Consider the following 144179-nt stretch of genomic DNA (forward strand, 5'->3'; position numbering starts at 1 on the left):
ACTCGTGTGCCAAAGGAGTGTTTCGCAGCTGCGAAACACCCTGCGAAATGGAGCTTTGGCTGCGAAAATTGGATTTTTTACGCTTGGGGGATTTTGCAGCCATTTGGCAATTGCGAAACGAGGGTACTGTGCTGTGAAATGGCACTCGTGTGCCAAAAGGTGGTTTCACAGCTGCAAAAATTTTCGCAGAAGGGGGCTTGGGGCTACGAAATGATTTCGCAGCGAAGTGGCGATTTCGCAGTGAAGCCTTGATTTCGCATGGGACTTTTTGGGGCTGCGAAATGATTTCGCAGCAAAGTGTCGATTTCGTAGGGGCCTTCTTTTGGCTGCGAAATTTCACAGACCATTGAATTTTTATGGCTCTTAGCTCCTTTTAGCTCTAAACGACCTTCCTTCAATTTCTTTGCAATTTCTCCTACATTAGATCATTCAAAAAGATTAAATTACATACAAATACACAACTTAAGATCAAATTTAAAATTAAAAGAAATCATAAAGCTTTTAAATTAACAAAATTAAACAAAAATATGGACTTTGGTGAAACCAAGTCCATCTAACCCTTTTTTTATTAGGCTTTTTGTGGCTCAAGGAGGTTGATTTCCTCATTTTCTTGCTTAAATGGCTCAATGAATGGCTTGAGACGATGACCATTGACCTTGAAAGTGTCAATACTGTTGGAATTCAGTAATTCCACCACTCCATTGGGATGCACTTGGTGAATAATGAAAGGGCCTATCCACCTTGACTTGAGCTTCCCAGGAAAGATATGGAGCCTTGAATCATAGAGTAAGACTCTTTGTCCTTTCCGAAATTCTTTGTTGGAGATTAATTGATCATGCCACCTCTTCATCCTCTGTTTTGCAACTTTGGAATTGATGTAAGCATCATTTCTTAATTCCTCCATCTCATTAAGGTCTAAGCACCTCTTTGCCCCGGCTCTGATCAAGTCCATGTTTAACTTCTTGATTGCCCACCAAGCCTTATATTCAACTTCCACAGGGAGATGACATGCTTTGCCATAGACTAGGCGATATGGAGACATGCCAAGAATAGTCTTATAAGCTGTTCTATATGCCCATAGTGAATCTTGAAGCTTAATAGACCAATCTCTTATGCTTGTGATCACCACCTTCATCAATATATTCTTGATTTCCCTGTTTGCTAGCTCAACTTGCCCGAAAGTCTGAGGGTGATAAGGTGTAGTTACCTTATGCTTCACTCCATACTTGGCTAATAGGGTTTCAAAAGGTTTGTTGCAAAAATGAGTACCTCCATCACTGATTATAGCCTTGGGCACCCCAAATCTTGAGAAGATGTTCTCTTTGAGAAACTTCAGAACCACCTTGTGATCATTGTGTTTATAGGGGATTGCCTCAACCCATTTGGAAACATAATCCACCCCCACCAAGATATAAGAATTACCAAAAGACATTGGGAAAGGTCCCATGAAGTCAATGCCCCAAACATCAAAGAGATCAACTATTAGAATGGGGTTCATAGGCATTTGATTTCTTCTTGTTAGTTTTCCGAGCCTTTGGCATCTATCACAGCTCCTACACATGATGTGAGCATCTTTAAAAAGTGATGGCCAAGTAAACCCTGATTGCAACACCTTCATGGCTGTTTTTTGAGAGGCAAAGTGGCCTCCACATGCACTTTCATGGCAATGGCTGAGGATTCCTTGTTGCTCTTCTTCAGGGACACACTTCCTTATTATTTGATCTGCACAATACTTGAAAAGAAAAGGCTCTTCCCAATAATAAGCATGAATCTTTGTAAAGAAGTGCTTCCTGTCTTGTGTTTTCCACTCACTTGGAACTTCACCAATAACTAGATAGTTAGCAATATGAGCATACCAAGGAGTTTTTGCTAGCAACATGAGTGATTCCTCAGGAAAATCATCATTAATAGGTAGGACATGGGAATTTTGTGCTATAACTAACCTTGAAAGATGGTCAGCTACCACATTCTCTACTCCTTTCTTATCTCTGATTTGGAGATCGAACTCTTGTAATAAGAGAATCCATCTAATCAACCTTGCTTTTGCATCTTGTTTTGTCAATAAATACTTCAAGGCTGAATGGTCAGTGAAAATAATGATGAAAGACCCTACTAGATAAGCACGAAACTTGTCTAAGGCAAACACTACAGCTAACAATTCTTTATCTGTAGTTGTGTAGTTCTTTTGAGCTTCGTTCAATGTCTTGCTTGCATAGTAGATCACATAAGGCTTTCCATCTTCTCTTTGGCCAAGCACAGCTCCTATAGCAAAGTCACTGGCATCACACATTACTTCAAAGGGTAGTTGCCAATTAGGAGCCCTGACTATTGGAGTTGTTGTCAAAAATTGCTTCAGTTGATCAAAACTCTTTTGACATTTTTCATCCCATATAAACTTAGCATCCGTAGCCAAAAGTTCACAAAGAGGTTTTGAAAGCTTAGAGAAATCTTTTATAAATCTCCTATAGAACCCTGCATGGCCAAGAAATTGCCTTACTCCTTTTACAGTTGTTGGGGATGGCAATTTGACAATAAGTTTCACCTTTGCTTTATCAACTTCAATGTCTTTCTCGAAGATGATATGGCCAAGGACAATTCCTTGACGTACCATAAAATGGCATTTCTCCCAGTTGAGCACCAAGTCTTTCTCAATGCATCTGTTAAGAACCGCTTCCAAGTTGACTAAGCATTCTTCAAATGTACCTCCATATATGGTGATGTCATCCATGAAAACCTCCATAATTCGCTCCACCATATCACTAAAGATACTTAGCATACATCTTTGGAATGTTGCAGGTGCATTGCATAAACCAAAAGGCATTCTTCTGTATGCATATGTTCCAAATGGACATGTGAAAGTGGTCTTCTCCTGATCTTCAACATCAATTTCAATTTGAAAATATCCGGAGTACCCGTCCAGGAAACAATAGAAAGGATGGCCAGAGACTTTCTCCAAGACTTGATCAATAAATGCCAATGGAAAATGATATTTCCTTGTCACAACATTCAATTTTCTATAATCAATACACACCTTCCAACCTGAAGTGAGGAGTGTAGTGATTTTTTCTTCTTTTTCATTTTGAACCACAGTAATCCCTGACTTCTTTGGTACCACTTGAGTAGGACTCACCTAAGGGCTGTCAGATATGGGGTAGATAATACCTGCTTGAAGTAGCTTCAGCACTTCAATTCGCACCACCTCTTGCAAATGAGGATTCAATCTTCTTTGAGGTTGACGAATTGGTTTAACTTCTTCCTCCATGTATATATGATGTGTACAAACCAAAGGACTAATGCCTTTCAAGTCAGATATTTGCCATCCTATTGCTTTCTTACACCTCTTGAGAACTTCAAGTAGACACTTTTCCTGAGGACTAGTAAGAGATGAAGATATAACAACAGGGCATTGTTTATTCTCTTCCAGGTAGGTGTTTTTCAACTCTACGGGCAGAGGCTTCAAATTGAGCTTTGGGGTCTCTTCTTTAGCAGCTTCTTGTGCCTCCTCTTTATTGAACAAAGGTAGATTCTCTTCTCTCCTCCTCCAACCTTGTAGAGTAGCAAGCACATCAGAGGGTTCAGGTAACCCTTTTTCAAGATCCCCAAGACTTTCATTCAAATTGTCTTGCATATTCTGATTACAGTGCTCCTCCACTAGAGTGTCAATAATGCATACCTCCTCTGGACCTTCTTCTTCTTCCGGAGTGATTTGCTTTTTAGACATATAAAAGATATTGAGCTCAAGTGTCATGTTGCCAAAAGTGAGTTGCATAAGTCCATTCCTACAATTGATGATTGCATTTGAAGTAGCAAGAAATGGCTTTCCAAGGATGATAGGAACAGAATTAGCTTCCTTGACAGTGGGGTCCGTATCAAGAACAAAAAAATCTACTGGATAGTAGAAATTATCAACTTGAACTAAGACATCTTCAATTATCCCCCTTGGAATTTTCATTGATCTATCTGATAGAGATAGAGTGATTGATGTTGGCTTCAATTCACCAAGTCCCAATTTCTTGTAGACAGAGTATGGTAGCAAATTCACACTTGCTCCCAAGTCTAAAAAAGCTTTCTCCACTACCTTTCCTCCAATCATGACTGAAATGGTAGGACATCCCGGATCTTTATACTTCAAAGGAGACTTGCATTGTATGATAGCACTTACTTGCTCAGTCAAGAAGGTTTTCTTGTTCACATTCAACCCTCTTTTGATAGTACACAAGTCCTTTAGGAATTTTGCATATGTTGGAACTTATTTAATCATATCCAGCAATGGAATATTGACTTTCACTTGTCTCAATACTTCAAGAATTTCTGATGCATTTTTTATCCTCTTTTTCCCATGCAAAGCTTGAAGAAAAGGTGGAGAGGTGTGTTTCTTCAACATTTCTTCTTTAATAAGCACTTTCTCCGGATTTGCATTCACTGTTGAATCATGGTCCTCCTTCCTTTCACTGATATCTTTCTTCTTTCCTTTGATTTCCTCCATTTTCTTTGTCTCTTCTTCTTCCTCCTCCTCAACATGTGGCTTGGGTGTTGGCAACTCAACTTTTTTACCACTCCTTAAAGTGATCAAGGCTTTAACATCTCTCACCTGTGAGGATTCTCCCTCTTGAGTTTCCACTTCATGGATACCCTTAGGGTTTTGGTGAGGTTGAGAAGGAAATCTACCCTTCTTTTGCACTGTGTTCAAGTTAGTGAGCCTTGAGATTGAGTATTGGAGATTATCTATCTTTTGAGATAAATCATTTTGCATCTCATCCATCCTTTTATTCAAAGTATTTTCTACACTGTCAATTCTTTGACTGAGTTGAGTATTGATGGCTTTTTGGTCTCCAACAAAATCTCCCACAACCTTGCTGAGATTCACTATTGCTTGTTCAAGGCTTGAAGCTTGTTGAGATGGTTGAGCCGGCTGTTGGTACTGAGGTGCTCTTGGCTTCCATGAGAAATTTGGATGATTCCTCCAACTTGAGTTATAAGTATTTCCATACAGAGCATTGTTATTGGGCTTAAATTGTCCAACAACATTTGCTTGATCTCCAAACATTTCCTTTACAGCTGGAATTGTAGGGCACTCCTCAACCAAGTGTTCATAAGAGTGAAAAATAGGACACGGCTGTATTTGCACTGGTGTTTCAGCAACAACTTGTACTTCATGCATCTTTTTCAGTTCTAGCTTCTCCAATCTTCTTGTCATAGCTGCAAACTTTGCTTTCATATCAACATCTTCATTCAAGGTGTACATCCCAGCCTTAGCATTAAAAGCACTCGGTTGAGACTTCATCTTTCCCACTTCTCCTTTGTTTGGTTCATCCCATCCTCTTGAAACTTCAGCCACATAACTCAAGAAATCCATAGCTTCCTCCGGATTCTTACTCATGAAATGTCCTCCACACATTGTCTCGAGGAGTTGCTTCATTGAGGAAGACATCCCATCATAGAAATAACTCACCAATAGCCATGTATCAAAACCATGGTGAGGACAAGCATTGATGGCTTCCATGTATCTTTCCCAACACTCATAGAATTTCTCATTCTCTTTAGCTGAGAAGTTTGAAATTTGTCTTTTCAAGCCATTTGTTCTGTGAGTAGGAAAAAACTTCTTGAGGAATTCAGCTTGTAAATCAGTCCAAGTACGGATACTCCTTGGCCTTAAAGAATTAAACCAAATCTTGGCCTTATCCTTTAAAGTGAAAGGAAATAACTTAAGCCTCATCAAGTCGATTGAAGCTCCTCCTTCTTGGAATGTATTACAAACATCTTCAAATTCCTTGATATGTGCATAGGGATTCTCACTTTCCATCCCATGGAAAGTTGGTAGAAGTGGCACAATATGCGGTCTGATCACTAGCTACTCTGCAGGGGGCACTATGCATGATGGTGCACTCATACGAGGTGGATGCATGCGGTCCCTCATTGATCTGAAAGCATTGGGATTGTCTTGGTGACCATGGTGACTATGCTGATCTTCAGGCGTAGCTTCCATGATTTTCAAGCTCAATTCCAATTCCTTGTTATGAGGTGTATCACGTTTTACAAGCCTTCCTCCACTATCTCGTATCCAATTTGGCATACACAACTAGTATCAACTGTAACTAAAACAAAAATAAAAGAAAACAAAAGAAAACAAGACTACAAAAATAGTAAAATGAAGTAAAACTGAATTAAAAGATATATTAGAATATGAACAAGTAAAGGAAATAATTAAAAATTAGTAAAATGAAAGAAAAGTCACCAAACTTGTGATGAAAATCACAAGTACTCTGAAATAATATCATTGTGAAGTTGGCACCTTCCCCGGTAACGGCGCCATTTGATCCGTGGTTCCCAAGTGGTGTACCTTAATTTTGGTCCTCAGACGGGAGTAATCAACAAAATTTATAACCTATATCACCATGCACTAGGATAACATAAGCTAGTATAGCATAGTGGCTCTAGGATTGTTCACTGGGAAGGGTTTTCAACTCACAACTGATACCAATTCAAAGTTGAATTGGTGTCTTTTCATTTCAAGGTTAGCTTCAAAAGAAAACATAAACTTTGGTTGAAAAAGTTTGGTTTCAAGCTAACTAAAAAGAAAGTAATGGGAATTACTTATAAAGAAAAAGCGTCTCTTGGAGTTTCAAGGTCACTGGGGTCAGGCTTCTCATACAAAAATAGAGTTTCGATCACTTTGGTTCTTTTCCTCGCATTGGAGAATTAACATATAGTTCATTCTCCAACCGGTATTGTATAGATGCTCCCCTTTTATGGATTTCAACACTAATTCCCTCTCACTGATTCATCTTGCAATGGGTCGTGCCTCTCACCTAGCATTTGCCATTCAAGGTGATCATTAACCTTGGACTTCCCTTCTTAAGCTCGCAAGAGATAACTAGTGGATGTCTCCTTAGAGTCTAAAAGCTTACCAAGTGTTGGAAATTCTAGAAAATCCTACCTTCAAGTTACCTCCCAAAGGCTCGCAAGATGTAAACTAGTGCATCTCAGTGGATGGAGATCACTTGCATTACCAAGTGTTGGCCCAGGTGAATTGAAGGTGTTTTAAGTTAACTAAAAACATAGAAATCATAAACGGGTTACACTTTCTCTTCATTAACAGTTGAAACAACAAAACTACCAATTCTTGCATTCGGCACCCTTCCCGGCTACCTTAGCTCCAAGAAACAAAAAGCCTAGCCACCCATTCTCTGAGGAAACATCCTCAGAGCTTGTTTGGCTAGTAAATGAAAAATACAATCAAATTGAGTAGGTAAGGCAGAGCAAAGCTCTTAATTTTACTTCCTTTCAAACTATACAAAAAGTTGTCTCCGAGAACAAGCTCCTCGAGATGTCTCTGTAATGAAAATTACAAAATTATATATGAGGTTATTCACCCTTTTTTTCTTGCTTAATAACTAAGGAATCCTATAATTGGTGGATTACAAGGAGAAAATGGGGAATTAGACATCAAATATCTGAAACAAAATATCAAAAAATGTTGGTCGCAAATATCTGGAAGCACTCAGGAGAATTTCGCAGGCGCACAAAATGGCTGCAAAATTTCGCAGACGTACAAGATGGCTGCGAAATCATTTCGCAGCCCTGCGAAATTGGCCTTCAGCTTGATGTGATCGGCTTCCAATGGCTCTAACTTCTTCATTTCAACTCCGATTTGCTAACCGTTTGAAGCGTTGGATTTCTGACTTCCCGAGCTTCGAAATGAAATATAGTATGCATCAAATGAACTTCAGAAGGTGCTCCAAAAGTGTCAAACAGCTGATGTCCTCTTGAATTCTTCATGTTAGATTCCTTTGTTTTTCTTCCTTGCATTCTTGATTTGCTTATGGCAAAATTGCTTTGCCATGGATTCCATAGAGCTCTCCTTGATCTTGGAATGCTTTGGTGATCAACTTACTATCAAAAGCACCAAAACTTACACAATTTGATTAGAAACGATTGCAAAGGTACTTAATATGCTAATTGGGTTAAAAGGTAATAACTACTACTCAAAAGTGTTTAAAAGAGTTAATTACAAGCTATCAAATAACACTTTTTAAGAAGTAAACAAGCAAATTTGGTACTGAATTACAAACATAATATTCCAAAATGTTTTGATTTAATTTATAATTAATTAGATCAGTTTTTCAATTCAAAATTAATCTTAAAAATTTTAAAATGCATTAAAGAATTTAAATTATTATTTGTATCTTACTTAATTTATAATTTATTTACTTTAATTTAAAAAATATATTTGTGTGTATAGGAGAAATAGTGAAGTCATCATTCATACTATATCAATTTTGATCTATTATTTTTTTTAATGATTAGATTCATTTTTTTAGTTCCAAATATTTTTAAAAATTGTTAACCCATTAATAAATTCAATACAAAGTGTCATTTAATTTGAAATTTATTTTTATAGTGAGAAATTTATAAAAATATAATTATTTGCAAAAAAATAATAAAGTCATAACCAATTTTTATCCATAAATTTATAAATTTAATAAATTTATTGTTTGAGTTTCAAACTATTTTTAGAGATTACTAAATTTGTTAATGAATACAACACATTAATTTTTATTTATATTAGAGTTTATTTGTCTAGTTAAAAAAATAATAATGATTCTATGTATAAGAGAAATGATAAAGTTATTTTGGACCATTTTTGTCTATAAATTTTTTATATTGATTGAATCATTATTTGAGTTTTACGTTATTTTTAAAATTATTAGACTCATTAATAAATCTAAGCATCAAGTTTTATTTAATTTAGAGTTCAATTGCCTAACGAAAAAAACATCGAAAAATAAGAATTCTATGTAAAACAAAAATAATGAAGTCATTCTAGACCAATTTTTGTCCATGAATATCTAGTATTAATAGGTTCGTTATTTTTGGTTTTAAATTATTTTTAAAATGGACTAAACTTGTTAATGAATTCAATACATTGAGTCTTGTTCAATTTGGAATTCATTTGCCTAGTAACAAAAATCGAAAAGTAATAATTTTATGTAAAAAAAAAAAACAATAAAGTTATTTTAAGCCATTTTTTCCTTCTTTTTTTTTTTTGTATTGGTTCACTATTTGAGTTTTAAATTATTTTTAAAAATTATTAGATTCATTAATGAATCTAATGCATTAAGTCTTTCTTAACAATAAAGTTATTCTAAACTAATTTTTGTACATAAAATTTTTAGTGTTAATTGATTCATTGTTTGAGTTTTAATCCAAATTTTATAATGTAAATGAAAACAAAGAAAAAAATGAGATGCATTTGTAATGTAAATGAAAAAAATGCACACATGGGCTGCATTTTTAGTGTAAAATATGTTCGGCTAAAAATAATTTTTTCCACCAACTTTCCAACACTATCTCCAAATGTCTTATTCTTATAAATAAAAATGTTAAATAAAAAGATTTTATAATTTATTTTTCAATCATCATTATTTTAGACATAAAAACTTAAGACATATTGAAAATTTTCTTAATGATCTAAAATGCAGACATTCCTAATACCTCATTGATCAATGAACCTTTTGGATTTTATCGCTTAATGAACCATGAACCACCTTTCAAAGCATAAATATCTTACCAGTGATAAGGTTTGTTATGTGGCATGCAAGCTACTTCTTAAAAAAGAAAACTTAGAGAGCTAAAGAGATTGAAGGAAAGCACACATGTATGATTCTTATTGATATTGTGTTTATAAATATACATGAGTGTTAACTTGGTGTATATAGCAATAACAAAAAATGTTTCTACAAAAAATTCGAGTATAAAATAATTACACAAATATTGAAGTGGTTAAGCCTTGATTTGAGGGATCTTAGTTGCAGAATAATTTCCTTCATAATGATCTCCATTATTGGTTGCATCATAATAATGTCTTCCATAATATCTCTATTACCATAATTATCTCCATTATGTCCCCACAAAAGTGGGTGCCCTTGAAGGACACCAATCTTAGTTTGTAATGAGAGCAATTGTCAACGTGATATGGGCTTGTTTAAGGAATCAATAAGTTGATCTTGTGTTGAAATATGATAAACACATAGGCTGCCTTTAAAGACTTTGTCATGTACAAAATGAAAATTGATCTCAATATGTTTCATACAAGAATGGAAAATAGGATTAGCACGTAGGTAACTTGCCCCCACATTGTCATAGTATATACTAGGTAGCTATGAAAGAGAGATGATAAGTTCCATGAGTAAAGATTGAATCCATGAAAGTTTAATAGTAGTAGATGCAATTGCCCAATACTCTACTTTAGTAGATGAACAATAAATAGAGCATTGCTTCTTAGAGCACTAGTCGATGTCCTATCATATTTTTCGCAACCCAATCAACATCAGAGAAAACATAAAGATGACATGGTGAGTTCTTTCATAAAAAGAGGCCATGCAAAATAGTACCTTTTAAGTTATTAAAAAGTTGCTTAGTAGCAATCCATTGAAAAATGGTAGGTTGATCAATGAACTATAAGAGTTTGTTTACTACAAAAGAAATATTTGGACGTGTTATAGACAAATATTATAAGTTACCAACAACTTGCTTGCATTCAATTGCATCAAGAAGGTAGGCACTATAATTGGGAAATAAAACTAAGCTGGTATGGAAAAAAGAGTTTGAACTTCCTTAGCATCAAACACCCTAGTACAAGAAAGAACATGTTGAAAATATTGTTTTGAGACCTCATCATCATAAGATGCATGTTAAGGAGGGTTAATAGGCGTGAGAATATGAGATGTTAATGGTTGAGAAGAGATTTGAGCAAGGGATTGTTGGAATATCTAGAAAACTCCATTCCATGACGTCCTAGATCATTAGGGTGCATGGATCTACAATATTAGGTATATTAGATCTAGGTAACAAAAGCATTCAAAATTATGTATTTTGACAATGGTCTAAGAGCAATGAATTACTTTATAATAAATAAAAAAATTATCAAACATTAAATAATTGTATATAAGTCTTAGAATGTTGGTTTGGTTCACCTTTTATCAAATATGAGACAAGGAAACCAAAAATGAAGTTGACAAAGTAGGTTTTCAAAATTCTCAAACCAAAAAGACCTTTAGATTAATGAAAATGAAGCCAATATGATCGATTTTGATTGAGTTGGATTGGTTTTTCTTATTTTACTTACACTCCTACTAGATTCTCTCATTATCCATGATGATTCTCCACCCTTGCTTAGTAATTGAAGCGTTATTAACATCTCATTCATCCTAATTCCTAAGTCTCTAAATTTAGGTTTGCAAACATCTTTTCAAGCTACTAAAGGAATCTGCTTAAATTCATTGGATCCTACATTTGGCAATCAAAAGAAACTTCTATGGATTGTATCTAGATCTTCATTATTAGAATTATTTTTATAAGTTTAAAACAATTCATACACAAAGAGGGAAACAATTTATAAATTAAAAGGGTACGTAGTTAGCTAAATTAAATTTGATTAATTAGAACTATTTATTGAACTTTTGATAGAAAAATGAGCTTTCCAAAAGTTTGCATTTTTTCCCTTGAGATTTAAGGACTTTTTTTTTTAAAAGTAATTTTAATTCTACCTTATACACTGGAGCAACCAAGATATTTATTGATTCCATTAGAAAGGGGAACACTTAGGACTTCCCCTAATTTCCTCTTCATAACCTTTAAATATTATTAGAAGTTTGAACTAAGGATTTATGAAAATTCACAAGTTAACTCGGCATAAAAAATAAAATAAAATAAAACCCTATTTGAGAGGCCTTAGTAAATATGATGTAGTCATCTTCAAATATAAGAAAAGAATTTTGGGTCTATTAAGGTGAGTTGGAATACCTAGATCATTAACCTAGTGTTCTTATCCTACTTTACCATCTCCCTACCTAAATATTTTATACATGGAATAAAAATAAATGGTAATAAAGGATCTTTTTGCCTAATACTTCTTAATGGTTGATGAATTTTTCCTTATAGAATACCATTTATCAAGATAGGACATTGTGGAAATGTTTTCCATAACTCATTTAATCCATTTGAGGGAAAACCAATTTTGAATAAAACTACTAGGTATAGGAAAATACATAAGGGAAGAATCCAAGTGAATCACAGGAGCTCTTAAATACATGGTTGTTAGTTGTAATGACTTTGATACCATTTCTTGTTATCACATGTATAATGAATTTGAGCACAAAAAGGTACGACAAGGCTTCAGAATAGTTTGATTAACTGTGCTTACACATATGATTGAACCCAATCTATTGTATTATAAAAAATTATTCACTATACTATATAGAATTATAGAGAAATTAAAAAGGAACATAAATACAATCATCAAACCTTCAAAATAGTTTCATGTTTTCTGCTTATCCTCCATCCTGCTTCACTAGGTATTTTTTGCTCTTTGTCAAATCTCTTCTTATGCAATATAATTTTTAAGAGCTCATTTCATTTTCACTTTTTTTTTTATTATGATATATTATATTTATAGAGATATATTATAAATATTTTCTTAATATATATATATTAAAAAATATTTTTATTTTATAATACCCTTTTACCAAAACGAAGCATTATCCTATTTTCTCTTACCCAACAAAAAGGTATAGCAATTTTACCTCATGAAAATTTTAAGGTGTTGAATTGGTAACTATCAAACTTCAAATTGAAAGTGTTGAAAGTGTGCGATGAAACATGGGTCATTAAACAAAAGTACAAACATATATATATATATACATGAGACCAACATATAATAAGGTGAGCTTAGGGTACAAAATAATAAGACCTGTTATGTGATATAAATGGATATATGAGACTGGATGAGACTCGAGTACAAAGTTATAGTACCCAAATTGTGGCAACACTTCATTGAGGGTACTTTGAGTAACTCAAGCAGGACTCTTAAGTCTTAAGTCTTAACCTCTTATCTCTCTCTCTCTCCATTTTTTTCCCACATCTTTTTCTTTCAATCAGTAGAGTTAATATCACTATTTTCACTCGTTCTTTTTGAACTGTGTAGTGGGGATCCCCTACTCTTGGGGCCCTTCAGGATGCAAAATGCTGCTAGCAGTGCAATGCTGGTAGCAGGGTGGGTGGCATCGGATGAGCTATGTATTCGAGAACCACTCTTTAATTTCACGAGTCCTCGAAAACCAGATCCGAAAACTGCATTCTGCTGTTGGAAATGCAGTCACACAGGGAAGGTTAATCGTCTTTGGCGCTGGCTCAACCCAACTCCTCAATGCTGCAGTGCATGCCCTTTCACCAGACAATTCACTGCATACTGCTGTTGGAAATGCAGTCACACAGGGAAGGTTAATTGTCTTTGGCGCTGGCTCAACCCAACTCCTCAATGCTGCAGTGCATGCCCTTTCAACAGACAATTCATCAGCCCCAGCTATAAAGTTGTGGCATCCTTCCCTTTTTACCCGGTTTGTCCTATTACCCCCAATTCCATTCACATTCCATTTCTGAGATACTACCAACTCTATGGACTTATTAATTGAAACGAAATTTCATACAGGTTTACCAACTACAAACAGACTTCTTTAGATCAAAGGACTTTCAGTTTCAAGGGGACGCATCCGTGTGGAAGAACAACTCAGATAGTACCTCAAATCTCATCGAATTTATGACTGCCCCCAATAATCCTGATGGGCAGCTGAATAAAGCAGTTCTTCACGGCCCATATGTGAAGGCCATTCATGATCATGCCTATTATTGGCCTCAATTTACAGCAATTCCAGCTCCCGCAGAATGAAGATCTCATGGTATTTACTATTTACTCTTTCTAAGCTTGCTGGTCATGCAGGCACTAGATTCGGGTAACAACCATTGCATCAATCTAATCATGCAGTTAACTTGTCCATAGTGTTGTGTATAAATATTTTTCAGCACCTACATATCTAACAATTAAGAAGATCCTTGGTTAACATTATATATTTTAAAATTATTTAATATTTATATAAAGAAGGAAAAACAAGTTGAAAAAACTATGTAAAAATAACAATGAAGTGGTGGATCCATTCTTATTTTTTAAGGAGAATTGTGTTTCCACCCGGTTGGGTTGGATTTAAGGTCCTCCTATCACTCATAATTAAACTCAAAATCCAATGAAATAGTAGAAATTGAAACGAAGGATATTTCCTTTAAAAAATCCCTAAAATACCCTTAATTATTAAATGAAAAAACTATTGATCACTCCTAAGGGTCTCCAACGGGCGGGCTGGGCCGGACCGTAAATAGGAGGCCCGCGGCCCAGCTCGGGCCGGGCCTATGGGCCCGTTGACTGGTCAAAGGGCCGGGCCGGGCCGAGCTAAAATGCTAGGCCCGCGCCCTGGCCTATGAGCCCGCGGGCTGGGCGGACCGGGCCAGCGGGCCGAGCCACGGGCTTTTTTAAATAAGCCAAAATGGCTTTTAAATAAAGGAAGGGAGAGGGGGGGATTCGAACCCCTCTCCTCAAGCTTAAATTTCAAGGCTCTAACCAACTGAGCTACATTCCTTTTGTGCTTATTAAATGAGTTAGTTATATATATATATAAATAAAGTATATTATTTTTTAAAAAAAAATTAAAGGCGGGCCTACGGGCCGGGCCTAAGGGCGGCCCTACGGGCCGGGCCTAAGGGCGGGCCTACGAGCCGGGCCTAAATTTAGGCCCGTGGCCCGGCCCGCGCCATAAACGGGCTCGAGCTGGGCCTAAAGCGGGCCGCGGGCTTTTTGGAGACCCTTAATCACTCCTACCTTTCTAATTCTCTCTTTGACTTTTTCACCCTTCTTTCACTTATTTATTAGTGGGACCAAGTTGAATGATTTACCAATCATTTTTCTCCAACAAATTGAACATGAAAGATAAATGGTTAAAAATTATTATTGTTAAATGCATTTTTGAAGTAAATAATTTTTAAATATCTTATCAAATATTATTCTCTTTTTCAAACTTACATAATATATAATAAATATTATTCTTTATTTCAAATTACATTATTTCTCATATATATTAAACAATTTTTAAACACCTCATCAAATATTAGTGTGTTTTATTTATTCTAACTTGCAAATTAGACATCATTAAATATATTTTTTTTCAAAATTATAGCATATATAATAAATATTTTTTAAATACCTTAGCAAATATTTTTTTGTTTCTTACTTACACAATAATAAATATGTTGTATATTATTTCTCATTGGTCTTAATGGTATAATTTGGTAAATAATAATAATAATAAATAAATAAATAAATAAAAATAAAAAACTATTGATAATCGTTCCAATGTCAAGCTCAAGTTGTTTAAAAATCGTACAAAACCTATTAAGAATCTTGTACATCCTTGTATACTTGAGACATTTCCCTTGTACAATTAGTATAATATTGTACAGTTGTGCAAATTTAATATCCTTCCTAAGTTATTTGTCCATGTAGGTATGTTAAGCATACTTTTAATCATTTGGCAAAGAAAATGGTGGATGACTTATTGTCAAAAAAATTTCCCCAAACATCATTATTAGGGGAAACATTGGAATTTCCATATGAGAGTTAAATAAAGTGTATGACATGGGTATACAATCGTTGGATGACAAGGAAAATGAAGGAGTGATTCAGAATCGATTGAAATTTTTCACAGATGGTAGTCTTGTATTCCCTTGTATACTTAGTATATTTCTCTTGTACAATTAATGTAATACCCTTGTACAATAGTACAAATTTCATATCCCTCCTAAATTATGTGTTCATGTAGATGTGTTAACCATGTTTCCACGTAGGTGTGTGTGGACTCTGTATTTTTCACGTGCGTTCCCAGTATTCGACGACGTCACTCGCTTTTTTATTTGTTTGGTGAAAATTTGATTTTTCTTTTTTTTTAAAAAAAAAAAAGACTAGGAGTCGCCAGTTATTTTTGTTTGATTTTTGAAGGAAAAAATAAAATAAGAAAGAAAAACCTTAAGTGTGACTCCTGAAGGAAAAACATGTCTGTGAAAAATCGAGTCTGGGTCCGGGGGTTTGGATACCTATTGGGAAGGTGTGGTAGTGAGCCGCAGCACCCCTCTAAGCCCGTATACATACGGTCTCTACTAAACAAATTAAGAGAATTGTGGCAATTAACTAATTAATTACAGATACCAAAAAAAATAATCAAGCAAATGAGTATATACAAGTCATAGTGAAAATCAATATACACACAAATAATGATGAAATCTAATTACAAAAATAGAAAAAATAAATAATAAGAGAATTATGCAAAATGATTTATTGGACTAAAAAAAAATATTAAAAAAATAGTTTTCAAGAAATTTCAAAGTATTTTATTAAAAATGATTTTGAATTAATGATTTCGATTTATTTATTTACAAAAAAGAATCAATTTATTTTTTTCAATTTCATTTGTATTCAATTTTCAAAAAAGTTATTTACACTTATTGTATCAAAAGAATTTATTACAAAATTTCAATTTGGGTACAAAAATTATTTTTACTTACTTTTACTAGAAAATAATGAATTTTTACAATTTTATTTACAAAAGTATTTCAATTTTTTTTCATTTAAGAAAAGTGATTTATTCAAATTACTTAAAAAGATATTTATTTGCAAAATAAATTTTCATTAAAAAAATAAAAAATAATAAAAAAAATTAATCCTCTATTTCTAAAAAAATACTTTTAATCCTATTTTAATTAAGGAAAAAGAATTCATTTAAAAAAAAATATTTTTTGGACAATTTTATTAAAAATTAATTTTTGGGACAACTTTATTTACAAAACAATTTTTGGACAATCATTATTAAAAACAATTTTTCAAATTCTATTAAAAACAATTTTTTTGGATTTTTCTAAAAACATTTTTCTGAATTTTTATTAATAATGAAAAAAACTTTTTTTTATTAAGAAGAATATTTTAAAATTATTATTTTATTAAAACATATTTACTGAATTATTCCTCTTATTTAAACAAAATTTCTGATTTATTCAATATCCAATTCTGTACACAACAAATAAACATATACAAACAAATATTTACAAAACTAATAAAAACAAAACCAAATAAAAGTGGGAAATAAAATATGTACTCAAATAAACTTACAACAAGCTCAATGTCTTCCTACAACTTTTTCAATCTCACTTTCTTCCATGAAATTTCATGTTTCACGTGTCATAAATCCATACTCAACCGATAGAATTGTAGAATGGGCTCATGCAAAAATAAAAATAGCCTAAATTCAAATTTCAAATTAGTCTAACAAATTTCATCAATTAAAAGTGGGCCCAAATTAGAAAATATAACCCAATAAAAATATCTCACATGTCATAGGCCCTAATATGAAATTTCCAAATTAATAGCCAAAATATAAGCTCAATTAATCAAACCCAAAACATGATAAATTAAAATAAATCGTATCAGACCTAAATTTAATATCTCATAATCCAAACCCAATTTAATATGCAAACTTAAATCCATAACCAAAATCAACCCAATTTAATATGCAAACCCACATCCAAAATATACCACAATAATATATCATATCTAAATTAAATAATTCAAATAAGTACAACTATATAAATTATCAACTAATCTAACTCAAATTAACAAATTCCAAATTAATTCACCAACAATAAATTGGCCCAAAATTCATATTAATTTACCAACAACAAATTAACCCAAATTTCATATTAATTCAACAATCCAAATTTTACAAACAACAATTACTATTAAAATCAAAGGAAAATAATAATAATAATAATAATAATAATAATAATAATAATAATAATAATAATAATAATAGAAAATGAGTGGGATGGGAAAGTGAGGGAATGAGAGAAAATGGGAGGAGGTCGTCAGCCGGTAGGGGGTTGCCAACGGCGAATGGCCAATGATCTACCGACAATGAGGGTTGATGGGTTTTTGGGAAACAAAAATGAAATAAAAATAATAATAATAAAATGATAAATAGATAAATAAAATGGGATGAAGAAAAATTGAGAAAATGTGGATGAAGGGGCGTCAGAAATGGCGTAGGCGTCACGCCACCGATAGTGATGATGGAGTCGGGTGAGGATGTAGGCGTTGGGACGAGCTGTAGGAGAAAATAAAATGGAAAATAAATGGGGGCTGATCATCCATGTGTGTTGTGGGGGAGGAAAAAAAATGAAAAAATGAAGTAGGGAAATGGGGAAGCACAGCTAGGAATCGAAGTTGGGGGTGGTTAGGGAGAAGAAATCCAGAAATTGGGATAATGGAGGTCCGAGTGAGGTCGTCCAACTGTCAGCCCTAAGAGAGTGAGAAGAAATGGAGAGACCAAATGGGAAGCCGGGAAAGTGGGTAGGAAGAAGAGAAATAAAAATAAATAAAAATAAAAATGATAGAAGAAAGGTGAGGGGGGCATGTCTCCATGACCTGGGAGAGATGGGGGGTAGGTGAGAGCAGGTAGGGGAAAGAAAGAGAAAGAGAGAGAAAAGAGGAGAGAGAAGAGAGAAAATAAAAAAATTAAATAAATAAAAAATAAATATAAACATATACTATAATAATAATAATAACAAATAAAAATAAAGTAAAACAATTTACAAAATAATAAAAATTAAGAATTAAAGGGTGAGTGGGTAAACAATATCACATATAATCAGGATTTAAAATCTAAGTACAAAATTGGGCTCGAAATTAATGTAAAAATAAAATTGGGACAAATTTTGGGGTCTACAAATATGCCCCTCTTCGATAGAGTCCACAAGGAAAGTGAGTGTATACACAAGCGAAACAAAGTGGGCTCTGCCGAAGAAAAAGAAAGACCACCAAATTTGTCCCAGTATGACACAAACTCTCTTAAACCAAAACAAAAACAAAAAGACTCTAAAACCCTACAAAAACAAGCAAGAATGGAAACTCCTAAGGTGCCCTTAAAGTTACACTGTGGACCCAAAACTCCCTCTAAAAAGGCCTCTAAAAGTGGTTCGAAAATCGATGTCGAAGTCGAGTAGCAGTCAAACCACCAAAGAGCATAGGAATGAGTACAAAGGGAACAACCATATGTACACCATACAAGGGCACAAGGCGTAGAGTATCTAAAAATACAATCAAGACACATACTACGAGCTCATAGAGCTATATCCTGCACAACAGATGTGAAGAAACTTTAGAATATCATAATGAAATGAGAAACACATATGCAACAAAGAGAGAAGTAAGATGGAATGTGAAACTATAAGAACAAAACATGTAATGCTAGTGATCATGAATATCAGGAACTATGGCTCTAAATGACAAGATTGACTCTAAATGCAAAATTGAGAAAATAATGGCTCTGGAAGCCAAACCAAAAAGCTAACTCTAAACGCTAGAGGCCCATAGGTGAAGACTTATGGTGGTGAAACTCTCAAAGGCTCACAAATGAAAATCTATGGTGTTGAAGCTGAAATGCCCATAGATGTCTGATCTATGGTGGTAATAACTGATCAAAGCCCATAAATGAAAGTCTATGGTGGTGAAACTGAAATGCCCATAGATGTCTGATCTATGGTGGTGATAACTGATCGAAGCCCATAGATGAAAATCTATGGTGGTGAAACTGAAATGCCCATAAATGTCTGACCTATGGTGGTGAAAATAGATCAAGGCTCATAGATGAAAATCTATGGTGATAAAACTAAAATGCCCATAGATGAAAATCTATGGTGGTAAAACTGAAATGCCCATAGAGGAAAATCTATAGTGGTGAAACTAAAATGCCCATAGATGAAATTCTATGGTGGTGAAACTGAAACGCCCATAGATGTCTTATCTATGGTGGTGATAACTGAAATGCCCATAGATATCTGATCTATGGTGGTGAAAACTGAAATTCCCATATATTAAAATCTATGGTGGTGAAACTGAAATGCACATAGATGTCTGATCTATGGTGGTGATAACTGAAATGCCCATAGATGTCTGATCTATGGTGGTGAAAACTGAAATGCCCATAGATGAAAATCTATGGTGGTGAAACTAAAATGCCTATAGATGTCTGATCTATGGTGGTGATAACTGATCAAGGCCTAGAGATGAAAATCTATGGTGGTGAAAACTGAAATGCTCATAGATGTCTAATCTATGGTGGTGATAACCAAAATGCCCATAAAGGAAAATCTATGGCGGTAAAACTGAAATGCCCATAGATGTCTGATCTATGGTGGTGAAAATTGAGATGCCCATAGATGTCTGATCTATTGTGGTGAAAACTGAAATGCCCATAGATGAAAATTTATGGTGGTGAAACTAAAATGCCCATAGATATCTGATCTATGGTGGTGAAACTAAAATGCCCATAGATATCAAATCTCCAAGCATGAGTGGCTAAATCTCGTTTTTCTCGGATGAGGGAAGATCTAGAGGCAAGATCTATGGTGAATTAGAGAATTGAGCTTGAATTGCAAAGATAATTTGATCCAATTGATTGATTAATTGAAATTTGGGGATTTTTCTCTTCAAATTGTCTTGGATGATTACTACAATGCAAGCTAGGTAGATTCATCAAATTCTTAATGCTAGATTTGATGAGATTGAATAGTTGCATTGTGTGAATCATTGGAAGATAATTTAAGATGAATCAAATATATGATTCGAATTGATCTCTTGGATTAGATTACCTAATTTTTAAAAAAATTAGATCTAGACCTTAAGCTAAATCAAAAATCAGTTTAGATGAAAATTTAGGTTTTCAATCTAACTTGAGGAAAATTAGATCTCAACACCTATTCACCATGGAAATTGCTCTCTAGAAAATCCTAACTCCAAGAGTCTCACATCTTATTAATTTTCTTCTCTTTTACACTTCATTTTCCTCTCAATTTGAATACATTGTTATTTTGGAATTTTATCATGCAATTTCAAGTCAATTTCACTTGATCACAATCATTTCTTATCATCTCATTCAAGCCTTAATTACCAAGAATAATCCATCCTTGTGGACAATACCTAAAAACCACTATACTACAGTAGTTTGTACTAAAACCACTTTTTGATCGGGTACAAATTGCTATAAAATAGTGAATTAGGTTATAAATTTTGTTTTGATCTAATAAAAGTCAAAATCCGAGCGATCAAATGCCCTAGACAAACTAATAGTGGGGAGATGCCCTAAACAAACTGACAATAGGGGGATGCCCTAAACAAACTAATAAAATGGGGATGCCTTAAATAAGATGGCAGGAAAGGGGGATGCCCTAAACAAACTGACAAAAGGGGGATGCCCCTAAACAAGATGACAGGAAAGGAGGATGCCCTAAACAAAGTGACGGTAGGGGAATGCCCTAGACAAACTAATAGTAGGGGGATGCCCTAGGTGATAACTTGTAAAGATTGACAAATGGGTCTAACAACCATGAAATCAGCACAAGATGTGGTAAACCCAAAGAGGAGGGTATGCCCTAGTAGAAGAGCGCTAAAATGGGTATGCCCCAATATGACGACTCACAAAGATCAAGAAATAGATCGAGTAATGAGAAAATCTGCAAAAGATCTAATGAACTCAAGGATGGGGATATGTCCCAGTGTAAGATAATAACCAACATAAGACACAAAATGTCACCATACAAGACATTCTAGGATATGCTCAACGATGATGCAATGAAAAAGTCTAACATCAATGAATAAATGCCTAAACAAGACCAATACAACACTGAAACTATGCTAACAAAACAAAACTAAAACAAAAAACCAAACAAAAGTTGACTAAGACTCTAAGTCTAAAATGTAAGCAAGTCAAGACACGACATGTCAACTATCAACATGAAAACATCATCATAAATATATCAACAATCTAACAGGTCCTACCATCATGGAAGATGTTGAACCTAATGTCCAAAGGCATGTGAAAACTCCACCAGAAAGCTCAAGACTAGCCTGTATCCTCCTCTGATCAAGAGAAGGGGATAAGGTCATGTAAGATGATAAAATATGTGGGCTCAAAAGATGTAAGGCTCTGATAAGATGGATGTAGGTATAATGGTGTCAAATGTAGAATGTATGGGTGTGTAACAAAGGAAAGTGGGTATCCCATTCAAACCAAGCATGTTGAGAATACTGAACCCAAGGTGTCAATAACTCTATGATCCATTAAAGCAACAATCATAAACAGGAGGTAGAGTCTCAATTTCAAAATCAGCAAGGTGGCTATGCCCCAGTATGAATGCATCCTCTCAAAATGGGTAAACCCTTAATACAAGATAATCTCTAGAAAGTATGTGTCTAGCATAAACTGTCATCTCACAAAATCTATCACTAATGAGTGGGCTATGTCCCAATGTAAGCATCTCCAAATCAAGCATCATAGGAAAAGTACAACCAATCATACATAATCTGATCAAAATGGATCTTTACTCCTCAAAGTCATCATGGTAACGTGAAGAAAGTATCTGACCTCATCTAAAGAGAGATCATGTCCCAATGTGAAAAAGATCAAGTAAAATGGTATGGCTCAACCAAAATGCACTCTGACATGATCATGCCCAGATGTAAGTCGGTATCTCTAGGATCAATCACCAATGAAAGGTTTATGCCCCAGTATAGGGCAATCTCTAAAATGACTAAACTTTGTTGCATGCTCTCACAAGTGTCTGTGTCTTGATCAATCATCTAAAAAATATGTCAACCATGATGAGAAGGTTATGCTTCTCTAATCACATCAAGGAAATCGCCTAGTCATATCTCGTACTCCAATGTGAAAGGAATCTAATCATCTCCAAGGAACAACTATGCCTCAAAAACCATCATCGATTGAGAGGGGTATGCCCCTATGTAAAGTACACCAAATGAAATATGCCAATCATGTCTCATGCTCCAATGTGAAAAAGAACGTCTGATTTCCTCCGAGGGATGGCCATGACTCAAAAATCCATCATTGATTGAGAGAAGTATGCCTTGGCATAATGCTCATCTAAAAAATCAACCCTCGATCAAGAAAGGTGTGCCCCAATGTGATGTATCAAGCATAATGGTTGCATACCTAATAAAAACTCCTTGAGGTGGTATGCCCCAAGTGTAGGGTCATACCATAACTCTTGGTCCATCACAATCAGAATGCTCTCAAACCAATCCCAAGTATCGCCCACATACGAGCTATTAAACACAATATGTGATGTCATGGCCTCAGGGTGCTCTTAAGACTCAGGACGTAACGTAGGCTAAGGTAATAGGGTGAAAGAAATGAAAAGAAACAAGACTCAAATACCCAATGATAAAACCCCATACCCTCGTGTATAAAATGCAATATGTGCAGAGAATCTCCTAAACCATGGATCTGAGGACGTCCAATATGAATATATTGATGATGAATACATCAATGATGAAAGAGAAGAAAGGAATAATATCAAACTGCTGATGAGGTGTATAAGAATGATGTGTGGAAAATATCGAACACGGAATGTAAATCGATTTGAACAAAGAATAATGTAGGCAAGGCGAATGAAATACCATGAGAGAAACAAATAGATCGAAGGAAAATGAATGAGTGCTAATCCACTCAAATCAAGTCATGAAGAACAGTCAAATCACCAATGTATGTAATGATGGAGAAGACAATTATCTGGAGTCCCTAAGAAAAGGTCACTTGTCTCTCACACGTAAAATACATAACGAGATAAACACAAGAAGATGAGAACCTCTTCAAAGTTCACATACGAACTCGCGTAAGCAACTAACTAAAAAATGGCAGCTCTCAATGGCCAATATACACACTCAATGAAGAAGGACACTATATACATACATAAATACATGCGCTTATTACCTTCTTTTTGTTTCTTTTTTTTATTCATTTTTTTTCATTTTTTTTGCACATACTCTGAATATCAATAAATGAACTCCTCTGAGAATACATAATGAAATGGATATAATCTCAAACAATGATGTACATGAACTCTCTCTAACAAGATGACCTTCTCAACTAAGGATCTCTTAACCAATGTCCATGAAATAGGAGTGAAAAAGAACATGACCGTCTTCCATGCATTGAAATGTGAAAGATCATCACTCATGGCATAGAAAAAAAATGCGATGACAACAACAAAATGATAGAAGAAATGATATGAACAAAGAAGTATGATGAAAAATAATGGTAAGACAACAAAAAAATGAAGAAGATGAGTCAATAAGTCTATGGCTCATAAGACTCCCGAATAAAGCATATATACAACAAAGGGCCCCTATCCTAGTGTAAAAGGTGAGCAAGGTTATAAGAAAGAAAATGTTATGATGCTCATGCAAGGATTAAAGGGCTAGCAATGGTCTAGATGTCAACGAAGGTAATAGGGTGTGAGCTAACTAAAATGAAGGTCACCCATCCTGCAACCACAGTCTCAAACATCGTGCTCTCAAACCCTTAAATGATCGATACTAAAGATCAATGCCCATCTAATATAACCACATCAACCCTCTGGAATTGTGCGCTAAACCGTACTTTAGATGCTCCATAATAGTATCAAAGATGACCCTCTCAAAGCGAAATAAACAATGATCTCATCAGGCACAACTGCTCATCACAAGCCAACTCTCATCATACAAGATCAATCTCTATACTTGTGATAGAATAAGTGATAGTCTCATCAGGCAATCGACCAATCCTCACATCATAAGCCATCCAAAGATCATAAGCCATCCCTCACCATGCAAGATCAACCCTGGGCTCAAACCCCTCACACTCTACCTAGTCAGATCAAAGAAATGATACGCAAAGTTAGAACAACTAGGGATGGAAAGGTCATATAATGGTGTTAAGGGCGGTGTTGTGTAAAACTCACAATGGATGGATGTAGGTCAAAGAAAAGTCAAGGTGTGAGAGTGGGTAAGGCACTGCTCTAATAATAAGAAGATAGGTCACAATCTCAAACTCTCTAGGTCAAATCTCCAATCCTAGGCTAATAGGCTCAAAATCCTCCATGATAGGTTAGGCCTTAAGAACACAATGTGCAAGTGAAGAGATGCCTCAAATCAAAAGTACAACACAAAACACATGATATATGGTCCTGTGATAGCAATCTAAAACTGGATAAATGACAAAAACTCTAAGGTCATAAAGGTGTCCACTGTGAGATGGCTACAAATGTGATTAAAATTTTTTTATCAATAATCCAGAAAAAGAATGAGGTGTGAAAAACAACACTGTCATGAGATCGATACTTCATTTATAACAAAATATCTCTGATTCACTTTCAACCCAAGCTCAATAAAGAAAAATGATAAGGTGATAAAGACGAACCTCTAAAAAATGGTATGAATGTGAAAACATGTCTTTCACCTCTCTATAATGAAAATATCGGGTTGAAAACAAAATTAGGCAAATCGACCAAAAAAATGAAGTATCGAGCCCATGACAGGTGGAGAATGTAAAAAAATGAGCATGATCAATGAGAATATCCTAAAACGTCAAGCAAAAAATGACAACAAACCAAAAGAATGCATCAAATCAAGAAAAGAAGACTATCTAAAGCCCTAGGGAGAAAGTATGCTAGACTCAATGAGCGACAAGAAGAAACCAAAACCATACAGTAAGGGGTGGTCCAACTGATACTCAAACTTGCACCGATATCTAAGCACTCTCAATTGGAGACCAAAAAATGGAGTATTGGATCCAAACTGTAACTAAATAGGTTCTGAAGGCCCTCAAATACACCCACGTGTAGGGAAGGAAGTCCTGATCGAAGGATCTAAGGCTCAACCTACAAGGTCAAGGTGGCTCTAAAAAGAAAAATGGTGGACTTTAAAGGATCCCTAGCAGAAGCGATTGTACCCTCCGACGGTACGCAACCCTTTGCACGCCTCCGAAAAGACGGGTCGTTTCCATGCAATGTGGTCATTACCTCCACACATGCTACCTCAACATCCCAAGAGGTTTCCTATGGTGAAAGCTCTCATAACTCTTAGCACTCAATAGTGAACTAAAGTGCACAGTAAGTGGTGTATGTGCATCCGAAAATCCTATGAAGCTAAAGCAGAAGAAAAAAAACACACTAATCACACAAATATCCATAAAATCTAGCTTTGGGTTATACAAGTCTTCAAAGGTCGGACTCCAATCAGCATCAATGTGTCGGCCACCTCCAAAATGCTCCCAAACATAGATATAGCCCATCGCTAGACCCTACTCCTAGTCATTAGCTCGGTCGAAGAGCAAACAAGGCAACAAGTCTCATATCAAATACGAGATCAAGGGAAACTAGTTCGATCGAGACTAGGGAGTTGGAGGTAAGGGGATAGATGTGTGTCCCACATAGACAAGCAACTCATGCACTCACACGGAAGAATAGCAGTCATGAACCAAGTAGTCATGTAAATAATAGGTATATCACTCATATCTACACACAAGCTAGGCAATAACATGATAATCAAGATAGGTATATAACAAGAATAAACAATATATTGAGATAAACAAGATAATATACAATATAGAGAATCAATCACACCAATATGAACGAGATATACAAAAATGAGAATATACATGTCAAGGAAAGTAAGATAATCATACAACAAGAAGAGTCACTATGCAAAAGTAGGTAAGAGAATCAATCAATATAATCAACATGTAAACATCTTCAATGAACAATAATAATCAAACATGCATCACAAATAACCATATCAAAGTTCTCAACATGTAATCAACACCCAATCATACAAAGACACGTAGAGAGGGGTATCCACTAATCGACCAATCAAACGCCACATTTCCCTTAACTCGAGTTCAAGTTTGACCCTCTTATACATCCCTAGTGGAGTCACCATTTTGTGGAGCCTGCATTTTTCACGTGCGTTCCCATTCGACGACATGACTCACTTTTTTATTTGTTTGGTGAAAATTTGATTTTTTTTTAAAAAAAACTTGGAGTCGCCACTTATTTTTGTTTTATTTTTTAAGGGAAAAACAAAATAAGAAAGAAAAACTCTAATCGTGACTCCTGAAAGAAAAACAGGTCTGTGAAAAATCGAGTCTGGGTCCGGGGGTCAGGATACCTATTAGGAAGGTACGGTGGTGAGCCGTAGCACCCCTCTAAGCCCTTATACATACGGTCTCTACTAAACAAATTAAGGGAATTGTGGCAATTAACTAATTAATTACAGATACCAAGAAAAATAATCAAGCAAATGAGTATATACAAGTCATAGTGAAAATCAATATACACACAAATAATGATGAAATTTAATTACAAAAATACACAAAATAAATAATAAGAGAATTATGCAAAATGATTTATTGAACTAAAAAAAAATATTAAAAAAATAGTTTTCAAGAAATTTCAAAGGATTTTATTAAAAATGATTTTGAATTAATGATTTCGATTTATTTATTTACAAAAAAGAATCAATTTATTTTCTCAATTTCATTTGTATTCAATTTTCCAAAAATTATTTACACTTATTGTATCAAAAGAATTTATTACAAAATTTCAATTTGAGCACAAAAATTATTTTTACTTACTTTTACTAGAAAATAATGAATTTTTACAATTTTATTTACAAAAGTATTTCAATTTGTTTTCATTTAAGAAAAGTGATTTATACAAATTACTTAAAAAGACATAACTTTATTTGCAAAATAAATTTTAATTAAAAAATAAAAAAATAAATCCTCTATTTCTAAAAAAAAATACTTTTAATCCCATTTTAACTAAGGAAAAAGAATTCATTTAAAAAAAGTATTTTTTGGACAATTTTATTAAAAATTAATTCTTGGGACAACTTTATTTACAAAACAATTTTTGGACACTTTTTATTAAACAAAGAAATTTTTGGACAATCATTATTAAAACAATTTTTCTGAATTTTTATTAATAATAAAAAAAATTCTTTTATTAAGAAGAATATTTTAAAATTATTATTTCATTAAAACATATTTATTGAATTATTCCTCTTATTTTAAAAAAATTTCTAATTTATTCAATATACAATTTTGTACACAACAAATAAACATATACAAACAAATATTTACAAAACTAATAGAAACAAAACCAAATAAAAGTGGGAAATAAAATATGTACTCAAATAAACTTCCAACAAGCTCAATGTCTTCCTACAACTTTTTTAATCTCACTTTCTTCCATGAAATTTCATGTTACGCGTGTCATAAATCCGTACTCAACCAACAGAATTGCAGAATGGGCTCATGCAAAAATAAAAATAGCCCAAATTCAAATTTCAAATTAGTCCAACAAATTTCATCAATTAAAAGTGGTCCCTAATTAGAAAATATAACCTAACAAAAATATATCACATGTCACAGGCCCTAACCTAAAATTTCCAAATTAATAGCCAAAATATAAGCTCAATTAATCAAACCCAAAACATGATAAATTAAAATAAATCTCTTTAGGCCTAAATTTAATATCTCATAATCCAAGCCCAATTTAATATGCAAACTTAAATTCACAACCAAAATCAACTCAATTTAATATGCAAACCCACATCCAAACTATACCACAATAATATATCATTTCTAAATTAAATAATTCTAATAAGTACAACTCTATAAATTATCAACTAATCTAACCCAAATTAACAAATTTCAAATTAATTCACCAACAATAAATTAGCCCAAAATTCATATTAATTTACCAACAACAAATTAACCCAAATTTCATATTAATTCAACAATCCAAATTTCACAAACAACAATTACTATTAAAATCAAAGGAAAATAATAATAATAATAATAATAATAATAATAATAATAATAATTGAAAATGAGTGGGATGGGAAAGTAAGGGAATGAGAGAAAATGAGAGGGGGTCGCCTACGGTGACTGGCTGGTGATCTACCGATAGTGAGGGCTGATGGGTTTTTGGGAAATAAAAATAATAAAAAATGATAAATAAATAAAAATGGGAGGAAGAAAAATAGAGAAAATGAGGATGGAGGGGCGCTGGAAATGGCGTAGGCGTCACGCCATCGGTAGTGATGATGAAGTCGGGTGGGGATGTGGGCGTTGGGACAAGTTGTAGGAGAAAATAAAATGGAAAAGAAATGGGGGTCGACCATCCATGTGTGCTATGGGGGAGAGAAAAAAAATGAAAAAATGAAGTGGGGAAATGGGGAAGCATGGTTGGGAATCAGAGTTGGGGGGTGGTCAGGGAGAAGAAATCCAGAATGGGGAGAATGGAGGTCTAGGTGAGGTCGTCCAACTGCCAACCCTAAGAGAGGGAGAAGAAATGGAGGGGCCAAATGGGAAGCCGGGAAAATGGGTAGGAATAAGAGAAACAAAATAGAAAAAAGGAAAATGATAGAAGAAAGGTGAGGGGGGCATGTTCCCATGATATGGGAGGGATGGGGGGTAGGTGAGAGAAAGAGGAAGAGAGAGAAAATAAAATAAAAATAAAAATGTAAATATATAATATAATATAATAATAAAAAAAATAAAAATAAAAGTAAAACAATTTACAAAGTAATAAAAATTAAGAATTAAAGGGTGAGTGGGTAAAAAATATTACATATAATCGAGATTTAAAATCTAAGTATAAAATTGGGCTCAAAATTAACGTAAAAATAAAATTGTGACAAATTTTGGGGTCTACAATGTGTTAACCATGTTTTTAATTGTTTGGTTGAGAAAATATTGAATGACTTCGAGTCAATTTTTTTCCTTAAACATCATTACTAGGGAAAGTATTGAAATTTTTATGTGAAAGTTAAATAAAGTGTATGAAATGAGTGTACAATATATGGGTAACAAGGAAAATAAAATGGAGTGGTTCATAATCGATTAAAATCTTTTACAAAGGGTAGTCTTATACACCCTTGTACACTTAGTGCATTTTCATTGTACAGTTAGTGTAATACCCTTACACAGTGACACAAATTTCATATCCCTCTAAGTTATGTGTTCACGTAGGTGTATTAATCATATTTCCAATTATTTGGTTGAGCAAATGATGGATGACTTAGGGTCAAATTTTTTTCTCCAAACATCATTACTGTAGAAAGTATTGAAATTTCCATATAGGAGTTAAATAAAATGTATGACTTAGGATCAAACTTTTTTGAGTCTTTTTATTATTTTCATACGAAAAATAGTACTAAACAAAGTTTTCAATTTCATTTTTAAAAATAGTTTGCACTTTTTAATTAAACATATTTTAAAAAAGAGACCATATAGAAAATAAAATTTATTTTTAAAAATAAAAATAAAAACTAGAAAAATATTTTTAAACCAAATTCAAACACAATCTATATAATTTTTAACTTCTTGTTTTCATATAAAATGAGTAAATATAACTTTTAACCTTTTTATTTAAGAAAAATTCAATATCTACTATATATGGATATAATTCACTTCTAAAATTAAGTCATACAAAAACATTTGAACTATATATTTAAAATAAAAACTCTTCATCCATCCTATTTCTTTCTTTTTCTTTTTCTTTTTCTTATTTTGATAAATTTTCAATTAATTTAAATCATTAAAAAAAATTCTTATTAAACAAATTTACAATATTTCATACAACTTATTATTAAAAGTTATGTTCAAAAAATTTATTAAAATAAGAAAGGAAGAACATTTAAAAAAAAATTGAACTTTTTATTTTATAATAGGAAAAAGAAAACTTTAAAATATTTTTTAGTATAAAAAAAATAAAATAATGAATATATTTATTTAAATAATGTTTTAATTATTAAATTATTTACTTTTAAAATATAAAAGATAATTTTTATTTATTTAAATTAACATTTTTTAGAAAGTATTTTTTAAAATAGTTTTTAAATCATCAATATAAATTTTTTTATTTATAATTAAAAAATATAAAATAACGTTGATTTTTCAATTATTTATAAAAGGGTTTAAAAAAACCAATGAAAAATCCAAAAATAATTAAATAAGAGAGAATGTGTTAATAGAGACATGTAAATAGTGATAAAATAAAAATAAAAATAAGCAAAATAGGTATTTATATCTATTACCATCTCATATAACTGTACTCAATTATCCAACTCAATTGAAGTGAAAACACAATTCTCCCCTTTTTTTTTTCTTCTTTTTTTTCTCCTCACATTCCCCAAGGATCACCGACACAGTTGACTTGCTACAACCCCCTTCAGAACACTTAACATGTGCTAACACATAAACCTTTAATATGCATTCAATATAAATCATTAAGCTAAAGTGTTCATGCTTATCATGATTAATATTAAAAATAGAAAGACGAAATCTTTTAAAAATTTTAATTATTTATATATTTCACTCATTATAATTATTTTTTAATTTAAATAATGTATAAATTATTAATTTATAATGTACATCTAATTTTGGAAGCATTACATTAATTTATTTACGGTTTCAGGAAGCAGTTGGCCCTGAACCCACTATCCAGCACTGCTTATGTACAAAGGAGGGTGTGTGGACCAACCAAGGACAGTCTCAGGACATCATGATAATGGCACAACACCCTCAACTTTATACTTTATATTTGAGGAGGGTGTGTGGACCAACCAACGACAGTCTCTAAAGACATCATGATAATGGCTCAACACCCTCAATTTTATACTTTATATTTGAGTCTCTCTCTCTCTCTCTCTCTCTCTCTTTGCCTCGATTCTCACTTTCCCCTTTTGTTTCCTCCATTTTTGCCTTCTGACTGTTGCAAAATGATCTGCATTCCCCTCCTGTGTAAATAATTGAATGATCTTTTGTAGCTGGAAAACATATATATAATAAGCATATGTATCTTATTTCCTTCTTCATCTCTCCCAAAGTTTCCTTTCTCTCACTCCATCCAATCTTTTTGTCCAGAATTCCTTAATTGTTCCAATATTACCCACCTCCAACATTCATTAACCATTTCGTCTTCTCTCCCTTAAAAAACCAAGGTCTACCCTCCATTAAAAAAATCATGGCTAAGATCCAAATCTCCTTGTGTGTTGTGTGTTTAGTGTGTTCTTTAATCCTCAATTTGTTGCTTGTGAGTAACCATATGCATGTGGGTGGGAAGTGGGAGCTGAGTTGGAGCAGAAAAGCAGCAGAAGAAGGAGAAGCAGCAGCAGCAGTGGCATGCTCCGGCCATGGAAGAGCATACTTGGATGGCTTGGTTGTCGATGGAAGCCCTGTTTGTGAGTGCAACTCCTGCTTTGAAGGTCCTGATTGCTCTCAATTCTCACCTGATTGTATTGCAAATGTTGACGGGTAAGTGTCTCTCTGTCTGTTTCTTAAGTTTTTACTACATGTGTTTTTGTTTTTCTTCCTTGATATCATAAGATTACCAAAAAAAAAAAAAAGGCTAAAATCAAGGAAATTCATTCTTGCTAATGAAAGTTTGATCCCTTTTTCAAGAGAATCTGAGGGACCCAAGATATACAAGTAGAAGAAAATACCATTGGTTTGTGATTAATCATTCTGTTATGGAATATAGAATTTTATATGATTTTATCTTTTTGATTTTCTTTGGAGAGGGATGGGATGGTACGATCCAAGAAGGTTGAGATGAGATTTTCTATCTATAGATTTGTGTGGCATCGTAGCCTACAAAGAAAACTATCTCCACTGTAGGGCCCAAAGGATAAGGAGAAAATGATAAGACCAGAGGTTAATTTCTCATGGTAAGACGGGTTAATTTCTCGACTAGAAAGATAATCTTGGTTGTGAAAAATCCAGTGGGCGAATGCTGTTCTTCGGCAGCAGACAACACACCTCTACTGTTTTTGTTTTTTCCAAGGCATGACAATTAGCCAACATCTTCCGTAGAAAAAAGAAGTAAAGGAACTTATTTTAAAATGTGGTAAAAAAAAATATATATTTAAAAAAACTACTGAAAATATTTTTAAAAAAATTGACTTATATTCAAAACAAGTTATGAAAAAGTTATTTTCATTTAAAATTTGTCAAATATTTTTAAAAATTAAAATTATTTTATCATTTTGGAAAACAATATCCAAGGAGTGCTTTACACTCTTTTATTTTAAAAATAAAATATAATACAAATTATATAAAAATATTAGAAATATATGTGTGTTAAAGTTCTTTATTCTCCACGTGAAGAGAATTCTATTTTTTTTAAGTTCTTTATTCGAGAATTCCATTAGAAAAATGTTATAAAACATTATTTAGTTTAAACTTCCTGTTGTTTATTTGTTTTTCCATTTTTTATTTTCTTCCATTTTCCTTCAATTTTTATTGGTCTCTTACTTGCACATGTACTTCTATGAGACTCATTTTAGATAATAAAAAAGTATTAGAAAAAGTCTATTTTCCAAAATTTAAAATCATAACGATATTTATGATTATTGAAAACAAAACCAATATGATCAGTTTTGATTGATTTGAATCAAATTTTTTTATTGTATTTATGTTGCTACTAGATGCTCTCATTATCCACTCTTAACTTAGTAATTGTAGCTTTGTTAACATCTTGTCCATCCTAATTCCTAAGTCTCCTTCAAATTAGGCCTACAAACATCTTTTTAAGCTACCAAGGGAAATCTCGTTAAATTCATTAGATTCTACATTTGGCAATCAAAAGAAATTTCTATTGATTCTATCCAAATCTTTAGTATTATAACTACTTTTACAATTTTAAAACAATTCATACATGAAGAGAGAAATAATTCATAAATGAGAAGGTAGTTAGCTAAATTAACCTTGATTAGAACTATTTTTCCTACTCTTGATAGAAAACAAGCTTTCCAAAAAGCTGTTTTTTTTTTTACCTTAAGATTTAAGAATAATTTTAAAAAATTAATTTTTATCCTACCTTGCACAATGGAGCAGCCAAGATATTGTTTTATTCCATTGGAAAGGGGAATACCTAGTACTTCCCTTAATTTCTTCTTCATGACCCTTTAAATATTTTAAAATTTTGAACTAAAAACTTATAGAAATTCATAAGTTAACCCAACATGACACAACAGTTGGTTGAATCCTATTAATATTAAAAAAATAAAAAAATAAAATAAAATAAAATAAAATAACAAATTAGAACCCCATTTGAGCTAGAGGCCTTAGTAAATATGATATAGTCATTTGCAAATATGAGAAAGAATTTTGGGTCGATTTTGGTGAGTTGGAATTCTTGGCCTACTTTACCATCCCTTTACCTAAATATTCTATACATAGAATAAAAATATATAGTAATAAAGGATCTCTTTGCCTAATACTTCTCAATGGTTGAATTTTTCCTTTTAAAATACAATTTATTGAGATGGAATAGAACATTATGAAAATGTTTTCCATAACCCATGTAATCCACTTGAGTGAAAACCTATTTTGAATAAAACCATTAGGTATAGGAAAATATTTAAGTGAGGATTCAAACTCAATAATAAGAGCTCTTAAATACATGGTTGTTAGTTGTAATGACTTTGATACCATCTCTCGCTATGACATATATAATGAATTCAAGCACAAAAGGATATGAGGTTTTAGAATGGTTAGATTAACTATGCTTATATATAGGACTGGAAACAATCTATTGTATCATAGAAAATTATTTCCCACACCACTGAGAATTATAGAGAAATTAAAAAGAACACAAACACAATGATCAAGCCTTTGAAATAGTATCATGTTTTCTTGCTCAACCCCAATATTCCTACTTCACTAGGTATTTTTTGCTCTTTGTTGGATCTCTTCTTATGCAATATAATTTTTAAGAGCTTATTTCACTTTCACCTTTTCTTTTATTATTATTATTTATTATACTTATAGAGATATTTCTAATATATTTTCTTATGCAGAATATATATGAAAATTATTATAAAAAAGTATTTTTATTTTATAATACTCTTTTACCATCAAAATGATTATCTTATTTCTCTAACCCAACACTTTTAATTCTAAAACAAAAAAGCATAACAATTTACTTCATGAAAATTTTAAGGTATTGAATTGGCATCTGTCAAACTTTAAATCCAAACCGCATAAGATGAAATATGGATATTTGAACAAAAGTACAAATATATGAGACCAACATATGAATAAGGTGCGACCAAGATACAAAATAATAAGAGCTCATATGTGATATAAATGGATGAGACTCGAGTACAAAGTTACAGTAACCGGATTATATACATGGCAACACCTCATTGAGGATACTTTTTGAGTAACTAAAGCAGGACTCTTAATCTCATATTGCTCTCTCCATTTTTTTTCCACTGCTTTTCTTTCAATCAGTAGTGCTAATGTATCACTATATGTTTACTCATTATTTTTGAACTGTGTAGAGGGGATCCCCTATTCTTAGAGCCCTTCTGGATGCAGAATGCAGCTCGCAGTGCAATGCTGGTAGCAGGGTGGCATCGAATGAGCTATGCATTCAACAACCAGTCTTTAATGTCACAAGTCCTCGAAAACCAGATCCGAAAACTACACACTGCTGTTGGAAATGCAGTCACACAAGGAAGGTTCATCGTCTTTGGTACTGGCTCAACCCAACTCCTCAATGCTGCAGTGTATGCCCTTTCACCAGACAATTCATCAGCCCCAGCTAAAGTTGTTGCATCCTTCCCTTTTTACCCGGTTTGTCCTGCTACCTCAATTCCATTCACATTCCATTTCTGAGATACTATCAATTATATGAATTGCTTAATTGAAGAATTTCATATAGGTTTACCAACTACAAACAGACTTCTTTAGATCAAAGGATTTTCAGTTTCAAGGGGACGCATACTTGTGGGAGAACAACTCAGATAGTACCTCAAATCTCATCGAATTTGTGACTGCCCCCAATAATCCTGATGGACAGCTGAATAAAGCAGTTCTTCACGGCCCATATGTGAAGGCCATTCATGATCATGCCTATTATTGGCCTCACTTTACAGGAATTCCAGCTCCCGCAGATGAAGACGTCATGGTATTTACTCTTTCTAAGCTTACTGGTCATGCAGGCACTAGATTCGGGTAACAACCATTCCAACGATCTAATTATGCAGTTAACTTGTCCATAATGTCGTGCATAAATATTTTTCAGCAGCAACATATCTGACAAGAAGAGTAGTAACATTGCTATTCCTGTACAGATGGGCACTGATAAAGGATGAAGCTGTGTACCAAAGAATGTCAACTTATGTAAAACTGAATTGCTTAGGTATTTCCCGGGATGCTCAGTTAAGAGCCTATAAACTTCTGAAAGTAGTCATGGAAGGGAGTGGAAGGGAAATATTTGAGTTTGGTCACGCAACAATGAAGAACCGCTGGGAAAAACTGAGCAGTGCCTTATCAGTGTCCAAACGCTTCTCTCTCCAGGACATTGCGCCACAATACTGTACCTTCTTCCAAACAGTCAGAGCTGCTTCTCCAGGTGATTTCTCCATATGAAAATTTGAACTTATTTCTATATTTTTCAATATTTTTTAAAAATAGCTTTTATCATGGTGTTTTACTTTCAAACATTCTCTATATTTCTGTAATTATTTTTTGAAAAAGTTCTTATAAAACAGCTAAAATATGTTACCAGAAAACACCTTGTTTCATGTTTTTAAGGACAAAAGGTTGTTTTTTAAAACGGCTTCCAAACATACCCTGAGATTGTTTTTCCTCTTCAATTTCTCCTAACCTCCGCAACAACCAAATAGAGCTGTAAGTTGGTATCCAAAAGCTAAAGAGCTCAACACCAAAATTTTGAAATTAACTTGCAGCATGACAATTTTGTACTCATGGCAGCTTATGCATGGTTGAGGTGTGAGCGAGAGGAGGATAAAGACTGTTACAGAGCCCTCAAAAAGGCTGGCATCATTGGACGTGAGGGTACTTTGTTTGGTACTGCGAGTAGCTATGTTCGGCTCAGCCTCATCAAGACCCAAGATGACTTTGATATGCTGCTGCACCAAATAAAAAAGCTAGTGGCTGAGGAAGATGACATGCATGCCAGAAGTACTATGTGAAGAGTGGAATCAACAATCAGTTGATCATAAGCTCATATGTGAATGCAGAATTTATCTTCTTAAATTGTAGAGCAACTACATTTCTAGATTTTATGCCTCTCAAATCACTCACACATTAATAAATCAATTACATAAAAATTGAACATGATGTCATTGTTGGAGAATGGGTAGAATTAGAAGTTTATTGTATTCCAATACTCTCTTTTATTCAAATAGTACATAATCAACTGATATCTTATTTATAGATACACACACTTAACTCCTAATGATGAAATATAAAGACCTTTTAACATTTGACAACTCAAAAATAAAAACTAAAATAATCATTTAAAATAAAATATTCCCCTTTAACTTTTAAAAACTAAATCTAATTCTAATATTTAGAAAGTTTCTAAGTCAAGTTTAACTTTCTAACATGCCCTCTTAAACTTATTTGTGACTCTAAATAACATCCTTAATCTTCTAAAGTCTTCAAGCTTGAGAGGCTTGGTAAAAATATCTATAATTTGAGCTTGAGATTTTGCAAAATTTAATTACACGTCTTTCTTTATAATATTCCCTCCAATAAATTGATATCTTGTATCAATGTGCTTGCTTCGGTCATGAAAAATTGAATTCTTTTGATAATGCAATTGACGATTTCTTATTTAGATATATAGTGGATGCCTTGGTTTGGCTTATAAGCCTTTGCCATTCATCTTGCTTTGTATCTCTATTTCCCATTTTGCCTTCTTCTTTCCATTATACACTCATCTTACCGCAATTTCTTTTTTCCCTTTTGGAAGGGATTTTAGTTCCCATGTGTCATTCTTCCACGCCCTCTTGAGTAATGTAAGTTTTAGTTTTTTCTTTTATTATTTGATGAATTGAATCTACTTCTTCCTCTATCACCTTGGCCACTTCACCACTTCCACCACCATGCCCATGACCATGTCTATGATTATTATGACTTCTTTCATAAAAGTTTGTTTCATTCTTTTTTAATGTAAGTTTTTGTTTGAAGAATGTTTTAATTTTTCTTAGTTTTTTATTTTTAATCTCTATCCATGAACATGCAATGATTTCATTATAAGTTGACCAATGTTCACAAAATCTAAATTTTTAGATTCTTCAATGGCAACAACAATATAATCAACCTTTAAATCTAGAGATTGGATTATTCTTTCAATCATACGAGTATCATTTAAACCCTTGTCATTTCTTTTTAATAAATTCACTCTAGTGAATGCTCTAGAAAAAAATGGAAGATTGATTATGATTCTTTCATATTCAAACCTTCAAATTCTCCTCTAAAAGTTTGAAGATGAATTTTTTGTACCTTTTCAATTCCCTTGTGTGTATGTGTAATATCTCTTAAGACTTTCTTGGAGGTGGTTACACTTGAAATCTTCTAAAAAAATACCTATATCCATTACTTGATAGATGATGGTGAGAGTTTTGTTATCTCTCTTCTTCACATATTTCAAAAAACTCATTTGATTTGGGGATAAAGTGGTTTCATCTTACCAAGCAAAGCCTTCATCTTGATACTCCAGTTGTCATAATTGTCTTTGTTGAGTTGGGGAACTTACTTTGGTATATTTTTCTCCTACTAGTTTCATAATTAATTATAACAAGAATCCCAAAAAGAAATAACATATGAAGAACTTACCTTGAATTTTAGAATGAAATAAATACAAAAAAAGATTCTTCATTTCTAACTCTTCTAATCAAAGTTCTTGAGAGACCTTTAAGTTTTGTTTTTGTTTTTGTTTTTTTTTTTTTAATTTTTGATAATGTAGGAAACAAGATAAAGATAGCGGATGGTTATATGGATAAAAAAAAATACCTCAATTATCTTCTCTCTTTTTTAAAATTTTCAAATCATATAAATATATCCCTAAATTCAAGTTCAAGTAGATCTTTTAAAATTTTAATTTGAATTATATGAATATAACTTTTCAAATCACATAAATATTTCTAAATTCAAGGCAAATCTTTTAAAATTTTCAAATTACATAAATATCCCTAAATTCAAGACACGGATGTTACAAAAATAAAGGGAAGGATAAAATGGAAAAGTGAAAATAGATTTAAACTTAATAAATTATTTTTACATACTTTTTAAAACTCATTTCATTTATTTTTCTTTTTTATATAAATATTAAATAATTTTAAAATACATAATGTTACCCAAGGATTCTCCTACATATATTTTGATGATAGCAAATCATAATAAATATACTAATGGTAATAAATCAAGTTAAGTTTCAAGTATTAATCAAGAAAATTAAAAGAAAAGGCATGAACACTTTAAAAAAATCCAAAGAAAGCATAGTCAAGGGTGCATAAAGACCATTCAAGCTTAAGAACTCAATGTAAGATGAATACTTTGGGTGCACTTAGAATTTTTGCCCATTCATGCATCATTTTCATACTCGATTTTTTTTTTAAAACTAAGCTTTAAAGATCACATTTTATCAAAATTCAAATATCTGTTCAAAAACCTAGACAAAATTATCTTAATTTAACCTATAAAGGTATTTAAAAATGTTGCCTCAGTGTTAGAAGGTTTTCGAAATGAAAAAGATAGGTTTTAAGCCAAAAAGAGTCTAACCAATCAAGGAGGGGCTAAACTGACTCAATTGGTTTGGAATCAATTTAACTAGTTACCCCTTTCCTAGTCAAGGTCTGATTCAGGGTGCCAAAAAATTCTTTCTTCCAAAACTGTGAATTTTTGGTCAAGGCAAACCCTTTCTCAATCAAGACAACCCTTTTCTCGATTAAGGTTTGGTAGAACCTTAGAAAGGGCCAACGATCACCTATTATACATTAATTGCCTAATGACTTGTTAACTAATTGAATCAGAGCTAGATTGAGAAAAGCTAGTTGTGGGTTTTTTGTTATATCAAGAATATATTAAAATAGTGAATCTGACCTAGCCCAAAATAAGCAAACGAGAATTAGAAAAGGAAAATAAAACACTTATCGAATTATGTTGATTGAGGCTTAACAATGCAATGTCCTTAAAATAAATCATCTTTCCTTAAAGATGAACTCGATGCACTAGGGAACCAGTGGTCTACCTCCAAGATATAACGACCAATAGAACCTCACCTTAAGTGCTCTTGGTAGGCAAGATGCATACAACTCGGTATTATGAAATGGCCCTCTAGATGGGTGTACTAGCAAATCGAACATAAGTGAATGCAATTGCTATAATAGTGATGGAATCAAGGTGTATTGCAAATAGGAAGAGATGGTTATAAACAATGAAATGCAAATAAGAAAAAGACGGATGCTAGCCTTGACTACAACAAGGCTTTGAAAGTAGGAGGTCAGAAGCCATAAGGCTCTAATAGCATAAACGAGCACTCAAGGAAATGCTCTCTATAGCATAGTAAGAGAACAGGAAATCTCTCATGTTGATGCCTCACGTTCCTGATGTTCCACGTAGTTGCCAAGTGGATGGATGCGAGATCCCAACACACAAAGGTTCTTGATTCAGTCGTTATACCTGCAAAAGGACATCCGGACAGGGTGTCCGGACGCACCCTCTGATGGTTTTGTTAGCCATGGCTAGAGAGGGAGATATAAATCAGTTGGCCTTTTTACCAGGTCTCAGAAACTTACCTTCCTCTTCATGTGAAGGTTTATATATAGTGCCAGGAGTACTGTTCCTCTCATTAATGGCGGGGAGATATTTTATGTTGTCATGATGACATTAGGTGGCAACATGGCCATCGCCACCCTACGGGCGGCTGTCAGAAACAGTGGTAGGTGATGCGACTGTCAGAGATCGTGGGAAGTGATCATATAGAATGATCGTGGGAAGTGACTTGTTGTCACCTCAACCCGTCCTTTCACTCTGCAGGTGATGGGACGTGGGCCATGGCTGGCTGTTGTGATAGCGTGTGAGACTCGCTTTATTTTAGTCAATGATCCGGACAATCATATCCGGATAGCCCATGTTGGTTATCCGGATGTATTGTGGAGCGGATGCATTTATGGAAGCCGTCCGGATGCCTGTGCTTTGTAAGCGTCGTTTGATCTTCCTTGAGGCAGTCCGGATATAAAGAGTGTGGAAGCCGTCCGGATGCCTGTGCTTTGTAAGCGTCGTTTGATCTTCCTTGAGGCAGCCCGGATATAAAAAGTGCGCCATGTGCGCTTTACAGGAAGGTCCGGACGAGGGTGACCCGGGTGACAATGCGTGCCATGTGTCACTGTAGGATGCGTGCCACGTGTTCTCGGAGGGAGGGGTCCCTACATCTCAGAAAAATTTTATGTGTTGAAACAAAGAGAGAGTTCTGCTTTTATAGGTAGAGTCCCAATGGGTCTTTCCCATAAAATCAAAACCACTGAACTAGAACTCCAAGACTGGTTACTTTGTCTCTCGGAAGGAATGGCCCACTTTGAAGACTTACCCCAACTAAAAGACTAAGTCAAACAGAAATTAAAGAAATAAATTAAAATAACTCGCATGCATATGTAGAAAAGGGGAACCCCCATGCATAGGATGCGTGTGTGGACGTGATGCACATTAAGGGTTTTTGGCCTGAACTGCAAGAAATTGGCTTAAGCCCCTTAAGTGCGCGAGGCTTCCCCACACCTCTCCACAAGCCCATTGGGATAAGAAAAGCGGGTTAGTTAATATACCCACTAAAGGTGTTTCTCTTTTTCCTATGTGGGACAAGCAAAAGACTCTATAATAGTGAATCTGACCTAGCCTAAAACAAGCAAACAAAATCAGAAAGGGAAAACAGAACACTTATCAAATTATGTCAGCTAAGGTGTGACAATGCACTGTCCTTAAAATAGATCTGTCATCCTCAAAGATGAACTCCACCAAGGAACCAACAGTCTACCTCCAAGATACAATAGGTAGTAGAACCTCGCCTTAAGTACACTTAATAGGTGAGATTCATACGGCTCGGTATTATGAAATGGCCCTCCAAACAGGTGCAACAGCAAATCGAACATAGGAAAATGCAACTACTGCAATAGTGATGGAATCGAAGTGTACTACAAACGATAAGAAATGGTTGCAGGCAATGAAATGCAAACGAGAAGAAGATGGATGTTGGCTCTGACTGTAGCAAGGCTCTGAAAGTAGGATGTCAGAAGCCACAAGGCTCTGATAGTATAAACAAACACGCAAGGAAATGCTCTCTATAACACAATGGGAAAATGGGAGAACTCTTAGAAAATTTTTCTTTGTTGAAACTGAGGGAGGGTTCTGCTTTTATAGGTAAAGTCCTAACGGGTCTTTTCCATAAAATCGGAACCACAATTCACAAACCGGTAACTTGAAACTAGCTACTTAGTCTCTCTAAAGAAACGACCCACTCTGAAGACTTAACCCAACTAAAAGACTCAATCAAACAGAAATTAAAGAAATAAATTAAAATTTATTTAATTTTGAATTTGCAAAAAACAACTTAACTCGCACGCATACGCATGGAAGGGGGGAACCCTCCATCCCCCGCATAGGATGCATGTGCAAATGTGCATTAAGGGTTTTTGGCCCAAACTGCTTGAAATTCCACTAAAATGGGCTAGGGTCCCTTGGGTGCAGGAGGATTCCCCACACCTCTCCACAAGCCCATTAGGCTAAGGAAATTAAGTTGGTTAGTTAATATACCCACTAAAGGTATTTCTCTTTTTCCTATGTGGGACAAGCAAAAAACTCTAAAACACACACTCTTTACTATACACGCTTACTACACTTTTTGGGTGTTCGAGTTTGCAAACTTATAAATAGAGAGCTCTTTTTATTTATTGCTATGAGAACACTTACATTAAACTTTATACCTACTAGTTTCTCATATTCAAAGTTCTATTTCTCTTTGGTGCGTTAATCTCTAACTTGCAAATTCATTCTTAGTACACCCTTGTGTGTTCATCCTACCTTTTTGTGTATTCAACATTTATTGTGCTAGATTGGGTATTCTTAAATTCTCATTTATTTGAGTAAGGATGAGTGTTGAAGCTTTAAGTTATGATTAAACTTGAAGAGAAATTTATAGAGCTCACTAGAGCCAATGAATCCAATTGTAAAGACTTGGAAACTTGGATTGAAAGCTTCATTTTTAGTGGAACCTTCGCTTAGAAGGAGTTTGAGGATAGTGCACATAGGCGGGAATTGTTGAACCACTATAAAATCTAAGTTTGTTTTCTCTAATATTATCTCTTTACTTTTATTGAACTATTATATGCTTAATTACGTGCATTTTCGAAAAAGTTTTCAAAACTCCCCCCCCCCAAACTTTTCTTGGGTGTTTTACTTAAGTCAATTAGCTTTGTTTCACATAAGTTTTAATCATTTTCTTCAATTTTTTTTTATCTTTTTCTTACATTTTTTGGAATCCAAATATAGAGAGTTAAAGATAAAGAAAAATGAGAAAGAAATTTTTAATATTTTCCCTTTTTGTCTTATCATATTTTTTTACCCATTTAATCTTAGCTCTTTTTTTTTTTTTCTTTTCTTGGTACATTCCTAAATGAAACATAGTCTACACGTTCATAATAATGAGGAATCTCGAATTCCCATTTTCAAATATAAATTATTATGAGAGAAATAATTAGAAATTTTATAATCACGATACATATTTAAACTACAAATGAGTACAAAAAATAATATATGCTTCATATTTATTAATTGCATAAAAACATATCTATTCAATTTTGGCACAAATATATATATAAATAGTTATTTTCTATTTTAATTTTAATGGCATTACTGATTTTAACTAATTTTTAGATTTAAATAATATAAAAAATAAAATAGTTTTGAGTGGAAGAAATTAAAAGATGTCTAGAAAGAGATTGTTTTACTATTATGCCCTCTATTTTACGTTGCATGGTATAAAATAACAAAGTTCGCATTGTTAAGTGAGAAAATCAATGTTTTGAAAATCAAATTGGGTTGACTAGTCCAATCGATCGAACTGTCAACTAGCGGCTTCTCTAGTTCGATTGGGTAGAATGGAATGTTCTGGATTTGAATCGCCATCAAACCGTTTGACCCAATGGTCAAACCATCAAACCGAATGAATCGTCCTATGTTCCGTGAATCGGTCAACATGTACTTTGACCAAAACCTTGATGGTTTCCCTTACCTTGGCCTAAACTCCCTTACTTCCTAGCTCACCAACCTTCTTGCTTGCAATTTATAATGAAGAGGTTGCCAACCATGGATCTAATTAAGATTGCCAAAATGAAGAGGGAACCACTGTACTACATGATTCCTTTGATAAGCTCATTGTTATATATTTATATATTAATGTTGATTGCGAATTTTTATAATATAAAATATTTAAGCAAATATAATTAGATACGTAGATAAAATTAAATATTATAATTTTTTTTTAGATTTAAATATTATACATATTCTATTTAATAAAATTTTATATATTAATATGTTAATATTTGTGTTTATCATTTAATTAGACATATCGATTATAAAAAAAATGAAATGTTATTAAAAATTTTAATTATATATATATTTTAATTTCTTAAAATTATTTTTAATTTTAATAAAATATAAATTATATCTTTATAGCATCACCAATTCGGTTGTGGTTCGATCAGTGAACCATAAATCGATAATTTTTTCAGTTCAATGACCAATCCTATAAACATTGGAAAAAACTAATTAAAGATGTAAGAAATGTGTAGAAAAAACAAACTAAAGAGAAACAATCATGTGGAAAAAGAAAATGATATTTCGGTGAGATTTGTTTTCTGATTTGAAGTCTAAATGGAAAACATGTATTAGGGCTTTTAGTACCCTTTAGCATCATGTTTCTCCCATTTCTTGACAAATTTTAATGCAATCCCAATATGAAGGCCCATCCTTCGCATCTCCTTTTGAAAAAAAAAAGAGAGAGAGAAAGAAAAAAGCATTAATGGTTTCCAAATGATGAGACTGGTGGACCAATCAACCACCATGAGATGTTATATTATGAAGTTTCCTCTTCATTATTGGATATAATATAATAAAATTGAAGTGATTTGTGCAGTAAGGCTACAAAATAATCAGCCCTTTTCATATTTAATTATCATTTTTGGACTTTATGGGTAAGCTCAATTATTACATTAGTGCAGCACCATGAGAAAAAAAATGCATTTCTCCAGTATTGATCATGTCTAACTGGTCTAGAACTCTTTAGGGATGCTCAAATTGACTCTTCTGTATTGAGTTCCACATTGTGATTCCCTTGTTGAGATTAAGATTGAAGGAAATGCATACATGATCCTTCATGTTCATAATAGCTAAAAATCATCAGTACATTCTCTAAATTGGCCTAGCTAGTGTATCCCCTATACTCATGATAGGTTTCACCAAATGTTTCTGCCTTCTCTTTAGCAATAGTGCATTAAGTGGTCTGTTTTCCCAGTAGGAGATCAGCTAGAACTAAGCTTTTCTGGCACAGTTGGATGAAGTATTGATCATCGTCCAAGAAATAAAACTTTCTCTAAATTCGATTAATCTCCGGCCGTTGGGGCTGGGCGAGATGCGGTTGTTTTTTATATTTTGTTTTATTATTACGAAGGACAAAAAATACGACATGGAGAAAAATTAAATAAGCTGCAACTTGCAAGTCGGGCTCTTTGGTAGAACCCAGGACATATAATATATTGGCACAAGGCCTTAAACCTTTTGTATTTCTCCCACTCACTCCTTTGGGCAATTTTGGGAGTTGTAGTGGACTTATGTATATTATTGTCCCTTACGTTGTCTGCTTCCAACCACCCCCCCCCCCCCCCCCCCCCCACCCTTTTTTTTTTATATATATATTAAAATATCCTTTCTCTCACCCTTATATTTTCTTACTAATTTGATCCCCATAAGGCTCATGTGGCAAGCTTAATATTTATGAATCCTTTAGAGGAATGAGAATTTCTTGAAAAACTTGGGTCTAGTCTCAATAAAGAAACCATGGCTAAGATTCAAATCTCGATATATGTTGGGTGTTTAGCATGTTCTGTGATTCTTAATGTGTTGCTTCTGAGCAATTATGTGTATGTGGGTGGGAAGGGGGAGCTGAGTTGGAGCAGAAGAGCAGCAGAAGAAGCAGAAGCAGTGGCAGCAGTGTCATGCTCAGGCCACGGAAGAGGGTACTTGGATGGTTTGGTTGTTGATGGAAGCCCTGTTTGTGAGTGCAACTCCTGCTTTGGAGGCCCTGACTGCTCTCAATTCGCGCCTGATTGTGTTGCAGATGCTGACAGGTATGTATATAAATCTCTCTCTCCCACCCCGAAGTTCTAGTGATATTGTTGTTGAAAGAAATAGTAAATACTAAGATGAGACTCAAAGTTTGATTGTAGTTTTTTATTTAAGGAGAATAAATGAAATGAATGAGATAAAAGAACCTTCATGAAGACTTGTTCAGATTTTGTTTGTGGATCACTGAGGGATCCGGGGTCATCTTGCTACCTTTGAAGAAATTGCTTGACTTCCCCATTAGAATTAAAAAAAAAAAATCCCAAAATTTTATTCCATTATTAACCTTGTAGCCCAAGAAATTTCATTTGGTCTTTCACAAGGAAAATTTTCCTTTCCCACTTGAAGACGTCTATCAAAACAAGGCCCAAAGGTTAGTGATCAAGTGGATTTGGACCCGGCCCATTGGTTAGTGGTCAAGTGGATTTGGATGTATGCCGAAGCGTGAGTAATAAATAAAAAGACGAAAATACATGGGGAAGCAATGGCATGGGAATTGGGTAAAATAGTCATGGTTAGAGAGCAAATCCATTCACTTTATACTCACAAAGAGTAATTATAATTAATTTAAAATTCTCAAATCCTAAAGTTTTGGTCACACCCAAAAGACTCATAAGTTCGGTGAAAATCTTTACTCATACTCTTTCCCTCATTTCATAAAGATATTTTATAACATATTTCTGTGACAAAATCTCATTATAAAATATTTCCTTTATTTGAATATGAGAATATTATTCTTGAAGAAAAATATCAAAAGACTTCGACATAGATTCAAATAAAATTTAGAACATTTTTAACAATTTTCACATTGGTTCAATTTCTCAAGTTTATAAGCATCGTCTTATCCTCGAGTATTAAATTATACTTATTTATACATACGAATAGTACTCAAGCTTTCATTTTCAACAAAATGAGAAATGAATAATGTCTAAATAATGTTTGAATTTATTTGTTGGAGCAACTTTGATCAAGATATGTATATCAAGTGTATTTTCCCAATGTATGGATCTTCAATATATCTATCCCAATGAAATGCATTCCCCAATTTTAATTACGATATTTCACAACAACATATTTTATTCTAGCATGAAAGATTTGATTATTTGCCAAATGAATGATACTTTGTTGAATGACATGTCCTAGGAGCTACTAACATGGAGCTGAGTAGATTGAAGTAGAAGTAGTCAAATAAGTTAGTCATGTGGAAGATTTACCTATTCCTTAGGAAGTATTTGTTGGTTTGTTTCTATTCTTTAGGAAGTATCTATGGGTAGTAGGTTTGTTGCTATTTTTTTATGTTTTTCTGTTTTAAGCTAGCTATAAAAATAAGTACTTTGAAGCTTAATAAAATATATATCACTTCAGATTTCTCAACATTTTGTTGCTTCCTGAGAGTTTCTACACTTTGTTTCTATCAAAACCCACAAATTGGTATCAGAGTCAAGTTCTTGAGTAACTTGTGAGGTGAGTGAGCCAAAAAAACCTACAAACAATATCCATAATGACCTCAAAAGTTTCATTGAATGCATTGGCACCTCCAGTGTTTGATGGAATAAATTATCAAGTGTGGGTTGTCCGTATAGAAGCCTACCTTGATGCTAGTGATCTGTGGGAAGTTGTTAGTGAGAAATATGAAGTTCCTCCTTTATCCGACAATCCAACTATGGCTCAAATAAAACTACACAATGAGAGGAGGCAAAGGAAATCAAAGGCAAAAGCTAGTCTATTTGCAGCTGTCTCATCTATAATTTTCACCAGAATCATGACACTGAAGACAACAAATGAAATATGGAACTTCCTAAAGAAGGAATATGAAGGAAATGAACAAGTCAAAGGTATGCAAGTGTTGAACCTGATTAGAGAATTTGAGATGCAAAGGATGAAAGAATCAGAAACAATCAAGGATTACTCAGACAGACTTCTTAGTATTGTTAACAAAGTAAGACTTCTTGGTATTGACTTTTCTGATTCTAGAATAGTTCAGAAAATTTCTATAACAATTCCTGAAAAGTTTGAGACTACAATATCATCTCTAGAAAACTCAAAAGATGTGTCAAGTATCACCTTGGCAAAGCTGTTGAATGCATTACAGACTCAAGAACAAAGAAGGCTTATGAGACAAGAAGGATCTGTTGAAGGTGCATTTCAGGCCATATCTCAATACAAGAAAGAGATGCAAAGCAACAATAACAGCAACAACAACACTCAAAAGTTTCCACCATGTCCTTACTGTAAAAAAATCCAATCATTCACAAAAAAGGTGTTGGTGGAGGCCGGATGTAAGATGTCACAAGTGTGGTCAGCTAGGGAATGTGGAAAGGATATGCAAATCTCAACAACAGCAAGGAGAAGTCAAGGCTGCTGTGGAAGAACTTCAAGATGAGCAACTATTTGTGGTATCATGCTTTGCCACTAGTAGCTCCCTAGAAACTTGGCTTATAAACAGTGGTTGTACAAACCATATGACTTATGATCAAGGGCTCTTTAAGGAACTTGACAAAACTGTTACTTCCAAAGTTAGAATTGGAAATGGAGCATATCTTGCAGTAAAAGGCAAAGGAATAGTGGCAATTGAAGGCCACACAGGTTTGAAATTAATCTCTAATATCTTATATGTTCCTAAGATTAATCAAAATTTGTTGAGTGTTGGTCAACTGCTGGAAAAAGGCTATAAGGTGCTGTTTGAGGACAATCATTGCATGATTGCTGATGCACAAGGCAGAGAGGTATTTATAGTCCAAATGAAAGGCAAAAGCTTTGCCTTGGATTTGATGCAAAAAGAGCAGGTTGCAATTCACAAAGAAGAAAGCAATACAATGCTTTGGCATAGGCGTTTAAGGCAGTTTCATCATATTGCCCTTCTCTTTATAAAGAAGAACGATCTTGGAGAAGGCTTGCCTGAATTAGAGGTGAAGCCTCCTACCTGTGTAGCCTGTCAGTACGATAAACAAACAAGACTTCCTTTCCCATAAAACAAGGCTTGGAGAACTACTCAGAAGTTGCAGTTAGTACACATTGATGTGGGAGGACCTCAGAGAACACCATCACTGAATGGTAGTAAGTTCTATATTGCTTTTATTGATGATCACACAAGAATGCACTGGATTTATTTCATGAAATTTAAATGTGAAGTTGTTGACATCTTCTAGAAGTTTAAAGCTTGGGATGAAAATCAAAGTAAATGTAAAATGCAAGTTATCAGGTCTAATAATGGAACTGAATACACCTCGGAGAAATTTAACAAATTTTGTGAGGATGCAGGCATTGAGCACCAACTTACAACACCTTATACCCCTCAACAAAATGGAGTTGTTGAGAGGAAAAATAGAACACTTATGGAAATGACAAGGTGTTTGCTGCATGATAAAGGGCTACCAAAGAAATTCTAGGTTAAGGTTGCACATACATCAGTCCTTCTGCTGAATAGACTGCCAACAAAAGCTTTGCAACAAAAGACTCCATTTAAAGCATGGTATGGCTATAAACCAAGGCTACAAAATTTAAAAATACTTGGTTGTCTTTGTTTCTCTTATATTCCACATGTTAAGAGAGACAAATTGGATAAGAAAGCAGAAGTTGGGATCTTTATAGGCTATAGCTCAATATCAAAGGCCTATAGAATCTACCTTCCAAAAAACAACAAAGTAATAGTTAGCATAGATGTCAAATTCTTTGAATCAAAAAGTTGGAGTTGGGAGAATGATAAGAAGCTTGAGTTTCAAGAGAATCTTGAATTCTAAAAGGACCTTGAGTTTCAGGAGGAGAATAACAATATTGATGATGAACCTGTCAAGGAAACCAAATCACTCTCTAACATCTATCAGAGGTGCGATGTTGTTATAATAGAGCCTACAGGGTATGAAGAAGCTGCAACTGATAAAAAATGGATGGATGCAATAAATGAGGAGTTTAAAATGATTGAAAAACACCAGACTTGGGAGCTAGTGGACAAACCAACACACAAAAGGGCAATTGGAGTCAAGTGGGTTTATAGAACCAAACTCAATTATGATGGTTCCATAAACAAGCATAAGGCAAGACTAGTTGTCAAAGGATATGCTCAGATGTTTGGGGTGGATTTCTCTAAGACTTTTGCCCCAGTTGCTAGATTGGACACTATAAGAATGTTGCTGGCTCTTGCTACTTAAAAGGGTTGGAATATACATCAGATGGATGTCAAATCAGCCTTCTTGAATGGATACTTGGAGGAAGAAATTTTTGTGGAGCAGCTTGAAGGTTTTATTGTTAAAGGAATGGAAGAGAAAGTATATTTGTTGAAAAATGCCTTGTATGGTTTAAAACAAGCACCAAGGGCCTGGTACAACAAGATTGATTCACATTTGTTAGGCTTAGGCTTTACAAAAAGCCTAAGTGAATTTACTCTATACTTCAGGAAGGCTTGTGATGAAACACTTGTGGTATCTTTATACATTGATGATCTACTTGTGACAGGAAGCAGTATGGAGCAAATTGAAAATTTCAAAAAGGAAATGAAGGATGTTTTTTAGATGACTGATCTTGGAAGGATGGCATTCTTTCTTGGCATGGAGGTACAACAAAAGCAGAATGAGATCTTCATATATCAATAGAAATATGCCAAGGAAATCCTGAAAAAGTTCAAAATGGAAGAGTACAATCCAAGTGCAACTCCAATGAATCAAAATGAGAAGTTTTGCAAAGAAGATGGAGCTGCAAAAGCTGATGAAAGGCTTTACAAGACCATTATCGGGTGCTTGATGTACCTAACGACAACTAGACCAGATATTATGAATGTTGTAAGTTTACTCTCAAGGTACATGCATTGTGCTAGTGAAATTCACTTTCAAGCAACAAAAAGAATTGTTAGATATGTCAAGGGTACAATTAACTATGGTCTGAGGTTTTGTCAAGTTAAAAACTCTACTCTCCATGGTTATTCAGATAGTGATTGGGCAGGTTTTGTAGATGACATGAGAAGTACTTCAGGTTCTTGTTTCAGCTTTGGTTCTGCTATTTTTTCATGGTGTTCCAAAAAGCAAGAAGTCATAGCTCAATCCACAGCAAAAGCAGAATATGTAGTTGTTGCTCCTACTGTGAATTAGGCTCTCTGGATCAAGAAATTGATGGCTGACTTGTTTATGAAGCAAAAGGAAAAAACACAAATACTCGTAGACAACCAAGCTGTAATTTCAATTGCAAATATTATGGTGTTCCATGGTAAAACAAAACATTTCAAGCTGAAACTCTATTTCCTAAGAGAGGTACAGAAGGAGGGAGAAATACAGTTGGTCTACTACAAAACAGAAAGTCAGAATGCTGGTATCTTAACCAAGCCACTTCCCAAAGCTAGATATGAGTTCTTGAGGCAAAGGCTTGGAGTCTGCAACTCCAGAGACAAGGAGTGTTGAATGACATGTCCTAGGAGTTGCTGACATGGAGCTAAGTAGATTGAAGTGGAAGTAGTCAAATAAGTTAGTCATGTGGAAGATTTACCTATTCCTTAGGAAGTATTTGTTGGTTTGTTTTTATTCTTTAAGAAGTATCTATAGGTAGCAGGTTTGTTGCAATTTTTTATGTTTTTCTGTTTTAAGCTAACTATATAAATAAGTACTTTGAAGCTTAATAAAATATATATTACTTCAGATTCCTTAACGTTCTGTTGCTTCCTGAGAGTTTCTACTCTTTGTTTCTATCAAAACCTACATACTTTGACTATTACAATGTAGTAATATACTTGTTCAAGTCCAAGATGCTCCCAAAGCCTTCCAACCAGCTAGCAAGTCCAGAAAAGTAAACAAATAACTAGTCATGTACCTCTTTGAGTTAATGCTTACTACGTAATTTAAATCAACGTATTTGATGATTTTAATGGACACACTTTCTCTATTACGTACATAAAATTCTTGAATCATGAGTAGCGGTGAGTATCTAAGAATTCATTTTAAATTACTCCAATGCTCTTTTCTCAAATTCTTCATATAATAACAGATTAACATGTTGTTCAGACTTTCAACTTTCCCATTTCTAACAAAAGTTGCCAAGAAACAGTGCTTAAGGGATGAATTGTGTATCCATGGTTTTCTCCTCTAAAGAAAGAAAATCACAATTGATGATATTGAACTTGGATGATTCTGTTTTTCTTGATTCACTGCCAATGCTACTATTAGTGTAACTTGATTTTGTTTGATAACTTGGTTTTGTTTGAACTTTGCAGTGGGGATCCGCTCTTCTTGGAGCCCTTTTGGATCCAGAATGCTGCTAGCAGTGCCATGCTAGTAGCTGGGTGGCATCGGATGAGCTATACGTTTACAAACCAGTCGTTGATCTCACGACTCCTCGAAGATCACATTCGAAAACTACACACTACTGTCGGAAATGCAGTGACACAAGGAAGGTTCATTGTCTTTGGCGCTGGCTCAACCCAACTCCTCAATGCTGCAGTGCATGCCCTTTCACCAGACAATTCATCAGCCCCAGCTAAAGTAGTGGCATCCTTCCCTTTTTACACGGTTTGTCTCACCGCCTGCATTTGCTTCATCTTCCATTTCTGGGATGCCATTGAGTATATGAAATGAAATGACTTGATTGAAGTGAACTTTCACATAGGTTTATCAACTACAAACAGATTTCTTTAGATCAGTGAATTTTCAGTTTCAAGGAGACGCATCCCTGTGGAAGAACAAATCAGACAGTACCTTGAATTTCATTGAGTTTGTGACTTCGCCAAATAATCCTGATGGGCAGCTGAAAAAGGCAGTGCTTCAGGGTCCACATGTGAAGACTATTCATGATCATGCCTATTATTGGCCGCACTTTACAGCAATTCCAGCTCCTGCGGATGAAGATCTCATGATATTTACCCTTTCTAAGCTTACTGGTCATGCAGGCACTAGATTAGGGTAACAATTAACCTTACTATCAATCTAATTATGCAGTACTTATGAACGATGTTACAAAAATTCTTTTAATATATTTCAAATTTTCAAGGACTCATACTGTTTCCATGGTCAAGCCTTATAATTCTGCATAAACACCTTCGGTTTCTGTCTTACAAGTAGACTTGCATTGCTATTCCTTGTACAGATGGGCACTGATAAAGGATGAAGCTCTATACCAGAGAATGTCAACTTATGTGAAAATGAATATCCTAGGTGTTTCCAAGGACACACAGTTAAGAGCTTTGAAACTCCTTAAAGTAGCCCTGGAGGGGAGCGGAAAGGAAATCTTTGAATTTGGTTACACAGCAATGAAGGAACGCTGGGAAAGACTGAGCAATGCATTATCAGAGTCAAAACGTTTCTCTATTCAGGAAATTGCACCACAGTACTGCACCTTTTTCAAAACAGTCAGGGGTCCTTCTCCAGGTGATTCTCATTCTTAATATCCGAAACTTTTCAAGTATGAAAGTTATGTTGGTTTGTTTATCATTTACCCATATCTAATGGCTTGCCAATTATCATACTTGGGAATTAGGAGCATGAGTACAGCAAATACAAGTAAATAATTTTACACAAAACAGTCAATACTGAGATGAAAATTGGAAGTATTGAAATCATCTTCATCATTATCATCCATATTTAGACACCAAGGATTAAATTTCTTCCTGCTATACTTGTGCTCACCATCTGTTCCTTCTGGTTTAATATTTATGATTTCCTTTCCATGCAACCCTTACTACAAACCCGAAAGGACATTTTTCTGTTGGATTCTAGCTAGCTGAGAATTTTTGTCAGATGGAAACAAATTAATATTTCGGCCATGGCTTGGAAAATATGTTAACCGTTTGATCCTGCAATATGTAGACACATCCATTGACACTTCCCTACTACTGCATCAATTTGTAGTAATAAACTCTTTAATCTTCATGCTACAGAAAGAAGGATGAGATCATTAATTCAAAGCAAACATAGGACAAAGGAAAGATTACATGCAACTATTTGTAAAAAGTAAGAAACCAGCATAAGGACCCAATAGGAAACTCATAGAAAGCAAAATTCAGGGTGGACATAGATCTGCAACAACTGTCTTCAACATCAAGACTCTTCCTATTTGACTGACAGCCATACATCCATCCAATTAAAGGAACCAAACTCCTTGTAGGATTGATCAATACTCTGGCCAATCCAAACATCCAAATTCCAAGGCCATTTGCTCCACACAAACACTTTTGAATCCTCTTTTACTCTTACTAAAGCCCGTTGAAGTCACCTCAAATCAAACTGTCCAACAAATCTAGGATCCCTGCATCATCAGTGACCAAACCACAAACCATTTGTTTAATTTGAACAATCAATGCTGTTAACTAGACTACCATGAAGATCTCTGAAGACTCATGTAGTGGATTGCAAAGTCTCAATCAATCTTGTTGCGCTACATAGAGGATATTGGGGTGTCGAACTCCCCTCTGAACTCCCGCGGGTTGATCTGCCCAACCACTTTGCGAGGCCTCTGGATAAATTTTCTTTTATCTATGAGTGACAAGTTTACCCTGTTGTATTCTAAGGTTTCGTTAGGAAAAAAGGTAATGTGATCGGCCACAAATTTGAGGAAAAGGAGAGCTTTTACCATCATAACCCCTTCTATCTTCCTTGATCAATGGATTCTTGAGCATCGGTGTGCTTCATAGACATGGACGTAGAGATCACATTAATCACTAAACCACGATAAAATCTCTTTGTTTTTTCTTATTTTTGCTTGCTCCTGTGTGTGGGTTTGTTAACAGCATGCACTAATCCCTTTCTGCCAATTCAAGAGTTCATGAATGCTAAAATGTTGAAATTTGCATTTTGACAATTTTATTCTCATGGCAGCTTATGCATGGTTCAAGTGTGAAAGAGAAGAGGATAAAGAGTGTTACACAGTCCTCAAAGAAGCCGGCATCATTGGTCGTGAAGGTAATCTGTATGGTGCTGAGACTAGTTATGTGCGGCTCAGCCTCCTCAAAAGCCAGGATGACTTTGATGCATTGCTGCACCAAATAAACAAGTTAGTGGCCCAGGAAGATGGCACCAAAAGTATTATTTGAAGTATACATCAAGCATCAGTTGATTATAAGCTGATGACATATTTAGCCATCAATTACTTAGGTGTAATAAGGGTGGCCATGTCTATTGTCCTGACCAAGACTTCAAAACTTCTGTTCTTGTAGTATGGTTCAGAGCTTATTTCATAACTGTGAATCTGCCTCTAGACCATAGAGCTGCAACAAATTTATCATATATGTTCGCAGAACTCTATCAGAAGGTTGTAGTTTTTGGTTTACCAAGATATGATAAATCCATTAGGAGTGGATAGAAATTGGAGAGTGATGTTTCAGTTATGCAGACCATGAAGGTACACACGGATTCTTTAGTCTCTGTTGATAATGGATAGGAACAAGATGAATAACAGATCAATGCTCAGACAGCTTGCAGATATTCTCAATACCTCATTGATCAATGAATTAGCTCTTTGATTTTATTGCTTAATGAACCACCTTCCAGAGCAGAAATATTGACATGGTTTGTTATGTGTCATGCAAGCAACTTCTTGCCACTGTTGCATGAATGCTAAACCCAATTACTCAAAACACTCCAAATCATAGGAGCCTATATCATTGACTAATTGTAATATTGCAAGTTTTAACCAACAGAATAATACAGAAGATTGAAGCAATTAGCCTTCTGAGAAGAAATAACACAAATTCTCTTCATTTTGTATACACAAAATACGTTCTGGTTTTTGCTACCCCAACTTTTCCTCTATATCCTCTCCATCTCTTCTTTCCTTTCACCTTGGTGGCCCCACAAAACCTGGAAATGCTAGAAGTGATGCGTCACTTTATGTTTGAGGTGGATAAGCGAGTGGATATGTCTTCTTTCACGTGCTGAAGATCCTAATTTCGAAACTGATAACTGTAGTTTTTTCAAAAACAAGGATAAAGAAAAACAGAAAGATAAGCACGTCTTCAACAATAACCATAGTAACATCATCCTCCATTATTCAGGCAGGCCTGAGGCTCTTCCTCACTTGTTGCAATTACATCCAAGTCAAGTTTATCCCAAGGTCATTAGGCTATTGATGGATTGTCCTTAATCACCCAAATTGTAACAAGTGCTGATAGAAAGATATGTGGAAGCTATCGGAGAAAGGGAGTTTTTTACTCCAAGATGATGAGAAACGACAGCATGTCTCGTCATTTTGGCCGACTAGGTGGATCTTTTCCTATATTTGACTATTTTACGTAGTTGACAGACTCTGATTTCGAGATGTGAATAACTTCTAACTGTCCTTGTAGAGGACCACAGGAGGTTCGATTATAGAGTCAGCAACAATCAGCTCAAAGTGCTGGCAGCTGCACTTGAAAAATCTGGCCATGAAGAAGGCTTGCTTCTGGAATGAGTAGCTGTGAATAGAGCCCTTATGGAAATTCCCTGGCGCCAACTTGGAACCTTTCGAGACCCAATTGCAGCTTGACGAGGAGGGTCTTCACAACTGGTTATTTACTTATTTCTACAATTAAATGCAGGCAATAGAAAGGTAATCAGAGAAGAAAATTACAAAATTAAAAGTATAAATTTGAGAATCTACTCCAGCTGGACTTATCTTGTTACAAGTTTCAAAATGAAAATAATGGAGAATCCTCCTGCAACTTTGTATTATAAAATTCTTTTAACGGTCTCTCTCAAGTTCCAACGTTCATTAAATATTTTTCCTTCTCCCTCCTTAGAAGTAAAAGCCTTGAACTCCAATCAGAACATGGACAAGATCTCCTTCTAGGCTCAGTGTTTATTGTGTTCCTAGCTCTTCAATCAGACCATGGCCAAGATCCCCATCTCCATCTTTGTTGGGTGTTTACTGGGTTCAGTGATTCTTAATATTTTGTTCATAGCTAATGCATACGTGGGTGGGAAGGGGGAGCTGAGTTGGAGCAGAAAAGCAGCAGAAGAAGAAGAAGCAGTGGCAGCAGTGACATGCTCAGGCCATGGAAGAGCATACTTGGATGGTTTGGTTGCTGATGGAAGCCCTGTGTGTGAATGCAACTCTCTCAACACTTACCCGATTGTGTTGCAAACATTGACAAGAGTGAGATTTGTGTTTGGAGAGGAAGAAAATCTCTTGAGAGAACCCAGAAAATTGCACAGCTCTAGTCTTTCTTTTCTGTTTCTTACAGCACCTTTAAAATGAGTGCAGAGAGAATACAGAGAGAAGGGAAAATAGTAGTTCCAGGAGGTTCCCCCCTCCTTAAGCAAAAAGGGGGTTCATCCACTTTGAGTTTGCTCTTCAATTGTAAAAATCTAGCTGTTAACAAAGGTTTTGTGAAGACATCAGCAACTTGGTCTATTGAAGGAACAAAGCGGATTTCTAATGTCTTTTGCAGAATCTTATCTTACACAAAATGCATGTCAATCTCAATATGCTTTGTTCAAGCATGGTATATAAGATTGGCTAGTGAAGCTGCTCCTTGATTGTCACAACAAATAACCGGTTAGAATTTGAGTTCAACTCCCAATTCTCTTAGTAAAAAATGCATCCAAGTTAATTCTATAGTAATAAGAGCCAATGCATGATATTCTAACTCAGTACTTGATCTGCTACCACACTCTGTTTCTTAGAGCTCCAAGATACAAGATTGCCTCCAAAAAACACATAATAGCCACTGGTAAATCGTCCGTCATCTGGGCAGCTTGCCCAATCAGCATCAGAGAAGCCTACAAGGTCCAACTGTTTGCTAGACTTGAAGTGAAGGTCATGAGTGATGGTCCCTTTCTAGTAACGAAGTACTCTTTTACAAGCTTGCCAGTGAACATCAGTAGGATTTTGTAAGAATTGACTCAACTTACTGACCATATATGAGATATTTGGACGTGTCATTGTGACATATTGTAAGGCCTCAATAGTACTCCCGTGGAGTAAGGGTCCTGCCATAAGGTTTTCATCTCTCTTTGATAAGATTTTTCCTGAGGTATTAGGGGATGGTAGAGGTTTAGCTCCATCCATCTTTGCTCGTTTCAGAAAGTTAGCAACGTATTTGGTTTGAGTTAGATACAACCCAATAGTATCCTGAAGAGCTTCTACTCCAATGAAGAAATATAAGGAGCCAAGGTCTTTAAGAGCAAAGCTGCAATTCAAGTCACTTACTAATTTTGATGCAGCTGCAGAATTGTTACTAGTAATCAAGATGTCATCAACGTAAACCAATAAAATCAACAAGGTATCCCTGATTTATACATAAACAAAGGTACATCAAATTGTGAGCTGGTAAAGCCCCAATGTAAGAGTGTTTGCTTGAGTCTATCAAACCAGGCCCTCGGCGCCTACTTCAACCCATAAAGCACTTTAACTTGCATACAAAGTGAGGCTTTGCAAAATCAGCAAATCCTTCAAGCTGACTCATACACATTCTCTTGTAAATGCCCATTTATGAAGGCATTATTTACATCTAATTGACGAATATCCCATCCTTGTTGCACAACCAAAGCCAGAACTACCCGAATGGTAGAAGGTTTAATAACTGGGCTGTAAGTCTCAGAGAAATCCACTCCAAGAGTTTGATTAAACCCTTTTGCTTCCAAGCGGGCTTAATTTATATTTGTTTAGTGAACCATTAGAATTGTATTTCAACTTGAAAACCCATTTATTCTCAACAACATTATACTTGGACTGATATGGAACTAAATCCCAAGTATGATTATTCCTAAGAGCTTGAAATTTTGCATCCATGGCTTTCTTCTAATTGGGATCACTAAGGGCTTGTTTAACTGATAGAGACTCAACAGGACCAGAAGATACAATTAGTGGATGCTTGAGGACATTAAATAACATAGGTTTGTATATTCCAGCTTTGCTTCGTGTCACTATGGGATGAATGGAAGGATTTCATTCAGACGTAAGAGCTGGTTGTTGGTGGGGTTGAATGATAGGAGGCTGGGAAGGTTGCTTGGATTGTGGAGATGTAGTGGTGGTTAAACCAGAATGTGTCACATGCTCTTCTAATTGGTCATGTAGCTGTGAATGATTATCGACTTTAACTGTCTCAAGACCAACCATAAGGGGTGGTTGATGCACGTCACTAACTGAAATTGTTGTACCCATACACACAGTTGAAGACAAGCTTAGAAGCATGTGTGTGGTTTGAGAAGAGGAAACATTTGCTAGAGATGAGAATAACTCCATATAAGGAAATTCCGACTTATTAAAGATTACATTTCGAGAAATGCATATATCCAAGACTATTTAGAGTAGTCATGGATAAAAATATTCCTATATCTTCAATTCTTGGTTCTGCTCTCCTCTTCTCTTAGAACTTTAATTTCCATTGTAACCTTTTCGATTCTGAGATAGAAGATTTAGAAAGCCTCATGCGGTCACTTGATTGTTTGCATTTATTCCCATTGATTTCAGATGCGAGATCCTGGTCTTTATCTTCTTCAGGGTCTTTTTACAGTCAAGTCTTTTTTTCTAGCCTTGTCACAATTTTCTGATTCTTCTCCAGTTTTCCCTACTAAGTTTGTTTGGAATTCTTAAGTCCCTTTTAAATTTAAGTCCTTTGTTTGGTTAGTGGCACACAAAAAGGTAAATAATAATGACTTACTACATTTGAGAAGACCCTACAAAGCTCTTAATCCAGACATTTGTAAATTGTGCATGAAACATGGTGAATCAGCAAATCATCTTTTCCTACATTGTTATTTGACGATAGGGTTGTGGCACAGATTATTTCAGTTAGCCAAGATGGATTGGGTTCCCCCGAGGAGCATCTCCGACATGATATCCATCAATTATAAAGGTTTTAGATTATCCAAGAGAGGGATAGTTTTGTGGCAAGCTGCGTGCATTGCTTTAATTTGGGTTGTGTGGCAGGAAAGAAATGCGAGGATATGTGAGGATAAAGCAAGGAATTTAGAGAATCTTTGGAATTCCATTCACTTCCTAGCTTCTCTATGGGTTTTTTGTTCCATGGTTTTTAAGGGCATTCCCCTTAATATGTTACAACTAGATTGGCTAGTAGTGTGTAACTCCAACGGGATGGTCTAACCTTGAGAGTTTGTTTGTTTTTACATCGTAGATTCTTGTTTTTGTATTCTTGTTGTTTAACTTTTCTTTGGTGGGAGGATTCCTCATCTTTCTCTTGTACTTCTTATTTCTTTCAATATATCTCTTTGTCGTTTCCTATCAAAAAAAATAATTTAATAAGCATAAGATATACATTAACCCTTCTTTTATATATATATAGTTCATCGCCAATGCTGCTACGTGCTATATTAGCAGTGGGGATCCAATATTTTTGGAGCCCTTTTGGATGCAGAATGCAGCTAACAGTGCAGTGCTGGTGGCTGGATGGCATCGAATGAGCTATAGATTTGATGATCAGAGTTTCATCTCACAAGAACTTGAGAGGCTCATTCGCAGACTACACGCCTCAACCGGGAATGCTATCACAGAGGGAAGATTCATTCTTTTTGGCGCTGGCTCGACCCAACTCATTAACGCTGCAGTTCATGCTCTTTCACCCCATAATTCATCGGCACCAGCAAAAGCATGGCTACAATCCCTTTCTTCCCGGTTTGTCCCAGTACCTGCATTTGTTTCATATTCCATTTTCAGCTTCAATGAAGAATATGCACTTGAAGTAAACTTTTATGTATGGGTATATCAACAACGAACAGACTTCTTTAGGTCAGTGGATTTTCAGTTTCAAGGGGACACATCCTTGTGGAAGAACAATTCAGATAGTACCTTGAATCTTATTGAGGTTGTGACTGCCCCCGATAATCCTGATGGCCAGCTGAATAAAGCAGTTCTTCACGGCCCATACGTGAAGGCTATTCATGATCATGCCTATTATTGGCCGCACTTTACAGCAATTCCAGCACCTGCAGATGAAGATCTCATGATATTTACTCTTTCTAAGCTTACTGGTCATGCAGGCACTACATTCGGGTAACAATCATACCATCAGTCTAAAGCGTCCCATGGTTTGCATAGATAGCCATCTAACAAGCAGAGTTGCATTGCTACTCCTACAGGTGGGCTTTGATCAAGGATGAAAGTGTGTACCAAAGAAGGTTAAAATATAAACTGCTGAATGTCCTAGGTGTTTCTAGGGACACTCAGCTAAGAGCTTTGAAACTTCTGAAACTAGTCTTGGAGGGGAGCGGCAGGGAGATATTTAAATTTAGCTACACAACAATGAAGAACCGCCGGGAAAAGTTGAACAATGCCTCATCAGTGTCTGACCGTTTCTCTATCCAGAAAATTGCACCACAATACTGCACTTTTTTCCAAACGGTCAGAGGCAACCTTCTCCAGGTGATTTCTCATTTTTAAGATCCAAAACCTTTTAAGGTCATTTATCATTTACCCATATTTCATAATTAACTGGCAATCATACTTAGGATTTTGAACCAAAAAACCTGGCATTGCAAGTAAAAGGTAAAAACAAGTACCTAGTCTTACAACAAAGAAGCAAGAATAAAGACAAAATTGGATATGTCAGAGTATCTCTGTTATTATCATCATTTTATGTAGGTATATATAGTTTCATTGTCTCTTGGTGAAGGGGTGTGGATACAAGGGCTCCATCAATGCCCAAATTTGTATTTTAACAACTTCTAAACTCATGGCAGCTTATGCTTGGTTGAAGTGTGAGAGAGAAGAAGAAAAAGACTGTCACGCTGTCCTCATAGAAGCAGGCATTGTTGGCCGTGATGGTACTCTGTTTGGTGCTGAAAGTAGCTATGTTCGTCTCAGCCTCATCAAGAGCCAAGATGACTTTGATATATTGCTGCACCAAATAAACAAGCTAGTTGCCAAGGAAGATGGTCACAAAAGCAGTAATTGAAGAATGAAATCTACCATCAGTTGATTATTGTATACTGATGACACGATAGTTACGAATTAGACAAGTAATGTCTCACCATATTAAGAAGTCATGTTGGTTGATCTGCTAAGTTGAATAGGAACACCCCAGATTCATTTCTTCCACTTAAATGGTCTTTAACTTATTACCATAACTGAAAATCCGTCAATAGCATAAGACTCCACATATAAGAGTGTTCACAAGTCTACAGAACGCCTGTGGCTTTTCAGTTTACCAAGATGGTAAAAATCAAACACCAAGGACAGATGTAGGACGGTGGTGTTTCAGGTCACAGAGACCAACCAGAATATACACTGAGATGAAAAAAAACCATTGAGATCAATGATGTGTAAAATCTTATAGCTACATGGTCTCAGTAGTTTCTGATTACAACCATGCATATGCATGCACATACTTGTATATTCATTAGCTCCTGTCGATAAGGAAGAGTCAACTGCTGCTGAACAGAACCAAGAAAAATACCTAATGGTCCGACAACTGTGCACATATGTTTAATGCTTCACCGATCAATGCACTTCTCGGATTCTATCACCTGAACAATCTTTCACAACCAATTCAGTCATGACTTTAACGGCAAAACAGTTAATCGGTTCTATGGTGTTCAAAGAATCAAAGATGAAACCAAGTAGCTGAACAGTTCAAATGAAAACTGAACCTTACCAGTTATATTGAAAAAAAAATGATAAAAAAAAAAAAACTAGTTTTGGAAATCCCACATCCCAAAGAATCTGTGTTCCCAAAATGCCTAATTAAAATTTAAAAAAAAAAAAAAAAAGTCCACATGAATGCTCTCAAATTTTTCACAACAAAACCAAGAAGTCATTGTGGAAAAAAAGTCTCATGACCAGAGGGACGCTTCTCAACTTTTTCACAACAGAACCAGCGAAAAAAACTTGCTACTTAGAGATCATGATGTAACCCTATAAGAATTTTGTGATTGAATTTACTTGTATGTAAAATAAACTTCATATTTGTCTTTAAAAGTTCATATTCATGTAATCCAATTTATGTAACTGACAATTCCAAGTAAAATATCAGTATCCATACAGTAGCTTCTACATACCTCAAAAAGAAAGTAACTTTTATTTTAACTTAAATATACAAACAACATCCATGCAAGGTATATGTTGACAGCATCAGACCACAACTGACCTTTTCGGCCCAGTTAAGTGTCTTTGTCTTACAAGGTTGTATATCAATTTCCTCCTTAATAAAAAGCAAAGGAATACTAAGATGACGATTAAAATAAGTGAAACCTCCAAGTGGGAGACCCCAACAAACTCAACCAATTCGAGACTACCCTTCCTCTCACAGTTGCAGTCACATAAACTTCGTAGTAGGTTCCCCCTTGGCAGGACTTCAGGATCAAGAAGAAAATCTACTGTTGTAACTTCTTCCAATTTGATAGATGTGGTTTTCGATTTGTAACCTGGCATAGTAGCCACAACTGCAAGTCACATTTATTAGATCCAAATCAGTGTTTCATTCTGGAACCAGAAAAGCATCCTTACATTGAAAGAGAACATAAGAAACCCTTGCAACTCATACACCAAGGTGACAAAAAGCAACAGATTCTGTATGAAATATATGTGACATATATGTGGTTCAATTTTCAGAATATGATTCTGCCAATTTGAAAGGTGTATGGAATATTAACCAGGCAAAGTGATCATAACTACTGAGTCACGTCTTTTATATGCAAATTATAGTTTCATTCTAGAACAAAAGCTCTGGAACCAGAAAAGCATCCTTACATTGAAAGAGAACATAAGAAAACCTTGCAACTTATACACCAAGGTCACAAAAAGCAACAGATTCTGTATGAAATATATGTGACATATATGTGGTTCAATTTTCAGAATATGCTTCTGCCAATTTGAAAGGTGTATGAAATTAAGCAGGCAAAGTGATCATAACTACTGAGTCACGTTTTTTTATATCCAAATTAGAGTTTCATTCTAGAACCAGAAGCTATCTCTAGATTAGAAGTTAACTTAAGAAAAAACCAGCATCATATGCACCAAGGTCATGAAAAGTAACAGAATATGCTTTCATGTGCACGTGTGTTTGTCTCTGGTTGTATAATTTGTTTTTTTTTTTTTATAAGTAAATGCACAGAAAAAATGATATATATAAAAAGAGAGAAAAGGGAGAAAAGGATGTCTAAAGGCCGCTAAAGCATACAAGGGGTATACAAGAGGCGCCAAAAGGCAAAAACAAAAAGAAGAGGGGATACAAAAAATCTCACCAGCCCTCATCTAGAAGACTAGAACCCAACCAATCAAAAAAGTTGATTAAAGGTAAAGGTCCTTCATTTATAACCGACTTAGTCCAAGACCAAAAATTACATACAAAAGAATTTTTCATCCTATGAATCAAAAGCTCCTCATTTTCAAAAACAATTTTGTCTTTCCTTCCAAACCACACAAAAAAGACGGGTTGTCATCCACACCTTTCTACGCTTCTTGCCCATGAAGGTACCATGCCAACTAGGAAGGGTATCTCTAACCGAATATGGAAGGACCCGCATCACTCCAAAAAGAGCAAACAATAACTCTCATAAAACTCCTGTCTTGGTGCAATGAATTAGAATATGATCAATAGACTCCTCTTCCACACAACAAAGGAAGCATCTATTAGCTAAGGGCCACCCCCTCATTTTTAGTTGATCCAAGGTTAATACCTTACCCCAAGAAGCTTCCCAAGCAAAAAAAACCCACTTTAGTAGGGAACACAAGGGCTCTAAATGATGCTCTTTGGAAACTGAACTGCACTTCTAGAATCAAGAGCACTATAAAGAGATTTAACAGAAAAATTCCCGTCCTTAGTCTCTTTCCAAAACACCCTATCTTCCAAATTAAAATTAAATCTCCTTCCTTTTATTGTCACAAGTAACCTCTCCACCTCCCAATCATTGAAGAGCCTCGAGAACCGAGGACTCCAACCCCCTTCCTTGCCCGTTGAGTCCCACAGCTCCATTAAACAAGCCTCTTTAAAAGCCGCTAAGGCATACAAAGAGGGGAAATAACCAAAAAGAGCATTGTTCCTGCACCATTTGTCCTTCTAAAATCTCACTCTTCTACCATCCCCCATAGAGAATATAATTTGTTTTGCAATAGAGACCCTTCCTTCTTGATTTCCTTCCAAAACCCCACACCAAACCCCTCCCTCACTTCCCGGGTACGCCACCCCCCTTCTTCCTCCCCAAACTTCCTACTAATAACTTGCTTCCAAATAGTCTCCCCTTCAGTCGCAAAGCGCCAGTTCCAGTTACACAAAAGGGCCCTATTGAGAGTAGAAAGACATCTAACTCCCAAACCACCCTTCCTTTTGTCCAAACAAACAATAGCCCACTTTAAGAATGATAAATTGTTAAAGAAAACATATTTTATTTTATTTAGGGGACACTCAGAATTATGTTCTAATGAAACTCAACTCAGCAGATTTGTGCAGCTGCCTATTGAGCTGCTTAGATGTTCCATGAAAGCAACTATAAAGACCTGGAATTAACATGATCCCAGTTTAAAATGGTAAAGAAAGACATAATCTATACATAAGAAGGTTGCACACTTGAATTGTGTAATTAAGCATAACAATCAAGTGCGAAATTTCCTGCTCGTGTAGGAAATACATTAGATAAGAAATCAGAAATCAGAAATCAGAAATCACAATCAAGCCACCATGTACTTTAATCAATGCTTGGTGAACCTAGGAAGATTAGACTAGGAAGATTAGGAAACCACACTGGTAATTTTAAGAAAACAGCTCAAATCTAAGCAGATGGAATGTAAATCTAATTTCATTTCCAGTGATCTGCTGCACTTCTCAAAAAGTCTGACATAGTTTAATCTTATATTGTTTTAAGCAAAAAAAGAGAGTGAAGAAGAAGAAAACGTCCTCCCTATGAAGTTTGTAATATGTCATGCAAACTGAAATGAAAATGATAGAGTTTTACAAAAACCTTCACATCTAATGAAAAACAATACTAGCAGCTCCAAGGTATTTTCAGATTCATAGCCTGCCTAATAGACTAGATCCTTGAGAGTAACTCAGTAGAATCAACATAAATATCTCAGTATATAACATTTGATTACCCAGAAAACAACCAACTTGGACGGGGACATGTGGAAACAATTAAAAAACAGAAAAACAGAACTTTTTATTTGAGTACTGTTGGCATCTTAATTAACGACAAGACAAATTGCTCAGCAGAAATCATACAGGGCTTTGTAAACCTTCAAGAGCAAACAGCATAGCATATCTCTCTCTCTCTTATAACTTTGTTTTGTTTTCTTTTTTTTTTGCCCATGATAGGACTTGAATTTGGAACCTACCACATCCACCAATCTCTTACCACTTGAATCAGGGCTCAAAAGCAAAAATAATTTCTTAGGGCTGATTTACTAAACTAATAGAAAATGTTATGGAAGAGAAAATAAATCAGAATGGAAAAGAAATGGAATAGAAGGAATTGGAATCAAAATAAGGAATTCCATTGAAGTATTTAACAGCATTGAAGTGTTTAGAAAACTGTCAAAAAATGGAATAAGAATAAAACTTCTTGGCTTCAAATTATTTGCTAATTGTCAAGGAATCAAAATGATATATATATATATATACACACACATAGTTGTTAGCCCGTAAAACATATCGTGTGTCGTTTTTCTATTTTTCTACATCATGTATTGTAAGTGTTTTATATAGTGAAAAATAAATAAATAAAATATTTATGTGTAAATATCTATTAAAAGTATGAAATATAAAGTAATACAAAACCAATTTTATGGAAGATACGAGGATCTAAAGAGTTAAGCTATATCATATCATATGAAAACATTGAATGTTAAAGTTTTGACGAGTTCAAATTAACAAAATATAACTTTAATATATATATTCATCACATAATCCACAAAAATAAACTTCTTCAATTTTTAATTATGATTTTTAGTTCCAAATTTCAACTAGGCATATGCACTTATTTGTGTGTGTGTGTGTGTGTGTAACATCTTCAAATTTTCAGCTTCAAGTTTGTCATCATACCTTTTCCACTAAAAAGAAATAAAAAAAACTAATATAAGTAAAAAAATTTATTCACTAATCACCATTATTTTCATTGTCAACATTCAAACCATTAATGAAAATTCTCCAATATTCATTATAAAAATAAACTTACTTGACTTCTAATATAGCATCTAACAAGAATGAAACCTTTCATATTAGATTACTTTACTTGTTTCTCATTTTTATGATCAATTTTTAATCTTTTAGTATATGATAAACAATTAATATAATAAATTCTTTTAACAAAAAAAATTAATTTAATTTTTGTAAAAAAATATGGAAAATAGTTGAAGATTTATGTATCATTGTATTGTAATATCACATATCATATCATGTATCATATATGTATCATAAGATACACTTTAAAATAAGATATGAATTATGATACATATCGATTTCCTTAAACAATGTATCCTATCATGTATTGTAAGTTTTAAGAACTATATCTATATATATTTTTTTTTGATAGACAGAGAAGAAAATTAGATTAAAACACGCCAAAAAACAGGGGGCGCTCCCTGCGTACACAGGCTGTATACAAAGAAGGCCCAAACCATGGCAACAAAAGAAAGAAAAAACCTAAAAAGGAAAAAGTTAAACAACAACTCGATCACCCAACAAATTCCGAAAAGAGAGATAGTCCAAGTCCAAGTCCAGAAATTGCTAAGACCACTTAAGAAGAGACCGAAGAAAGAGTTTCCTCAAGCTCGTATCTGACATCTCTTCCTCTTGGAAGATTCTTCGATTTCACTCTCCCTAAATACACCAAAACAAACAAATAGGCGCCATTCTCCAAACTACACTCCTTTTCTTCCCTAGGCCCTTAATTTTCCATTCAAGAAGCAGATTTCTCACTAAATCCAGGAACACCCACACCACCCCAAAAGAAGAAAGCAACAAAGTCCAAAGCTCCCTTGTCTTACCACAATGAATTAGGATGTAGTTCGCCGATTCCTCATTCTCTTTGCAAAGATTGCATCTATTAACCATAGACCAACCCCTCCTCATTAACATGTCTACAGTAGAAATTTTACCTCAAACTGCTTCCTAAGCAAAAAAATGAGTTCTTAAAGGGGCATACGAACCCTAAACCTCCTTTGCTGGAAATTAAGGGTTGTTATCTTCCTTCAAAGACCTATAATAAGATTTAACCTTAAACATTCCTTTCCTCTCAATTTTCCAAACTAGAAAATCCTCCCCTTCTTGAACCTTTACTGCAGAAATGTGACCCAAAAAATGATTCACCTCCTCCAACTCCCAATCTTGAAAGGATCTTCTAATATATATAAAGGACTACTACATATAATACATATCATAATTCCTTTATCTAAAGGACTACTACAAGAGATCTTTTAGTGTTAGTCTTATGTTAATATTATATTTAAATTAGGTGTCTTCAAGTTTGCTTTATCTATAGAAGATAGGGTTTAGAATATTGAAATGAAGCTTAGATCGTAATTAGAACTTACAAGCCTTTTTCTTTTTCAATGCATGTTTTTATTCTTTTAACATTTGATGTATAGATTTTATTTATTCTAAAGAACACAAACATTTAATACTTTTAATGATAATATCCAAATATTTATTTTTGTTTTAAAACGCATTTACAGAGAGACGCATAATGGTGAGGTGGTGGGGTGCCACTGCTGGCCGCCTGAGAACAGCAGTATTGAACCATAGGTCATTGTTTCTCTCATCATCCCCTCCAGCTGCTGTGTATCACACAATCCAAGCCATTCCTTGAGAGTGCACCGGGAGCAATATCTCCACAAGAGATAGAGCCTAAGGTCAAATCCCGGCTGTGTTCACCCAACAACACCTTACTGGAAGGCAAGATCAATGGCAGATAGGTGTTAAGAGGAAGCATCTCCTGATCACTGAGAGGAAGCAGATTCAGGCCATACTCAAGTCTATAGAACCAGAGTTTTTGCTCTACAATGTTTCCGCTCCAGAAACATGCCGGGTCTGGATCATCCACCACCCTCCAATCTGGAACAGTCCTTCCTCTCAAGACTCATAAGGATAAAGTAACAGGAAAGGTTTTGAACTTGGTGTTTACTTGGGCTGATGAGGGATCAGAGTTGAAGGTTGGTGTGCCTCTTGTTTTCAAAGGAGAAGGCGTCTGTTCTGGTCTCAAGAAAGGGGGCAACCTGAACAGGATTAAGGCCTAGTTTGAAATACCTATGCCTGGCTGAACACATCCCTTCAAAAATTGAGCTAGATGTGAGCAACCTAGATACTGGGGATAGAATACTCATGCACGCTGTACAGGTTCATCCTTCCCTGAAGCTTTTAAGCAAGAATGAGACAATGCCAGTTTGTAAGATTGTGCAGCAAAGTTGGAGAAAGCAGAATCTCGAGAGGTATAGGCACTTAAGTAAACAGTATGAGGCATTTGGAATTCACATTGGCTCAACACGAGCAAGCAGTCAGAGAATAAGTTTTGCTTGCTATTAGGGTGGTAGCTGAATTTTTTTCTTGTAGAAACCTAAGTGGATAACACACTCTAAATTGTTCTGCTAATTGTGAGCTGATGGAATATTTTTTTTGTGCTGTGTCTTACAGTAATCTTCTAATTCAACTGCTTCTTTCCTCTTCATCCGGTTCATTTTGTGTTGCTGCCCCACTTCAGATAATTTTGATACTGAGGTTCTTAAGCTTTACTAATTACTTTGTAATTTGATTGAATCTGTATAATAGTAGTCCCAATGGGAGGTTTGGAATGGTTTATCCATTTCAACTCTTAGTGCAAAGTAATGGGAATGATTTTTACCTGATTTTAATAATATCATTTCTCATCAAATATACATATATATATACATATAGAAACATGTACTTCAATAAAAGTTATGCTTTTTTTTATTTATTATATAAGATATAACCCCAACTAGATAAGAAAATAAAGAATGATTACAATGATAATGATACTTGTATGATGAGAGAATTTTTGTCCAGTTATAGGTGATTCAAGGAAACGAAACCAGTTCCTTTAGGGGATAGAAAACTCATTCTCAAAAATGGAGATGGGTTTCCTCCAATTGTGTAGGATCCAGATGCTTCTTTGGTTCCAAATTTAAGTAAACATCATGAGTAAAAGGAAAGGGAATGACTCCCAATGATTTCATTCCAATGAAATAAAGTAAACATGCCCATATTAACATAGTCCAATTCAAATTTGCTTTTTCAAAAAAGAAAAATCTCAAGATATCTAACAAATTTTTTACTGGTTCTGGCCTTCTAGGGAATGCTTCCACAATTTCCATTGTAAAAAGAAATTGATGGGAAATCAATAACTAGGAGTCAAGGAAATCAAGACTTAAGAATAATATCAAGTACCTTCATATTTCTCTCCTGAAGCAAGTGGCCGATGGTAGTCAGCAAATGTTCTGCCAGCCTTAACCTGTCAATTAGAGATTCCAAATGTACCAAATTAAATATTAACAAAAAGAAGTAATGGATTAAACAACTTGTCTATCACACAATGCCAAACAGATGGCAGAGGAATACCAGCTTAACAACATATAACTTTTATTTTTCTACTTTTTAGAGAGAGAGAGAGAGAGAGACAGGGTAAGTTTTTAGCAACCAACTTGGTTCCATGTTGAGGACTAATAGTTCTCATCCTATGGACTAAGTCATGTTACTCTTCCTTCCTCAAATGTTTGGCTGTAGGCGCTTGAGCAAATTTATCTTTTTTATGAAGTATTAATTCCCTTATTAACTATAAAACTTTCACTCACTCCCTTGCACCCCTAGATGTTTGGCTATGATGAATATTGATGCCATGAACTCAATCCCTAGAGAGTCCTTCCAAGGAGCTATGCTCTATCCTAAGCATTCCTTGCAAAATGCCCCTTTTTCTTTTTTCTTTTGATGGGCAAATGAGTAAATATATTAAAAGCGCCAAAAAGAAAGCACATCAACATACACATGATGGATACAAGGATGCCTAAACTAGGCAAGAAGGAGATAAACAAACAAACCGCTCTCCTTGCAAAAAGACCCTAAAAGCATTAAGTAATAGAACATTCATTCAAACGTCGGAATAAGAGTGGAATACAGTCGACTCCAATTTTAGCCCTATTAGTAAAGCTTGAAAGTCATCATTTTAGCTTGACTATAGTCTTTCATCATATTTATGGTCCTAATCCCCTATGCCTAGATGGCTACTCTAAACTCCCTTTTCTCCTACTTGGTTGCTTAGGTGATGAAAGTAGCGATGATGTGGCAAGCAGTGCCAAAATGGTGACGCTGCAACTAGCAACTTCACAGGAGGGAGAGGGGGGGGGGGGGGGGGTATAAGCCTAAAATCTATGGTTTTTGGCTTATAAATGGCTCAACTTGAAAATGTTCCAACATTCCCATGTATGCATGGTTTTTGGCTTATAAATGGCTCAACTTGAAAATGTTCCAACATTCCCATGTATGCACATCAACTTCACTTCTAGAATTAGAAAGTACAAGCACAAAAAGTACATCAAGGTTGTATTGGGATATTTTTCTTTTTCTTTTTGGGGCAATAATAGCATTCACAAGCACAACCATCTATATGAAGAGACCAAAGTTTTCAAAAGTGAAAGCATAAATAGAGGCATTCTTGCATTCAAAAGGCAAGACATTAGCCTCGAAGCATTGAGGCATAAGCCTTTCGAGACCATTTTAAAATTAATAAATATTTAAAATATATTACAAGTTAATTAGAGTTATAAAAAAATATAGTATTAGTTTCACACCATAAAAAATCATAAGTCACAAATAACAAATAGAGTCAAACATAAAATTAAAATATTTCAACTTAAATAAAAACATAAAAATAAAAGATTAATTAAAATCAAATTAATCAATTTTATTTCATTTGGTAAAAAATTAAATTAAAGCATAAAAACCCTAATTAAAAAAATTAAATCAAAGAATAAGTGCACTGTCATAATATTTTCTATCAAGATATTCCCTTTTTCAAAAATAGAACAGGAATTAGAAAAAAAATGAAAATAAAATAAAATAAAAAGTGAAAATGGAGAAGAGACACGTGGTGGTTAAAAAATAATAAACAAGTGAAAAAGAAATATGGAAAAAGAGAAAAGAGCTAGAGAAGTGAGAAGTGAAAACTGAGAGACAAGAGGAAAGGAGTGCATGCGAGACAAAGTAGTAGAGACAACAAGGGGAACACACCGAAGAGAAGCAGCCACCAAAGAAAGAATGGATCTTCAATGGAGGTGATGGCGCTGACATATGCGAGGTACAACGTACAGTTTCCAAAGAGCTAGGGTTAGGCATCTTCTTTGTTTTAAAGCAAAATGTTGGTTAAGGGGGTTGTTATCAGTTTTACTCAATTTCTTCTCGGTCTTGGGGTAAATATCTTTTTTTTTTCTTTATTATTATTATTATTTTTTTTTTTTTTTTTTTTTTTTGAGGTGTTCCACCTCAGATCCACAAAGGCTTATGCCTCTCAACCTGTAGTGAGTAAAAGGCGCATTAAAGCGTGCCTCATGTTCACTTCAAACTTTAAAGCAAACACCTTTTGAGACTCAAGATCTCAAAGCGTTTTGGACCTGTCTCACCCTCAAGTGCACTTCAGAAACACCTTTGAAAACACTAGAAGGGACAGTATCATAAATTTGGCTTTGGCTTAAAATGCATGCAAACCTACCAAATTTTGAGCAGAGTGAAAAAAACAAGAACTTCTAGAAATAGTGAAGAGACCTCATACAGAACTAGATAATGAATTCAATAAAAAGAACATGCATGTTTGCTTTTCAAGGGAACAATCATAAGCTACCATAATAACAAGAAATTGCAAGTTATTTGGAGTGGGAGATAGTCACAGAACAAAGTTTTGGTTTGACATTCAGTGGTCAGCCTCCTTTGAAAGATGTCCTTTCTGGTGCCATTTGCAATCACTCCCAAAAAAAAGCTTGCGTAGCAAACATGCGGGAATGGGTGGGAGTGCATCCTCATTGGCCCTCTTCTTTCCAGAGGAGCTTTCATGAACAAAAGTTTCAAATGGTACAGGCATTCCTTCAGTGTATTCATTCTGGTGGTGATTGCCTTGATAGATTGGCACAATGGCCCACACGAAATGGTAAATTTTCAGTTAGATTGTTTGCCTCTCTGTTGAGTCCAATCATCTCAGTCCCTTTGTGGCTAAGGAAATTTGACTCTCCCTATACCCTCTAAAGTTAGTTTTGTCTTTCAGAAAGCAATTTTGGAGAAAATTATAATGACAGACTAGCTCAGGAAGAGGGGTTGACCTCAAACTAATAGATGTTGTCTCTGCAAGAAGGAAGAAGAATTGGTTATTCATCTGTATATCGACTCTGATTTCATTGTAGTCTATTTCTTATAAGCAAGCAAATCCCCTTACACACCACCCAACCAATCGACTAAGTCTACCATAGACATTGTTGCTTCATTTAAGCCAACCCTCACCCACTCCAAAACTAAAAAGTAAGAAGGGATATTTTAGCATTTGATTGGTTTGCTCCATGTCCTTGAAAGAAATTATTTCTCTCCTTCCAAACAGTCCAAAAAGCACATAAGGGGACAGCCCTTGATGTTTTCTTTCTTCTCTTCCCCACAAAGAATCCATGCCAACTTAAAAGGGCCCCTTAAAACTAAAGTTGGCATCATCCACCCTACCTGAACAAGGGGAGGACTAGCCGCCACCAGATTCTTGTTGGTACAATCAACAAGCTGCCTTGTAGTTTATGTAACTTTGTTTTTTCACTCTATTTGAGATTTCTTGGATTTCTAGGGTGCAACCCTATTCTTTAAAGCAATCGCAACTGGAATGACAACAAAGTTTTGTTAGGAGGTGGATGGGTGTTGGAGGCTTACCCCTCTGTCTGATCTGGTGCTTATGGAAAGATCATAACAAGTGATGTTTTGAGGGCAAGGGAAGTTTGAACCCAGTACTGAAGAATATATTTCTGAATATTTGGCTCTCTTGGTGTAGAGTCTTTTCAGATCTTGTTAATGGTTTCTTGCTTTATTTCATAGACTTTCTGTGAAGGGTTTAGTTGGTGTTATATTTTAGTTTTTGTTTGTTCCTTGGCACTTTCTATTCCCCATGTAATTCAATTGCACCCCTGCTTTATTAAGCACCTTTTTAATAAATTTTTCCAATTTTCCTATCAAAAAATAAAATAAAATTACACAAATAACTTTAAAAATAACAGTGAGAAAGACCACTAAAAGCCAGAATTCTGCCTAATTTTACACTAAGTGGAAACCCATGATTAAAGACTGCAAAAGCAAGATGTGAAGAAGTAGAAGACCACTGGCATAGATATCCTCAAGAAGCTCAAGATCACTCATCTTAATAGGCCTCAACATATCTTACCAGTCAAGATTTCTTTGTAGTTCTCCCCCAGATGAAAATAGGAATACCTTTTTCTTTGGGTGGGTGAGGGATTTGGCTTATGGAGGTAAGAGGAATAAACAACAAAAGGAACTTATGGAGGTAAAAAGTCTCAAACAAAGGCCTCAAGTATTGAGGCACCTCATTTGGGTAGCTGATCTGCAACTTAGTTTTCTGGTCTAGGAATTCAAGTGGGAGAGCAGCCCAATTCCATCCGAATGAAGAGACTGTTGACAATTTTTTCCTCGACTATCTTATCACATACTTAACTACCAATGCCTGGAAATCACTACATCGACTAATGAATTCACATGCCTAAAAAATTACCATGCACAAGAAAAAAATAGCTCTTAAGAACAAAAGATTAGATATGTTATTGGTTGCTTGGCTAAGGAGGGAGCTGCTTTGTAAAGGAATTTCCAATTCACAATGGCTGGAAATTCCATACCAAAAATCAATTTGAATGTTACAAAATCATCTTGGAGAAGGAAAACCAGACTATAATCCCATATGAACAAGAACTCTTAACAAAGTTAAATCTTTAACTGGTTAATTACATACCGTGTAATTTATTCCCTTGATTGTGATATAGCCAGGCAATGGTCTTCCTCTGTCTGATGAAAAGATCCTTCCATGTACTCCTGTCTACAAGATTATAAGTAATACAACTAAATTATTTTACCAAATATGACTGAATTAATTTATACTATTTAAAATTAATTCTGAACTAAAGAGACATTTCAAATGACATAATTAAGAAATATTTTTTTCCTCAGAGACATAATTAAGAAACATGCAATTGTTAATCTGCTAAGGCATTTTAGACCTGGATACAAACTTGCTTTCATCATTCAATTTTATTGTGAAGCAATTTAATATGCAACTTTTGTGATAGAGGAATAGATATTGTCTTAATGAGAGAACTATCAAGTTCTCATAAATTCCAAAATTTAAACACCGGTAATATTCTTGAGCCATTCAGAATTCACATGCCTACTTCTAAAAATAATTTAATAGTAACATATATGCTACACTATAAAATTGTTTCAAACTTAATTTTTTTGTTGCATTTTCCAAAACCTATGGAAGCTGGTTGATGCCATCACTACCTCAACTTCCCAAGGAAATGGGACATACAAGATGAACCCATCTGTGGCAAATTCTTGACACACCATTACTTCTCCAGAGTCAAAGGCAAAGATAACACTTTAATCCTAGTGTTAAACCAGAAAAATAATATTAAGAGATTCAGGATGTCAACTATGTTTATGAAGGATGGGGGATGGAAGATTTCCATTTTTATGGCTTTAGTCCAAGTTGGATTAATATACATTATTGGCTCATTACCTAACAGTTTAAGCGTTTAGATTGACTTATTAGTTTAACATAGTACCAAAGGTTTCATGAGTATGAACCTCAACATCTGTATATTTTTCCCCATTAATTGAATCCATGTGTAAGCAAGGTAAAGATGCAGGTGAGACAGGATATTAGGGCCTAAACCCATGTTAACTAAGTATGTTTTGTTGAACTACCACCTTTTTTATTTGTAACAAACATATTCATTAATCTCTGATAAAAATTATAAAAAATAAAAAATAAAAAAGGAAAAGAAAAAGACCAAATTCAGACATCAAGCGGTAAATACAGAGGATAAGCAATCCTTCCAAGATACACCACAAAAACTAAACTAAAACTATCTTAACAGACTATGGGCAGAAAAACTATGTACACATGCTACAAAAGCTTTTTACACTCAGGGAGGAAAAAGAAGTCTCTAACAAAGGAGACCAAGTGCTTTGCTCCTTACTTGGAAAACTAATCTATAGCTTGGTAAACTGAGCAAGAAACCCAAAGGAGTATCCCACTTCAACAGAAACATCTAGAATATTGTGGAACCAGCAGTCAAATTTTATTTTATTTTTGATTGGAAACGACACCAATATATATTAATATAAAAAGGAAGTACAAGAAGAAGGATGAGAAATCCTCCAACCAAAGACAACTAAATTACAGGGAAATACACATAAAATAAACGAACACCCACTAAGGACCAATCCCTAAGGAGTACACACCGCTATCCAATCCAATTGAATCACATTAAGGGGGATCCCCTTAAATGCCTTGGAACAGAAAGCCCAAAGGGAAGCAAGGAAAACTATAGAGTCCCAAAGGACCTCTGAATTCCTTGCAACCAGCAGTCAAATTTCCATGAGCCTCTTTCCCTATAAGACACCCAAGATATGACACTAACAGAATCTCCATGTTTAGCATGGATAAACACAAACCTTTAACCTGCAACAAGCCTTCCAATATTACCTAATAGTCTAAGCTTTTGGATTAAATTGGTAACCCAACATCCATTAGGATTTTTTATGGACTGTTCCAGATTTCCATTTCTTTTCTTCTTCCCCCCGTGAAGTGCAGAACACTAATAGAGTATTACACCAAAACTCTGCATATGCATATATCACAAATGAATAGTCCAATTTGGAATAAAGCCGTAAAAATACTATCGATATGCCTAAGCTACATAAAATGACATCCTTGCACACACACAGACTCATACTCACATGTAGAGATACAAATTGGCAGTAGATAAATAGATGGTACAAGTAGCAAGAGAGACTTGAAGTTGAGACCTCTAGCTTTGATACTATGTTAAACTACCACCTTTCCTAAAAAGGTTGTTAGAATATGAGTTCACAATGTACATCACGCTAGCAGTTGTATTATGGTTAATGGAATATATTGTTAAAACTATTTTATATGCCTAAGATATAACAAATATAAAAATGTAACCACTACAGACTGGAGAGAAGGTAGAGAATGCCTTCTGTTTCTCTTAAATGAATATTGGAATTACTTTTTCTTTTCTTTTCTTTTCTTTTTCTTTTTTTTCTTTCATTCATTAAAAATAAATAAATAAATAATAAAAATAAAAAACTACCTATAGTAAAGGTTAAAGATTGGTGGCTAAGGCCTTCTTTTGTCCAATTAATGAAGTTTCATAATGGGCAAGGCAGTAAGGATCTGATCCTTGTTAGGAAGTCAAAATTCCTTCAACCATAAGCAAAAGCTTCTGGACTTGCCAGACACAAAACTAGATCAATATATGCATGTGTTCACAAGTAAATTTTTAAAATCAAACTAATGTAGAAGGAAAACAACATAACTATAATAAAGGTGAGACACCCACATATCAAATATGTAAAACATTCTTAGATGTACAAATAAATAAATACACACAGATATGGATATATGGATATAGATATAGATACAGATACACTTTTTAAATTCTTATAATTTAACATTTCTATTTGTATTTATCGCATATAATGGTGTTATTGTTTAAAATCATTTGACTCAACCTTACCAGTGCCAATCAACCAGGCGATTTAGCTCGCTATTCAGTTAACATCATGTCTTGTGCTGATAACTAAATTCCTCTGGAGATGTGACCATTTCCAAGTACAAGGCATCACAAATAGAGTACATATGGATGTTCGCTTGGAAGTGTAGGTCATGTCTACGTAGATGCCTCATGAATCTATCATTATTGTCTTTTCAAGACCAACAGAAGGATAGAGGGATAGAAGAATACAAACACTTATTGACTATTGAGTCACCTCAGAGAAGTCAAAACCTCACAAAAAGGAAACTCTATAATACTTATCAAGGGGATATGTGGTTTCAGATCTGATCATGTAGGTATCTTCATAGCCTCACTTCATTTCTAGACAATCATATTATGGCTACTTCATTTAGTTTCACACAATCTTCCAAATTATTAAATTTGGAGGCTAATTTCTTGGCTCAAAGAAAATAGTAAATATACTAGACTTTAGCAGGTTGCATATTAAATCTAAATTTTTTGTCTGAAGCACTACATCAATTATTTCCTTGTAGCCTTTAGAAGATATAATGGTTGATCAAAATCAATGGTAAAATGATCCTATGTGTGATGATATTTTTTTTTTTTAATACAACGAAAAAGGAGAGAAGAATAAGGACAAGGTGCCCTTTAAGAAGCATAATTAAGTGGGGATCAACCACAATGATACAATGTAACATAAAATAAGCTTTTTGATTTTTTAGTTGTTTTTCCTTTTTGACAGGCCTCTTTAAAATAATAAATTATCAAGTAAATAAAAGATAAGAGAAAGAGTATCTGAAAGCTATTTTATGACTCTACATGACAGAAATAAATAAGCACACCACAGCTTACCTTCACAAGGCTTGCAACAAGATTTAACATACTCATTTTGTTATATTCCCATATAGTAGGAAGCTGCACATTTAGAGATTACAATTGAGAATTATAAGGGAAAGAAATCACACTGCATAGCATTGAAAATTAGGGGTTAGAAAAGCAAATGGATAAACAAATATAAAAAAACAAAGAAATATGATGATAAAAGTTACTCATGCCAATCAAATTCCTAAAAGTATATGCAATTACTAGCCAATAGGCCTAAAACACAAGATGACAATGCTCAATAAGCCATTAGGGACTGCCCTGTTGAATATGATATGCTATTGCTATTAACTAACTGAAATAATGCCTATGCAAATTCAAGATTCAACTAGAACTTCAGACACAACCCACATGTAATAAATGTCATAAATCACATATTCAACTCAGTGAAGCCAACTTCTGTAAGTTCCCATATTTAGAAGACCTAAGTCATATTTAACAAAAGAAGTGAATATATAAATAACTGCCAGAAGGAATGCAACCCATATTCACAGGAAGTATATTTACCTCAAGTTTTGTTAAGTGAAATTGAACAAGGCTGAAAAGGAGAGATCAGAAAAACTGAAGGCACTAGCAAGTCCCAGGCTGCTAATAATTCCATAAGAGATCACCTTTTGCCCAAGGATCCAGCCCCTCTCCTCTAACAAAGATTGTGAGGGGAGTGGAATTGGAGAATGGAGATTCCAACCCCTCCTCACAAAGATTCTCGAATTTCTTCTCTTTTTTTTTTTTTTTTTTTTGATAGACAACAAAATCATGTATGAAAAAAGTGGCTAAAAAGGGTGGGGTGGTGCCTACGTATACAAGCAGATACACAAGACAACCAAAAGTAAGCAACAAACAAAGCTAGCCTACAAAAACAGGACAAAGCTAACCACAATAGAGAGTATCAAAGAAATCAACATAGAGGGGTTCTCCAACTCCAAAGACTCCTAGGACCACTCTAAAAGTGACTATATGAAGAAATCCTTTTAATCTTTAATCTGGAAGTTCTTCATCTTTGAAAGCCCTTCAGTTGCACTCTTTCCAAATGCACCAAAATAAGCAGATCGGAGCCAAGAACCAAACTGCTCTTTCCTTCTTATTTAGCCCCTTAAATTTCCATTCTAGGTGGAGATTTTTCGCTGAGGTTGGAAACACCCAAACCAAGCCAAAGCCTACTAACAAAAAGGTCCATAGCTCTCGTCTTGACACAATGAATCAAAACGCGATCAGCTAATTCTTTACTATCTTTACAAAGGCTACATCTGTTGACCATTTGCCATCCCCTCTTCATTAAAGTATCTACAGTTAAGACCTTCCCCCAAACAAAAAAACAAGATCCAAGAGGAGCATGGGATCCTCAAATCTCTTTGCCTAGAAAAACTAAATTATTCTCAACCCTTAGGAAAATAGTTTGGCACATAAGTTAGGAATATTTTATTCCTTTTTCTTCTAGGCATTTGCAAGCCTTGTACCCATCTACCTAGGTTACCACCGACCCCCACCCCCCCAACATCCCCACTATCCACCACCTTTTTTTTTATTAGGTGCACTTTTTTATCTGGTTGCCAATCAAAAAAACTAAGATGTCATTCCCAAAGTCCTAGATTTTTGCCTATGATCCAATTCCTTCAAATTTAAGACCTAATTAAATTCCTCCAAAGCAACTCCTTAACTTCAGCTCACCTCTAACAAATGCCATTCTCTTTCAAATAAATCACACTGCATAATCTCGTAACGTATTCGCACCTAACAGACATCATCATTATCAAACATCTTTCTGCACCACAATGATGCTAACCCCATCCATGAAACAGTATCCCACCATTCCCCAATGAAGTTACATGTTCTCAAATCTGAAAAGGCATTTCCCCAATGTCAAGCTCCCACTATCAAAAAGGATATAGGAATGATCTGGTGTGGGCTTAGCCAACAGTAACAATTGTTAAAGAATTTTTTTCCCAATCAGCTGAAATACGGGATGTAATCCAGACAAGACAAATATTGAGGCCCAAATCTCCACCCACACTCCACTTCCAGCCCCCTGCCCCACACCCTGCCTTCCCTCAGAATAGATTTTGTGGACATACATTTACCCTCATCATTAAGGCCTCTTACATTCCAAAATAAAATGTTAAAACTTCACTTCTAAGTGTAAGAATCCTTTCCTCTGTTGCTATGTTACACTTCCAAAATTCTAGCATCTAAATTCCTTCCAAATGCTCCACAAAACTAAGGTAGGAATCGACCAGAGCAATAATTTCTTATTACAAACCTCTGACCTTGCAAAACCACCTTCCAAACAATTGACAACATATCTTCGATATATCAAAAACATTTATGAATAAACCTCCAGCATCAAGCACAAAGTTGCAATGAATAAGGAAATAATCAATTGCATTACCAGACCATGGCAAAGACAAAATCTAATATGATGTTCAGCCCAATTTTCCTAGTTTCTAGTTCTTATAACTGTCGACAGATATTTCTTCCTCAACAAAACAATAACATTAAAAAGTTGCTTAGAACTGAGCTAACAAACTGTTATACAGAGATCATCTCATGGCTCACATTATGAGTTTTCAAACTGAAAACAACCATGCTACATACATCATGAACCAAACACACAAGAAGGAAGAGTATTCTGTAGCATTGGAGAAAGCACGGGATGTCTCATCTATGATACCAAATGATGGTCAATCCCATCCAACAAGTGTTACCCAAAGAGCAACCATCAAGGTTAAGTTTCAGGGAATCAAAAGGCCCAGGAGCCTACTCAATCCTTAACTCCACGACTCTCTTATGTCTGAGACAGAGAGATTTCCAATCCAAAAAAAAACGATGCTAAGAGGGATTCCACAAAACTCCTTGCTAACTGGCATCCAAAGAAATGTGAGAAAATAGACATTCTCCTGCAAGTTGACCACCACTATCCGCTTGTCTCAAAGTCCCAGCATTCTTCTCCAACCAAATAACCTACAACATAGCTAGGATAGCTACCCCACATAGCCCTTCCTTTAAAGCTCTATCAAAAGAGAAAAAAAAATCGTGCTAAAATGCCTCTAGGACCCACTTGTGCAATTTCAGCTACTGAAAAAAGACTCTCCCATAACTCTACTGGAAAAAGACAATGGAGGAAAATATGGTTCTAAAGTCAACAAATTAAACATCAATAATTGTACATTTGCAGTCTTCTACAGATCTATGGCATAAAGAAGACCATAGAGATTGTTTAGGAAATAACCAATTCACAATACCATTCAAGTCTTGGTCCACATGGAATAGTACTGAGTATTGAAGCAAAGACAACTCAACTGAGATCAAACCTCAATAGTGTTAGGCCACTTGTTGTCACTGATCTCCAGTGTCAATTCAAAACAGCCACCATGTATATAGTTCCAATCTTGCATGCCACCATATATGGGGTACCTGCAGAAAAGTTTTTCTTGAAGCAATTGCTAAACAGAAAATAAAAAGAAGAAAAGAGAAGTACTTTTAACAACTTGATTGTTAAAAAAAAAAATAACCGTAGAACAAGTGTAGAATCAGGAAGCTTAGAAAAACTGTCGTACTAATGCAATTTCTTGTTCATGATTGATGAACATCATGAGAATTGAATTCTAAATTTTCATACCAAAATGCTCCATTTGTAATTCCTCCTTCAAATTCCTTGCTCAAAGACATGTTGTGATGAGAACGACTATATACGCTTGCCATAAACTGGAATGTCTCATCATCAGGACATGCATAGTAATCTTTCCTGAATTTTATCCACATTGAAAAAAAAAAATTCTAAATTTATAAGCATTAACTAGAAAAGATATAGAAGCAACGAATAAACTAACTGTGTATTCAGAGTTTGGATATGAAACTTGGAAATTTCTGGCATAAATCTATTGTTCATAAGTTCAAAGATAAGCAAATAGTAACTCATGTTATAACATAGCAACATTTTGTATGATTTTGTGTTTCCTCTGGAAGATTATGGGACATTAGGCAGTAGGCAGTAGGCAGTAGCCACTAGCCACTATCTGCTTCATGATATAAAGAGGGTTCAGGGGGCTGCAACCACACAGGACAGCAGAAAAGAACAATCTGAAACACCTTTCCATCTTTTGAAAAGTTAGAAAATCTGAAACCTAAATAAAATAAGACGACAATGTTTGGTGGGGATCTCAAAAGTGTTGAACACATGTCGACATGGCAGAAGCCTTATTCCAGGTCAATTGGACAGCAGAAAATAAGACAAAAATTACAAAAGAAGGAAAAACAGTAAACACAAGGTTTTGCATGGTTCGCCTAACTTCAGGCCACGTGCACGATGAAAGCGTCAAAAAGATGCACTACCTTCTCTCTTTTTTTTAATCATAAATAAAGACTACATTAAATGAAATAAATTTATAAGGAGTCATCCTTCTAACCAGAAGCCATTAAAATAACAAAAGCACAGGGAACCAGCAAAGAAAGAAAAATCTGTGAGGGTTGAACAACATCCTAATTGATGGGATGCCAATAATATAGTCAGATGGTCACATCGTCACCCCTGAAAGGCCATTGAATAACAATATCTTCAAGTAAATTATCGCAGGAAGCCTCAATTCACAACAAAGGCTTCAAGCATTGGGGCTCCATGTTAAGCCAACTGATCTGCAACTTAGTTGAATGATCATGGAATTCAAAGAAGCAGCCCAAACCTCTCAAATATCAATAATTTAGTGCACCAACCATTCAATCTCCAAGGACCTCTCTTCCTTTGAGATACCTAAAAGATAACAAGGATCAAGTCTCCTTCTGCTATGAGAACATAAGACAGAATAAACTTGCCTTAATCAAGCCTTCAAACAAGGATAAGATCTTGACCTCAACAGCTAACTTTTTTTTTTTTTTTTTTTGATAAGTAAATGAATTTCATTAAAAAGTCGCTAAAATAGCGACTCAAAGTATACAAACCTATACACCCGCCAACAAAGGCCAAAGGACAAAAAAGAAAACCGATTACCACAGCCTACTTAGACCCCAACCAATCAATAAAATTAGCTATAGAAAGAGGGCAATCGTCTATGAACAACTTAGCCTCAGCCCATAAGGTAAGAATAAGAGATTGTTTCAATCTTTGAATTGACAACGATTCATCCTTGAAAGCTAATCTATTCCTCTCCTTCCAAACCGTCCCAAAAATGTGAAGAGGGGCAGCTCTCCATACCTTCCTGCAATTTTTGCCCAAAAAATAACCATTCCAACTTAGTAAGGTATCTCTAACTGAAAAAGGCATAACCCACGACACCCCAAATAAAGCAAAAAGAAGATCCCATAACGCCCTCGTCCTGGAACAATGAAGAAGGAGGTGGTTTATGTTCTCCTCTTTCTCAAGACACATGAAACATCTGTTCGCCAAGGCCCATCCTCTTTTCTGGACTAAATCCAATGTTAAGGCTTTTCCCCACGTAGCCTCCCATGCGAAGAAGCTTATCTTGGGCTGCACATTCACGTTCCAAATAAAGCTTGAAGGAAACAAAGATGAACCACCCGCCTCAATAGCTATGAATAGTGACTTGACCGAGAATTTACCGCTTTTGGTTTCAGTCCAGGATACCGTATCCTCCACATCCTCATGAACTCTTTTACTCTGAATCCTCTCCATAAATCTTTCCGCCTCCTCAATCTCCCAGTCATTGAAAGCTCTTAAAAAACAGGGGTTCCAACCCCCCCTTCCCCCCTCAACCAAGGGATCCCAAATATCTGCCACCCATGCTTCCTTCTCAATCGTCAAAGCAAAAATAGAGGGAAAGGTCATACACAGAGGAGACTCCCCACACCATCTATCCCTCCAAAAGCTCACCCTTCTCCCATTACCAACTATGAAAGCCAGCCTATCACTCACCAACTTCCAGCCCATCCTAATTCCTTTCCACAAACCCAACCCATGAGCCTCTCTCACTTCCCGCGAGCACCATCCCCCTCTAGCTTCTCCATACTTGCCTCTAATCACTTGATTCCACAAGGCCTCTCTTTCATTTGCGAAACGCCAATTCCACTTTGCAAGAAGAGTCTTGTTAAGGAGGGAAAGGCTTTTGACCCCCAAACCTCCTTTCGCCTTACTTAGACACACCAACTCCCATCTTACTAAATGAGGCTTATGATCCAGACTGCCCCCACCCCATAGAAAATCCCTTTGAATTTTCTCTAATCTCCCTCTAACTGAGCTTGGTAGACACAATAAAGACATTAAGTATATGGGTAGATTCGAAAGTGTACTACGAATGAGAGTCGCCCTTCCTCCCTTGGATAAATATTGTCTCTTCCACATAGATAGCCTTCTTCGAAAGCGCTCTTCCACACCATCCCAAACTGTAACTGACTTAAAAGACGCACCCAGGGGCATCCCCAAATAAGTGGTTGGAAGACTACCCAGACTACAGCCAAACTCTCCAGCAAGATCATCCATACTCTCCACCCTCCCTACTGGAATTAGTTCACTTTTTTCCAAGTTTATCCTCAATCCTGAAACCGCCTCAAACCACATAAGAAGCCAACTGAGATAAATTAACTGGTCTTGTGAAGGTTTGCAAAACACCAGTGTGTCATCAGCAAACAACAAGTGGGAAATTAGGACCCCTTCTTCGCTTCGCCCTTTCACCCTACAGCCAGATAGAAAATCTCCCTCTACTGCCCTTTTAATGAACACACTAAAAACCTCCATAGCAATGACAAATAGGTAGGGGGAAAGGGGATCACCCTGCCTCAAACCCCTGGAGCTTTGAAAAAAACCCGTAGGGGTTCCGTTGATCATCACTGAGAAACTGGCAGTGGATATGCACCACTGAATCCATCTAATCCATTTCTCCCCAAATCCTATTTTCTCCATGATTGAGAGAATAAAATTCCAATCCACTTTATCATACGCCTTCTCTATGTCCAATTTGCATAAAATGCCGCTCTCATTATTCTTAAGGGTGGAATCAATGGCTTCATTAGCTATCAACACTGCATCTAGGATTTGCCTCCCTTCCACAAACGCCCCTTGAGCTTTGGAGACCACCTTTCCAACCACTTTTTTTAGCCTATTGGCTAAAACCTTGGCCAGCCACTTGTACAAGCTTCCCACCAAGCTTATAGGCCTATAATCCCCTAAAGCTTCAGCCCCTACTTTTTTTGGAATTAAGACCAAAAAAGTAGCATTTAGGCTTTTAACAAATTTGCCATTTTCGTAAAATTCCTTAAAGAAGCTCATCACATCAGCCTTTACGAAATCCCAAACAAAGAGCCAAAAAGCCATAGAGAATCCATCTGGCCCCGGGGCTTTGTCCCCATTGCACCCCACTAGAGCATCAAATACCTCCTCTTCCATAAAAGGAGTCTCCAATGCATTAGCATCCAACTGCTCCAACATCTCAAACTGCAGCCTAGAAACAGAAGGCCTCCAATCCCCCGGGTTAGACAACAGTGTCTTAAACGTATTGGCAATCCCTTCCCTAATATCATTCTCCTCTATAAGCCAAGCTCCGTTAATCTTAATTCTGTCCACATTGTTCCTCCTCCTATGTGCGTTGGCCATTTTGTGGAAAAAGCCGGTATTTCTATCTCCCTCTTTCAGCCACACTTCCCTAGATTTTTGCCTCCACGTGATTTCTTCAAGTAAGACCCATTTCTTATATTCTTCCTTCGCTTCATTTCTTGCTTCTAGCTCTTCCAATGACAGCCTGCTGGTTTTCTCCTTTGCATCCCAATACTCCATCTGCTCCAAGGCCATATTCTTTCTATATTCAACCCTTCCAAAACTGATTCTGTTCCACTCCTTCAGCTTAACCTTCATAAATTTTAGTTTTTCAGCCAATATAAAACTTGCGGATCCGCTGAAACTGCCTTCCTCCCACCATAGCTTCAATAGATCCTTTACACCTTCCGCTTTCAGCCACATATTCTCGAATCTAAACGGGGTAGGGCCTCTTCTCAGACCCCCACCATCCATAAGAATCGGAAAATGATCGGACACAGGTCTTGGAAGAAGAAACTGCCTCGCATCTCCAAAATGGCTATCCCACTCCTCATTAACCAAAAAACGATCCAACCTTGAAAAAGACTGGTTATCCGTTCCTCCGGTCCAAGTAAAAGGGCCCCCCACCATGGGCAGATCTTTTAACTCCAACTTTTCTATTACTTCTGCGAACCTTCTCATAATTGAGTTCAAGCTCCCTCCTCTACTGCTCTCTTCCGGTCTCAGAATGGCATTAAAGTCCCCTGCAACGCACCACGGCCCATTCCAAAGCCCCTTAATGGCCCCCAGCTCTTCCCAAAAACTCTCCCTCTTCCTCCTTAAAGTTGGCCCATAGACCCCTGTAAACGTCCATATAAAACCATCCTCGCAGCTCTTAAAAGTGCAAGAAATGGAAAACAATCCTTTTTGCATGTCAACCAACTCCAACATCCTGTTGTCCCAAATCACCACTATTCCTCCGGCTGCACCCCTTGAATCTACAGCTCCCCAATCAAGGAACCTACCCACTCCTAGGCTCCTAACAATGCCCATTGACATTTCCTGAATCTTGGTTTCCTGAAGGCAAACCAAGTCCACCTTGTTTTTCCTAATCAAGGCTTTAATCACCTTCCTTTTGCCGCAGTTATTGGCCCCTCTTACATTCCAGGTGATCATTTGTAGCTTCATTTAGACCTGCTCATGCTTCCCCCTCCTTCTCCTCCTCCTCCGCCTCCCATATAGTTCACGGTCCACTCCAATTTTCTCAATTCTCTTTCGAATTTTGACAACTCTAATTTCCTCATTTTCCTGCCATCCAGCTTGCCTTTTTGAAGCTTCCTCTCTGTCATTCTTTTGAGTAGGAACAATATTTCCCCTTCAAATCCCTCCATCGGCATCCCTAGATAGCGGCTAAATTTAGCCAAACTACTGGACTGCCAACACAGTTCCCCCTCTTTGCCTCTCTCCTCCTCGTCCTCTTGGGAAGCTCTTTCCAGAGCCCCTACTGATAATTCCTCAGTATTCCCAGACCCTCTACCCACTAAATTCGAAACCACCTCCTCCCTGCCATCTGCCAAAATCACCCTTAGCGGATCCATGACTGCTCCCCCTCCGTCATCTGAGGCTGTTCCCCTGTCGGAAACCCTAACCATGACAGCACCTTCCCCATCCCACCCAGAAGGAGTAGAAAAGAGAGAGATATCCCGTTTCCCCAAAGACAGAGAAGGAGAATGGGTTTGATCGGAATACCTGGAGGCCTCCTCCAATAACGCCTCGTCGGTGATTTCTGAGAAGTTGATGGTCGGGCGAGGCGATCCCAGCGTTGAACCAAACAAATCCCCCTACTGCACTCCTCCTCCACTGTAACGCCCATCGGGAGCCCTAACCTCTTTTGCAATCTTCAGAGAGGGTCGGGCCTCCCCCCCCCCCCCCCCCCCCCCAGGCTTTTAATAAGCTTCAGATTGGGCCGGCCCATATTCTCTGAGCTTTTAAAACATTGGCCCTCCACTTCGGGCTCTCTTACCCAACCCAATACACCTTGCCGGCCCAGTGGCACATTTCCTCCAAGCCCAGAGCAAGGACTCTTCCCCCGCGCTGAAGGTCGGTCTCCTGTTGACCCATCCATCTCTGTTGCTGCTCCCGACACAGTACTAGAGGACTGCGCTTGCTTGCTGCAGCTTCCTTCCCCCCCTTTGTACTTCACATCCACTTTTGCAGGTGCCCCACACGTCTTTTCACTCACCCTTTTGAATCCGGCGCGTGTATCACCTTCTCCGTCATCCCTAACCTCCCGCTCCTTACCCTTTTCTTTACTTTTCGCTGGAACCACTTCCGACAGGCCTGGTTTCACCTCCCACCATAGCTGGAGAGCGTAACACAGTGATCCCACTACTACTTGCATGGTACTCGGCCACTCTTCGCCTACAAATCTCACTGATATTTTGGCCCACCTTAGCTCCTTGCACTTGGCAGTGTTCTCATCCACTGCGACGAGCCCCCCGCAACAGTCCCCTATCTTTCTGAAAGCTTCCTGATTCCAAAATGCAACGGCAATCCCACGACTCTCACCCAAACACTCTCGGCTCTCTCGCCATTTTGAGAACACCCCGCTTTTGGGTCCCACCTGGCCAAATGCAAATTCGATTCCTTGAACCATCTGCTTCCTCTTAAAAGCACCTTGTCTGCCTCATCTCTATTTTCAAACTCGATCAGCAAGAGAGGGCCCCCTATCCTCGCAAACTTTAACCCTCCTTTAATATTCCACTGGGTTCTCCCCCAACTTTCAAAAGCATACATATCTGAATCCGACAGTGGAGTATGTCCCCAACTGCCAACCAGGCATCGGTCCATTAATTTCCTCTCACTTGAGATTTCTTTCTCTCCCAGTTGTAACCAAAGTGTTTCTCCTATCTTTTTCTCTCTTGATTTCACCACATCAGCATAGGATTTTTGGGCTTTTCCTGCAGATTCCCCAATTGTACTCCCTGTTCCATAGAAAGTAGCATTTCCCCTAGGCTCATCCCGAGACATAACACCAAGGGAGCGGAGCTTTTCAGCCAACAAAACCCATCCTCCCATAATACCTTTTCCTTCTGGAAACACTAGGCAATATCTCTTTGATTCCTGGTCAACCACAGAGCACAATAAGAATCTACCTGCCTCATTTACTCGACTTTCCAGCTTAAACCTCCTTCCTCCATCTTCCCACCTTTTGACCAGACCCTGCACAAAGACACCCCTGCAGCAAGCCTCCACCCCTTCCAGCAAGCAACACAAGCTGAAACTTCCAAACCTGACCCACGAAGTAAAGCCTCTACTCCTTTCCACAATGATTCCCTTACATCTCTCCCCAAACACCTCTACAGAGATTTCAAAAGATTTTGAATCCACTGCAAACCAGCATTTGCCTCCTCCCTTCATCTCATTTCACTCCCAAAGAAAATGGATAAGGCCTTTCAGTTCGCTATTTTTTTGCTAGACACGACCTCAACAGCTAACTTGAGACCCATTGGCTTGGAGGAGGCTCTTATTATATTGCCACAAAAATGTTTTAGTACACTCCCAATCCCTAATTGTCTCAAGGTTAGAGAATTAGGTCTCTAACCTCCTCCAAGATGTTTTCAGTTCATTCTTTTGGTTTTGCCCTCTCTTGTTTAGATCATCCCAGATTTTTCTCTGTAGCCAAGTTCATCTGAAATGCCAAAAACCTTCCAGCATTCAATGATTTTTGTGTCTAGTGACAAGTAAAAAGGTTAACACTAATAACATGTTGCAATTAAGGAGACCTAATTAGACCCTCTACCCTAATTGGTATGTTATGTGCCTAAATTGTGGTGTGGCTAGATCATCTCTTTTTTCATTGCCAAGTTGCTTTACGGCTTTGGCATAGACAATTTAGGCATGTGGAGATGGATTGAGTCCCTCTCACAAGTCTGATTAATCATGAACACAATGATCATTGGGTCTTAGGGATTTGATCACCTTCCCAAAGTTTCTCTTGCATTGATTTGGGTGATCTCACTTGAGACAAATGCCAAAATTTTTTAGGACACAAGGATCTATGGAGGCAACATCTAAGCTTCAATAACAAATACATTTTGTGGAACCCAATTGAACTTGATTTTGCGAGATTAGAACCTTGCATGTTCATCCTGGAAGAGTTGTCGAAGATACAAGCTAAATGAAAACCTCCTCAAGTAGGAAACCTCAAGCTTAACATTGGTGGTTTTTCTTTGGATAACTCAAGCTAACCAAGAACTAGTGAAGTAATTAGAGAGAATGATGAAAGTCTATTATAAGCTTTCTCTAAACCTATTGGTCAAAGATTGGCCATTAAGGTGGGTATTCAACCCCTTCTAGAATTGTCAACCTTATAATACAAAAGGATGTTGTGTCAAAAAAAAACATGTAATCTCCTAAAGTATTTAAAATTAAAAACAAAAACTACATCTTGGTACTTAAACACATTTAATTAGAGGTTAAAACTAGTTTAACATTCAAGCTTTTTTTTTTTTATCAAAAACAAAAGATGCATTAATTAAAGATAGTAAAACATAAGAAGGATGAGAAATCCTCCCCATGAAGGACAAACCTAATCAAAACACCCATGAAAACCTCCACTTTACAAGGAGATTTGTACAGAAAGAATAAAAAGACTATACAAAAATACAACTCGAAAGCTTAATTGGACTCCTCACCAAGTATGCCCAACCCAAAGGTATACATACCAAGAACTAACTAAACTGAATGGCACTCAAAGGGAAAGGTTTGAAAACATCGGTACAATAGGCTCATAAAGAAACAAAGAAATGAATCAAGTCCCACATCATCTCAGGCATCTTGCAAGTATCCTCAAAAATCCTAGCATTCCCCAATCCATACAACCCACATCAAAGTGAGAGAGGCAATCTTCCAAGGAGTCTTGATTAAATTCTATGTTCAAGCTTAATTATAAGTAAACAATGATTAAGGTTAATCACACTGAGTTAAAAGTATAAGCTTGTGTATTAGTGGACATGGGACTTAATTAGACCTACAGGAATTTAAAGGGTCGAATTAAGATTTGGGAAACCTTAAAAGTCAAATAAGTGGGCTTAAAATTAAATATTAGGCAACTTTAGAGCATGTCACCTCATACTTTCTCCACATACTATATAAGGGGTTGTTTGGCTTTACTTACAACCTTAAAGGATTTTGGAAATGATGGGATTTAGAGAGAGAAACTAGAGAGAGAAAATGGAGAAATCAAGGTGAGGAAAGAGAAAATGTTGGACTTTTTGTTAGATTTGAGCTCCAAATGCTTCTTTGAAGCAATGTTAAAATTATATTTTTTTTTAATTAAATTTAATTCGAATTTGTTAGGATAGTTATGCTCAAAGATTTTAGTAAGTCATCTTTAACGGAAAAATCAAGGTCTTTGTTTTGTTCAGTTCTATTTAATTTTTTACGGTTTTGGAGGAATTTTGAAATTGCGATAAATCTAATTGATGATTCGTGTATTCAAACAAAGTATATGGCATATGTCTACATTTTTTTTTATAAGTAAATAAAGTGTATATTAAAAAGAAGAGCGCCAGAAAAGTGCTCCAATGTATACAGGGAGTATACAATGAGCACCTAACAGATGAAACATTGGGTCATAACTTTATAACAGATGAAATAGCAATAGTATGGAAGAATTGAATCCCATTAAAGCACAGGAGGCAATCTCAAGTTACAAACCAAAACTGATCATGTCTGTAAAATATTCACCTTCCATCCTGAGTGCCATCCCATGGATAATTTGCAACAAGTGCACCCTGCAAACAACAGCAATAGACATTATTGAGGACTTGTTCTTCTTACTAAAACATTCAAGCTTCAAGAGACTCAAATTCATATCTTCCATCAACTAATATAATCAAGATGAACTAATGATTCTGTTCCAAAGAAAAAGGAGTGGAGATAACCGCAAGAACTCATATTTTCAAAAGGAAAGAAAGCAAGTTCTTTGTTTTGGCCATAGACTTGCAACTTTGTTGGATCAAATTCAACAAAACCTGAGCCCAACTTAAACCCTAGGCAGCCTCAGCAAGGCATATGATTAATCAAATAGAACTTAAGTTGAAAAACGTTAAGCCAATATCAATTTGGGGTAGACTTGGATCAAGAATATGAGAACCCAAAATCAACCTCTATTTTATGTATATATTTTCAAATTCATTGGCATAAAATATTTGGTGGGTTGTAATATAAACTTGTGTAATGGAAGCATGAATTAGCTGGCACTATCATAAATGTGCTGAGTGATTAAGAAACCTAAAAAGCCTAACCTTCATTTTAGAGTTGTCAAAGTCTTCTATCTTTCTAAAGCCACTTCAAATTTTTGACAAAGAGAATGATTTTTAGAAGGCATAAGTGCAGACAAAAAGAGGAAAAACTAGTCGATGTTCTTCAAGGATTTCAGGTGATGCTTTTCATATCCCTTTTCCTTAATTGAATATCCATAGATCTAGTTAAAACAATAAGGAATTGGAAAGAAAAAATAGAAAAACCTATTCTTATTAAGAGCTCTAAGCAATTAAATAAAATGGATGCTAGTCAACTAGGACTCTGAGCTAGCCTATCTACTTCCCAATTTGTCAATTCAAACATTCACAAGAAAGAGTTCCTAACACCATAATGAGTGGTATCACCATGACCTTCTATAGCGTTTAACCACCAAAACCAAACTATCTTTGAATCCCCCTCAACCAAAATATTAACAAGACTCAATTTCTCACAATTTTAAAACCTTTAACAAAACAAGTATCCCTACTTCAATAGCCATTCCATTTTTATTTTATTTTTTTTGGTAGACAAATTTTTGTCCCAACCAAAATCTAGAACCTTCCACAATCTCTCTCCAACCCTTTACTACTTAAGTCAAGCCTTAAGGGCTACTTCAATAACTAGTCCTTTAATGCCCTTCAATGTCCTTGTAATCACATATGAGGCTTTCAATGAATGTGATCCATTTACCCAAAGAATATCCATCAAAATTGAGTTTCTAGGTGTCAACGTACCAACACACTTAGCATGTAATTGAGAAGCAAACCAATCTCCAATATATAAAATAGTGCCAAAAGCAAATCCCATAAACTCGTTGACAATTAACATCATTGGAGCCTTAGTTAAGACCTTCTCCCATTTTATAGACCAAGCAATGGCTGGTTGCTTTGGAAGGAGCACAAGATCCCCATACATTCACAAGTAGAAAAAAGTGTGTTTTCAAAATAAGTTAAAAGTCTTGAAATAAGGTTTATAGCCACTTACCTATACAGCAAGAAAGAAATGCAAGGATCCTTAATAGTGTGCAGAGGCCATTAGATGCAATGTAGGATTTGTTTTCCTCCTTCCCTCCTTTTAGGCTTTTGCTAGTGAAGCATTCATAAGCACTTCTTTGAGCCTTCTATTATGAACCTAGTGCAAAGGCTTAGGAGATTAGATGAGAAGGCCTATCCAGTATGGTTACAGCCTCCTAAGGGTTCTCTTAAGTTAATTTTTTATGGTTGTTTGTTGAATACCCGAAGGCAGCTAGAGACTAGAAGAGTGCTTAGAGATCATGGGTTACAATGATAAAAGAATGGTCAAAACTTGCAAGAAAGGGTTTCTCTACTGAGATTGAGATTCTAGCTTCTAAGAGGATCTGGCGCAGGTCAAAGCTTAGGGCTTTTCCAATCTTCTAGTGGAAGTCGATTCTATTGCTGCCATTTATTCGATAACTGAAAAGGAAAGAGGCTCATGGAGATTTAATGAGACATCTCACCATGTTTCTTTATACTGCTACAGAGAAGGGGTATTTCTCTTCTTTTTTTTCTTTTTTTTTGTTCTTTTGTTGGTATCCTCATTTATCCAATCAAGTGGTGGATTTTTTAGCCAAAAGAGGAGCAAAACTTTTTGAGTCATTTGTGGGCAATTTTTTGCCTCCCTCAATTATAATTAGAAAGCATTTGGTTTGTTGGATCATTTTGGTCTCTTCCTTAAGTCTGCAACTTGTAACGCTTCACTTTGTGGAACATTCTTCTGGTTTTTTTATTAGATTTTGTACACTATGGAAGGATCTTCTTGACCTTTTTATTGAATATAAATGAATTAGTTTTGTTTCTTATATTAAAATATTTTTTAAAAAAATGCCATTCACGCATCAGAGATTTCCTTATTAACCAACCCTATTTTAGAAATCTTGCAAATGATGTCTTAAAAAAAATTTAAAATTTTTAAAAAGAATTACATTTTTATAATTCCACTAGCGCACATTCAAAATAGTTTCCCTAGAATTTTAAAGAGGCAAATGTAGGAAAGGAAAAAAAATAAGTAAAATATCAAAATAAAAAGGCTACCAAGATTTCCCATCATGACAAATACTTTCGCTAGGAAATCAATGCAAATGCATCACTAGGCAAAAAATGGATACCATATGCCATGTACACACTTTTATTAAGGTTTTATTGATAGGCCAAAAGCGTATATATTAATAGCACAGCAAGGTAGAGTAATAGCATGAGAAGTAGAGTAATAGCCTTCGCAAGCTGTAATAGCTTTGGCAAGCAGGGAGATAAAAATGAATAATAGAGAAGTATCACCCCATGCAAACTGGCAGATGCTGTGAAATGTATCTCTTTCAACCACCTCATGATTGCTTTTGTTTCAGGTTGTCGTCCATCCACATCATCATTCAGAGGAAAGAACTGTGTCATTTCATGTCAGTCAACGCTTTTATCATAATGGAAACTGGAATAAATCACCTAAAGAAACAACATGAATTTTATAAAGAAGTCATTTGTATCAACATGATTTTTTTTCTTTCACTCAAATCCTAGCTCAGCGTATGAAACATGCCATCCTTGCGGAAGTGACATTTTTCTAATGTTTGGATGCAATAAAGTATGAAGATCTGTTATGGTCTAAAGAAAATTCTGTGATATCCACTTATTGTTAGAGGAATTCCTTTTCTCCATTTTTCAAATACCAGTTACACATTTCAAAAACAAACTCAATCTGGATTGTAAATGTCCAAATAAAAGGGAACAAGTGATGCAGAAAAGATACCTGATCTGGAAAATCACGATTAAGATCAATATTATTTGCATTGCCACGCCTCCTAAGTGAAAATCCATCAGGATTCATGGAAGGAAGTATATGCAGGTGAACATTTTCAATGATCAATGTTGCCTGTAAGGACAAATGCATTTAAAGAGAGAAAAAAGAAAGAGTTTAGACATGATAGTAAAACACAATCACAGAAACATCAGTGCCAACATGCAAGGTGAATATAATGGATGTATAAATAAGTAGAAACTACAGTACTTGAGCAGTTAAGCTCAAGAAAAGAAAAAAGAATAAATTTAATCAATGTTCTTTGTAAATCAAGGAGATCAAATAAAAGGGGATTTGAAAACAAAATAAGATATCAATGCCTTCAGCTTTTTGCATAACAAACACAAACAGTATCATAAGCAGACAAATCTACATCTTATTTCATTTTCAGGTCAGTCTGGTAAAATAATGATGTGTCAGCAATTTGTGACAAAATAAGAAACCCAGAATTCTATAAAAGAATCGTGAGTAGAAAGACTACCAAAATGGGGAAAGCTATAAAATCAGTTTCAAATTCAGTCATTAAATACACACACACACATGCATATATATAGGTAAACTTTTTCTTTTTCTATTTTTTTCCTCCTCTTTTTTTTTACTTTTGTTAATTACAAAAGCAATTTATAACTAAATTACTTGGGAACTCTCTACTAATGAATTAACCAAGGAATCAATACACCTGGAACTTTAAAAGGTTTCTGTAAATGCAAACAACTAATCTCCAATATCATTAAAGAATAATAGTACAAGAAAAGAAAAATACCAAGGGATCCTTCATATGGTTATCACATAACCAATTTGCAAGGAGTAACAGAAGCTCACGACCAACAGGTTCATCTCCATGCACATTTCCAATAAACTGCAATATCCAGCAAATCAGTCATGGACTAACAGGAACTAATCCAGCATGCATGGATTCCCCAGGACATTTGTGGAAGCATTTCATTTAGAGAGAAAAAATAACATTCAAAAGGCTAATAAACAGATGCATTTGCAGAAGCAAAACTACTATCTTTATACATATGAAACATGAAGAAAAATTGCCATCCTAATTGTAAATGGATAAAAATAAATAATTAAACACAATACTGTGCTTCACTAGTTTTTGTTTATTGGACAGGACACAAGAAATTACATTAAGATAGAGAGAAGCACAGGGAAGGAGGAGAATAGCCTCTAAAGAAAGTAGAAAAACAAAAAAAAAAAAACCCTAGAACAATATAAAGAAGACTGCACAGAACTCACAACCCAACAAGCAAAGCTCAAGGAGGATAAGAATCTCCAGCAAACACAACACAGGTAGAGGCTTCCCTCTAAGCAAGGACTAGGCTGCCATTTAAAAGAGGAAATATGTCCTTAGCCAAATCAAATATCTGATACATCCAATGAGTGCATTTCCATGGGCCCTTGTGCTTTGTTCACCCATCTTTCATATTTTGGAAGTTGGTATTTCTTTGGTTTAGAGAGATTTATAAATTAGAGCTTTGATACAAGGAAGAATCAAAGAGGCTTATCAAATTAAAAAATAAAGAATGATCAAAAAGAGAAATGAAGGAAAAACCAAAAAATAAGGATTTTCTACAGCTTTGCTCTCTTGTAATGGTGAGATTCCATTACTTTGTCCATTGGGTAGCCTAAAGCTTAACCTTCACACTTGTTCATTGAGTAAGCCAGTGCAGATGGGAACTGAGGGAACTATCAGGAACAATGATCCAGGTGGGTTTCCTTGAACCTAATGGGCTTTTGTTTTGCTATTGAAGCAGAAATCATAACCTTGCTTGAAGGCTTTATTCTATAAGAAACAAGATTAGTATCATAGATAGTGAAAAGAATTCAAAATGATGGATGAGAGTTCCTTCCATTTAGAAGATATACAAGGAGAAAGATGAAGGGAAGGACAGAAAAAAGAGAAACGCCCAATATATGGCACCCAACAAGGTCAGATACCCATACTCTCATGATGAAAGATGATCTTCCACAAAGCCAATGGAGGTTGTGGCTCCTTTCTTGACCCACTCATTGGCTTTGTAGTTTTCCGATATATGCCATCCAAGTGAATGAACATCCCACATCTCAAGAGAACTCCACTATCCTCCACTTTCAAAAATCATAACAAGCCATTCATGAAAGACCTATTGTTGACACCTCTTCCACCATGATTTTAGAGACCCCTCATGATTTTAACTCTTCCCATACACTGAAGTGAAGAATTTCAATATTAATGCTAAACCAAAACCCACTTGCTTCAGGGGAAAGAAAAGGCTTCAAATGGTCTCAACTTTTTTTTTTTTTTTTTTTTGATAACCGAGGAATCTTTCCTGGCTAAGCCCTTAGGACTCTCCATGGGGACCATGGCAGGTTCAAATGGTCTCAATAGAAGCCATTAATTCACATCTGGCCCAAATTACCTAAAAAAAGCCCATCAAAGTGGAGCTTACAACTTCCATTTGATTGGCAAAGCCCACTAATCTCTTACATCACCCATGTACTATGAGGGAAACAGACTAACTATCAATTCAGAAAGTTGAACTTTATTCGAAGGCTTGATAGAGGCTCTGTATAGGGAATCTTCTTATTGAAGGAGATCTTGTAGTTTTCGTTTCCTGGGCTAGAGCCAAGAGGCAAAAGTCAAGAAACTATGAAGATTGGATGAGAGAGATCCCAATCTTAGTATGGGTTCAGGGATTTCTTTATATCAGAAACCTAAGCAACTAATAAGTTTGCCAAGAGGGGTGTCAGGTCCCTTTGTTGGGTTTATTGGAAATCTTTGATCCCCTTCAATTTGGTTGAGTTGTTGTATAGATTGTCTTTATATGTAGTTCCTTGTGCATTATACTTTCTCCCTTCCTAAAGTCCTTATAAAGGATTCCTTATCCTTGAGTTGCAGGCATTTTTTCCATATTTTAACAAAATGCTGTTCCAAATTTTTAACCCGGGAAAAACAAGTAAGATTCTATTAATTTCTCTACCAATTAGAGTCTAAGAAGGCCTAGTGAGATTCTAAAGTTTATCTCTTTGTTTTATTGTTTCACTTTTTGCAATTTCATATGCAAGTTTTACACATAACCATGCTTCCCTTAACACCAATTTTCTCCCCCAAGTCCGCATGTTTGTTTATAAACCATACCAATTTATACTAGCATTAGGGAACACAAAATTTCCCTCCCAAACCTACAAGTCTTCCCCCTCAATTCTAGCTAACAAATTTGAAGCCTAGTGCACCACAATTCCATCATCAGCATATGATTCAACAGCTTAGGATTATCCTACATCAACTTTGCTAGGGTTCCCACCTTCTATTTGCAAATGATAACATGTTCTTTTTTAGAGCTAGATTCAAGGATTTAGAAAATCTTAATTCATTTTACTGGTGTTTGATCCAGTTTCAGGAATTAAGATAATTTTATTTTTTTTTATGAAAAACAACAAAGTGATATATTGAATTAGGAGTTAAGAAGTACAATAGAAGGATGAAGAATCCTCCTACAAACAAGAACTAAACATAAGGAATACTATAAACCATAAACCATAAGGTAATTACAAAAGCGCCCTCTCTTTGCTAACTCACACCCTTGGAACTACACACCACTAACCAATCAAGTCGAATCACATCAAGGGGGATGCCCTTAAAAGTTGTGGTGCAAGAGGTTCAAAAAGAAGCAAGGAAATGAATAGTATCCCAAAAACCCTCTAAGGTTCTTACCTTGTCCAAAAGTGTTGGCTTAGAGTTTGGATGCAAGATGGGTACACTTCCACTGTCTTACATAGGTCTTCCCTTAGGTGCCCCTTTTAAGTTCATGGCGGTGTGGGGTGGGGTGAAGAAGAGGTTTCGCAAAAAGCTAGCTATGTGGAAAAACCAATACATCTCCAAGGGCGGGAGACTTACCTTGATTCAGAGCACTTTATCTAGTATGTCTATCTATTTTATGTTTTTGTTTTGCACTCCAAGAACAGTTAGGTAGAGGTTAGAGCAAATTCAAAGGGATTTCCTTAGGGAGGAGAGGCCCTTAAGCAAAAACCCCCATTTAATAAGGTGAGCCATCATTTGTTCAAACAAGAGTAAGGTAGCTTGGGGGTAAGGAATCTTTCGACACCTAACAAAGCCCTTCTAGGTAAATGGAGTTGGCGATTTACTAAGAATAGGGGGCTTTATGGAAGCAAGTTATAATGGGTAAATATGGGGTAGAAGATGGAGAGTGGCGATCCAAGGAAGTGAGAGAAAGTTATGGGGCAAGATTATGGAAAGCCATTAGAAAGGATTGGGATTTTTTTACTAGTAGAGTCGCGTTCTTGGTTGATAATAGGTGGAGGTGAGATTTTAGAAGGACAAGTTGTTTGGTGATCACCTATTATGTATTACCTTCCCTTCACTTTTTGCCATTGATGCTTCTAAGGAGGATTGGTTGGTAAATGTTTGGAACCTAACAGATGAAGGGGGTCGTTGGGCCCCTCAATTCTCTAGGCTCCTAAATGATTGAGAGATGGACATGTTGGAGTGTTTTCTTTAGAGTTTGCAAGAGAAAAGAGTGTGTAAGGAAGAGGAAGATGAGATGATTTAGACAGGGTCTAAAAATGGTAAGTTCTCTATTAAAGCCTTCTACTCGGCTTTGGAGTCAAGAAGTACAGTTTCATTTCTAGTAAGTGTGATTTGGAACTCTTGGGTGCTGTCAAAGGTGGGCTTTTTCACTTGGGAGGCTTACTAAGGCAAAGGTTTTAACCTTGGATCATTTAAAGAGGAAAGGGTAGTCTTTGGCAAGAAAAATATTTCCTTTATTAAATAGAAGAAGAGTCCATTAATCACATCCTCATCCACTGTGTCAAGACAAGGGTATTATGGAATCTAATGTTTTCTTTTTTTGGCATGCATTGGGTGCTTCCCTTTTCAGTAAGAGAGATGCTTTTAGGATGGCATGGTTCTTTGGTGAGAAAAAAACAGAAAAAGGCATGGTGGGCTACTCCCCAATGCTTATTTTGGATAAATTGGAAGGAAAGAAATAGTAGATCTTTTCAAAAGGAGGAGCATTCCATTCAAAGATTAAAACACACTCTTCTTTGTAATATTTAGGCTTGGTCTAGGTTGTTTTTAGATTTTGGTCCTCCATCTGTAGTAGAGTTTGTTGACTGGTTGAGCTCATATTAAGGGGGCCGTTGTTTTTTGTGGTCCCTTTATTTTTTTTGGAGGCACCTTTAGACAATTGTTGTATACTTGTTGTGTACTTTGGAGCGTTATTTTGGCATTTCTTGTTTATAATATTATCTGCTTTACTCAAAAAAATACAAATATTAAAAATTAAAAAAAAATTAAAAAAAAAAAAACATTCTCATTTACTTCTTTTCAGCTTTGAAGACTCTAGTTCAAGCGGTCTTTAAGATTAAAAGAATATAGAGAGACTTTTCCTTTGACAAAAGATCACCTTATTAATTGGGAAAGAATTTTTGGGCTAAGGATAATTTCTTTGAGGAATAGAGATCTCTTAGGTAAACAATTGTAGAATTTTCTTAAGGAATGTAGCACATTATGGCATAGCATCTTCTTTAGTATCTATAGTTTGCACTCTAATACTTGGAAATCTAACATTGTCGTTAAGTGGCTGCAAAGGTGCCATTAAAAGGTTATCACTCAAGTTCCCTCTAATTTTTCCCATTTGTACTCATTTTTTAGTGGGTGATAGTACAAAATTTTGCTTCTGGAAAGACATGCGATGGGAAATCAACCCCTTCATGCTCAGTTTCCAAATTTTTCAAGTTTTGTTACCTTATTTTCAAAAAGAGAGTATCATTCATGAGTCATCTTGTATAAACACTCCTCAACAAAAATGAGTCGCAAAAAGGAAAAATGGTCGTCTACTTGCTACTACCCAAGCCTTCTTGTTTCAAAAAAATGCACCTACGTCATATTAGGGAGAAGTTGTCCTTATAGCTGACTCATCTTATAAAAAGACTTCCATTTCGGGTTCTTGGGTTCAAAAGTCCAATGCATGTATTTTCTAAATTCTTTTCCAAATTTTAACACCACAAATAATCTTGTCCCAAGAATTTTTTACTATGTGTCCTTTGTTCATATTCATGCTCACAACATATGAAAGTTTGATCCTTAAGCACTCAAGTATGTTTTTCTTCGTTACTCCTCAACAAAGAAGGGCTACAAATGTTACCATCCACCTAATCAAAAATTTTATGTCCCTACAAATGTCACTTTTGCTGAACAAGAAAATTATTTCTTAAGACTTATCTTCAAGGGAAGACATCATTTATGGAAGATAAGGACACAGACTTGTTTTTACTTGACTCGCCTACACTTCCTCTCTCTTCACTATTTGAGTCTAAGCCTATCCTAACACTCCCATCTCCAAACATTCATTCTAAATTAGTTCAAATTCCTATTTCTACTGAATTCAAGTCATCTACTCCTATTTCTAAGACATTGATAGGGGACAAATAAATTCAAGATTTCACAACATCATTTTTTTTTTTATGAAAAACAAGAGATGTATTAATTACATTTAAAGAGTTCATGAGAGGGATAAGGAATCCTCCCTCACAAATGCACAAACCAGATGTAAACACTAAAAACCTCTGCTATACAAGGATATTTGTACAAGCCCCCACCTCTAAAGACCTGAGACACCACTTCTTTTTTATCACAAAAGAATGAAGAAGGAATTCATCTCATGAAAAAAACAGCTAGGCTCCTCTCATTGTTGGCCCAACCCTAGTGTTGTACATACAGAATGCCAACCGAGGCTGAATGACATTCAAAGGAATGCCTTTAAAATCATCAGTAAAAAAAGGCCCAAAAAGAACTGAAGAAATGAACTAAATCTCATAACATCTCTGGCATCCTTCATTTGTCCTCAAAGATCCTAGCATTCCTCTCTTGTCACACAATCCAAATCAAAGTGAGATAAGCAATATTCCAAAGCGTCTTGCCTCTAATGAAATTCCTAAAACCCATATAAGAGATTTCACGTAATCATGTTACTTATATCTCTAGGAGGAACCCAATCTAGCCTAGCTAGTCTAAATAGTTTGTGCAAAAACCCCAAAGTCATTGTATTTCTTCACTCAACTATTGCTTTAGGGATTTTGTATAAGCTGCTCAAACTAGTTTGGATAGATTGGTTCATCCTAAAAGTGCAACAAATATGACAATTATTTCTTTTAGAAACTTTTGGGGATACTTACATGTAGAGTCATGTATTTCTTCCTACTTCAAAGGTTTCCATTTTTGAAACTTCCAAGGTACTCCCTTGAGTTGCACTTTGCTAGACTAGAACCTCATTTCTAGAGCCAAGAGCATTGCTAAGGAAAAATGTAGTGTGTGTTTTCCATATCTAATGAGTGCAGTAAAGGTAAATTTGATTGGTGTACTTAGACAACTTAAGACACATTAGAAGTGTGATTAGAGATCATTACTTTATAGTGTTTAAGAGCTTATTCCAAAACCACAATAAAGGGTTAGGCCATCAAGACAAAGATTCTAGCATGGTTGGAAAGTTCATAAAAAGTCAAGCATTGGGTCTCTCCAACTGCAAGTTGAGGAAGATTTAGCAATTATTATTCTATAGGTAACTAATAAGGAGTTATGTGGGAGTATCAAGTATGGCGTATGGCGCTGGGAGGTTGTAGATATTGTTTATGCTTCAGACCACTCTTTGTCGCAGATTATTCAGTTAATCATGTCACACATATTAGCTAAGCAAGAAACTAGTGAGTTGACTTCTTTTGCAGAGGATTTTTTACCTTCTTGAGTTTTTAAATTCGTTATCTTATTTTTGTTTTGATCAATTCTCAGAAGTTTTGGAAAAATTTCTGATCCTTCTTTATCTTAATTTATTTCAATGAATTGTTGTTTCCATCTCCAACCAAAAAAAAAAAAAAAAACACACACACACAAAAACAAAAAAACCAAAACTTGCAACAATTTTTGGTACAAAAGTATATATTCTTGGATGAAAAGTGTGTACGCCAATACTATGTAGTTTACATAACAATGAATTCCAAAAACAACCCTAGGTATCAGGAAGCTTCTTTGGCTCAGTTAGAGGCATTTCTCACTATAACACAATCAAAAAGAGAAACAACCAATCAACTTAAAAGTCACCTAGGTGTGCCAAGGAGATTTGAACTTTAGAAAATGAAAACAAGTTCATCTAATGAAGTTTGCTCTCCCATGTCAAGACTTTGGTATTGGAAGATTGGGGCTCTTTAATAAGACATGTTAGAAAATCAAGATTTTGAAATAATTTAGACGTATAAATTCATCCAAAAGTAAAAAAAAAATTACTTGATGAGCAGCTCAAAGGAAGATAAACATCAACAAAATGCTTCTAATAGAAGAAACTACAAAATTATTATACTAAGCTAGATGTGTTTTATATGTGGAGAGTTTAGAAGTCACTTGACCATCTTTTTCTTCATAATCTACTTTAGAATTTGATAGAGATTATTCCCACTGGTAGGATTCTTTGAGCAGCTCCAAAAGCTACACATGCAGGTTAAATTTTTCAAGGCTTTAGAAGAAACTCTGGAACTAATCTGGATAGAGTTTTATGACATTGTGCTTTGTTATCCACAGTGTGGGTTATTTGACTTGCAAGGAAAGCTACGATCATCAAGGATGCACAAAGACGTGACATATGTGGGATAGAATCTTTTGTGTCATTCACTCAGGTTTTTGTATGGAAAGAGTTTGTTGGAACTTCATTCAATATTTATCTAAGCATTAAGGTACAATTTGATTAGCTGATTAGAGGAGGATCATCATATGTAAGCTGAATCACTTCATCCTAATTGTCTCAGGCTCAATATTGACAAATATTTTCTAGGAAATCCACATCACATGGGCATCAAGAACTTATTTCGAGATCATAGGAGCAAGATAGTTCAGAATTACTCTAGGAGAGCAAGTCGTGGCTCAGCCATCAAGGCAAAGGTATTAGCTTTGGTGGCCAAAGAGGACTAGGAATCTCATGGTGAAAGGCAACTCTTCAATTGTAATTTTCTAAGTGTCCACTGTTGGAGGTACCCTTAGAGGTAGGATAAATGTATTGCAGTATTATTAAATTCTCAAGGGACATGGTTTCATTCTTCATGTGGAAGCCTAGATCAACTAATCAAGAGGCACATAGTCCAACTAAAAAAGAAGCATCTTTGATTAGTTTGTGAGGACTTTTCCTTCTCTATTGACCACTTTAGATAAGGTTTGGTTCTTGTTGAGGTCATGTCTTGTTAGCTTTTCCCAAGGAAGAACCTTGCACTCTTGTTCTATCCCTTTGATTTTTTTATTAAGCATCACCCAGTCTTCTTCATATTTTTCATCTTTCTTCATTTTTTCCATTTTATACTTCCTATCGAAAAGATAGTGGTGGGGAGATGGATGTTGCAACACTGATTGCATGCAGAAAATGAATAATTCCCAATGATCTAGTTGGTTCTTTCATTCAAGTTAGCGGCCTTGAGGATGATGGAAACAAAAATACTATTCATAAAACAGCGTTCTCTCCTTCTCTATGTGTGCATGCAAGCAAGGAAGATCATTCACCTTAAATGCAGGTTCTGCTTCTTCCTCCCCTGGTTTGTCAGAAATTTCCATCACCCACTGTAAGGAATAAACCAAACATCAGCAACTCAGCAATATGCAATTCTCAATATCACTAAATTACAAATAAAAAGATGGAAGTGAAACAAGAGCTAGATTCAATAGAACTGTTACCAGTGGAACTCCTTTCACACTCTTCCCAATACTGATCACGGATTCCAAAAATCCCTCAAAGAGAGAAACAAATAAGAAGTCAGCACAATCACTATGGCTGGCTTTAATATCACAAATATCCATTTCTTCAATATGACTACTACTTGTAGGCATTATTCCCAATATCATTGTCAATGTAATTTAAAACCAAGAACAAACCAAAAGCACATTACTTACCTATATATCCTGGAAATGTTACTACACCTTCGACCAAACTCCTTAACAGCCTTTTCGAGGTCAGAATTCGTCATATATCCACGTGATACATCAACACTATAGTTTGCCGCAATTTTTAGAAGTGGTAAGAAGAATAAAAAAGTACTAAAAATAACCCAATTTAGGACACTTTCATTGATACCTTGCTTTAGAATGATTCACCTCAGACAATCGCCGTCCATTTCCCACATAACTATCATCCATAACACCTATCAAACACCAAGGCAAGAACACAGATATGAGACCTTCAACAAAACCCAAACTCAAACCGAAGATCATAAACTCTTCTCCTTAATTCAATATCACATTTTCTTATCAAACCATACGAGAGCCAAAGGTCATCATTTCAACATAACACAAAATCAACTTACTCAAAAAATTCAAACTTCAAAATACGACAAACAAAATTAGAGTAATTAATCAAACAACGCGCCGTTTGGCAGTGGAGAAAACGGAAGAAAAGCCATAAACTAAAAGAAAAAAAAATGGATCTTAACTTTTTTCTTATATAAACCAAGTAGGCATAATAGGCGCCAACTGACTAAAGACTTTAGCTCCACATGGACCACCGCACCACCCACACCCCCGCCCCCCCACATGTAAAGAAAAAAAACAAAATTTCAAATTTTGGTTAATTGAAGTTTCCCACAGTTTCTCATCAACCAAACAGGAAAAATAAAAATAAAAATAAAAATAAAAATACCTGAAAATTTGGGGCTGCGTTGACCGCCTCTGGCAAAAGCAGGGATGAAAATGGAAAATATGAGGAAGGAGAAGAGGATAGAGGTCGCGTAAGGAAGTGAAAGATTCATTCTGAAGACGAAATCGCCTGCTTCTGTCTGAGTTTGGTTCTCGAGATGCAAGACAGGAGTTTAGGCCTTCCCTTCTCAAACGAAAAACAGTTAGTGTAAATATTTATAAAGAATAAGGATAAATCGCATAACTAATGCTGATTATTTTAATATACATGACCTACTAAACGAGATACCCTATCTTTTCCTTTTTGTACATAAAAGATACCCCTTCATGTGAAACAACTAAATTCTGTTTGGCTCTTTGTCAGTGTTTGGATTTCTTATTGAAAATTAGGAATATGAATCAAATTAATTCTTAAATAAATCAAACCTCAAACCTCTGCCAAGATGTTGAAGAATTCTTATTCACCTTCTCTTTTATTCTTGTTATCGCCTATTGGTGACATTAAATTTAGGCACATGCCACCTGGGCACTGTTCAAATGATACAACTCATCTTAACCCTACACTAAGAAAGAAAGCATCTGACCATTAGTATGACCGCATTGACAATATCGTGTTTCCTAATTTAGAACTTAATGGGAAAGCTTGCAAACACTGTCATAACCGTCCTAAAAAGTCCACACACATTACCACTGTATATAAAGCAAACGAACTTATTGTAACCATCAAGACAAAAAGAATACAAAAATAATGATAAAGAATACTTCCACATACTAAATGCATTTTTTCAAAAGGAAAAATGTTCATCGCCATCACATGTGTTTTCATTAATAACGTATTTTAAATATTAAAAACTATGTGTGTAAACCAATAAACTATTGAAATGATATCATATGTGTGTTAGCTAATAAGACGAAGTCATGTGTGCATGATCCAATAGCCTAGCACTATGCATAGATTTAGTTGATTTATAAGATAAGTATGCAACAAGGGTAGGACATATGTTACATTAAGTAATCCCTCATCCCTGATAATTGTCAAAGTGCACATGGTAATACAAGGTCCATATCACTTGAGTTAGCCTCAAATTCTAATTACTAAACCAAGACCCTTAACCATCTCATAAATTTAATGGGTGGGTGACAAAGTACACCAAACCCAATTAAGCTCAATAAACCTTTTTTCTAATTAAATATGTAAAGCATTTAGGCATTTATCAAGCACCTTTGAGAGAAGTACGGATGATTTCTTCTCATGAATTAGTATGAAGAGAATTATTTGAAAATGCTCCTTTAACAATGTGAGGAGTTTCAAGATGACCTTTCTTTTCATCCATAATACTAAGTGAATGCTTTCATTTAAAGATGATTATTAAAGAAATATCCCTTATGATTTACTACTTGCACACATTCATTTACGTGAATATCTAGGCATTTATCAAGCACCTTCAAGAGAAGTACAAACGATTTCTTCTCATGAATTAGTATAGAGAGAATTATTTGAAAGTACTCCTTCAACAATGTGAGAAGGAGTTTCAAGATGACCTCTCCTTTCAACCATAATACTAAGTGAATGCTTTCACTTAAAGGTGGAAAATAAAGAGACATCCCTTAGGATTTATTACTAGCACACATCCATTAACGCGAACATGTACCCAAAGGTATGAAGGAGTCAATTTTATGTCGTTACCTTATTTTGGTTCAAAGGAGAACCATGAGGTTAAAATTTTCAAAAACACTTCATGGAAGGTTTTGGTAGAAGGGAACTCACCAATACCCAACAATAAAGGATGTGTGCATGCCATTAAGCATTCATGTCCTGATAGACAAATGACATTTCCTTTTAAGTCCATGTATCATTATGAAATTCCAACATCAATACCATATAAATAAGGATATGATTACTAGAAATAACATTTCCTTATAAGTTCATGTATCATTATGAAATTCCAACATCAATACCATATAAATAAGGATATGATTACTAGAAATATGACATTTCCTTATAAGTCCATGTATCATTATGAAATTCCAACATCAATACCATATAAATAAGGATATGATTACTAGAAATATGACATTTCCTTATAAGTCCATCATAATAATAATCAGTTCTTAAAGTCTTCTAGTTTCTTTCCTAAGTCCTAGGGTAGTATTAAATTTGTCTAAGGCTTTTTGTTGACTTTTTTTTTTAGGTTTCTTCTAAATAATTTATATTATTTTGATTTTCTACTTGAATTTGCTTTTTATGTTCTCGTAATACTATGTTTGTTGTTTTTAATTACATTTCTATCAAATATTTTTATTGTTTTACCTCTTGGTTTTGTAGATGAGGGTTCATAAATGTTCAATATTTCTAATAAGATGAACTAGCATATAAATTATCCATATAATATTTTATAATTTCCCTTTTAATTAAGGTTTTATAGCAAAAAGTTCATCAAAAGATTCTTTTATAGCTATTTGTATTCACACAAATATTTAAGAAAGGTTAGGTTTTTAATATCTCTAGTTAAATCTTTTACTGTAGTCCTTAAAGTATATAGTTTATCACAGTTTTCTCTATATTATTTACGTCGAATATACAACCTATTATTAAATTCTTTTACACGATCATAATCTAAATTATATATACCAGAAGGATAAAGAATAAAAGACATTAATTCATATCAAATCAATAGGCTAAAAAATAAAACCGATAAATATATGCACTTAGGAATAATTCTAATAGGAATAATAGGACTCCATCATAAAGAAATTAGTGCACTCGTAAATATTAACCTTTTAAAAACTAGAAAAAACACAATAGAAAAAGCTCTTTTAGCTAGTGCAGAAGTTAATATGAACCAAAATTATGCGGTCATTGGTTGTATACCTAAATTTTCTATAGATCTTAAGGAATTTACAAAAAAAAAAATGAAATTAACTATAAATACTAAAGGTTATGATATGGAATTAGGAAGTAAGAACCTTAGCATAACTATAGGATTTATAGGAAAAACCACTCATGTTTTAAGCCTAAAATGCATGATAAAATTTGATGATATAGTAAAAACCTTTAAAAGTAAAGCTGTAAATATGGTAGAAGCAAAACTTGTAAAAATAGATTATTTATTAGGAGAGGAATGAGAATTACCTCAAATAAATAAACTAATAATAAAATGTCCAACCTCTAGTAGTTTATTGAAAATCAAGATGGAAGTGCTAGTATAGCTTTTGGAAACTATAAAACTGTAAATGTAGAGGTAGAGTTAAATAGTGAGATATAATTTATAAATATTATCACAATACAAGAAGACATTTTTGTTAAATATGGAAACGGTAGAAAACTATATATAGGAATTCATAGCCCCAATTAGGTTTTTAACAACAATTTTTTCATATTGTTCAGAAAAAAAAAACAAAAAACATGATTTCCTAATTAAATTAAGTATTTTAGGTTGACTATATAACTTGGTTTTCAACATGAAAATCAAAAGACCTTTTACTGTAAAACCAAAGGCCTTTTAATGTGAACACATTTATTAAGCCTTTATTATAAGTATAACATTTTCAACATACAAATATATTCAATGTGAAAGCCTTTATTGCGTAAAGATAGTTTTTGAAGATAGGATATCTTAAAATTTTTTAATAAACTCAAAATTTTTAAAACATCACTTCGTGTCAAGGTAATAATCCCCTTCTGACCAAACAAAGTCTCCCTAACACGCTAATTTTCCGGCAAAATGGGTTACAAGTCAAGGGTTAAGACTAAATACTTTAGTTTTAAAACTTGATTTTACACCAAAACCTTTTTCAATAAGCCGATCTTTTTTTTATAAAAAAAAAAAATTGACGAAAACATTATATAATAATAATAATCTTACACATTTTTATAACATAAATTATGGAGAAATTATATTATTGTAATATGCAACAATTATAACATGTTATATACTCTTGTTAAGTTACACACATATATGTATATGTATATAATTTTTTTTTATAAAATATTCAACCACATCTTGATTAATAATTGATTATTTTATGATTTTAATTATCCCATCATGTATTTATTTTTTTTCCTTATTAATTTCTAATTTCCTAAAAGTGATTGGTTATTACCAATGATGAAAATATCGGTAATCATGGATATATCGGTACTTCAATTTTACGAATATATCGGATATATCGGAGATATATCGGTGGATATTTTGGAAAAAAGTATCGGTAAGCTTAAAATTGTTAAAAACTCATGAAAAATGTAAGGAAAACCTCATAATAATATAATTAGAAGTATAATAGACATTTTAAAGTTATTTTATTGAAAATTTTGATATATGTATATCATGATTTATCATATTTGATAATAATATCGTATGCATCGATAAAAATATGAATTTTATAAATGTACATTTATTATTAAATTACACCTAATATTATGATATTTGATTATAATATGTCTAATTTTAAAATATATATTAATATTAAAATATGATCCATTTAATTCAATTGCATTAAACAATATAAAATAAATTATGATATATTAATAATTTTTTTAATATTTAATTAATTATTAATGATATTAAAAACATTATGAAGAAAATTATATAATTTTATATTTTTGGTAATTAATTAAAAGATCTTGCATTTAATTATAAAATAATTATAATTAATTTGCTCTTTAAAATATTCTTTTAATATTTTCATACTGAGTTTAAGTATATATATAATTTTTGCACATCATATATCAAGGGGCTAGTTAGCCTAGATGGTAAGTGGTTGAACCCCAAACCAAAAATCCCCTCGGCAGCAAATGGGAGGTGTAGCGGGTTGCCTGTACTTCGTTGACCCGCGTCGGATTTTAACTCACTAATTTGAAAAATATAGAAAAAAAAAACCTCAACTTCTATAAATCAACCAATTTTATTTTCACCCATTCAAAAATATTTTGAAATACATGCGCTTTTTCATAATTCAAATAATTATTTCATGAAATTACCTTTTTACTTGAGATGTTAATAACACCAATTAATAATTTTTTTTTTTACCATGAGGATTGATGTGAGATTAATAAAATAAAATAAAAATTAAATTAAAACTAAAAAAAAACTTTAAAGCTAAAAATATAAAAATAATATTAACTTTCACTTAATTGAAACACTCTGATTGAAAATATAAATATCAAGGAAGAGTTGAAAATACAATGAGAGTAAATATTTTAATTTTTAATTTTTAATTTTTTAAGTTTTTTTTTGGTTTTTAATTGTATTTTTCTTTACGTATTTTAGTTTTAATTATATTTTTAATTTTTAAAATTTCTTATTTTATTGTTGATGTCAACAAACAAAATTTTTATTCAATTTTATTTATAAAAAAAATGAGAAGATGAGGGGATTTATATAATACTGGATATAAAATAATTATTAATTAGGGAATTAGAAAGATTTTATTTATTACTTGAAGATCTTAGAGAATTTTTCTAAAATGATTTGTTACTCAAAAACACTTTTATAAAATTAAAATGATAAATTAATTTTGGATCATTTTATTTAATATTATCAAGTAAAAGGGTATTTCAAGAAATAATTATTTAACTTAGGAAAAAGTGCATATATTTTAAAATATTTTTAAATGGATGATCATAACACTGACTAGTAAAAGTTAAAGTTTTTTTTTCTATATTTTTTCAAATCAGTTAGTCAAAACCCACTTTTCCCAAAATTATTGTATAATTTATATTTATAGTACTTTATTACATTTGATATTTTTGTAAGAAAAAAATATATGTATAACCATAATTTTATTTTGATCAATATGATGTAGGTCCACTTTTTTGTATTTATTGATATCGATTTGGTGTTATACTTCAACATTGTACCAACGTTGTCTCTCTATTATATTTTTATTTTTATTCCATTTCGATTGTTATCACTTTAATCCATAGGCTTCATAATGTACATTTATGTTTTTTTTTTTAATTTATATTTTGATTTTTAATTTTAATTTTTTAATTTAAGTTACTAATTCTTTACTTTAAATTTTTAATTTTTAGTTTAATTTTTAATCTCTAATTTATAATTTCAATTTTTTTTTTAAAAAAAAATTGAATTTTAAATAATAATTATTTTAAATCATACAAAACTCGTGTCATGATAAAAACGCATTAAATATTATGTCAAATTTTAGGCTTTAATAATTGAGACAACATAAATTAATGGAATAGTGTTTGGGAAAAGAAATGGAAAGCAAGGAAAATAAAAGACAAATCTTATGCCCTTACCTACTCAACCACCATGGCACATCTAACAATAGTGAAAAGAAAAGAACCTAACTTTCAAAATGGGAGAATACACCATTGCACTTCAAACTTCCACCATTTTCATCTCCAACTCCTTCACCTTCATGAAAAATCATTTTCCAATTCCAAGCCATACACTTCATTTTTCATAACATACCTCTAAAAATGGAAGCTATGAAAATGTACAAACCATCTGCACTTGTGGGATAGTCTCTATTTGAGACTTCCTCCATCATCTCCATATCATATTGATAATCACCAACCAATCCACACACTCCCATGAACCATATCATCCTTAACCTCACCCACAACCTCTCCGAGGTTTTTTAACTTCTACAGCAACTTTAAAAAATAATTCTTAAAAAATGGTAGTTGGAAAAATATTGATAGATTTATGACACTTTTTGTCATGCTAAAGGTGTCTTTTGAAGAGACACCTTCTACAATTTACAAATTCATGATATGCATTTAAAATAATCGAATTTAAAATAAATGTGTTTCTTCAAGAGACACCTTCTACAATTCCAGAAATTGGATGTATACTAAAGATGTCTCTTGAAAAGACACTTTCTTCAATTCCACAAAATCCAATGTATTAAATATGTCTCTTCATTAGACATCTTCCACAATTTGACAAATTTGAATTTATACTACAAGTGTCTTTTGAATTTGATTTTATATTGATGGTGTATCTTCAAAAGACTCATTTTATAATTCCAAAAACATTGGATTTATACTAAAGGTGTCTCTTGAAGAAATATTTTACACAATTCCACAAATTCTAATATATACTAAATATGTCTTTTCAAGAGACACCTTTCACAATTTCAGAAATTTTAATTTATACTAAGTGTCTCTTAAATTTGATTTTATATTGAAGGCATCTATTCAAAAGACACCTTCTACAATTCCCATAAAATTGGATTTATAGCTATCTCTTCAATAAACACCTTCCACAATTCTACAAAATCTAATATATACTAAAGGTGTCTCTTGAAGAGACACCTTCCACAATTTCACAAATTTTAATTTATATTGATTTTATATTGAATGTGTCACTTGGAGAGGCACCTTTTACAATTCCTAAAAAATTGGATTTATACTGAAAGTGCCTCTTCCAAAGACACCTTCTACAATTTCATAAATTTTAATTTATATTATGTGTCTCTTAAATTTGATTTTATATTGAAAGCGTCTCTTTAAAAGACACCTTCTATAATTCCCAAAAAATTGAATTTATATTGAAAATGTCTCTTCAATAGACACATTCCACAATTCTATAAAATCCAATATAAACTAAAGGTGTCTCTTTAAGAGACACATTTCACAATTTTACAAATTTTAATTTATATTGATTTTATATTAAAGGTGTTTTTTTTAAGAGACGCATTTTACAATTTAAAAAAAAAAAAAAAAAGGTTTATACTGAAGGTGTCTCTTTAAGAGACGTTTTCCACAATTTCCATACATAGTGAAAAATTTTGAATTTATGCTAAAACTGTCTCTTCAAGAGACACCTTCCACAAAATAATAATAATAATAAATAAAATAAAATAAAAAATTTTATCTCTTAATTAGTATTACCCCGTATACAACTAGATGTTTAAAGTTTATCACATGTATATATTATAATCAATATTTTGACATTTCAATCCAAAACCAATCAAAACAAGTAAACCAAATGCCAATTAAATCAACATCTTTCCAAAATAGTAACAATACTATTTTGTGTAAAATAAGTCCAAAATAGGTAAAATACTATAGAACTTATGTCAATAAAAAGCTATTCAATCCAAAATATAACAAGTATAAATATACATCTTGAGTATTTGTCTAAAATAATGATATGCAAAATACAAGTCATATGTAGTAACATCCTCAATGTGTAACGCACGAAGGAGTCTTCCTCTTCCGTTGTGGACATCCATGATATGCATGTTCCACTATTGGCTTTATGGGGCTAACATGTACAAAGTGATCAATTTCTTTATGCTTGTTCCTAAAGTAGAAAATGTTTCATTTGTTCCTGAATAGTTTCTTTCAAAAGGGTTTATGCTTCCTCGATGAATGTCTTGGTAAAAGATATGATTTCTTGGAACTAAGGTTTATTCATTTTTATGTAATTGCGTTACTTAGCAAGGAATTTTCTTTCCTGTCTAACTTCTAATGAATCAAGATAACCATTTGTTCCATTATAAATAGTCATTATCTATTCTTCCATCGTAAAATGGGATCATTGGGATTATTTAAGCAATTCACGTAATCGTTGACCTCTTGCCAATTGATTCTGAGTAGATTTATCAAGATTGGAAGGGAATTGTGAAAAAGCTTCTAATTTTGCGAATTGTGCCAGTTCCAATTTTGATTTGCCAAATACTTGTTTCATGGCTTTAATTTGAGTTGTGGATCCTACTTTAGAGACAGGACTACCCACATTAATAGTAGGCCTGATTCCAACATTGAATAAATTAACGGATAAGAATATTTGTCCATCTCCTACCATATCCTTTTCTTCTATCATATTCTCAACCACGATCATTCTTTTGTCCTCATTGATCATCATTTGCTATATAAACTAACTCCTCATCAACCAATGTAACCTCTATCAGCTGTAGTGATGATGCAACAAGTGGCACTATAGGTGGGGTGGATAGCACCTCCATAGATGTAATAAGAGTCCCCTCAATAGGTGGCGGGCTGATGTTAGTCGATGATGCATCTCTAAGAATAGATGTATGTCTAGTTTCTCTCTTATAAGCCCCTACCATTCTAGCCCGTACATCTCTTGATCAAGCAATGGATGATATCAACTACTGATGAGGTGGTGGACTAATGTTAATCGATGGTCGCGCTCATGCAACAACTGTTGTATGCCTAATCTCCCTCATATGAGGCCCTCATTCTATAGGTCGTCCATCTCCTAATCAAGGTTGGAGTTGTGTAGTAGCATCAACACTAAATAGAGCATCTAAGAGATCCATCTCATGTATAACCTCTAATACAGTAGTACATAGCCTGTGAATGCGTAAATAATCTAAAGGTGCAATATTATATATATGATGTATGTTGGTAGTCTGTAAGTCAAATAGGAGATAAATTAAATTCTTACAAAAATAAAATAAACTTTAATAAAAATATAAGACGTGAAAATTACTAGTAGCTCATGAAAGGACTCGATCCAAGTAAGAAATCAAATAGTAATGGAGCGATACCACACCATGTATGGATCATGATACCCTAATGAACCTATCGCCATCTCGCCTCTAGCAATATGCTAATGCCTAGAGCTCCAATGTCGAATGTAGTCTCCATGTCGAGTAATCCAATCAACATCATGTCTACCTCTTAAATCACATTTATGTAAGATTGACTCATTATCACATTGCTGAGAAATCCCTTGACGAAATCCAAATTGCTACAATACTCAATCAAGTCTATGTCATTCAACTATGGGGAAACATATCAAAGGTGAGATAATGCACCATATATCTTTCCTAGCAGTACAATAATAAGGAAAATCAACATCCATGTCATCAACATAAGGTTGTTGTATAATCTATACTCAAGAAAGGTTAGATATAATCAATGGTCTGGAATTTGTTTAGAGAAACAAATATAAGAAATGAATCACACTTTTATCACCTGATTTACTGTAAGTCAATCAAGATGGTGCCTATACTGAACTAAGGCGTGCATGCTAATCGAAGTAGTATGAAACTCATCTCTCCAACTATAAAAACAAAATAACAAAGCATAAATAAATAAATAAATGTTAGAATTTAAGTTTATGCATGTGCCCTTATAATACTAAAATTTGTGGTAATATTATAATATATATCGAATGGCCAATGAAGATGGAGGCAGCTGGTCATCATGTGGAGCTATATGTAAACAATGAGGTGCAATAAATGAGAACCTCTCCCATACCCATAATTGGAACAAAATAAGTAGGTTAGATATATCATGTGTGTCAATTCGAGAGACTCGACACAACTGTCGCTAAAGTCAGGTTACACATGCATTATCCCAACTATACCTACCAATAACATCAAAATCCTCTAGAAGGGGTAAAAACATAAGATGCACTTTATCGTTAGACTTTTCCAAAAATAGAAAACCTCCAATGGGTTGTAAGATGTAAACCCTAGTATAACGTCGAATAAACTCTTCATTAGCATCTGATGCCAAAGTAAGGAAGCTCTGATCCAACCATGTAAGATAAAGGCGTTACCCATCTATGTTTGTATCTCTAGAAGTGAGTCATTATAAAGAATAACATACACATTTCCAATCTAGACATGTGCAGTAACAACAACTCCATCTACTGGTAGTTCGAGAAGAATGGCAATGTCCTATAGTGTAATCGTACACTCCCCCTGAGGTAAGGGGAAGGTATGAGTTTCAAGTCACCATCTCTCAACAAATGCAGTAATAAGTTGTTAATCTAAGGAAATGAATCCTAAGCATGCAATACCATAAAAGCTTGTCTGTTGCAACAATGGAATAATATGTCCATCAAGTCCACTAGTGCGATGGAAAATCGCCTTGCGAAGTTAACAATGAAGCTCCTTAAAGTCAACACCTATCCTGGTTCCATCGTGCGGTGATACATGTGTATAGTAAATAACCATTAATTATTTTTAACATTAGTACGATTACAAATTTAAATACATTACATAAAAATATCATATTATCAAATTGGATAATCTATCATACTTTAATTGTAATGAGGAAGAAGATTGACGGATTACCCTTCATTTTTTATGGGACAGTTGCAACGATTATGCCCCTCTATTTTACATAAGCTACTTTAAACCCTAACACTTGGTTCTTTCAAATCCATTCAATTCTTTATCATTGATGATCTAGGACGCTTTTTATTCCCCATTGAAGTTGGGTCAGGGTGGAGAATAGAAAAATCAAGATACGACCAATAAGATTAATGTGGAATGAGATTAAATTTAGGAGCACAACTGCTAGTATAGACATCCATCCTGTAGTATTTTTCAATAAATTGCCAACTATCTATCCTCATATGAGCACAAATAGCTAGCACATGTGAGCATGGAATGCCAAATGATTGCCACTTATTACAACTACATGTACCTTGATTCAACTTAACAGCTTGCTTGTTACGCCCTTTATCCATATGAAACCCATGGAGAGCAGTAATTACTTCAAATGTTTGATTAATTCGATGGAAGATAGTCACTACATGTTGACTAGCTTTGGCTTTAGCTCTTCTAAATTTACTCATTCTAGCATGTATCTCTGTTCTACAAGTCTCAAAGTATGACACACATCGATAAAAAGTTAATTGAACAAGTGCAGTGATAGGTAACATTCGTGCTCCCTTAAGCACCCCATTTATGCATTCAACAATATTTATGGTCATCCACCCATACCGATATCCTAGATCATATGGTTGACTTCATTTTTGAATGTTTAACTTTGAAAACTAGTCCACACTTTTTTCATCTAATTGTTTTAATTTCTTCATGCATCTCTCATACTTCCGCGATTGATGTTAAGATCTAGCTCTATATGTCAACTCTTTTAAGACCTTATTTTTAAATTTGTCATTAAAATTGCTCACTACATGCCTAAGACAATATTGATGTTGCACATGAAGGAGGCTCCATCTAATTGATGGATTTTTAACAATATTTATTCTTGCATGACGATTTGAAATTAGGCATATACCTTCTCTTTGAGTGACGTGACACTTTAATGCAATAAGAAACCAAGACCAACTATCATGTGATTCCTTATCAACAATTGCAAACGCAAAAGGGAATATATGACCATTTGCATCAATTGAAGTAGCAATTAAAAGTTTTCCCATGTATTTTTCATATAAAAATGTACCATCAATTTGTATAATTGGTTTGCAATGCTTGAACCCTTTAACACTTAGCCTAAATGTCCAAAAAACATGCATAAAATGCATGTTCCCATAAATCCCTCCTAAAGGTATTGTCTTCCAAACAATCTTTATTCCAGGATTAGTTAACTTAAGGGTGTTCATCCATTTCATCAATGCTTGATAAGATTTGTCCCAATCACCAAATACTCTACGCATTGCCTTTTTTTTAGCTTCCTAAATTCTTTTATAATGGAAATCGTATCTAAATTTATCATTCACTATCTGATGCAATGTAGCAATAGAGATGGTGTGATTTCTTTGAACTACATTTTGGATCTATCTTGAAATCAATATAGAGTCCAGTTGAGAGTGGTCTTGTGATAATTTAGGATAAACACGAGTGTGAGAACTTGTGTACTTGGTTTTCTCAAACATTCCATGGCTTTTATGATGACGTGAACGAAGCCTCTAATTACATCATTCCTGCTACTTCTTACATCTTACTGCCTACAATTGTAATTCTAATTCACAAACAACAAAATATTGATTCCAACATATTGAATAATGCTTTACAACATATTGCAAGTCTTCTTTACTCTCAAATCTCAATATTTTAAACAACTCATTGGATTCATTCCACAATTCGATACATGATGTGAGAGGCTTAACAATCATGTTATTTATTGCATCTCGATTCAATTGTTTAAACATTGGGAAAGGCATAATATGTTGACCATCATTTAAAGAAGCCTTATTTGTTGGAGGTTCATCATCATAATTCTTCTTATTAATCTCATCCTCATCAATAAATTCTGCATTATCATCTTTATTTGTAAATGGGATGTCAACATAGTTGTTTGTTGTTATCATAACTGACTAAGTCACTATTGCCAAATGCCCCCTTATTTCGTCATTATGTCCCAAATTTCCCTCCATATCATGACCCATAATTTATTGATCAAATGATGGACTTAGCCCAGATGAATGATCCTTTGGATGTGTCTGCAAGTACATTTCAATAGTATTCGATGGTGGGATTTATGCTATAACATGAAACATTGACCTTACATCACCATCATCTTTAATTGGTAATTGTATATAGTTAATGTTCTCATCTCCAATCGATATAAGAATTGGATATTGAAATATCATGGATAACATGGTATGAGTGCAATCAATCAACATAACATGACACAACTTATCCTTTAACTTATAATATTTTGTCAAATTTTTCACTAAAACACCTTTTTGAGGAGGAGAATTATAACACAACCCATTTGGGCCATCTATTATTTCACCAACATTGTAACACACAATTGTAATCAAATTATCCATTTTGTACCTAAAAATAATCAAATAAAAGATATATGAGATTGAATTGATAATAACTAAGAAAAAAAAATAGTAACGATGATGATAATGGTGATGATGATGATGATGATGATAATAGTAATAATAATAATAATAACAATAATAATAATAATAATAGTAATAATAATAGTAATAATAATAATAGTAATAATAGTCATAATAATAATAATAATAATAATACCTATAATAATAGTAATGATTGAATTCCAATACCTTATTTAGTTAAAATACCAAAAATCTCGTATTTGCTTAAAAAGAAAATCAACTTTTAAAAGTAATAGAGTAATAATTTTCATATGATCATTTTAAAAAATCAACCAGTACTCAATCTTGGATTTGATTATATTATTTTTTACCTAAACTTGTCCTAAAAAGGAAATTTGAAAAATTATTATTATTATTATTCATATTTTTACTAATAAAAACAAATTTAAGAAAATTTCAGTTAAATAATTTTATCATTATTAGCATTAGTAGAACTAATTTTATTTTTATTAATATTATAACTATTATTATAATTATTGTTAGGAGTGCATGGGTTGGTTTGACCCAACCTAATATTGAAGAGGGTTTGAACAAGTATTTTTTATACTTGGTTAGTTTTGGTTAAGTTTTCTTAATGTTAATTCAATTTTGAGTTTAATTTGACAACTTTAACCTAAAACAAAGTTGATTTAATATTTTATAATAATTGTAAGTTATTTTATTATACCAATATTTTGTTTATATCATTTAAAATAATTTTAAAAGAAAAAATGTGAAATTTAATTATATTATGTATTATTTTATTTTTTTAGAAAGATAAATATATTTTTTTGTTACTATTTCAAAATGATATGTTATTTACCATTTAAAGTTTAGTATAAATGTACAAAAGATAAAATTAAAAAGATCATTACAAATAGGTTTCTTCCAACTTGTGTCCTATCTAATCAAATAGGTTTCATCCAACTTGTGTCCAATATAATCAATCTAAACTTAATATAAACTTAATTTGTAACTAAAAATGTGGGAATAGGTTAAGTTTGAATTGAGCATTTTTAGGTTTAATCAAACTTGTGTCCAATACAATCAAATAGGTTTCATCTAACTTGTGTCCAATCTAATCACTCCGAACTTAATCCAAACTTAATTTGTGACTAAAAATGTGGGAATGGGTTAAGCGTGGATTGAGCATTTTGGTTAGAGGTTAAGTTGCAATTTTGGTTGAATGTTTATTAATTCAAGTTAGCTCCAAATCCAATCAAACAAACAAACCCAAGTTAGAGGCTTGTAACTCTAATTGTTGTTAATATTGTCGGTTTACTATTTAAATATTTATTATTATGATGTCATCCAATACAAACCAACCTTATAAGATACAATTTTTTTTTAAAAAAAAAAATCATAACAGTGGTTAATCTCCATGAGAATCTTTCATGCTACCAACCAATAAGGAATACGATCCAGAAACTTCTAATATTGAAAAAGAAGATTAGGTATCATTAGGAGCATCTACCAAATTTAGAGATATAAGAGACAGAGAAATTCACCACCCTATAATTATTCTTCTTAAAGAATAAAAATGAATAAATAAAATGGCAAATCAATTTTGAACTTTCAACAAAATTTCATCTGCAAGCCACAAGTCATAGGCATATGTTTTCATTCAATTCAACCAAAAGAAAAAAATGCCAAATTTCAGTTCCTAAGATGAGATTGATGGTCCAATATCATAAACTTGCAAAGTGCAAAGTAATAACCTAAAAGACAAGACCTAAAAACTAAAATGAAGAATAATTAAAGCATTTTCTTCAATGGTAAAAATATTTCCTTAAATACATATATCTGAATAGTAAAATGAAAAGCAAGCTATGTTATGGAAAATTTACATGACCAATGCAAATAAAGAAGGCATGTCCAGCATACACATTGGAAACTTTCATTCCAAAAATCAAAATGGAAGCAGTTTTTCATTATTTTAAAAGTGTAGAACTGTTGGTAGCATTGTTAGCAATGACTTAACATTTTCCTTGAATTTTAAACAAAACTTCAATGATAGTTTACCAATAACATTTTCTAGCATGGTTGCAAGTTACTAACTAAAAGTTTAATCCTTTATGGCCAAAATCTAATATTTGTCTGAATCACCAAATTTCAACCATCTTCAGGCAATCTAAACTGTTGAATTTTTTGTTTGTTTGTTGTTCTGATTATTTTTTTTAATACATCTAAACTGGAAACAATTCATTCAAATTTCTAACTAAATAAGCAATCTCTACAAAAGCAGCCTCTTCATCCCCGTTTTATTCAAATTTCTAATCTTAATATAAACTTTACAAATCTACAAATAACAAATAAACAACATAAATTGTGCATTACCACACTCCACTAATCCACCACCACCCTCTTATTCTCCTTCTCCTCTTCCTCCCCTTAAAATAAAAATTGCAACTTTCTCAGCAACCAAACAAAGTCATAACACCAAATAGAAAAAAAAAAAAAACAAAGACATAAATAAATAAAACAAACAAAAAATCTCACTCTTGATGGCCTTCCTATGTCTTTGAATCTCTAATCATAGTCCCTACTACATTTTTTTTTTTTTTTTTGGATTTGAATGGTTATTGTGCCTGGATCAGCTGAAGGATGGATGCTTCTAGAGTTATAAGTAAATCACTTTTTGGACTCTCTCATGTTTTTCTAGGGGAAAAAGAAAATGAAATAAAGGAAATGGATAAAAAAGGAAGAAAAAGACGACTAAGGCTTTTTTGGTCTGGGGGAAATGAGAAAATGAAAGATGATTTTTATTTATTTATTTATTTGAAAGAAATGAGAAAAGGAAAGAAAGAAAAATAGGTTTTTTAGGAATGTATCAGTTTCTTCTCCACATCAGCAATTGATGTAGTCCAAATTGCGTTAGATTTGGAAATACTTTCCAATCTACCATATTTCAAAAAAATTATACTTTTATAAAAAAATCCCAACATCTCCACCCATGCTCACCAAGCCATGATCAACCTATGACACACCTACATCCATCTCCTCCACCATTGCGACACCACATATCTAGCAAAGCTCATGAACATCAATCAAGTTTCTTTTCAACTTGGAAAAGTCCCTTATCTGCCACTTTCATAGTCCCTAATAATTTAGGAAAGTTGATTTTGTATCATACTATAGAGATCGATGGGTATATTTTTCTTTTATTCCCTATCCATTTACTTGTATGTTGTTTGATTACTCTTTGATTATTTCATTTTGAATTTAATTGGATGGATGACAGCTTAATGTGCATAATTCATGCTTTTTTAGAGGATAGATACATGCATAAATGTAAATAAAGTATATTATATTATATGTATTGTATTAGTGGATGGATATTGTAATATAACGTATATTATATTATATTTGTATAAATGCATAAATGTTGTAACCCATTTTGGATTCTCATAAATATTATAATATATTATATGTATATAGATATGGATAAAAACAAATATAAAAGAAAATTCAATTACAAATAATGGTAATCCTTTGCATTTTTTTTAACAATCTAAGGCGGGTGTAGATTAATCATTCAAATGTTTAAATATTTGTGTCTAACTTTAATATGTATTTATTTGAATGTTTATTTTTTTATTTTCTCTCCAATTAATGTAATTTTTTAACAATTCTTTTTCTACTAATTTTATATTGAATTAAGTTAAATAATTTGAAATAAAAATATAAATTAGTGTCAAAATATTTTTAGTTAGAATCCAAGTTCTCCTAGTACAATGAAAAATTTTTAGTTGAAAGAAGCAAAGTATAAATAACTTTTGGTGTAAGAGAATATAAATTAGGTTGTAAAAATTACTTTATAAAACATTAGTTAAAATCTTGATATTTTATGAAAGTTCGATGGATTCATTTTGCCTTCAAAGGAAAAATGAAATAATTTTGTAAGTCAATCCACTTTTTGCTTTGACTCATATTAATATGGAAATTGTATAATACTTAAGTTTTAATGATACATTAGATTTAAGAGCCAAAGATTTATTTTTTTATAAAATTGTCAATTGAATGATCAAAAGGAATGATAAACATCCATGTATCAATTAGGTGAAATTTTGAAAAGTTAGTTAAAAGTTAATAGTTTGAATTTTTGTCATATTAGATTTGGAATATGAGAATCTAAGAAATTCAATTAATTTTTAATAAAAAATAGCTATTAAATTATTTGAGGTTGAATATTTGAAATTTAAATATTAAGCATCTTGTGAGAATTATTTTAATTATTATTGGATAATTATTAGAGAATCTTAGAAAAACTTGGTAAATTTGTATGATGTCAAATTATTATAGTGATTTTTTTTATAAAAAAAATTGAATTTAGCATTATAATGAATCGATTTAATTTTTTCTAATAAGAATTGGACCTAATAGAATTATAAAATATAAAAAAGAACTAAACTAAAATTAAATTAATATTAAATTGTGTTATAGGAATTTATACATTTGAAAAGGTAAATTGACTAAATGTGAATATCATTATTTGGTAGATTTAGCTTTTGAAGGATGTAATATAAATTAATGGTGGAATTTTTATTTTTTAAAGAGAAGAAAAAATAAAATAAAATAATGGTGAAAAAAAGTTGGGTGTTAAAAAGAAAGGAGAAAGAAAATAAAATGGAAAGAAATAAAAAATAAACATGATACAAATTGACATGAAAGCCACAATGATTAGGAGGAAAATGAAGATATTAAAGAATGAATGGAGATGATGTGTGAAGAGAGTTGAAGTGTAAGACGTAGTGGGTTTTCTACGAGGAAAGTCTTCATTTTAAGGCACCAAACATTCTTTGATCTATATAAAATTTTGAAAGAGTGTTCGATTCAACAAGGTGAACATAACCATGGAGATAAATTTAGAATCCAATAGTTGGATTCTCAAAATTTAGTAGAGTGGTTTGTTCCCAAAATTTTTGTTTAGTATATTTTAGCACAAAATTTTGTAGATATCATTATTGGAAGTCAAATCTACTTATTATGGTGATACTTTGCAAGTCATTCTACATATATAGTTATTATTATTATTATTATTTAGTGATTATATGAATTTTAATTTACTTTAAGTGGAAATTATGTTGGAGACAAATTCAATAACAATCTATTAATAACATGGTTCATGTGAATCAAAAACAAATATTTGTGTGAAACCATAAAATTATTTGGATTGCGTTTGGAAGATAAAATGTTGAAAAAAATGAAAATTATTTCTGGAAAATTTTGAGTGTTATTATATGTTTAAAATAATTATTTTATATTGTAATGTATTATTATTTGAATTGGAGATTGGATAATGATATTATATGCATTCATTTTGCATCCATAGTTGTGGGGAAAGAAAAGTAAAAAAAACATAGTTGTATGATATGGAAATGTAAATAAAATGATGCAAGATAACCCACTAAGTAAAATGGAAATGCTCACCCCCTTTTTTCCCCTAAAATTTTTAAGTGCGTATATAATTTATGAGGAACCATAAGAAGATCAAAGAAAGTTTCAAAAAGTCCAAAAAAATGGAAAGAATAACCTAAATAATTATTTTTAATTTATATTAATTTTTTTGGTATGTACTAATTTGAGTTATATAGATTAATATCGATTATTGTTGTATAATCTTATATTTTGTTATGCAAATAACTTTTGAGAATATTTTATCATAAGGATTATGGTATGAATTTAGGTAATCACCTTAAGTGGTAAGATTAATGTTTTAAAAATCAGAGTGAATTAGTCGGTTAAATTTGACAGTCAAACCATTGAACTGAACGAACCATTCGGTTACATATGAACCAGTCAACTATTGCTTAACCCAAAACTTGTTGGGCTTTCCATTCAATTGGCTTCCAAGCCCACCATTCCATTTTAATGTTACTAAATATGCAAGGTATAAATACCACACGTGGTTTATAATTTGACCCAAAACTTGTTGGGCTTTCCATTTATTGGCCCAAGCTCCTTCCTTCCAAGCCCATCATTCCATTTTAATGTTACTAGATGTGCAAGGTATAAATACCATACATATGGTTTGTAACTTTCAAATATAAGATAGGTTTTGGTTAAACCATTTTGATATATAATATGATAAAGATTTATATGTCCTTCTTTTAAATTTTTACCATATAAAACATTTAAATCAATATAAATATTTATATCTACGATTATTTTTTATAATAATTATTAATGATAAATATGAAAATAATATACATTGATTAATGTAATAATTTTAAAATTTTAAAATAATAAAATACATAGATATGTAATTAAATTAAATTTTATATTTTCATTTTTCTCTTAAATATATCTTCATATTTAAATGTTATACATATCCTATTTAATAAAATTTAATATTATAGACCTCAAAATTTGTCTAAAATTTATTTTACATTATTTTTTATCTCAATTTTATTCTTAAATTTAAATCCTGATTACATCTAATTTCTTTTAGCCCACACATCCTTTAAGTTTTAGTTTTTATTATTTTGTTATTTTATTTATTATTATTAGTAGTAGTAGTATTATCATTATTATATTTTACTCTTTTTTTCTTCTTTTTTTTCTCTCTCATTTATATTCCCACTTACCCTTAACTATCCCCACTTTCTCACGTCACAAAGACCCATTTTCCCTTCTCTTTTTTTTTTCCCTTCTTTCTTTTCCTCCCAATTTCTCCCTCTCTTTTTCCTCCCTCCACCACCTGACCCACGCTTCTAGACATCCACCACTACCACATGCACCCCCATTTTTTTTTCTTTTTTTTTTCTTTTTTTTTTCTTTCGTTTCCCACTCGCCACACTCTCTTCCATTGTCACGCCCCAAGACCCACTCCAAGGGCGTGACGGTCATTTCACACCTCAAACCCGAAGGCTTAAAGTATAATCTGACCCAAACAGTCATATTGTAACTGGATGTTACTAATTACCAAATACCTGCTCAGAGTAGCGGAAACAAAATCTAAAATCCTCAAAATTCAATTTCCAAATAACTTCCAAATACCAAATGATTCAAAATAACATAACTAATAGTTAAACAAAATCCAACATAAAATCCTAAGTCAAATCCTAATGATGACCATTCCTCAGCCTAGCCATCACTCCTCACCCGAACTAAGAGTACCTGAAAAATTTTCAACAATTGGGAATGAGCTCACAGCCCAATAAGGAATATTAATGCAATTCATGGATCAAATATTTTCATTTCAAATAGGAGATATCAAATTTTTTTTTTTTTTTCTCATCAAATATCAGAGTTTCAAAAATACCAATATATTCAAAATTCAACCAACCAATTTCATATCAAATTCAAACACTTTCACATCAGACTCAATCAAATCCATTCAATTTTTTTTTTTTTTCATTACTCTGGTTATCAAATATCAAATGCCCAGTTAGGTGGGACTTTTCAAATGGGTGGCTAGCCTCAAATTGTTCCTGGTGGACGGAACCAAACACTACTAGTACTAGTAACCTCTAACCAAACCCCTAGAGGCTGGGGTCCAAATCAATTACATTCCCACCATGAAATGTAAAGGTCAACTATTATAACCCGTTGACAGGGCCGAATAGTCAACTATTATATCCCGTTGACAAGGGCCAAATAAACCAGAGTGATGTTTTCGTTCAAGTATTCAAATTTACACAACATAATATCTCCATATTTTGTGTCATAAATAAAACAAAATATTCCAACATAACATTTAGTGCAAAACAATTTGATCCATGCATGGTAACAAAATATCATTTTCTTTTCCACATTTCAAAATAACATATAAGATAATTTAATTTTATAAATATTACATTAACTTCCCTTACCTCAAAAGAAGTCCTTGAAAGCTTGGGAGAAGAATAATTCTGAAAAAGATATAATCTACTCTTCACCTAATATAATATAAGAGAAACAATTAATACTATTTATTTATAATTTAACTAATCTATTCCTTATTTAAATAAAACTAATAAATTCCCAATTTGTTTCTAATAACACACTACTAATTTAATTAAATTACAATTTTATTTCATTATAAAACTCTATATATATATATATATTTTGCTAAATCTATTATTACTATTATCTTAATTATAAATCTAAAATTAAATATTATTATTTTAATTAATCAATTCAAAAGCCACCTAACCATCCCTCGGGTACACACCAAAAAGTAAGGTTTTTCCACCCAACCATTCCTCGGGTACACACCAAAAAGCAAAGTTTGTTTTTTTTTTTTTTTTTTTTTTTTTTTTTTTTTGTCTAATGATGATTCATTATATATATATATACATATACATGCAGGCTGGCACACGCACACACTTTTTCTTTTTTCTTTTTTGTTTTTTTTTTTTTTTTTTTTTTAATGCTTCCAATAGCACAGTACGCATGCCCCCCATTCTTATTATTATTATTATTTTTCCTTCCTTCCTTCAGTGCTCACGCGTTCTTCTTCTTTTTTTTTTTTTCTTTTTTTTTTTTTATAACCCTAACCTAAAATCAAAATATTCCAAGCAATTTTTTTTTTTTTCTAATAAAACTTAAGATCTCCCAAATTCCAATACTAAAATCAAAATATTAAATTTTCACTATTTGATATTAAAACGAATTAAAAAAAAATAATCTAACCCTAATCTAGATTTGGGGTTTTCCAAAAATATATCTAATGTATTTGAAATAGATCAATGAATCTAAAATATTAAACTAGAGGTTAGAATCTTACCTATAGAGATCTGTTCTTCAACCCTGAAATCTGACACCAACCTTACGTTCTCTGGAATTCTGCGAACAGGAACTCTATTCAAAAAAGAAGGGAAAGAATAAAATTTCTAATTTATACCTAGGGTATTTATTCGTAAAATTACACTTTTACCCCTCTTCCACTTTATTAAATTAATTAATTAATTAATTTAATTAGTAATAACAATTTCCTAAATTACCCTTAAAAGAAAAGCCCGGGTGTTACATCTATTTATAATTTAACTAATCTATTCCTTATTTAAATAAAACTAATAAATTTCCAATTTGTTTCTAATAACATATTACTAATTTAATTAAATTACAATTTTATGTTATTTTGAATTGTGGAAAAGAAAATGATATTTTGTTACCATGCATGGATCAAATTGTTTTGCACTAAATGTTATGTTGGAATATTTTGTTTTATTTATGACACAAAATATGGAGATATTATGTTGTGTAAATTTGAATACTTGAACGAAAACATCACTCTGGTTTATTTGGCCCTTGTCAACGGGATATAATAGTTGACTATTCGGCCCTGTCAACGGGATATAATAGTTGACCTTTACATTTCATGGTGGGAATGTAATTGATTTGGACCCCAGCCTCTAGGGGTTTGGTTAGAGGTTACTAGTACTAGTAGTGTTTGGTTCCGTCCACCAGGAACAATTTGAGGCTAGCCACCCATTTGAAAAGTCCCACCTAACTGGGCATTTGATATTTGATAACCAGAGTAATGAAACTTGAATGAATTTGATTGAATCTTATGTGAAAGTGTTTGAATTTGATATGACATTGGTTGGTTGAATTTTGAATATATTGGTATTTTTGGAACTCTGATATTTGATGAGAAAAAAAAAAATTGATATCTCCTATTTGAAATGAAAATATTTGATCCATGAATTGCATTAATATTCCTTATTGGGCTGTGAGCTCATTCCCAATTGTTGAAAATTTTCAGGTACTCTTAGTTCGGGTGAGGAGTGATGGCTAGGCTGAAGAATGGTCATCATTAGGATTTGACTTAGGATTTTATGTTGGATTTTGTTTAACTGTTAGTTATGTTCATTTGGATCATTTGGTATTTGGAAGTTATTTGGAAATTGAATTTTGAGGATTTTAGATTTTGTTTCCGCTACTCTGAGCAGGTATTTGGTAATTGGTAACATCCAGTTACAATATGACTGTTTGGGTCAGATTATACTTTAAGCCTTCGGGTTTGAGGTGTGAAATGACCGTCACGCCCTTGGAGTGGGTCTTGGGGCGTGTGTGATGTCCCACATCGGATAGGGGAGAATGTTCCTGGCGATATATATGTAGAGACTCCTCTTAACCAAATAGACGCGTTTTAAAGCCGTGAGGGCCCCCTTGGACCCAAAGCGGACAATATCTACATGGTTGGGTGCGGGTCGTTACAAATGGTATCAGAGCCGATCCCCGACCCCGGTGTGGGGGTTTGTTTGGCTTTGTCTGGCCCCGCAATCCCATGGGACACAACGAAGACGTTGTGTCTGCATGGGGGGGTATTTGTGATGTCCCACATCGGATAGGGGAGAATGTTCCTGGCGATATATATGTAGAGACTCCTCTTAACCAAATAGACGCGTTTTAAAGCCGTGAGGGCCCCCTTGGACCCAAAGCGGACAATATCTACATGGTTGGGTGCGGGTCGTTACATCCATTGCCAACACCATTTCCAACAATTGAGGACCACCTCACCTTCTGATGCTCCTCGCACCTCTCTCTCTTTCAACACACTACCACCCCTCATTTCCATACTCTCCAAACAAAATGTGTGGGTTTACTTTATGCATCGTTTTTTTTCTTTGATTTTAATAGTAATTGTTTGTGAGATTTAGATTAGTGAATTAATATGAAATTTGGACTTATTTTTTATTAATGAAATTTGTTGAATGGATTTATGATTGATATGGATTTTGCTTATTTGAATTATCTAATTTGGAATAAGATAATTATAGTATATTTTGGATGTTATTTTGGGTTTGCATATTAAATTGGGTTGATTTTGATTGTGCATTTGGATTTATATATTAAATTAGACTTGAATTATGAGATATTAAATTTAGGTCTGATAAAATTTATTTTGATTTGTCATATTTTGGACTTGGTTGATGATTCTTATATATTGACCATTAATTTAGAAATTTTGGATTATAATTTATGGCATGTAAGATATTGTTGTTGGGTTATATTTACAAATTTGGGCTTATTTTAATTGGTAAAATTTATTGGACTGACTTGAAGTTTGAATTTGGGATTGAATATCTATTTTGGACTTTGTACATTTTTTTTATATTTACATTTGAGTTATTTTCATTTTTGCATGGGCCTATTCGATCACTCGCATTAGAATTCTATTGGTCGAGTACGAATGTATGACATGTGGAGCATTGAATTTTATGAAAGAAAATGAGACTCGGTTGTAAGAAAACATTGAGGTTGTTGTAAGCTTATTGGGTATACGTTTTATTTCTCACTTCTATTTGATTTTATTTCTATTAGTTCATGTAAATATTCATTTGTATATATTTACTAAATGTATATAGAATTGAATATCGAACAAACCAAAAAAATTATTTAAACAAGAAGAATAATTCAGTAAATATGTTTTAATAAAAATAATAGTTTACAAAATATTTTTCTTAATAAAAGAAAGTTTTTTTTTTAATAAAATTCATAAAAATGTTTTTTTTAGAACATCTAGAAAATTATTTTTCATAAAAATTTAAAAAAAAATGTTTTTAGTAATAATTATTTGAAACTTTATTTGTTTAATAAAATTTGTCCTAAAAAATTATTTTTTTAAATAAAATTGCCCAAAGGTTAATTTTTAATATAATTGTCCAAAAAGTGTTTTTTAAAATAAAACTCTATTTACTTAATTAGAATGAGATTAAAAATAATTTTTGTAAATAAAGGTCATAAATAATCTTTTAATGAGAATAAGAGAAAAGTCATTTTTGCAAATTGATGTTGTAATTTTTTTTTTTAATAAAATTGAATTGAAAATATTTGTGTAAATAAAATTTGTAAAGAAATTAGTTTATTTGTAAATAAAAATCAAACTGATTTTTTTTTTAAATAAAGTTGTAAAAATTCATTCTTTTACTAGTAAAAGCAAGTAAAATTTTATTTTATTTTATTTATTTTATTATCAAATTGAAATTTTGTTAATAAATTCTTTTAATAACCATGAGTATAATTAATTTTCTTGAAAATAAAATTTGAATACAAATGAAATTCAATCAAATAATTTGTTGCAAATAAGTTGTAAATAATTAAATTGAAATCATGCATTCAAAATTGTTTTTTTTTAATAAAATCCTTTCAAATTTCTTGAAAACTAAATTTTGAAATATACATTTTCTATAATCAGCTTAATAAATCAATTTGTATAATTTTCATGTCATTTATATTGTACATTCTTGTAATTTGATTATATTATTTTTTGTATATATTGATTAGTGCTTTTAATTTTAGTATCCATGATTAATTAATTAATTATCACAATTCCCTTTATTTGTTTAGTAGAGACCGTAGGCATTCAAATGTTTTTTTCAAATAAGAAGTCACTTAGAGTTTTTTTTTTTTCTCTTAAAAAAAAAACTAAAATAAGTGGTGACTCCAAGTCTTTTTCAAAAAATCATATTTTTCACCAAATAAAAAGCAAATCTCACTATTCAAGTGGGGATACATGTGAAAAATGCGGGTCTACAAATATATTAATACATTTACATTTATCTTTATCATTTAATTTAACATATCAAATATAAAAAATAAAATACTATTAAAATTTTTAATTATCTATATATATATATATATTAATTTCTTATAATTATTTTTAACTTTAATAAAATAAATTATATATTTATGACATCATCGATTTGACCATGGTTCAACCATCGATTCCACCAATGAATTATGAACCAATAATTTTTTGGTTCAATGTCTAGTCCAGTTTTGAAAACATTAAATGATATACTTGTGAGCATATGGTGACTGATTTAAAAGAAAAACATGGTAATCCTAGTTTAATGAAGTTATTTGAAATTAAATTTCAATTTATTCCCAAAAAATTCAAATTACGAAGTTAACACCTAACTTAGATAGAAGTAACCCTTATGTTTAAACCTTTGACATAGGGTCACGGGTTAGGTTCCAAGTCACATAGAATTCAGGTCATAAAAGTTGTCATCATTTGTGTTAATTTATTTAATTTCTATTTATTAGGAAAATGATAATATAATAATAAAGAAATTATTGAGGAAAAGTGATTTTCATGTGGATTTAATAATTTTAATTAAAGAAATAATTAGAAGAAAAACGGTTATATTTGTTAAAGCTCTTAATTTTATTTAAAAAAAAATTCAATTTCAATGAGAAAATTTATTTTTAAACTGATAAATAAAATATTTTTAAAACTTTGTTGATGTGATATGTTACTTTGATCAATTTTAGTATATTCGATATTATTTAATTATTTAAAATTATGTCATTTATATGTTCTATTAATTAAATATATTATATGATATGTATGTCATATATGGCTATTTAAGTTTATATAATGTAATATATTAAAAATACATCCATACCATTTTTGTTACTAAAATTCACATTTTTTTTTTCCACAGTTTAAATAAGTAGAGAATTGCCTTTAAAAAAAAATTGTATTATTATTATTTTTTTTTTTAACTTTTCCTTGGATACACACGTTTACATAATTTCATTTATTCATATTTTACTACATAATTATTAAGATTTGCTTCAAAGATGAAGTATGAATATAGTGTTAGTAATTTCACATTTGATAAATGTCTTTAAAATTGGGGAGACTATGGTAAAATTTTTATACAAATATTAACTTAGTAACTTGAATTTAACTTTTCTTAATTAGAGTTACTTTGTCAGCTTATACATTTCATTTTTATTTACAATTTAACATTATTTATTCTGTAATGACAAGCTCGAACATTTCCTTAGTAGCTTCCATGCACTAATATTTAATTTAAATTTATATATGAATAGTTAAAAATTGTATATTGTTAAATTAATTAATAACATGTAAAATTAAGATAATATTGTATAGTGTTAACGACTTTTAGGCACAACTTGATTGTAGAGAAACATGAATTACTTCTAATAACATATTATGATAATAATTCCAACTTGCTAACTCTAGCCAAATGTATTTTTTATGTTAATATATTTATACACATTGATTAACATATTAAAGCTATTGAGTTGTTTCCTAAAACAGTTCGATTTGATTCAAGTTGTATAGTGTAATATTTCTTAGTTGTAGTTTCCTTGTATAGCTTCAATTATATGTTAAAATTTTGCCTATATATATAACTTGCATTCTAAGGAATGAATATAATAAAAATTCATTCAGTTTAATTTTTTCACATGGTATTAGAGCCCTAAGCTTGTTCCTTATAATTTTTTTTCCTTAATTGTTAGAAAAAGTATTGCATGACCTTCATTGTTGGTAGAAAAGTTTCTCAGCCTTATTGCTAGAGATTCTTCATCATTTTCTTTTGTTCCAACTTGATTTTTGATTCATTCCTCTACCTTCTCCATTCAAAATGTCTATAATCTCTTAAATTGCTCCTACAACCAAAATCAATGTTGATATGTTTGAAACGACCACTCAATATTTAGTTAGAGAATACCAAAACTTGCAAGCCTTATTAGGCTCAATGCATGGTATCAATTACTTGATCTGTTCATAACTTGTGAGGACCTTTCTAAATGAAAAAGGAAAACTAAGTCACCTAATAGGTCTTGTGCCTACTGATTGCAAGTTGGGATATGAAGGATTTAATGATCATGTCTTGACTTTGGAATTCAATGCAATTGGAAATGGAGATATGGGAGGTTGTTAGACAAACCTATTTCAAAATACAAAATGCTTTCAAATTTATGAGAGAAAGACCAAAATTAAAGCCATCAAGCAAGGTAATTTATTTGTTATTGAGTGTTTCAATACAATGAAAAGCTTGTGATTGAATTACATTATTATAAGAACTTTAAGATAAAGTGTAGCGATGATGCAAAAATTAGTTAAAAGATCAAAATTATAGCCACCAAGCAAAGTAATTTATCTATTATTGAGTACTTCAATATGATGAAAAGTTAGATTGTTATTAGAACTTTAAGATAAAGTGTATACAAAAATTTGTTGAAAGAAAGAGGAATTTTGAATTCCTTACTTGACTTAATGTGGAATATGATCAAGTAGGAGTCATAATTCTTAGTAAGGAATCTTTGTCATCATTAGGGCTAAAGAAAGGATAATTTTGATGGTTAAATCCTCGACCATGGACGAATCAACTTTTGCCACTGTAAAACCAAATTCTGACCCATTTAATTTAAGAAGTAGAGCTACAATAGAAGGTGGGAGGAGTAATCAACCAAGACCACAATGTAATAAGGACAACCTTGGGTGTAATTATTATAAGAAACCAAGGCATACTAAGGAGAATTGTCAAAAACTTCAAACGAAACCACAATTCTTTAGTAGAAACAATGGGAACTACAATGCTCAATTTGAAAAGCGAAGTGCATATGCCAACATTGCTGATTCTAAGAACGGTTCTTACCAAGAGAATGCAGTTCCTAAAACAACAAAATTAGTGGACTCAACAAAGAAGAGATTAAGCAAATTCAAAGTCTACTTACATCATTAAATAAGCCTAGTGTCTCTTCTTCCTTGACTTAATCAAGCACGTATTCTCTATCTCATACCTTTTATGCCTCTAAGGTATGTTTTTTATGCTTGTACAATTAATTCAATGCAATAGATCATATGACAAACTCCTACCAATTCACTTCATATATCCCTTACCTCGAAAACAAAAAAATTAAAGTTGTTAATGGGTCATTAGCCATTGTGGTTGGTTAAGGATTAGTTGACTTAACCCAATCTCTTTCACTAAAATTTGTGTTACATGTTCCTAAGCTATTAGTTAATCTTTTATCAATTCACCAAATTACAATGGATCTTAACCATAGTGTGACATTTTTTTCTATCTTATTGCATATTTTTAGTGTTTCATAAAATGATTAATACTTAATTTGGAGTTCAGACTAAATGATTAGCATAAGATATGATAATAAAAAAGAGTATTTGAGCCAAATCTTGTCACATTTTCTTCAAAAAGAAGGGATTGTCCATCAATTTTCTTATATTGACACCTCACAACAAAATGAGGTTGTTGAAAGAAAAAATTATCATCTCCTTGTAGTGATTCCAACCTTATTATTCCAAAAAAATGTTCCTAAAGGATTTTGAGGGAAAGTAGGTTTAATCACGACACACTTAATCAATCAACTACCCTCTAGAACATTAGGCAACAAAACTCCAATTGTTTTTTCTAGGTTTCTTGAGTTCTTAAGCGTATTTTTTTCAACTATTCCATAACTAAAAAGGGATATTAATGTCACCTTCCAACCTTGAAAAACATTGTTTGTATCCATGGATGTTACTTTTGTAGAAAATTAGATATTCTTTCCTACCTCTCATCTTAAGTGGGAGTCAGCACTCAAAGACAAAGGGTATTTACATTTGTTCCTTGATCTACCTACTCTTCAAGATACCAACAACCTAGAACTCATAGTATCAAGTCTTTCTGTTGTTTCTATTAGTGGCCCTCCACCAATAGTCAATATTCTTTCCAAAACAAACACACTTGAAAAATGACTACCATTGATCTATAAGTCTTTGAGGATTTGTTTGTACCTATTACTCCTAGGAAAGGAATCATAAAGTGTACCTAACATCCCATATACAACTTCATTTCCTTTAATAAATTATCCTCATCACATCAAGCCTTCTTTCCTAATTAAATCCTAAGCAAATCCTTCAAACAATTTAAGAGGCACTTAGGAATGAGTATTGGAAGAAAGCTATGAGTGAGGAGATGAGGGCTCTCGAGAAAAGTCAAACTTAGGAAATTGTCGAGCTTCCTAATGGAAAAAGCCAATTAGTTGTAAATGGGTGTTTACAATAAAATATAAGGTTGATAAGACTTTGTAGAGTAGATTACCAAGAGACCTTCTCCCTTGTAGCATAAATGAAGACTACCCATGTGTTATTATCTTGAGCAACTAATCTTGGTTGGTCTTTGTAGTAGTTTGACATTAAAAATGCTTTTTTGCATGGTGACTTAGAAGAAAAGGTACATATGGAGGCTCATTTAGGATTTGATGAAGTTTTTAAGAACAATAATGTGTTCTAGTTGAAAAAATTGTTATATAAGCTAAAGCAATCTCCTAGAGTGTGGTTTGGAAGATTTGCTAAAGTTATGGTTGATATGAGATTTTAGTACAACCAAGGAGATCACACTTTCTTTATCAAACACTCATCATTTGAGAAATAACAATTGTGTAGATGATATAATTGTAAAAGATGATATTAGAATGATATTAGAAAATAACAATTGTGATAGTCTATGGCAAATGTTGAACTAAACATTGTTTTTTGAGAATTTATTTCGAAAATAGGGTGACTTTTTAGAATAAATGTAAGGCGTTTTTTTAGTGTCTTGATAGGCTGGGAACATTCCCATTGTGCATAATTGTATGATGCTTTCACAGATAATACATAGTGTTTTCAAACAGATTTTGATCCTGAATAATTTTTGAAAACTTAGTTAAATAGACCCCTAGTCTTTTGTTTGGACTACCAGTCTGTTGGGTATTGGTTGGAAATCATAGCTATTCCGGGAAATAAATTTGTTGGATAGAAGTGGGGTTTTCATTTCATAAGCTCATGGCTGTAAGGAAATCATAGCCATTCAGGATATTTGAGAATTTTATGGGCTGCCCTGAGCTTGGGGCTGTGATTTTGGGCTGAATGCGGCAAGGCCGGGTGGTTGTGAGCAAAGCCCAAAGACGGCCCAAGTTTTGAAATTCTTGATTGGCATATTGCCCAAGGCAAATGAATCTGCTATGACTTAGGGGTGGAAATTTGGTCCATTTGCTTGAAGCCTGGTCCATATATAAGCGCAGCCCGGGCAAGGGCTCTCGCTGGTTTAGATCGGCCTGAACAATGAAGCCCATGCCCCTACCCTTGCAAGGGATGACAATCGGGTGGGCGTAGGTCAAGGGCTAGTAGCATGAGCCCCGGGTGCATGGCACGTGCCCAATAGCAAGTAAGGCCAATTTAGTGTGGACCGTTGGTCACAGAGGGAGGTGTATAAAAGACCCATATGGGATTCATTTATACATTGAAATAAATGTTCATGTACTCTCCATATAAATATTTTTTCAAAAAAAAGGGAAGTCCCAATACATACTCCCATTTGACAGCTCGACACGTGGCCAAAATTTCCCCATTTCTTCACAAACTTTTCCATACAGCCTGGCTTCATTATTCATCCATTTAATGTACCAATTTTTTTAAAAAATTTTATCCCCTTTTCATTATTTGTTTTCTGTTTTTAATAACCAACCAGAAGGTTAATTAAGGCTTTTATTCTTCATTTCTTAAGCCACCAGTAGTTTAGACATCAAAGGCCGATTACTTTAACCAGCCAGTTTGAAAAGGGATCCAACCATGGTTACTGTTTCTGTCCCGTCAAATCATCGTTTGCCGGTATCTTCACGCTTGACAATTGAACTTTGAGTCCTTGACAAAAGTGTCCGTGTACGTCTCCAATCAGACAATGGCAGATAGAGAGAACTTGTCGCGTTTATGGCAGTTGGGCTTGACCGGAGCATCAATGGAGTCATTTAGGAGAGGGACAACTTGCCTAAAAAATGAACACAGTTTCCATTTGGAGTGTTGGAGGACATCACACGAAAGTTTGGATGGTGGGTATAATCCGAGGATTCAACATTTTGCTTTGTGCCCCCATGAGCGTACAGAAACCACGTATCCGAGAATTTTTAGTTGTTACAAGGACTTGAGAAGAGGCCTTTCTGGAACTGGGTTTCCATCACTGCAGCTTATGGATGGCTCCTGGCTATTAAGTCTCATCACCAGCGTTTGCTTACTTGTTATATATCCCAGTGTGTTTTAGAGATGGAGAAGAATATGGGGTCATCAACTCTGTATTATCTCTTCATGTTTATGCGCTTTCTCGTTTTACTTTCGGGTTTTCATCTAATGGTGACTGATTCTTCCCCTTCTGTAGTGCAGCACCCACTGTGCCATGGTAGTGATAGCTCCGCATTGCTTGAGTTCAAGCAAAGCTTTTTGATTGAAAAGTTTGCTTCTGGTGATCCTTCTGCTTATCCAAAGGTTGAAATGTGGCAGCCGGAAAGAGAAGGAAGTGACTGCTGCTCATGGGATGGCGTCGAGTGTGACACCAACAATGGCCATGTGATCGGCCTTGACCTCTCTAGCAGTTGTCTCTATGGTTCTATCAACTCTAGCAGCAGCCTCTTCCGTCTTGTTCATCTTCTGAGGCTTGACCTCTCTGATAATGATTTCAATTACTCCAAGATCCCACATGGGGTTGGTCAGCTTTCAAGGCTGACAAGTCTCAACCTGTCCTCTTCCAGATTTTCTGGCCAAATCTCATCACAGATCCTGGAGCTGTCCAAATTGGTTTTCCTTGATCTCTCATCAAACCCTTTGCACCTCCACAAACCCAACTTGAGAAATCTGGTTGTGAACTTAACCCAGCTCAAGAAACTTCATCTCAACGAGGTGAACATTTCTTCTAGAGTACCTGATGTCTTCGCAAATTTATCTTCTCTGACATCTCTCTTGCTTGAAAATTGTGGATTGCATGGTGAATTCCCAACAGGTATTTTCCATCTATCAAGCCTACAATTTCTCAGTGTGAGAAATAATCCAGATTTGACTGGTCTTTTTCCTGAGTTCCATCACACCAGTTCTCTTAAGTTGTTGGCTCTTGCTGGTACATCTTTCTCTGGTCGGCTACCAACTTCAATCGGAAACCTTGACTCCTTGGTTGAGTTGAATATCAGTTCATGCAACTTCACATCTGGGTTGATTCCATCTTCCCTTGGTCGTCTTATCCAGCTAACCAGTCTAGACCTTTCAAGGAACTCTTTCAGTGGCCAGATCCCTTCTCTTTCAAATCTAAAAGAACTAGATACTTTAGACCTTTCCTACAACCAATTTATTGGTGAAATCCCATCTTGGCTAATGAATCTGACCAGATTAAGGCGTTTGTATCTTGCAGGAAACAGATTGGAGGGTCCAATCCCAAGTTCGTTATTTGGACTAGTGAATCTTCAATGTCTTTATCTAGAGTCAAATTACTTGAATGGGACAGTGGACCTCAATATCTTATCTGAGATGAAAAATCTCATTGAACTCCAGTTATCAAATAACAGTTTATCATTGCTTAGTAGCATCAACATCAACGCTACTACTCTTCCTACGTTCAAAGCTTTAGGATTGAATTCATGCAACGTAACTGTGTTCCCTGATTTCCTGCAGAACCAAGATGAGCTGGAGGTGCTCCTCCTCCGCCAAAACAAAATCCATGGTCCAATTCCAAAATGGTTGTGGAACACAAGCAAAGAAACTCTAGCATATATAGACCTTTCCCACAACTTTCTCACAGGCTTTGATCAGAACCACCCCGTTGTTCTTCCATGGTCTAGGCTACGCATTTTAGACCTCAGCTATAACATGCTTCAAGGATTCCTCCCAATTCCACCACAGTCTCAGAGAATGAACTGAGCGGAGAAATCCCACCATCTTTTTGCAACATGAGTTCTCTTCGGTTACTTGATTTCTCTAGTAACAGTGTGAGTGGTAGGATTCCACTGTGTCTGGCCAACTTCAGCAGTTCTTTGAATGCACTGAATCTTGGAAGCAACAACTTGTATGGGGTCATTCCTCAAGCTTGCACCAGCAGAAACAATTTGATGAAGATCGACTTAGGTGGAAACCATCTAGAAGGGCAAGTACCAACATCACTGGGGAGCTGTCTGATGCTTGAGAAGCTTGATCTTGGAAATAATCAAATAAATGATACCTTCCCCTTTTGGTTGGGAGCTCTTCCGAAGTTGCAGGTTCTCATTTTGCGGTCCAACAAATTCCATGGTGAAATACGAGGACCCAGAACCAATTTTGGGTTTCCCAAGCTGCGTATCATTGACATCTCTCATAATGGTTTTACTGGTAATTTTCCATGGGAATACTTCCAAAGCTGGGATGCCATGAAAATTTTGGAATCAAAACACTTAACATACATGCAGGTGGGCATAAAGTTTCAGGTCTCAAGGCATTTGTGGACAGCCTACTACACATGCTCAATGACAATGGTAAACAAAGGCATGGAAAGGGTGTATGAGAAGATCCCCGACATCTTCACAGCGGCTGATCTCTCAAGCAATAAATTTGTAGGAGAGATGGCTGACTGCATTGGGAAAGCCAAGGGGCTTCATTTGCTCAACCTTTCCAACAATGCTCTTACAGGTCAAATTCCAACATCCTTGGTGAACCTGATGGAGTTGGAGGTGTTGGACCTTTCTCAGAACAAACTCTCCGGCGAGATACCCCAACAACTAGTCCAGCTCACGTTCCTTGAGTTCTTCAATGTGTCCCACAACCATCTGAAGGGTCCTATACCACGAGCAAATCAATTTAGTACATTTCCAAATAGCTCATTTGATGGGAACTTAGGATTGTGTGGGAACCCTTTGTCAAGGGATTGTGGAAATCCAGAGGCATCAGCGCCACCTCCTTCAACCTCTGATCAAAGTTCCCCAGGTGAACTTGACTGGATAATTGTATTGTTGGGATATGGAAGCGGGCTGGTAATTGGAGTTCTTATGGGGTACAGATTGACCACAAGGAAACATGAATGGTTTGTGAGGACTTTCGGAAGACAAAAAAGATGGAGGAGGAAAAAATGAATTAGGGACATGGAGACTGACCTTATCCAACTACACTTTTAATGAAAGATTTAAATCTTTATCTGTACATTTCTTGTGTTTCTTCTTTATTTGTAGCGATGAAACTGGCTTGAGGCTTAAATGCTGTTGGTTTTATTATTTATTTCTACAAAAATACTAATGTACGATAGTGGTACCTATATAACAAAAGATCCAAACCGTTGAATATGTATGCCGAGATTTAGGTCATCAAACAATGGTACAAACAAATTGAATCAAGATATAAGATTACAAATAAATGAAATTATGATACAAACACTGAAATTTAAAAATATGTACATTACACCACCAAATACATCCTAGGCCAAACGCTTATTTTTACCATTTTTTCTCTTTCATAGGGGGTGGAGTGCAACAACATGGAAGCAAGGTTCAAAGTATCGGTTGAGTTTGGCACAACTCAATTAATTCATATTCGCCTTGGCCCTTTCCGTGCCAAGTTTGATATCTGATACCATCTTAAGCATAAGCTCAACTAGGAACCAATTAAACTCAGTTGAGTCGATTGTGATTCTAGGTTGACACAGTTGAATCATTTGAGGTTACTCGATTAAATCATCAAAGTTACCAAAATATTCCTAAGTTAAACCTAAAAATCGTTTTTTTTCCTATTAAGTCACAACAAAAAACACCAAACAATAACCAAACTGAGAAATCTTTAAAAAATCATAGATTCCCCTCAAAAGGAAAGTTTTTCAACAACTATGACTCTACCCATGATGAAGAAGAAGAAAAAAGAAGACATCAATTCATCTCATGACTGTGTCTTGGAGGTGTATAAGAAGAAGAGGTTGAGAGCATTTTGTTGTGGTGACTATTGAGAAACATTATATTCTTCCATCGATTGTTGACATAGCATGTTGGTCTCGCTTCTCTCTAGTTCGCCTCTATCATTCCATGCCTATGGGCGTTTGCTATAGAGAAGGCTCTTTGATTTGGCTAAAATGGGTGTGAAAAACCAGGGTCCAGTAGAGAAACACCCAAAGGGGGTGAATGGATGTATTTTAAAAATTATAATATAAGGATTAAAAATTAAATACCCAAATTTAACCTGCAAGATATCAAGAATAATTACCATGATTAAAGGAATCAAGATAATCATAGAAACAAGCAATAAGACAAAGGAATTTTTTACATGGAATAAAAAACCATAGGGTCTAAGATTTCTAATCTAAATCCACTATATGAAAACAAGTGACACAAATTTACTTGATTGTTTTACCTTAAAGACTTGCTCTCTAGTACCTACAACTTATTCCACATATCCGATACAACAATCTCCAATTACTTCAGTGAATACACTTCAACCCCGCCAAAGGGATGTAAGTCTGTAAACAACCCAAGATTCAACATTTGATTATTTCAATGAGAGATTAGGAATGATGTGGTAAGGTAGACTTAATCTCTCTATCAATCTCTCTAGGTGTCTCAGAGTGTCTCACCCTAAAAAAAGGCTATAATGGGGTATATATAAGCATATAAGTTGTAGGGAATCAACATCTCAAAGTTTCCAAACTTGATTTGCATGGATATTTTGAAAATATTCTACCATATTTTGGCAAATTTTGCACAAGCGCTCAAGCTCACTTAACCACCGCTTAAGCACCTTAGGTGCTTGAGCACTAGTCAAACGCTTTAGTGGTCATAGTGCTTGAGCTTTGTTACTTTGCTTGAGCGGCCTCTACAATTTTTAAATATTTAACAAATTATTTTTAATTGCAAAAAAAAAAGACCATACTAGATGCTACAACCCTCAAATATAAATAAAAGTGAAGCACTTATAAATTTAATCTTCAGTTCTCTCTGATAATCTGAAGTTCTTCATCTACCAAATGATCTCGCAATTCATGTAAGACTCCATTTTGCTACTCAAATTGTATCCTGGTTTCTGAGATGCACAAATCCATCATCTAAAGAAAGAAAATCACATAGTTGTTAATAATATAGAAAATGCAACAAATAAATGATATATGTGATGGACAATAATAAAAATATAAATAAAATGAAACATTCAAAGCAATTCCACAAATCTTAAATGCATGGACCTTAATTTCTTATTTTCTACACCATTAAATAATAACCCACTCTCTCTTTTCTTTTCCACATCTCTTCCTCTCTGCTAAACCCACTCCACCATATCTCTTCCACACCACAGCCATTTTTCTCCACCTTTTTCTCACCCGCGCCATTTTCGGCGTCATCTCCTCTTCAACACAGATGATAGCCCTCATCCCCAACTTCTCACGCTCTTCTTCACCTATTCTCTCTTTCCCTCATTCTCTTTCCCTTTCATTTGTTCTCTTTCTTTCCCCTACACACTGTCACTCGTTCACTGCCATGGTTGTTGCTCCTCCTTCATTTGGGATTCTTCAAGATTGTGAGGTAAAACCTCTTTCCTTTTTATCTTCAAATTCTCAATTGTAAAAATTTGGGTTTGTTTGTGGACCATGTGTTTGGGCTTTGCATATGGCATTTGGGCTTGCAGGTTGGATATTCCTTTGGGCCTAATTAAATTCATTTGATTTTCAATGCTTTTGGGCTTAGAAATTTTCATTATATTTGGGCCTAATTTGTGCGCTTTATTATTATTATTATTATTGATAAACCAAAATTTGAAATAATTTTATAGGTAGGATAAAACTTGAAACCCTTTTTTTAATAAACCGAAAATGATTTCCTTTATGTATGTCAATAACCATAAAACTTCTTTTATATATATAAGTTTCCCTTTTTATTTTTAATTTATTATTTTTAAAATCTGAATTTCTTCTTCTCTTTTTCCTTCCCAACAATAAATCCAAACTGAATTTTTTTTTTCAAATTATAAAAGTTTTTTTTTGCAAAATAAAATCGGAAACCCCTTTTTAAAAAAAATAAATGAATGAATGAATAAGTAAATAAACAAATAAAAATATAAAATTCTTTTTTAGATAAAATTGAGATCTTTTTTAACTAATCCGAAAATCATGTTTTTAATAAATTGGAAACTCTTTTTTAACGGACATAATTTTTTTCCTTTTTTAATTTGATTTTTTTTATCACAAAATTAATGCTACTTGAAAGGTCCTTTTAAATAAAATTGATAAATAAAAATAAAATAAAAAGTATTTTTACTTAAACCATGAAACAATAAAAATAAAAAATAAAATCTTTTGTTTTTCTTTTTAATCTTATATTTCTTTATGAAACCATCAAAATTTATTTTTTTAATAAAAATAAAATTATAACTTTCTGTCTAAAATGGAATTTAAAAA

General features: G+C 34.0%; 6 protein-coding genes and 1 long non-coding RNA gene across 7 annotated transcripts; 5 read left to right on the forward strand and 2 right to left on the reverse strand.

The window, feature by feature from the left end:
• Positions 1 to 31440: 31440 nt before the first annotated feature.
• On the forward strand, positions 31441 to 36926 carry LOC100247483 (tryptophan aminotransferase-related protein 3). Its single transcript, XM_010666765.3, has 5 exons — positions 31441 to 32090; positions 35123 to 35417; positions 35506 to 35798; positions 35918 to 36198; positions 36561 to 36926. Exons 1-5 carry the CDS (start codon positions 31801 to 31803, stop codon positions 36779 to 36781), a joined length of 1380 nt encoding a protein of 459 aa, XP_010665067.1. The 5' UTR covers positions 31441 to 31800; the 3' UTR covers positions 36782 to 36926.
• An 8668-nt stretch (positions 36927 to 45594) lies between these two features.
• LOC100252591 (tryptophan aminotransferase-related protein 3) lies at positions 45595 to 55279 on the forward strand. Its single transcript, XM_010666764.3, has 5 exons — positions 45595 to 45991; positions 52180 to 52474; positions 52572 to 52864; positions 53049 to 53329; positions 54776 to 55279. The coding sequence occupies exons 1-5, from the start codon at positions 45702 to 45704 to the stop codon at positions 54988 to 54990; spliced, it is 1374 nt and encodes a 457-aa protein (XP_010665066.1). The 5' UTR covers positions 45595 to 45701; the 3' UTR covers positions 54991 to 55279.
• Positions 55280 to 56762: 1483 nt separating this feature from the next.
• LOC100257726 (tryptophan aminotransferase-related protein 3) lies at positions 56763 to 61788 on the forward strand. Its single transcript, XM_019216348.2, is given in 6 exon segments — positions 56763 to 57029; positions 60181 to 60481; positions 60484 to 60513; positions 60578 to 60887; positions 60974 to 61242; positions 61562 to 61788. Coding segments are annotated over 6 exon segments (1404 nt in total).
• Positions 61789 to 62887: 1099 nt separating this feature from the next.
• Positions 62888 to 106121, reverse strand: LOC100249088 (carboxypeptidase SOL1). The gene is made up of 16 exons (XM_002265076.5): positions 106038 to 106121; positions 105753 to 105932; positions 105192 to 105258; positions 105011 to 105106; positions 104795 to 104825; positions 104624 to 104680; positions 95843 to 95938; positions 95032 to 95154; positions 94566 to 94670; positions 91714 to 91760; positions 82123 to 82248; positions 81815 to 81917; positions 78477 to 78539; positions 74810 to 74893; positions 70225 to 70288; positions 62888 to 63274 (listed from the first exon to the last, which is right to left on the reverse strand). Exons 2-16 carry the CDS (start codon positions 105859 to 105861, stop codon positions 62964 to 62966), a joined length of 1482 nt encoding a protein of 493 aa, XP_002265112.1. The 5' UTR covers positions 105862 to 105932; positions 106038 to 106121; the 3' UTR covers positions 62888 to 62963.
• Positions 106122 to 126235: 20114 nt separating this feature from the next.
• LOC132253212 (uncharacterized) lies at positions 126236 to 128229 on the reverse strand. The gene is made up of 3 exons (XR_009465012.1): positions 128000 to 128229; positions 127104 to 127169; positions 126236 to 126408 (listed from the first exon to the last, which is right to left on the reverse strand). It is a non-coding gene; the product is annotated as an uncharacterized LOC132253212 (long non-coding RNA).
• A 9838-nt stretch (positions 128230 to 138067) lies between these two features.
• Positions 138068 to 139705, forward strand: LOC100267998 (receptor-like protein 7). The gene has a single exon (XM_019216288.2). It carries the CDS (start codon positions 138068 to 138070, stop codon positions 139703 to 139705), a length of 1638 nt encoding a protein of 545 aa, XP_019071833.2.
• A 29-nt stretch (positions 139706 to 139734) lies between these two features.
• LOC132253141 (receptor-like protein 33) lies at positions 139735 to 141377 on the forward strand. Its single transcript, XM_059734549.1, has 2 exons — positions 139735 to 140787; positions 141267 to 141377. The coding sequence occupies exons 1-2, from the start codon at positions 139735 to 139737 to the stop codon at positions 141375 to 141377; spliced, it is 1164 nt and encodes a 387-aa protein (XP_059590532.1).
• The last annotated feature ends 2802 nt before the right edge of the window (positions 141378 to 144179 follow it).

Source organism: Vitis vinifera, chromosome 18 (genome assembly GCF_030704535.1).
Source record: "Vitis vinifera cultivar Pinot Noir 40024 chromosome 18, ASM3070453v1".
Taxonomy (NCBI): Eukaryota; Viridiplantae; Streptophyta; class Magnoliopsida; order Vitales; family Vitaceae; genus Vitis; species Vitis vinifera.

Coding starts and splice junctions, on each gene's coding strand:
- LOC100247483 (XM_010666765.3), top strand. CDS start 31,801: ATGGCTAAGATCCAAATCTCCTTGTGTGTTGTGTGTTTAGTGTGTTCT. Junction 32,091..35,122: donor TGTATTGCAAATGTTGACGG/GTAAGTGTCTCT, acceptor TGAACTGTGTAG/AGGGGATCCCCTATTCTTAG. Junction 36,199..36,560: donor AGTCAGAGCTGCTTCTCCAG/GTGATTTCTCCA, acceptor TACTCATGGCAG/CTTATGCATGGTTGAGGTGT.
- LOC100252591 (XM_010666764.3), top strand. CDS start 45,702: ATGGCTAAGATTCAAATCTCGATATATGTTGGGTGTTTAGCATGTTCT. Junction 45,992..52,179: donor TGTGTTGCAGATGCTGACAG/GTATGTATATAA, acceptor TGAACTTTGCAG/TGGGGATCCGCTCTTCTTGG. Junction 53,330..54,775: donor AGTCAGGGGTCCTTCTCCAG/GTGATTCTCATT, acceptor TTCTCATGGCAG/CTTATGCATGGTTCAAGTGT.
- LOC100249088 (XM_002265076.5), bottom strand. CDS start 105,861: ATGAATCTTTCACTTCCTTACGCGACCTCTATCCTCTTCTCCTTCCTC. Junction 105,107..105,191: donor GTGAATCATTCTAAAGCAAG/GTATCAATGAAA, acceptor GGCAAACTATAG/TGTTGATGTATCACGTGGAT. Junction 82,249..91,713: donor GATGGCACTCAGGATGGAAG/GTGAATATTTTA, acceptor GATAAAATTCAG/GAAAGATTACTATGCATGTC.
- LOC100267998 (XM_019216288.2), top strand. CDS start 138,068: ATGGAGAAGAATATGGGGTCATCAACTCTGTATTATCTCTTCATGTTT.
- LOC132253141 (XM_059734549.1), top strand. CDS start 139,735: ATGAGTTCTCTTCGGTTACTTGATTTCTCTAGTAACAGTGTGAGTGGT. Junction 140,788..141,266: donor TGGGATATGGAAGCGGGCTG/GTAATTGGAGTT, acceptor TCTCTTTCATAG/GGGGTGGAGTGCAACAACAT.